The sequence below is a fragment of the Caretta caretta genome, chromosome 19 (assembly GCF_965140235.1).
Source record: "Caretta caretta isolate rCarCar2 chromosome 19, rCarCar1.hap1, whole genome shotgun sequence".
Taxonomy (NCBI): Eukaryota; Metazoa; Chordata; order Testudines; family Cheloniidae; genus Caretta; species Caretta caretta.
Genome location: NC_134224.1, coordinates 11,811,777 through 11,934,629, shown reverse-complemented (window position 1 = coordinate 11,934,629; position 122,853 = coordinate 11,811,777). Strand labels below are relative to the sequence as shown.

At 52.4% G+C, this 122,853-nt stretch overlaps 3 protein-coding genes across 8 annotated transcripts; 2 read left to right on the top strand and 1 right to left on the bottom strand.

Annotated features, from left to right (window-relative positions):
• Window positions 1–2,278: 2,278 nt before the first annotated feature.
• ASAP3 (ArfGAP with SH3 domain, ankyrin repeat and PH domain 3) lies at window positions 2,279–75,098 on the top strand. 2 transcript variants are annotated; one of them, XM_048825919.2, is made up of 26 exons: window positions 2,279–2,633; window positions 18,299–18,371; window positions 26,303–26,448; window positions 33,551–33,625; window positions 39,407–39,456; window positions 39,981–40,107; window positions 45,480–45,565; window positions 46,781–46,856; window positions 47,488–47,574; window positions 48,350–48,459; window positions 49,818–49,887; window positions 51,106–51,193; window positions 53,825–53,873; window positions 55,411–55,598; window positions 56,083–56,216; window positions 56,673–56,767; window positions 57,207–57,387; window positions 60,440–60,525; window positions 61,540–61,655; window positions 65,709–65,776; window positions 66,124–66,231; window positions 67,143–67,386; window positions 67,909–68,206; window positions 68,754–68,925; window positions 70,103–70,225; window positions 71,473–75,098. In XM_048825919.2, exons 1-26 carry the CDS (start codon window positions 2,508–2,510, stop codon window positions 71,545–71,547), a joined length of 3,051 nt encoding a protein of 1,016 aa, XP_048681876.2. In that variant the 5' UTR covers window positions 2,279–2,507; the 3' UTR covers window positions 71,548–75,098. The 2 variants fall into 2 exon arrangements, with proteins under 2 accessions (XP_048681876.2, XP_074977344.1); XM_075121243.1 differs by lacking the exon at window positions 2,279–2,633 and adding an exon at window positions 4,394–4,499.
• A 4,629-nt stretch (window positions 75,099–79,727) lies between these two features.
• On the top strand, window positions 79,728–110,311 carry TCEA3 (transcription elongation factor A3). Of its 4 annotated transcripts, none has more exons than XM_048825491.2 (15): window positions 79,728–80,004; window positions 92,385–92,447; window positions 93,486–93,591; window positions 94,756–94,918; window positions 95,821–95,895; window positions 96,714–96,782; window positions 98,535–98,603; window positions 98,867–98,983; window positions 100,419–100,496; window positions 101,128–101,291; window positions 102,074–102,135; window positions 103,872–104,021; window positions 105,138–105,284; window positions 106,192–106,263; window positions 107,679–110,311. In XM_048825491.2, the coding sequence occupies exons 1-15, from the start codon at window positions 79,936–79,938 to the stop codon at window positions 107,685–107,687; spliced, it is 1,413 nt and encodes a 470-aa protein (XP_048681448.2). In that variant the 5' UTR covers window positions 79,728–79,935; the 3' UTR covers window positions 107,688–110,311. The 4 variants fall into 4 exon arrangements, with proteins under 4 accessions (XP_048681448.2, XP_048681451.2, XP_048681449.2 ...); XM_048825492.2 differs by having other exon boundaries at window positions 79,732–80,004; window positions 98,900–98,983; XM_048825494.2 differs by lacking the exon at window positions 96,714–96,782.
• Window positions 110,312–111,716: 1,405 nt separating this feature from the next.
• Window positions 111,717–120,054, bottom strand: LOC125624581 (regulator of G-protein signaling rgs-2). 2 transcript variants are annotated; one of them, XM_048825502.2, is made up of 5 exons: window positions 119,851–120,054; window positions 118,843–118,964; window positions 114,072–114,164; window positions 113,323–113,551; window positions 111,717–112,815 (listed from the first exon to the last, which is right to left on the bottom strand). In XM_048825502.2, exons 2-5 carry the CDS (start codon window positions 118,959–118,961, stop codon window positions 112,627–112,629), a joined length of 630 nt encoding a protein of 209 aa, XP_048681459.1. In that variant the 5' UTR covers window positions 118,962–118,964; window positions 119,851–120,054; the 3' UTR covers window positions 111,717–112,626. The 2 variants fall into 2 exon arrangements, with proteins under 2 accessions (XP_048681459.1, XP_048681458.1); XM_048825501.2 differs by having other exon boundaries at window positions 118,843–119,049; window positions 119,851–120,053.
• Window positions 120,055–122,853: the final 2,799 nt, after the last annotated feature.

The following is a 122,853-nucleotide window of genomic DNA, read 5'->3' as shown; positions in this document are numbered from 1 at the left end:
GAAGTCGCTTGATCAAAGTGAGCTGTAGCTCATGAAAGCTTATGCTCATATAAACTGGTTAGTCTCTAAGGTGCCACAAGTCCTCCTTTTCTTTTTGCGAATACAGACTAACACGGCTGCTACTCTGAAACTTGAGCTGTCTGTGCCTCACTTCCCTCGCTATGAAATGGGGCAATAGTCCTCCCTTTCTCACATTCCCCTGTCTTCTCTAGAAAGCTTGCAAACTCTTTGGGGGCAGGGACTCCCTCACTAGGACCCCCCCCCCCCACGTGCAAAGGGTCACTTTTTCTCACAGCGAGTACAGTATGAACACCTCAGGAACGAAGGTTGTCCAAACAAAACACGGGGGTTGTTCGTTCAAAAGCTGACACTGAACGTTGACAGTACAGCTTTGAAATGTTACTGTGCAGAAGAAAAATGCTGCTCTTAACCATCTTGATTTAAAGGAAGCAAGCACAGAAACAGGTTCGTTGCCTTGTCAAATTTTTTTTTTGTTAAACTGTCCCTCTATGTTTTTAGTATTGTATGTTTAACACAGTACTTTGCTGTATGGTATTTGCATTTTTGGGGTCTCTGCTGCTGCCTGACTGTGTACTTCACAGAATCATAGACTATCAGGGTTGGAAGTGACCTCAGCAGGTCATCTAGTCCTATCCCCTGCTCAAAGCAGGACCAATCTCCAATTTTTGCCCCAGATCCCTAAATGGCCCCCTCAAGGATTGAACTCACAACCCTGGGTTTAGCAGGCCAATGCTCAAACCACTGAGCTATCCCTCCCCACAAAGGTTTCAAAGGAGGTGTGTGGTTGACCGGTCATACCTCTGGTGTTTGTACCTCTGAGGTTCTACTGTATTGTTGACTTCTATGGGGCTACTCGCAGTGTATGACAGAGGTGGGCAAACTACGGCCCGTGAAATCATCCTGCCCAGCCCTTGAGGTCCCGGCTGGGGAGGCTAGCCCCCAGCCCCTCCCCTGCTGTCCCCTGCTTCCCCACAGCCAAGCTGCTGTGCCAGGGGGAGGGTTGGGTAAGGGACAGGGGGTTCCAGGGAGCAGTCAGGGGACAGGGAGCAGGGGATGGTTGGATGGGGTGGAGGTTCTAGGGGTGGTGGTCAGGGGATGGGGAACAGGGGGGATTGGATAGGCGTGGGAGTCCTAGGGGGCCTGTCAGGGGGCGGGGTGTGGATAGGGGTCAGGGCACTCAGGGAGCAGGAGGGGTTGGATAGGGAGTGGGGTCCCGGGTGTCCCAGGAGGGGGAAGTCAGGGGGGATTGGATGGGTCAGAGGTTCTGAGGGGGGCAGTCAGGGGCGGGAAGTGGGAAGGGGCAGCTAGGGGGTGGGGGCACAGCCTTCTGTACCCGGCCCGGCCCTCCATACAGTTTCAGAATCCCGATGTGGCCCTTGCCCATCCCCGGTGTATGAAGTTAAGCGTGTGTGTAACTAAGCCTTTGCAGGCTTCAGGCCTGTGTGTACGGATGGGACCCTGATTGCAGCTGGAGCAAGGGGGCACTACCCCAAGACAAACAAACAATCATAAAAATGTGGAAAAGAGCCTTAGAGAAAGAGTCATACTACAGTGTTACAGCACTGCAAATTACTCCAGGACCTGGCCAGCAATCTCTCGGATCAGTGACTAAGCCCTGTCATATGCAACATAATGTGAGAAGTCCATGACAGCCTCCCTAGTGCCTGACCTGGGCTGTTTCTTTTCCCACACTCAGAAGAGTGTAGCACGCTTTGTCTTTGAAGGGAGGAGTCAAAAGGGTTTTCTCTCTGGAGTCTGGCTTCTTTCATCTGGTCCTGGGTTACTGCTCTACCCTCCTGGCCCCTCACCCAACTTTATCTGCTTAACATCAGTGGAGATCAAAAGCTTTAAGGCAACGTTTTGCGGGGCGGAAGGGAGACATTTGACTGGGGGAGAGAAAGGGTTCTAGCTTCTTCCTACAGGAAGGGCAGGCGATAATGGGGATTCTGCTGCACATAAGGATCCTAATGACTGATCATTAGCAGACGCTTAGAGAGGCAAGCAGCATCTTTCACTGGGCAGGGAGTGCGTGACACCTGTCCAAGACAGGAAAAGCAAAGATAACAGCCACTGCTCCAGGCCCCTCATGAGAAAAGCAGCCTCAGTTTGCACTGGGGCGGGGGGGAACGACCCAGGCGGGGAATTGGATGCACTTTGCCTTTAACAGGCTCTTGGCCAAAACTCCGAGCTTGCAGGCATATATGCATTGGCTGTGTAACAATATCCCCACGTGATTGCACTGAAAGCCTCTGCAGGGAGGGAGGGAGCGAGCAGGAGAGAGAAACTTACGAGAGCGCTCCTGGGCGTCTCTAGTCAATTGCGCCGAGAGCGCAGCAGCTGCGATGTGAAATTGACCAAAGTGGTGCAAGACGCTCTCGCTCTGCCCGTCCCTTCCCCCTGTTCTGCCCCTGGGTCCTCCTCTCCCGTCCCCTTTGCCATTGGATGACTTTCCAGACGCCCCCCGTCGCAGGGCAACATCCCCCAACATGCCTGAGCAGATCACCGTCTCGGAGTTCCTGGCGGTGACTTCGGAAGACCTGAGCTCCCCGGCGGCTTCTACCTTCTCCTCCAAAATGCAGAAGTGCCGGGGGGCGGTGGCGGTGCTGGAAGAGGTGAGTGAGGGGCAGCGGGAGAGGAGGGGGAGGGCGGGGGCAGCGGTGTCCTGCCGGGGTTCTCTCCCTTGAAACTGGGAATTAGGTGCTTCGCCCACCTTTCGCTGGGAAGGGGCGTCTCCCTTTTGTTTTGTGGTAGGTCTTGTTACTGCAGGAGGCAGCTTGGATCTGTTCCTCGTGCCTCGCCCCCCCCCCCCCCCCCCCGACCCTTTTCTTGCCATCTTTCCTGAAATCAGACAGGATTTCTCGTCAAGAGAAGGCGCTTTGCACCTCTCCTGCAAAGGGCGGAAGAGTCTGTTAGGATCTTGCTAAGTTGTTGAACGACCTGGCCATCTGAGTAAGTTTCATGCCTCTCAGCGTGTCGCCGACCCCGGCTGTTCATTTCCTTACTCTGGGTGCGGAAACTCTTCCCTTAGCTGGGAGCCCAGCCGGCTTGGGAAAGATGCTCTTGGTCGAAAAACAAAACTCCGCACTTACAATGAACGCCTTTCCTTAGCTTGACCACCACCAACGCCTTCGACTATTGGAAAGTAACTAACTAACTGTCTATTTCTGTTTTCACTGTTTATGCCGCGGGGGGGGGGAAGGGGGGTTTGTACCTCCAATTTGGACAATGGAAAATGAACCCTCTGTATAACAGCAGCTCATAGAGACTCCAACCGCCCTCTTTTCGCGGGCATACTGTACATAAGTCTAAAAAGACACTGTGCCCTCTCTGAAGAGCGTATACAAGGCCCCGATCCTGCAAAACGCTTGTGCACGTGCTGAACTGTAGGCTTGCGAGTAATCCCATTGATTTTCAGCGGAGCTGTTTATACGTTCAAAGTGGGTTGACGCAGTTCAGGCCGAAATAGGCAAAATCAGGGAAGTATCTTCTGTTTATAGTCAGTTTCACTTTCGGGTTCCTCCTGCCATAAAGTGTGGGGTTTGTGGTGTCTGCCTGTTTTGAAAGTATCATTTGCCTGGGAATTTTAAGAAAGAAAATCACAGAAATGTTTCAGATCCTGCTAGGTTTTTTTGTAAAAGCTTTTTTCTACCAAATCACAGTTCTGGGGCGGAATTTGAATTGATATTGTGTCTTTCGGGTTATTAAGAACCAGATAGTATTCTGCTACAATAACAATTCCAACTGCTGGAAGCTGCGGCGTTTTGCACAATCTCCGTGAATACTGGAGTGTCTATATTTTGAATAAGGGCAGTTTGCAGCTGGTCCTGTGTATTTTGCTGAGTCCTTATGGCAGAAGGAATGGACTTTTTTTGCCTCTGTCTTCACGAACAAGGTCAGCTCCCAGACTGCTGTGCTGGGCATCACAACATGGGGAAGAGATGGCCAGCCCTCTGTGGAGAAAGAGGTGGTTAGGGAATATTTAGAAAAGCTGGACGTGCACAAGTCCATGGGGCCGGACAAGTTGCATCCGAGAGTGCTAAAGGAATTGGCGGCTGTGATTGCAGAGCCATTGGCCATTATCTTTGAAAACTCGTGGCGAACGGGGGAAGTCCCGGATGACTGGAAAAAGGCTAATGTAGTGCCAATCTTTAAAAAAGGGAAGAAGGAGGATCCTGGGAACTACAGGCCAGTCAGCCTCATCTCAGTCCCTGGAAAAATCATGGAGTAGGTCCTCAAAGAATCAATCCTGAAGCACTTACATGAGAGGAAAGTGATCAGGAACAGTCAGCATGGATTCACCAAGGGAAGGTCATGCCTGACTAATCTAATCGCCTTCTATGATGAGATTACTGGTTCTGTGGATGAAGGGAAAGCAGTGGATGTATTGTATCTTGACTTAGCAAAGCTTTTGACACGGTCTCCCACAGTATTCTTGTCAGCAAGTTAAGGAAGTATGGGCTGGATGAATGCACTATAAGGTGAGTAGAAAGTTGGCTAGATTGTTGGGCTCAACGGGTAGTGATCAATGGCTCCATGTCTAGTTGGCAGCCGGTGTCAAGTGGAGTGCCCCAGGGGTCGGTCCTGGGGCCGGTTTTGTTCAATATCTTCATAAACGATCTGGAGGATGGTGTGGATTGCACTCTCAGCAAATTTGTGGATGATACTAAACTGGGAGGAGTGGTAGATACGCTGGAGGGGAGGGATAGGATACAGAGGGACCTAGACAAATTGGAGGATTGGGCCAAAAGAAATCTGATGAGGTTCAATAAGGATAAGTGCAGGGTCCTGCACTTAGGACGGAAGAACCCAATGCACAGCTACAGACTAGGGACCGAATGGCTAGGCAGCAGTTCTGCAGAAAAGGACCTAGGGGTGACAGTGGACGAGAAGCTGGATATGAGTCAGCAGTGTACCCTTGTTGCCAAGAAGGCCAATGGCATTTTGGGATGTATATTTAGGGACATAGCGAGCAGATCGAGGGACGTGATCGTCCCCCTCTATTCGACATTGGTGAGGCCTCATCTGGAGTACTGTGTCCAGTTTTGGGCCCCACACTACAAGAAGGATGTGGATAAATTGGAGAGAGTCCAGCGAAGGGCAACAAAAATGATTAGGGGTCTGGAACACATGAGTTATGAGGAGAGGCTGAGGGAACTGGGATTGTTTAGTCTGCAGAAGAGAAGAATGAGGGGGGATTTGATAGCTGCTTTCAACTACCTGAGAGGTACTTCCAGAGAGGATGGTTCTAGACTATTCTCGGTGGTGGAAGAGGACAGGACAAGGAGTAATGGTCTCAAGTTGCAGTGGGGGAGGTTTAGGTTGGATATTAGGAAAAACTTTTTCACTAGGAGGGTGGTGAAACACTGGAATGCGTTGCCTAGGGAGGTGGTGGAATCTCCTTCCTTAGAAGTTTTTAAGGTCAGGCTTGACAAAGCCCTGGCTGGGATGATTTAATTGGGGATGGGTCCTGCTTTTGAGCAGGGGGTTGGACTAGATGACCTCCTGAGGTCCCTTCCAACCCTGATATTCTATGATTCTATGACTTGAGGAACTGGGGCTAGATCCTGCAACTAGGTCAGTGTAGGGCTTGCTCCAGTTGCAGATGCTGGATCCTATCCCTCCTTCTCTTAAACAAACCCTCTTCCTCCCTCCATATGATGAGGCCAGACCTATTGCATCTATGAAACTCGGATGGTGATCTTATGGCTGACAGATCAGTGGTGTCTCGCACATCAGCAATGTAGGGTGTTGACTCCATGACTATCTGCTGTCCAGGGAGGGGTCACGGGAAAGGTGGGAGCAAGGTCCCACTTTAGGGCTTCGGTGAAGCTTTTGAGTATGTCTATGCTGCTGCTGGGAAGGTGCCCCCAAGCTCGGGCAGACAGGCCTCCTAGGCTAGCTCCAGCTAGTGTGCTAAAAATAGCAGTGTAGCAGGGGGTGAGGGGCAGCATGGGCGGAGGCTCAGGCTGGCAACCCAAGTGCATTCCCAGAGGGTATGGGTGAGTTTGTGTTCAGGTGGGTGGCCCGAGCTGGTGTCCATGCTACCCCAACTATGCTGCTATCACGGAAGCTTGCGCAGACCTCCTGCGTGTCTGCCTAGCCGAGCCAGGGAGCACGCTCCCAGCTGCCATGTAGACATACCCTTTGTGGGCACTGGTACAGTCTGGCTTCTCTAACAGCTGCTTCTGAAGGACCCCCCAGCTCTTCCTTTGAGGCCTGAGCTGACTCCCATTAAAGTCAATGGAAAGACTGTCATTGACTTCAACAGGACTTGGATCAAGCCCTGCGGTGAGAAGGGGACCCCGTTTCCCTGCCAGGTCTTGGTGGTATAAGTGACACCGGGGAGGCTGAGATGGATGCTGCCACGTGGCTTGGTCTGGCAAGGGGGCATTGAATGGCCGTTTTCCTTCATCTTGCTTCTTCAAGTCCTGTTACTTTCAGGGACGATATCTTAGGTATATGGTGCCTTTTTCCCACAAGTGCTTTAACAATCTTTATGGGGGTGGGGCTGTGTGTAGAGTCATTGAGTTCGTGGATTGTAAGCTCTCTGGGGTGGGGACCGTCAGTTTGGTGTTTGTACAGTACCTAGCCCAGTGATGACCAGGGTTCCTAGGCGCTGCTGGGTTACCAATCAACACAGTGCTGGTGGGTGAAGAAGCCATGGATTGTCCATGAATTCATACTTCTAAAAAAAATATTTATACCGAATGTATGGCTCATTCCTCTGCCAGTGGAATGCGGCAGGACTGTTTCATACCGATCCTTAGGAAGAGGGAAGTGAAGAATGCTTTTTTCCCAGTTGGAATAGCTGGGAGGAAATTTAAAGAGTTGGAATAAAATGATGCAAATCTGGCCAGGATGCTAGAGTTCTTCCCCCACTCCCCCCCCCCCCCCATCTTACAAGCAAAAAACCAACTCCATTAACTTGTGATAAAATTTAAAATCACTCACTAGAAAAATAAAGTCAACAGTCGCTGATCTGTGCTAGTGAAGAATGGGAGCAGCTGTCAATGTTGAGTAACAGTCACACAGATGCCCCCCGTGCCAGATCCCCTATGGCTCCTTGTGAGAATCCCAACCTCTGTTCTAGCACGTGTGTGGCTGCAGACACAGGGTCTGGCATTGAGAGCTGTGATCAATAGCTCGATGTCCTATGTACAGTCTGTTCAATTCCTCACACATCCCCTGCCCCAAGCCTGTTCTGAGACTTTATTTAGGGGGTGATGCCCCCCTGTACTGTGACTAGCTCGTCACACACTGGGCCAGGAGAAAGCTCTCTAACTAATAGTGCAATACATTCTAGGTCAGTAAATCTGCTTCTCATCTCTTCTCCCTCCCGCAGCTGGCCAGAGGCTGCCTTGGGGCAGTGATATGCTGCCAATATTTTAACAAGGGAATCCCACAAGATGATTCTCCCCCAACCCTGCGATTAGCTGGTGATAAACTCCATGTCCCAGGGGCGCGTGTGCTGCGGAGAAGGGAGGGTAAAGAAGCTGGGAGTCCAGTTAGACAAAAATGCTTTCGTTCCCCATAAGCAAGTAGGAAGACAGCCGCAATGGGCTTTGATGCTGCAATCGTTTGAATATGTGACTGAGTTCAGTGGGACACGTTGCATGTTACTTGCCTGCAGAGCGGTTTGCAGGATTGTAGGCCCCCATCCTGCTAGTGATGCCTTGTGTGTGATGCCTTCACCCCATCCTGAGCCCCGCACTGATGCCAGCTGGTCCAAGGTCTGCCTGCATGGAGTTGCTTGCAAGGTTAGTTAGGGCCACAGTGAGTGCGTGAGCGGTGGTTGCTGCATCTTTGTCTCTGAATACTCAGCTGACAGTATCAAGGGCTCAGCTTGTGTTGCCTGCAGGGGGAGTGGAGCTCTTGAAGGGGGATTTTTGGGAGAGAGATTCTGTCCCTGGGGAAGGGTGTTTTGGAGAGCGGAGGGAGGGGGATCCTCCCTGGACCATTGTTGGCAGAGAGCAAGTATTTCCAAACGACCCTGATCTATCAGCATCCAGACGGGCTGAGTGCTGTCGACTCCGCCTGCCCTTCAGTTTGGGGAAAGAATTGTAGGAAGACTCTCCCCCTCCCCCCCCACAGCACAATCCCCGCTTCACGGTTGTGCAGCGTGGGCACCAGCCTGGCAGGCAATGGAGAGGGGCAGGGGTCTGGGGAAGAGAGAAGGGAAGAGTCTTTCAAATCATCCCTCTGGCGCCGTGACTTGCAAGTCAAGTGTGTGTGGTCGCCTCTCTCTGAGCTGTCTGGAACGGCTTTTTCATTTGATCCGGCCACGTACAAATCAGCGGCCCTGGAGCCAGCCGCGCTCAGAATACCATACTGATGTACGTACCGAGTGCTTGTTGGTTAACTCCCCAAAGCACTCTGTGGGGTCTCTAAACTGCCTCGCTCGCTACAGACGTGCAGCCACCTCTGGGATGGATGGCGGCAGCTGTTCTAATGGCTTGCGGAAATACTAGGCAAACTCCTTAGGACAGGAAGTGAAGAATTATTTTGTCCTCTTGATGCTGCAGGGAGGCCAAGTGTGATTGAGGTTCTATGTCCCATCCAAAGGAACCTTTCAGCAGAGCAGCACCTTCCATCCCCACGCTGGTGCAATGGCTCTTCCATTTGGAGTCTGTACTGAGAGGATCTGTTGAATGGTTCACATGGCTTCTTGCAGGACCCTGGCTTTGCCTTGGTCTCTCATTCAAGTACCAGCCAGGCCTGACCCTCCTTAGCCATGAGATCTATCGAGCTCCCAGCCTGCTGCAGTAGGGTTGGAGAAAGTGTCGTTGTGTAGGAGAACATGGTCAGAATCCAGGTGTAGAAGTTACCGACACAGGAGAAGCTAGATGGCGTCTTCAGGCTTCACATGGTAGAGCTTTGACTCCAGAGGAGAAGTTCCAGGCCACTGTGCTGGGGGAGCTGGATGTCGGCATAGATTGTGTGGGGCTGTGATTGATCACTAGGGATCTACCAAAGATCCATTTTGGTCAATTTCACGGTCAGAGGATTATAAATAATCCATAAATTTCATGATTTCAGGTATTTAAATCTGAAATGTCACAAGGTTGTAACTGTAGAAGTCCTGACCCAACTCTGAAGGCAGGAGCGCAGAAGTAAAGGTGGAGTGGTCTGGTGTTGCCCCGTTTACTTCTGCCCTACTGCTGGCTGGGCGCTGGCCACTCTCTGGCCACCCAGCTCTGAAGGCAGTGCAGAAGTAAGGGTGGCAATACCGCAATCTCATCATAAAAACCTTGCGACCCCCCCCCCCCCACTACAACCCCTTTTTTGGTCAGGACTCCCAATTTGAGGAATGCTGGTATCTCCCATGAAATCTGGTCTTTTCTTACTTTTATCCTATCCTATACAGATTTCACAGGGGAGACCAGATTTCACGGTCCTTGACGCGTTTTTCACAGCCGTGAATTTGGTAGGGCCCTATGGATCACACTGGGCTGTGAGAAGAGGGGACCAAGGACGATGAACAGAAAATCCCAGCAGAGTCTTAGCCCAGAAATCCAAGCACAAGAGCTCTGGGGCTTGTCTTGGAAAGGGGATCTTCCCATGACCCCATCTGAGCATTCCTAGTGCAACGGCACCTTGTAAAGAGCAGAGAGGACTCAAAACCCAGTAAAGACTAGAAAAGCTCTAGGAAATTGTTGTATCAATGGACTAGAGGTGTTGCTGGCTGGGAACCCAGCATACCTCGTGACCTCTCTTTGAAATGGACTCTAACATATAATTAAAGCTGGTTGAAAAATGGAATTTCCCCGTCGTGGAAAATCCAGGATTTTGGAATTGTATCCCCAGTGAGGCCGAAAAGCAGATATCCCGGTATTGTCCATGACATGAAATGGCCCAAACCCGACAGTTCGGAATCTTGTGAATGTTTTGTTTTGCAAAGGTCAAAACACTCCAATTTTCTATTAAATCAAAGTATTTTGACTGTTGAATTCTAGTATAAAGACAATATAAAAGTCAAGGTGACGTGCAGATAATTCCCTGTCTAAAGCTTTGATTAAATTGTTACAATCCCTGAAAGGTTTTGATTTAGTGGAATCAGTATTTTAACTGTCAGCCAGCTCCAACAATGATATATCGATAAGCAGAAAAGATTGAGAGGAACTGTTGTGTGGGGGGAGGGAGACAGTGTGTGTGTGGTTCGGTTCCCTGCTCTCCCATTCATTCGCTATGTGACTTTAGGCAAGTCACTTAAATGGCTTTGTGCCTCAGTTTCCCCACCTGGAAAAAAGGGATGCTAATATCTGCCACGGGGGTGGGGGTCTTGTGTGGCTTAATTCGGGAAGATCATTAGGGTCCAGGGTTTTAGCCACCGCGGTTAGAGAGGTTCAACAGCAGTGAAAAGGTTAAAGTGAGTCAAATTTAGAGCCTTGAACGCTGCTGGGGGAGCGTTCCTTTAAGTGAATGATATTGGTAGGGGAGGAGCAGGCTACAATCCCCCTAAGCACCCCACCCTCTGAGTGTGATCTGTATCTAGCCTGCTGCCTGCTAGCTTTGTCCTAGGCACTGGATCCTGCTTGTTGTGTCTCGGAATAGCAGAACCAGAAATGTTAATAACCCGAAAGACACAGTATCACTTCAAATTCCGCCCCAGCAGAAATGTTTCAGATCCTGCTTGGTTTTTTGTAAAAGCTTTTTTGTACCAAATCACAGTCCTGGGGCAGAATAGCAGGAATATTTATCGTTAACACCAATGATGTGCTTGGCTCTTCGTGAGCTGTACAATACAGATGGTCCCTGTCTGGAAGAGTTCATGGATTTATTAGTATTTGTGCTACAGTAGCATCTAGAGGCTCCACTTGAGAGCAGGGCCCCATCGTGTTAGGTGCTATGCAGACACACTGAGAGGCAGCCCATGCCAGCGAGTTAACAATCTAAATAGATACGGCACAGGGTGGGAGCAAAGTACCGTTATCCCCATTTTACAGATGGAGAAACTGAGGCACACAGACATATTGCCCAAAGACACATTGCGGGGTGGCGGGTCTGGGGCAGAGCTGGGATTTGAGTTCCTGTCTGGTGTCTTCACTATAAGATCATCCTTCTTCTCTAGTAAACTTCTATCCTGGACATCTGTTGCCCTCAGTACAGAGCTGGAAGTATAGGGGGCTTCTCCCAGGTTGTCATTAGCTGAATTTCCAGGGCAGTTAACTTCATAAAACTCTCCAGCTCCTTCTTGCATCCAGCTGCAGAACTAGCTGACTTGGTGACCTCCTGTGGCTGTAAATTCTCGCTAGTTTTCCTCCATGTCCATCCTAAAATTTCCCTGCATTTGGCTGGGTCCCACCATCCTCCACCCTTGCTCTCGTCCCTCGCCTCCTAATCGTTCAATTTAGTTTGTATTATGTTATGAATAGAGAATTGAACTGGAAAGGAAACCCAAATAAACACAACCTTGGATCTGATGTGGCACGTTCCTGCCACCAGTGCTCAGAGACGTTGTCTTCCAGCCCTAGATCCAGGCGACTGGCTGATTCATGCGGTGGGTTGGGTAGGGGAATGAGACATGGGGGTCTTTCACTCTGCTGATCTGAGTCTGGCCCCAAGACAGGGGGACTTGCTGGCTGGCTCAGGGGAGCTCAGCAAATAGGATATAGGGTCCTGCTCAGCGAGGGTGCAGGTTCAGATCCTGCCCTGGGTCGGGGGATTAGTTGGCTCAGTGGACGATTTGGGGGTGGGAGGTTTCAGTGAATGGGATTCGGGGCAGCAGGTCCAGTCCAGCCCCCAGGTAAACAGTAACCTGGTTGTTCCAACCCAACATCTGTGTGGGGGATTCAGAGCCCTAGGCAGGAGAAAGTGGGGGAGGGATAGCTCAGTGGTTTGAGCATTGGCCTGCTAAACCCAGGGTTGAGCTCAATCCTTGAGGGGGCCATTTAGGGATCTGGGGCAAAAATTGGGGATTGGCCCTGCTTTGAGCAGGGGGTTGGACTAGATGATCTCCTGAGGTCCCTTCCAACCCTGATACTCTGTGATTCGAAGGTGTCCCCATCAGCGAAGCTGTTAATAGTGGTGGCCCTACCTGGCTTTTAGGTGGCTTCCCTTCCCTTCCCTTCTCCCTTTTTCTTTTGTTTGTCAGACCACAAGCTCTGTGGGGCAGGGAGTTGCTATGTTTCTGCACAGCACCCAATGCCCTGGGGCCCCCAATTTCAGTTGTGGCCTCTAGGTGCGACCATAATATACCTTTGCTTCATATACCATGCCCATGCGGTGGTCGGTGGCACCTTCCTGGTGGTCAGGAGAATGCAACGGCTTCAGAGACAAGGATTTGGAGTGAGCAGGAAAAAGGCAGGCTGGTTGGGGGGGGATCCTTTGAGTGACCGGTGGAATGGAGGACTCCAGCTGGACGACATCGCCTGTCTCCTAATTGTGGGACAGGGGTCAAGCACTGGTCAGCGTTCACTTTACTCTTCATAATTGCATTGGGGTTGCATCTAGAGACCACGTTGTGTTAAGTGCTGTATGTAGTGAGAGAGAGCCCCTGCCCCAAAGTCTAAATAGACAAGACTATTCTGCCCATCTTTAACTTAAGAACGGAGACCCAAGGGGGCGTCAAGTAACTTGCCTTAATCACAAGCCCACCTTTCCCTGTTGTCTTTCCCTTTCCAGGCTAAATAATCATTTTGTGCCGTCTTCTCCTTCTCTGCCACGTCCTTTATTCTCTGGGCCGGACTCTGACCTTGGTGGAGTTACTCCAGGTTGCTAGCAGCCTAGTCCCTGAGATCAGAGTCTGGCCCTGCATCCTGTAGTCTCAGACTTTCCCCTGACTGCCGTGCAGCGCCCTATGCCGGGAGGCCCTTCTCCCTCAGTGTTTGCTTTGCTGCTGCTAATTGAAATTTCACCACTGTCGCTCTCCACTCTGGCACTCCTGCCAGTTGGCCGCGTCTGTGGTACCAACCGTCTCCTCCTTCGTTGAACGATGGGGGGGTGAAGAATGGCTCCCATTGATTGCTCGCAATAAAGAGGGAAGCTCAGAGGAGACGCACTGGAGACCGTTGGTGGAGATGCTGCGCCGCCCTCTCCTCCCTCCTGATCAGCCGGGGTATGGCTGGGAAGTGATTCAGGGTCTTCCGGCTTAGAGCTGAAATGCCCAGGGGGGATGGGACCTCCTTGGAAGTTTGGCTGGTAGCAATGAAGCAGTGTGGGATCAAATGCATCTCTGGGAGGTGGTTGTTCTCGCTGCAGATGCAGATCTGTCTGCCCCCTGTCCACCAACACACGCTTTCCTCTTTCCAAGGAAAAGCTCATTTCCTCCTTTATGGGAATCTCTGCTGCTGAGCTGATCTTCATGCAGGCACCAGGGAGGGGAAGCCAATCTCTTCCGGGTGAGAAGCTGAAACAGCTAATTGTGCCTGGTGGAGGAAGAGGGCTCGCACACCTGCTCCCCTGGGGAGAGGCCCAGCAGGGAATCCGCTGAGCAGGAGCACAACTGGCTGCATCTCTCCTGCCTGTGGCTTCTCTTCCTGGAGCCAAGGGGTGTCCCTCCTTCCTTCCCTGCATCTGGACCAGCAAGTTCAGACCTGGCAAGTTGGCTGATGTACCTTCCCCTGCCTCTCCAGCCAGGTGAGGCCTGTGCGGCAGGGCAAGCACAGTCTGCACAGACGCACTACGTACGGCGTCTTGTAACATCTGCTGTTGATACAGTCAGAGGCTGAACCGAGCAATTACAAGCATCCGTGCTCCTTTGTTAGAGTCAGTCTGATTGGCTCCGTGGCCTTGTCACTCAGGCAGAGCCAGCTGCTGCCTGTCCTGCCTCAAATTATTTCTTCTCTGTTAACTGATCACCCTGTGATGTGGTTGTGCAACTTTGTGCTGTGAAAACTCTGAGGCCTCTGGGTCTGTGGCCAGCAGGGACCATTGCGATCATGTATCTCACCCCCTGTATAGCACAGGCCAGAGAACTTCCCCAAAATAATTCCTTTTAGTATATCTTCTAGGAGAACTTCCGATCTTGATTTAGAAATTGTCTGTGATGGAGACTCCACCACAACCCTTGGTAAATTGGCCAATGGTTTAAGACTTTCACTGTTAAAAATTTACACCTTATTTCCAGTCTGGATTTGTCTAGCTTCAATTTCCAGCCATTGGATCGTGTTCGACCTCTCTCTGCTAGCTAGAAGGACCCATTATTAAATATTTATTCCCCATGTAGGTACTTACAGACTGTAATGAAGTCACCGCTTAACCTTCTCTTTCAGCTAATTAGATTGAGCTCTTTGAGTCTGACTATAAGGCAGGTTTTCTAAGCCTTTAAATCATTCTCGTGGCTCTTCTCTGAACCCTCTCCAAAGGATCAACACCCTTCTTGAACTGTGGGCACCAGAACTGGACACACTATTCCAGCAGTGGTCACACCAGTGCCAAATAGAGAAGTAAAATAACCTCTCTACTCCTACTCAAGATGGCCCTGTTTCTGCATCCCAGTGGAGTCACTCTGGATTGACACTGCTGTAAATGGGTTTGGGCCTGACACCCCCACTCTGTGTGTGTGTGTGTGTGTGTGTGTATGGGGGGGATTGATCCATTGAGGATCATCTCCATCCAGAGGAGTGGGGTGGGTGATCTGGCCCTCAGTGGAAACTTCAGGATCTGGCCCTATAACGTTGGCCCTAGCCAGTGTTTACTCTGCTGTGCGAGCCAGCAGTAACCCGTTTCATCAGCAATAAGTGAGGCAGAGGTGTAGAAAAGATCTTTCCTAAGTATGCCAAGTGGCCAGCGGTACGTGCAGCAAACCTAGAGTTTGCCAGTGAGCCGTCTGGACTTGGCTGTTGGCTTGCATGTGAACTGAACCGAAGCCTTGTTTGGGGGAAAGCCCAGGGCGAGAGTAGCCGCTCCTCATCTTTGCTGGATGTGCCAGTATCCCCAGAGCTTCCAGGAGTGACCTGGGGTCCTTCGGGCATGGCGGTGTAGTGGGAGTTGTGTTGCACCTGGGGCTGGTTTGTCTGAGCTAGGAGTCAGCTGCATTTTCAATGTGTGCAGAGGGTGACTGTGTGCTCTCGGCGGCGTCTAACGCCGGGTGGCCTTTCCGTAAAGGGAAAACCACGCGAGCAGGAAAGTAAAATCTCCACGAGCATGCGAGTCCCCTGTGGAGCAGGCCGCTGAGCTGTGGGTATGTCTTCCCAGCCCGCGGCAGCGAGCCTCCCAGCCCGGGTCGCCAGCCTCGGCTCGCGTGAACGCTGAAAATACCTGGCGCTTTGAAGTTGCAGCTCGGGCCCCGAAGCGGGCTGGCCCCCGAGCCTAAATCCTGCCATGAGCGCTCGTCTGCACGGCTGTTTCAGAGCATCGCGAGAGCCGAGGCTGTCGACCCGGGCTGGGAGGCGGGTTGTGCAGACGTACCCGCCGAGAGCAGAACTGCTGCTGAAGTTGGCAGAATTCTGGGGCACTTTAAAGGGACAGGAGAGAGAAAGCGAAGGCCTCACGGTCGCAGCGATGCCATGTGGACGTCACGAGATAGTGGTGCCTTTATCCGGGAGGGTAAGTTTTGACAGGGGGGACCACAGATAGGGAGGGAAGGAAGCTGGGTGCCAGCCAGGCAGTCTGCCTTAGTCTCCCTCACAGAAGTCCGAGACGGACAGGACCCATTTGCCTATCCCGTCTGTAGCCAGCACATGAGCATTTTGTACAGGGCTTGTTGTCCCGCCCAGCAGCTGGGGCTTCCATCATTGTCTTGGGGGGAAAAAGGATTCCTTGTCAGGAAGTCGGTCTGATGATCAGCCTAAAATCTTCTCTGCCTTCATGTCATTACTGCCAGTTCTGCTGCTGGTTCTGCCCCAAACGATCCCTCTCTCTCCTTGATGTTCACGCCCTTCAAATATTTGTAGACTGTTATCATGCCTGCCCTTGGCTGACACCCAGCCAAGCTACACTTAACTCTTTCCCTCCCGGGGATCAATCTCTCTGATCAGTCCTGTTGCGCTGCTTTGGACCCTCTCCGGTTTGTCAATATCTGGTTGGTAGCCAGGGGCCCAGGGCCAAATGCAGGAGGCCAGGGGGTGGTCGCACCTGCACCATACAGGGAGGGACTGTCACGTCTCTTTCCTGTGATCAGTGGCGGATTAGCTATGGGGCCCGTGTCCTGGGGCCCCCAGGCAGGTGAGATGAAAGCCCCATGCCCTGATCCCACTCCCTGGCAGAGGACGCCTCCAGTGCCCCCCGACTTTCTCTCTGGCAAGCCCTAGGGAAGCACCGGGGAAGCCCCAGCACCCAGACCCCTGCTGCGGTCCCAGGACTGGAGAAGCTGTCGCTACCTGCCATGGCCCTGGGGCTGAGGGAGCTCTCGCTCCCCACTGTGGCCTGGGGCCGTGGCTCAGGGACAGAGCTTCTCCAGTCTTAAGGCTGCATTGGGGGCAGAAAGTAGCAAATGGGTTGTTGGGCCATGGAGGGGGAGGGGGGGCGGAATGGGGGGGACCCTGGGTGGAACAGGGGCGAGGTCCTGGGGAAGGAGCAGAAAGGGGTGGGGCCATGGGCAGAGCTGCAGGCAGAGGTGGCAGAACCTCTGGTGGAAGGGGTGGGGTGGGGTGGGGCCCCCACTTGCTCTGGCCCAGGGCCCCAGGACACCTTCATCTGCCTCTGTCTGTGATGGCTCCGACTGGCAGGAGTTGGGTGTGATCTGTCCCTGAAGGTTTCTGCCAACATGCAATAACAGAATTGTTCCTGGGTAGATTGCAGTGCCCCCTCCGCAGACTGGTAGAGGGAGGCACCCAGGGCTCTGGGTGTAATTCCCTGAGGAGGGGAATGAGCTGATGACTAGCTGAACCAATCCCCTAGGTCCCAGTGCTCCTCTAACTGGCAGATTCTCCTTTAGTTCCAGGCAGTTGTCCTCGCTCATTACTGCAGAGTCCAGAAGGGCCCCATGGAGCAGGATAGGAGCACAGGAGAGTCCTGTGTCTCCAATGTTTAATTTCCTCTTTGTTGTTCAGACAGCAGAAGTGAGCTGGACATGTGTGGTTTTTTGGGGGTGGGCATGAACGCCACTGCCCCTTCCTGACTGTTACAACGTCCGGTTGTCTCAAATCTCTGTCACTGCTCTCTAGCGCCTGTGAGCTGGGGGGCACAGGGCTGTGTGTAGGAGTAGGTCCCGGGCAGAACCGAGTGCAGGGGAATGATCTCGAGTATTCGTTCGACTTCTCTTTGGCTGCAACTGGGAGGTTTGAGCGTCGGCTTTCCATGGCCGTTCGCCCTTTGCAAGTGCAGGCCTCTGAGGGGAGTGGACTCCTAGCGCCGATGCTCAATGGCCTGCTGGAGCAGGATTTCAAGCTGTATGTTTGTCAAATTCAGAGCTCTGGGCTGCGTTCGTTAGTTACCTATGCCACCCAGGCAGGGGCCTGGAGTGATACCATGGGACTAGGGGAACTGACAAGGGCCAGGTTGGAGACGAGAATAGTTCATTGATTTCCTCACTGGACATCCTTGACCCCCTTACCCTCTTTTTTGAACCATGAATGAATCTGGTGACATCCCGGCCACTAAACGGGGGTGAGGATGGGAGGCAAAACTTGTCAGACAAATAACGGGTGTGACCAATTTACCTGGGGAAAGGGAAATCGTGCAAATGTTGTGCCATGGGGATATTGAGGTGACGCACATGCCTTGCCAACCTAGGTACGTAGATTCTGTGAGTATGTAAGTTCCTGCTGAGGGGCCATGCCTCTGTATCTGGAGAAGGCTGAACTGGTGGCTAAGGGACTCTGGATATTGGGGTGCAATTTCTCTCTCTGCTGCAGATGCTAGACGACCTTGGTCAAGTCACTTGCTCTCTCCCTGCCTCTGCTCCTCATCTGTACAATGGGGATAATGAGACTTTCCACCCTCTGATACTACAGTGACAGGGCCCATGCAATTAGAGACAGAGCATCTGGCTGTGCTTCATCTCCCTTTATCCTACAAAGCATGCAATGGACCAACCTGAGACAGGCCCTCTGGCTCTAACGTTATCTCGGGCTTGCTGGGGGCAGCCAGTTTCAGTGTACTTGTCTGGCCACGGAAGGGTCATGGCTCCTGTGTTTAAAAAAAAAAAAGGGGGGGGGGGATCTGGCAGAGGCTCTGCTGAACTCTGATGCCAGTTGGTCTAGCCAGAGCCCGTGGCTTCGGAGTCCTCCAGCTCCTCTCCAAGCCCGGGGTGTGTTGGCAACTACCCTGCACATCTGCATGACGAAACGTCGGGTGCTTCAAAGGGACTTTGTGCAGCGGTTGGTGGAGAGAGGAAGGCGGGGGGGATCTCGGCGTTGCCTGGCGAGTCTGACAGTCTTTTGTGTTTGCCTTGCAGAGCCTGGACGGTGACCAAGCAATTCTCCAGAGGATAAGGAAATATGTGAAAGCCATTCATGTCTCCGGGCTCAGTAAGTTATGCTCCATAGGCAGTGGCATGCACTGGCGGGCGAGGGGAGGCGGTGGGTCGTGGCTGCCCTGAAGGGGGAGGCTTCTGCCAAGCAGGTGCTTGCAGCACTGCCTGCAATCTGAGGCCGTGCAACCATCCTCTGTGAGGAGTTAGGAGAACATCTCCCCACAGCCAGCTCGCTCTGGCGTTGACACAGGGCTGCCCCTGGTTTGCTCATCATGGCATTTTTGAGAGCTCAGCTGATGCCAAGCGCTTCCCCAGCGTACAGGCTGCGGGTTAGGATGTGCAATTGTACTGCGGGTGCTCTGAGGGGCCCCAGTCATGGCTCTTTGTACAGAGCCGAGCACAATCACAAATGCAATCAGGCCATCCATTCTTCGAGGCGGGTATCCAGCCTTTGGCAAGGACCTGAACCCGGTGCTGCAAAGGAATGCATGCATCTTCTAACTAGACAGGTGCTTCTATGGTTCTCATCACCAGTGTCCGAGTACCTAACTCCTGGATGAGAGGTGCAGGGCTCCTTCACCTGCAGATCATCACCTGATGCAAGATCTGATCTCCCCCTTTCAGTCTTAACAATAATTACAGAGCAGAGAACTACTCGAATCCAGCTGCAATGCAGGACTCTGTGACTCCTGAGGGCAGGGGACTGCACTACCAGCTGAGTGGAGTAGTGTTTTCATTTAATTTGCTCTAAATACAGGGAGCCCAGTCTAGTGGTTAAAGCATGAGAATTGTAATCTGGATATCTGTGTTCTGCTTCCAAGCCCTGATGATGTGTCTGAGACGCCCTGGGCAACACGCGGCTGGCTACTCTGTGCCTCAGTTTCCCCATGTGTAAAATTGGGGAAAATATCCACCTTGCACAGGGGCATTAAATGGTTGTATAAGGCAGAGAGGAAATGAGTAGCAAACATGGATTTATTGTTTGTTCTGGTAGTGACTAGGGAGTATCCATGATTAGGGCCCCATTGTGCTAGGAATGGTACAAACCTAGGCTGTAGAACCCAGGTGTCCTGAGGGAAGTCCCATAGCTAATCACCGGTAATAGTTACCATCCCGTGGCACTGGGAGGTGTAATTCTTGGCCAGGCACTGGGCCTGTGAACGGAAGGGGCTCCTGTTAGGCCAAGTGGTAGAACTGAGTTGACGAGCCGTTACTTTAACGGAACATGCACTGGTTCCCACATTACGGGAGTGGGTAGAATGGAGACCTCGATCGGTGATCCTGCGTCCCTTCACATCTCAATCCCTTTCAAGACTAAAGAATGCCAGCGTTTGCCATCTCTTGTCATGGTGTCTTGAAATCAGAGAGGGCCCTGTGCACATCTGGCAGGAACTGATTCACACCAGCTACAGATCTGGGCCAAAGTCCTTCATCCATTTCTGCTCTTGCAAGTCGCTCTCTTGGCTCTGCATTAATGTAATGCCCAGGCTGTACACCAGCCATTCCCATTTGGCTTTGATACTCTCTTAACAGGCAGGGGAGGAAATGTTCCGCTGACTCTCAAGCATCTTTAAATATTAAAGCCATGAGTTCAGCTTTTGAATGCTAAGTCGGCTGGAGAGTGCTTTGCAGTGTCTGGTGCTGGGCTCCTGGGCTGGCAGCGTCTGTCGAGCTCGCCCCTGGGCAGCACAGCCGCAAACAGTGGGAGGCTGGGAAATCAGATTTGAATTAAACAGCTTTTGCTTTCAAATAAGTCCCCTGGTTTCCTGGCAGCGAGCAGTAAACTTTGGAGAATCTCGCTGAGCCAAATCCTCCCTCTTCCCCAGAGTTAGTCCCTTCCCCAAAGCCCTCTAACTGATGGGACTGCGGGGGAGAACCTCTAGGTCAGGGATTAAAGGGAGAATGGGATGGGTGGGTCATACGGCAGCTTCAACAGGAGAGATTGAGAGAACCCCAGTGTGACAGGTTCGGTCACAGAGATCCCTTTGGGACTGTCACCTGGTGTGCTGAAATTACTTCTGAGCCCGTTTTCCTTGCTAGCTTGGGACTTCCAGAACCCTGTCTTGGTGAGCCAGACATGCTAGCCTGCTGCAGCACAGACCCAGGGTCTGGACCACCCCGAAAAACTGCAGATTGAACTAAAAACAGCTCAGCAGGTTACCCGTCTCCAGCACCCAGACACCCAGCTCCCAGTGGCATCCAAACCCCAAACAAATCCATTTTACTCTGTATAAATCTTATACAGGGTAAATCTGTAAATTGTTCACCCTCTATATCATTGATAGAGAGAGATGCACAGCTGTTTGCTCCCCCAGGTAGTAATCACTTACTCTGGGTTTATTAATAAATAAAAGTGACTTTATTAAGTATATAAAGTAGGATTTAAGTGGTTTCAAGTAATAACACAGAACAAAATAAGTCACAAAGCAAAATAAAAGAAAACACGCAAGTCTAAGTCTAATACATTAAGAAACTGATTACAGATAATATCTCGCCATCAAAGATGTTCCAATAAGCTTCTTTCACAGACTAGACTCCTTCCTAGTCTGGGCCCAATCCTTTCTCCTGGTACAGTCTTTGTTAGTTCCAGCAGACATCTCAGGTGGTAAGCAGGGGTTTTCTCATGGCAGCCCCTTTTGTCCTGCTCCACCCCCTTTTATATCTTTGGCACAAGGTGGGAATCTTTTGTCTGCTTGTCCCCACCCCCGCCTCATCAATGGAAAAGTACAATGATTAAGATGGATTTCAGTATCCTGTGACATGGTCACACGTCACTGTAAGACCCTGGCCTAGTCTCCATTCTTCCTGGGTTGGCCCACACGTACACAGGAAGGTTTGCAGGTAAATAAACCATTTCCAACCAATTGCCCTAGTCAATGGGAGCCATCAAGATTCTAAACCACCATTAATGGCCCACACTTTGCATAATTACAATTGGGCCTCAGAGTTATACTTCATATTTCTAGCTTCAGGTACAAGAATGATACATGCATACAAGTAGGAGGAATATATTCAGTAGTTTATAACCTTTGTTATGATACCTTACAGGAGACCTTTTGCATAAAGCAGTTACATCATATTCACACTCATAAGTGTATTTCCATAAAACATATGGAGTGCAACGTCACACCCAGGTCAGACTATCCCATGGTTATGACATTCTCCTGAGAAGTGGCAGATCCCACTTCAAATCCCTCCTCCCAGTGGGTGGAGGGGAGGACTTCAACTAGGGGTCTCCCCTGTAGAGTACCCTAACCACTGGGCTACGAGAGAGGTCCTCTCCCAGCCTTGGCTTCTTGCTGAAACCCCAAGAGAGCTTGCTGCAGAGAATCCAAGCGGAGGGAGGGACCGGTTTCTAAGAGTCGGAGGGGCTTAGCACATGCCTCTCGCCTTGGGGCCCCCCCCACGGGCCATTTTTGGTGAGGAGCCAGCGAGCATGCTGGCTTCTACCAATCCCCTTCTGAGACGCCATCTCTCCCCGGTCATTGTACTGGGAGCCCGGCTGCCAAACCTAGCCTTTGTGAATCCAGTGTCCCCACGCCAAAGTTTCTGTGTGAATCTAGCCCTTCATCTCTGGGTGACCCTGGGCACGTTACTTAAATTGAGATTTTAAAACAAACGGCTCGTGTCTTTGGACGCCCAACCGGAGAAGTCATAAAAGGGCCTGATGTTCAGAAGGAGTAAGCACATGCCTCTGAAAACCAGGTGCCTCCAGGTGGGTAACCAAAATCGCCCTTCGCCCTCCTCCCTCCGTGCTTCGGTTTTCCCCAGGGGGGTGACAGTGGTGATGTCCCTCCTGGGAGTGGGGTGAGGGTGGAAAGAGATTAATGATTGTAAATCACAGCTGGGGATTTATTTTGAATTTAAAATAATGTCCTTTAATGTGTAACCTTGAGTACAACATAGGTGCAAATCCTACTGAAACACCCCCCCCCCTTCCCTACACCTATTATTACAACCCCTAAATCTAATCAACAGGACAGTTTTGGGGTGGAGGCGGGCAGCAGGGAAGCCTGTACAGCTGTCCTGGGGCTCTAGTACTTATCTGTATCACACGAGTTTCCTACTTCTCTGATTACCTACCTACCTACCCACCTAGATCTCTTCTGTACTTGCAATCCCTGGTGCACCTGTGAGGTACTTGCATCTTCTCCAATGTGTCCATCCTCACGCCACACCTGGGAAGACGGGGAAGTGCTGTGACCCCCAATTTGATATATGGGGAACTCAGGCGCAGTCTAGGGAGGCAAGATTATCAGACACACTCCTCAATCCCCAGCTAGTGGGAGCAGCTGCAGAAGTAGCCAGAGCAGGGACCTCCTGATGTCATTGTTCAGTGACCTCAGACCCTTTGTGATGGCCTTGACTGGACTTTCTCTGCCCTGTGACTGGCTGGTTTGCTCCAGCACCTCTCCCCGGCCCCCGCATCTCTTTACCTCCCCTGCCTCTCTCACCCTCCTCTTTTCCCCTGCCCCTCCTCCGTCTTCCCTTCCCTTCCCACGCAGCTGACCCCTCTCCTAACGAAATCAATCACCCATTTAAAAAACATTGGTGGCACTGACATGCCATTCGCTCCCATCACATGGTTCACTCTGCTCATGTGTTCTACCCTGCCACCCATCCGTGCCTGTCTGGCCTCCTTAGGGCAAGGGCTGTCTACTACTCTGTTCGTACCGCGCCTAGCGCAATGGGACCTCGTGCTTGGGTGGTCCTAGTAATAACCGCCATTATTTATAATTTATAATATTTATAATAATCCAGGATTTAGGCTCCTAAGTCACTTAGGGCATGTCTACGCAGCACAGCAGCAAGTCTCAGAGCCCAGGGCAACTGACTTGGGTGTGAGCTGTGGGGCTAAAAATAGCCGTGTAGATGTTCAGGGCTGGAGTCTGGGCTCTGAAACGCAGTGATGGGAGAGGACCCTGACTGACACTGCAACATCGAGCCCTGCAGACAGCCCGGGACAGTTGATGTGGGCTGCCACCTTGGGGTTTTTTAGTTGTTGTTGCTGTGTAGACACACCCGTAGGCACCTCAGTCCCTTCTGAAAATGGGAGTTTGGCTTCTTGCATTAATTTAGATGGAATAACTGGGCCCAAAGAATCAAAGATGTTCAACATAAAACAGAGTTAAACAAGGTTCAGGGGCTGGGTATACAGAGACCTTCGCCTGCTTCGTCCCACGGCAAACCCCCCATGTAACCCTCCTTTCATTAAAGGAGAGAGTGTCAAAATGCACAGCATTATGGCTTTCATTTGAACAATGTCCCTTGCTCCCTTGCGCTGGAGAGAGGCTTTTTGAATGAAAATCCCCTTGTTTGACAGTCTCTTCAGTGGCCATAACCGTCCCTGTGGGGAAAAGAGGAGACGTTAGTTGACGAGCGGGAGGTCGCATTGTTAATGTCTGAACCTGTTTCCCAGAAGACCAAACCAGACAGACAGACAGACACACGCACACACGAGAAAAGAACAGCAGAGAGAGAAGATGGAGCTTGTGCATCTGGGGTTGACTTGCAACCTCAGTTGCTGAAAAGGCACAGACCAGGGTGATCCGGTGTCTAGTTTTCAACCGGAACGCCCAGTTGAAAAGGGACCGCGGTGGCTCCAGTCAGCACCGCCGACCGGGCCATTAAAAGTCCCGCAGGCTGTGCTGTGGTGCTAAGGCAGGCTAGTTCCTACCTGTCCTGGCACCGTGCTGCGCCCTGGAAGCGGCCAGCAGGTCTGGTTCCTAGGCGGGGGGGCCATGGGGCTCCGCGCGCTGAGCACTGGCTCCGCACTCCCATTGGCTGGTTCCCAGCCAATGGGAGCTCGGGGTTGGGGAGGGGGCTGTTCCTGAAGGGGAGAGCGGCATGTGGAGCCTCCTGGTCCCCCGCCTGGGACCCGGACGTGGTGGCCGCTTCGGGGGCACACGCAGCTGCAGTGTGGTGCCAGGACAGGGAGGCAGCCTGCCTTAGCCCCGCAGCCCTGCTGGCCGACGTAAGCCCTGAGCCCCCCACAAACCCAGAGCCCCCTCCTGCACCCCAAACCTGCATCCCTGGCCCCACCTCAGAGGCTGCACCCCAAACCCCCCATCCCTGGCCCCACCTCAGAGGCTGCACCCCCTCCTACACCCCAACCTCCTGCCTCAACCCTCGGCCCCAACCAGTGTTCCCTCTAATATTTGACAGGCCGTGTGTGCAAAAAATTTCTTCTGTGCAAATTGTTGTGCTTCTGTGCACATTTTTTGGGGGTGCGGTGTTTTGCTGTGTGCGCGGGATTTAGGATCTGTGTGCACGCGCACAGCTGAGAGGGAACAGTGGCCCCAACCCTCAGCCTGGAGCCCCTGCATCCCAAACCCCTCATCCCCCACCCCAGAACCGGCACCTCCAGCCCAGAGCCCTCACCCCCTCCCACACCCCAACCTCCTGCCTCAACCCGCAGCCCCCTCCCACACTCCGAATCCCTCGGCCGCAGCCTGGAGCCTCCTCCCGCACCCCAACCCCACTCCAGAGCCTGCACCCGCAGCCGGAGCCCTCACCTCAACTCTGTGCCCCACCCTGGAGCCTGCACCCCAGTTAGAGCCCTCACACTCTCCCGCCCCGCAGCCCCCTGCCCCAGCCCAGTGAAAGGGAGTGAGGGTGGGGGGAGAGCGAGCCACAGAAGAAGGGGGGATGGAGTGAGTGCGGGGCAGGGCCTTGGGGAAGGTGCGGGGCTGGGGTGTTTGGTTTTGTGCGACTAGAAAGTTGGCAACCCTATCACAGACCCAGCACGCGGTCTGATCAGCCACTCTGAGACCTGGCAAACTTATACCAGTATCGGGGGGTGAGGTAAGGCGTTGCTTTTAGTCACCTCTTTTGGGGCACAGTCTCATAGCAGTGTTGTAAAATCTACAGTCTTGGCAGGCTGGACAGAAGGCCAAAGGCGGGGCGGGGGCAGGCGGGGGGGGGGAGAAAGAGAAGAAATAAGGTGAGGGCTAGGAAAAGGACACACTGGGTGTGTGTTTGACAAAGTCTCATCCCAGGTGGTAGTTGGGAGTCAGCTGGAGGTGACGATGTTATCTGGGTGTGTCTCTCTGGCTCGCTGTAGTCAGGACACCTCTCAGGATTAGGCTGATGAAGGCCTGGGATCCCAGGAGATGGAGGGGTGGCTGATGAAGGCCTAGGGTCCCAGGAGATGGAGGGGTGGTGGCCATGATGGTGACGCTTGCTCCAGTAGCCAGTTTTTCTCCCCAAAGTCTTTCTTTAAAGACCTCAAAGGGAGTGTGGGTGGACTAGCCCCTCCCCATCAATTAGGCCTAATAACCAACAAACCAATTTTGGTTCATTTAACTTCTGGTCTCATGTTTTGTCATTTGCCAGGTGTGATCTGAACACAGGCGTTGAGTTCTAGCAGGAGGCCTTTTTGTTTGGACTAATTCAGTTTTTCTGTCTTGCTTTTGCATCTTTTTCCATCAACACCTGTGGTTGGGTCATTGGGATGTCTCATGAACTTTCACTCATTCTTCACAGTGGAGCTCATAATCCCGAGCTCCTCCCACCTTTCCCAGTAGGAGGTGCTGTAGAGAATGGCGCATGAGCACGAGCTTCAGGGGTGCTTGTGTAACCCACACACCTCCTGGGTGTGGTGCTCTGTCCCATCTATTGGCACCGAGACCACTTGGAGAGAGAGACAAAATGAGTCTGCTCTACAGCCTTACCTCAGAACTAGTTGGCTTTTAGCTCACACGGTAGAGGCTCATGCACTAAGCTCCAGAGGTCCCCGGTTTGATCCCGCCCGCCGACAATCAGGGTCTGTCGGCATTACACTTGCATCTACTTCAGCAGGGGGTGCTAGAGAGAAAGGCGTATTGGCTGGATCTGGCTGTTCACAGCCTCTCCCAGCAGGAGGCGCTGTAGACAACCGCACAGTACTGCTGTCTGGGGGGAAACATCACAGCTGCTCGTTGCCAGCACATGGAGTCTCCGTAGACCTTTGTCCTGGGTTTCACTGGTGTCGTCTCTTCCCCGCAGCACATGTCGAGAATGAGGAGCAGTACAGTGAATCTCTGGAGAACTTCGGCAACAACCACCTGTCTCAGAACAATCACGAGCTTTCCACCGGCTTCCTGAACCTGGCGGTCTTCACCAGAGAAGTGACCGCGCTCTTCAAGAACCTGGTAAGGAGCTGCTGCTCTCAATTCCTGCACCCTCTGTGTTTCACTGACACCACACCCCCCACACCCTCCCCCGTCTTGGTGACCGGGGACGAGACAGTGTGAACAGAGTGATCTGCGTGGGCACTTCTGGCTAAGGGACCAGGAAGCAGAGGGAGGGGTGTGATACCAGAGAGAAAGTACAGTGATTGTGGGGAGGCTGTTAGACCTGTGTCTTGGGGCAGCTCTTCTTTTGGGGACCCAGTGTAGGATGGTGGCCCTTCTGAAGTCTCCCCACCTCCGTCATGACACTGGGGTGTCTATCCTGCCACACCCCATAGCCACATCATGATGAAACATCTCCATGCGATAGCCCAAGGGATATAATGGGTGGCTTTCCGCCACCTGTGATGTCAGGGCACAGTGGCCTGGTCCCGCTTGGGACCCTCATGGATCGTACTGAAACAAGAGACGAGACCCAAGCAGGACACCGGATCCCAATTCCCAACAGGGCTTGGGGGCAGTTCCAATCCAGAAGCTGAGTCAGATCCTCTGCTGGTGTAAACTGGAGTAGCTCTGTTGAAGTCAGTGTAGCTCTGTTGATTTGCACCAGCTCGGAGTCTGACCCTGTCTCTTCAGTGACCCTGAACTGGGGCGCTGAATCCAAATGCTTCATCAAGGCCAGTGAAAGCTGAGAATCTTTCCATTGATTTCAATGGGCTTTGGGTTAATCCCTTAAAGCGTAAATGTTGGGGGTAAGGGGATGGCGTGAATGTTCCTTAGTTCTAGGGTGTAGAGATCTCTGGGTCTCCCTCTTTGGCTCAGATCCAGGCTGCTCTAAAATCATTTTAAAAATTGGCCAGTTTTGTGTGTCTCCCGCATAGAGTCTCGATGTGCTCCAACATCACTAAACCTGAGGGGAAACTCTCTTGTTTCTTAGCTGGTGGCAAAACCTTCCTCCTCTTGGAACCGACGGATCTCGCTGCAGGGAGTCCTGCATTCACCTGTGCCAGGTCATGCATACAACATTTAACATGAACATGCACACACGTACCGGGGTAGGGAGACCTCAGAGGTGCATGCACTTCCCTTGGGGGTCTGTGTGCGCGCATCCTGTTGATACGGGTACTTGCCTGGGACACGAGTGTACCTTTGATGCGTACACACTGGCTCATCCTGCTGTGTGTCCAGGGGTACCAGCAGGAATGTTGAGTTCATGCAATAATGTGGAGGCAGGTCTATATGCCCAGGGCAAAAGGCAGGTGCACACACTGCACGGACAATACAGGAGCAGATCTCAGGCTAGCCTGCAACACGACCTTTCCAGTCTCCGAGCATTCGGGACAATAGGGCATTGTTTGGCAGTGCAAATCTCCTAATGATTTTAGCTTAAGTTGGGCCCAACACGGTACTGCTGATCCAGGGAATGGTAATTAACCAAGTGCTTTTCTTGGCTGTTACTGTCGTTTATAAGCTTTAAAGCCTTTGTGGTCCAATTCCCTGTCAGTCTCGCATGCATCCTCTCGTGGCCTAGCTGGAGGAAAATCTCCATAACACTCCCAGCCAATTCCGGGTTCAGGAAAGATCAAGGACACCATTGATGCGGTTGCCTCGTTGCTTGCTAAATCGAGCAGTGTAGAATTTGTTGAATATCCTGTATCAGAGGCTTATCTCCTACCCTGGCTGGGACAAGGACTCGGGGTGGGAGGAGGCCGATATCTGTTTCACATCAAAAGCATCTATGATCCTTTTCAGAGTAACAGCCGTGTTAGTCTGTATTCGCAAAAAGAAAAGGAGTACTTGTGGCACCTTAGAGACTAACCAATTTATTTGAGCATGAGCTTTCATGAGCTACAGCTCACTTCATCGGATGCATACCGTGGAAACTGCCTATGATCCTGTTTGCCAAGAAGGGAATCAAAAGACAGCAAGGCCTGTCAGAAGGAAGGAGCCCAAGGGAGTGGGGACAATGGATAGAATATCAACCTAATTAAAGAGGTAGGGGGTGGGGGTCTTAATGCCAAACTGCCTGAGGCCAAATTAACCTGAAATCTGGTTCCTTCAAGACCTTTCAGTCCCTGCATGGTGGAATCTGTGCTGAGAAGAGGTCGGATCCCATGATGCTTTGGACTAACAAGCCCACACCCCGAGGAAGTTGGGTCCGCGAGAAATGCGGTCAGTGGGAAGAGCCTGGCCTCTTGCCCGCGCGCCCTGGTGGAAGTCAATGGGGTTGCATTGTCATCCCAGCTCAGACAGCGTTTCCCCCAGGTCTGTTAACGGGAAGCCTGAAGCAAACGCATTCAGTAGCCCCGATAGAAAATGGGGGGGAGAGGAATTGGGGGAGGAAAAGAAAGCTTCATGAAATTTTCCTCGGTTTTGGGTCAACATTTCATTTGGTTGGAAATTCTCCACCCCCTCCTTGTCCTCAGCAGAACTTAACTAAGCAGGGATCTTGGAGGAGCTGTCCTGGGAAAGGCGTAGAACTGGTTGCTCTGGTTAACGGGCTGGGGCAGAGGCGAGTCTTTCCACTTATACACACGCACTTGCATGACCTGCACTCCTCGCTGTTCCTGAGTATGCACACCCTTCAGCTGTGTGAAATAGACACTCAGTGGGACCTTCTTAATTGCTCCCTTCCCTGCTCCGAGTGCTTTTCCAGGCAGGTGAATCCCTGCAGGCCAGAGAAGTGTGTGTGTGTGTGTGTGTGAGAGTGAGAGAGAGACAAGCGAGCACCCAGATAGCAGGGTATGAAGGTTACGTGCTGGCACCTGGATTCCCTTCAAGAGGGGAGGATGCTGCTTGCTCCTGTCGCTCCCTGGGCAATCCAAACTCAGTTGCTCACCAGGCTTCCCGGGGCCTTCCCCAGCTACATTCCCCTGTTGTGGCCCCGTGGTTGTGTCCTGCTGCTGACCCTGTTCCTCCTCTGCGCCGCGTGTGGTATAAATGCTTAGAAGTGGAGAACGTTGCCTCTAGCCCCTGTGGGAGGGGTAAGCCCCTCCCTGGCCCCCTACTGCATAACACTCGGCAGGAAGGCATGACCCCTCCGTGGTACCCTGTGCTGTCAGCCGGTGCCAGGAGGGCATTGCTCGCTCCGGCTGGCTTGAGCCAGTGCACTGAGGTGGTCCAGGCCTTCTTGGCACATGGGTCCCCTGGGGTAGACTGACTGGGCCCTGATGCCAGGAGTCCTGGTCTAATGATTTAAAATGGTTCTAATCCCATTGTGCCCAGTCACTTCACGCCCCACCCCACCCCAGAGACCTCCCCTGTGGGGAAGCACAAAGCAGGTCTGATCACGGCCCCCTCCCGCAACAGCTGGGGCTGGCTTTGGGCAAGTGCCAGGTGTTTCTGCCTGTGGGGGAGGGGATGCTCTTTAAAAGTTCATCCGTTCATTCATGGGAGGGGAGAGTGTAGCGGGTGCGTGGAGGCTTGGGCGAGATCCTGCTTCTGCTGGAGCCTGTTGCAAAACTCCTCTGACAGCCGCGGAGCCGGACTGGCCCCTCGGAAAGCTGGTCGCTTGGTGAAAGCCAGGTTATGAAATTGGGATGAGCGCTTTAGAGCCCCATAGTGGGTGGATGGGGCCATAGACTCCCCCCTTGCTCTTTGCAACGCAGCCCTGCCAGTGACCCTCAATCCTGATCCCGAGCCCTGGGCACCCCCCCCCCCCCCGACCCACACAGCTCTGGCCATGCCCTCACTCCCGACCCACAGCCCCCCTGCTATTCTAGCCCCTGGGCTTCCTCCCCCAACCCACATAAGTCTGGCCATGCCCCTCATTCCTGACCCGCAGCCCCCCTGCTATTGTAGCCCCTGGGCTTCCCTCCTCACCCCGACCCACACAGCTCTGGCCATACCCCTCGCTCTTGACTCTCAGCCCCCCATTCCAGGCCAGAGTCAAGTGTTTGGGGAGGGGTGAGTTGAGCCAGTGGAGCAGATTAAAGAGAAAAGTGCTGAAATAGGGTCATGGGGACCTTCCAGAAAAGCTGGACTATTCCTGGGCTCCAATCCAGGCCTGAGCCTGGGCGAGTGGGGTGGCAACCTGCAGCCATCCCAGCAGGTGTGTTCAGAGTTGCCCCCTGCCTCTGCGTGCTGCAGTCAGCCCCCCGGAGCCCAATGCTTTCAGGCTGCGTTCTGTGTGTGGGTCGCAGCTCTGGTCCCCGGCTGCATTCCTTGACCTGGCTGGGCGTGTGCAGGCTTGTAACTTTCAGCAGTAAATCGTGTTTTCTCAGTGCAATGTATCCCGCTCCTTTCTCGATTCCTGGCAGTGTTTATGCCACCTCCACCCCTGGTCTCCCTGTAGTATTTCCTCTTCCCCGCTTTGCCTTGGAAAGCGACACAGATTCCACGGACTCAGTGAGCCAAGGCCTCTGGGTTTGCTTTAACTTTCTTTTTCTGCCAGTGTTTCTGCTTTCCCTCTCCCCCCATCCAAACCTTGGCCAATAGTTCCCCTCTCCTCCACGCTTCCCCGCCCCGAATACCACTTCATAATGAGGCGTGGTGGTTTAGTGGTTAGAGTAGGCAGGAATTGGGTGTCAGGACACCCGGGTTCCATTCCCATCTCTGAGAGGGAGAGTGACTGATATCATAGTTACAGTGTGGGATGGCTACTCGAGGGACCATTTCCCAGTTCCGCTGCTGGCTCTCTACAAACGTTCTCAAGTTGTGTTGGCTTTCTGTGCCTCAGTTCCCCCCCCCCCCCAACAAACAAACATTTGTCTGGTTTCACAGTACTAGCCATGTTAGTCTGTATCCGCAAAAAAAAAAGAGGACTTGTGGCACCTTAGAAACTAGCAAATTTATTTGAGCATAAGCTTTCCTGAGCTACAGCTCACTTCATTGGATGCAACATTTGTCTGTCTCCCCGGGGGTTGTGAGGGTTAATTAGCATTTGTAAAGTGCTAAATGTCAAAGTGGGGGGAGATCAGTGGTGGCTATCTGAGAGGCGGGGGGAAATCAGTGGTGCTATCCCAATAGGCCGGCATCACGTGTGACTCTTCGGTGAGGGTGCGAAAGGCACAGGCATTGGCATTAGGGCTGTGGGTAAGAACCCCCTCAGTCGTGGATCAGGCCCCGTTGTGCTAGGTGCTGTACAAACAGACGGTTCTGGTCCCAAAGATCTTAAAATCCTGGTTGTGTGAGCATCTCATAAACACTCAAGAGTTTATCCTCCCCCGAGGAAGTAGGGCAGGATTGCGATCCCTGTTTTACAGATGGGGAACTGAGGCACAGAGCGTTCCAATGGCTTGGCCAAGATCACACACAGTCTGGGGACCAAGGAATTCATCCCAGATCTCCTGAGTCCAGGGCTCTAACCACTAGGCCATCCTCCCTCTGCAGCTGAGCCTCCTGGCTTGCAGTCAAAACGCAACATCAAGTGCGGAATGGTTGATGGCCTTTTGCGCCTGCCCCCCATCTCTGAGCTTCTGGAGGTTGCTGTCCTAACCCTCCCGTTTCCCCACCTGCACCCCTGGAAAACACCCCATGTGGGATCAGAGCTGTGGTTTCACGTTCCAACATGGATGTCCCCCCAGTCACATGAGAGATGCCAGTGAAGGATTCACAGGAACCCCAGTGATGGTTTGAAACTGCCCCTATTCCCCCTCCTGTCCCCCGAAACTCTTCTGGCTGCAGGGAGCTGGTGTCCCACTGGAAGCCTGTTCGGAGGGACGTTCCAGGTTCCTTCCGATGCTGGGAAGAGGCTTGTGTAGCAGTGCTGGCAGCTTCTCGCGCTCTCTGCTGCAGCATTTAATTTTGTGCCGCTCTCCTCCCCTGGAGAACTGCTTTGATCGTTGCCTTCGGGGTGGCATGGGGGTGGGAGGGGTGCTTGGACTAACCTCCCACTGACGTGGTTTGTGGTAACAGCCCCACATCAGACATCTTGCAGCCATCCCCAGCTAACCAGCTACATCTGGCACAAAGTGGGCCCTTCCCCCTCATCTTAACGGTTAAATCCATGCCAGCTCTCCCAGGTGGCCATAACCTGCCTGGCTCTTAATACTTAGCAGGGATGGGACTTGCCTGACCTCTTTGATCCCGAAGCTGCAGGGTGCAGTGTACCCTGCCTGTGTCCAGTCCTGGGAGGAGGAGAAGAGAGCTGTTACGCTGTGGTCTGGTAGGGATGGTACTGGTTTCAGATTTGGGAGACCTGGCTCTGCCACTGACCTGCTGTGTGCTCTTGGGAAAGCCCCTTTGTTGCTCTGTGCCTCAGTTTCCCCACCTGCTCTTTTGTCTGACTGTTTAGATTGTGAGCAATTTGGGAAGGGACTGTCTGTTTCTCACTAAGTGTCTGTGCAGTACACTGCATAACAATGCCCTGATCTTCATAATGCCGAGAGGCCCCGATTGTAATACAAAGATTTCCTTTAAACCCACCGCTGTGGTGATGCCTCCAAAACACTGGTCTAAGGTCAGGCCGCTGGTGTGCTGTGAGGTAATCTGATGGTAATCCTCTTGCTGTTAGCCGGTGTTACTTCCTTGTCTGGCTGCCGTACTCCTCTGTTGTCTCTCCTGTTAGACCTGGCTGGTAAGCTCTTCAGGGCGGAGACCTTCTTTTCAATATATGTGTTTGGCATTGCTCTAATCTCTCATTGTGGCCTTCAATCACTGCTATGATACAACGAATGAATAGCCCAGAGCGATATTTTCTATTGTTAGTTGCAGTGTTCAGATGGCCTATGGAACAACCTGCCACAGGAAAGTTGTGCAGCCAAAGCCTCGTGGCTATGCTTTTTAAATACAGCCCACATACTGTCTCATCAAGAGGATGTCATTCCCCAGATTGATATGAAGGGAGCATCGTGCAGTGGGTCCACTAGTCTCCAGCTCCAGATTCGCCAAGGGACATTTGCACTCCAGGACCCATCAGCAGGGGCGGTTCCTCTGTAGTCAGTTGCACACACCAACAGGCCCCTACCTAGCTTGAGTACCAGTTTTGTCTCCCTTGCTTACCAGGGGTCGCACCCTGCCTGGAACACACTCCAGCACCTGGGGGCACCTAGTGGCTAAATAAGGTACTGCTGGTAAACCAATTGTCCTATGGGTGCAGTGGCTGGGCAGCCGGTGCCGTTAAGGGCTGAGGGGCCTGCACCAGCCGCTTTGTAACCAGTCCTTGTTTTGCTGGATTTTCCAGGTGCAGAATCTGAACAACATCGTCTCCTTCCCCATGGAGAGCCTGCTAAAGGGGCAGCTGAAAGATGGCCGGCTGGTAAGTTCCCACTCAGGTGGTGGGCACTTGATGTGTGGAGGTGCAAGATGGCAGGGGGGAACCCAGGAAGGAAGGCTGCCATTTAATGTTGCTGTGTCCTTGTCTGGGGTTGGCTCAGGATACGGACCCTGGACTTCAGGAAAGCAAACTTCAACTCCCTCAGGGAACGGATGGGTAGGATCCCCTGGGGGACTAACATGAAGGGGAAAGGAGTCCAGGAGAGCTGGCTGTATTTCAAGGAATCCCTGTTGAGGTTACAGGGACAAACCATCCCGATGTGTCGAAAGAATAGTAAGTATGGCAGGCGACCAGCTTGGCTTAACGGTGAAATCCTAGCAGATCTTAAGCATAAAAAAGAAGCTTACAAGAAGTGGAAGGTTAGACATATGACCAGGGAAGAGTATAAAAATATTGCTCGGGCATGTAGGAATGAAATTAGGAGGGCCAAATCGCACCTGGAGCTGCAGCTAGCGAGAGATGTTAAGAGTAACAAGAAGGGTTTCTTCAGGTATGTTGGCAACAAGAAGAAAGCCAAGGAAAGTGTGGGCCCCTTAATGAATGAGGGAGGCAACCTAGTGACGGAGGATGTGGAAAAAGCTAATGTACTCAATGCGTTTTTTGCCTCTGTCTTCACGAACAAGGTCAGCTCCCAGACTGCTGTGCTGGGCATCACAACATGGGGAATAGATGGCCAGCCCTCTGTGGAGAAAGAGGTGGTTAGGGACTATTTAGAAAAACTGAACGTGCACAAGTCCATGGGGCCGGATGAGTTGCATCCGAGAGTGCTAAAGGAACTGGCGGCTGTGATTGCAGAGCAATTGGCCATTATCTTTGAAAACTCGTGGCGAACGGGGGAAGTCCCGGATGACTGGAAAAAGGCTAATGTAGTGCCAATCTTTAAAAAAGGGAAGAAGGAGGATCCTGGGAACTACAGGCCAGTAAGCCTCACTTCAGTCCCCAGAAAAATCATGGAGCAGGTCCTCAAAGAATCAATCCTGAAGCACTTACATGAGAGGAAAGTGATCAGGAACAGTCAGCATGGATTCACCAAGGGAAGGTCATGCCAGACTAATCTAATCGCCTTCTATGATGAGATTACTGGTTCTGTGGATGAAGGGAAAGCAGTGGATGTATTGTATCTTGACTTTAGCAAAGCTTTTGACACGTCTCCCACAGTATTCTTGTCAGCAAGTTAAGGAAGTATGGGCTGGATGAATGCACTATAAGGTGGGTAGAAAGTTGGCTAGATTGTCGGGCTCAACGGGTAGTGATCAATGGCTCCATGTCTAGTTGGCAGCCGGTGTCAAGTGGAGTGCCCCAGGGGTCGGTCCTGGGGCCGGTTTTGTTCAATATCTTCATAAATCATCTAGAGGATGGTGTGGATTGCACTCTCAGCAAATTTGCGGATGATACTAAACTGGGAGGAGTGGTAGATACGCTGGAGGGCAGGGATAGGATACAGAGGGACCTAGACAAATTGGAGGATTGGGCCAAAAGAAATCTGATGAGGTTCAATAAGGATAAGTGCAGGGTCCTGCACTTAGGACGGAAGAACCCAATGCACAGCTACAGACTAGGGACCGAATGGCTAGGCAGCAGTTCTGCGGAAAAGGACCTAGGGGTGACAGTGGACGAGAAGCTGGATATGAGTCAGCAGTGTGCCCTTGTTGCCAAGAAGGCCAATGGCATTTTGGGATGTATAAGTAGGGGCATAGCGAGCAGATCGAGGGACGTGATCGTCCCCCTCTATTCAACATTGGTGAGGCCTCATCTGGAGTACTGTGTCCAGTTTTGGGCCCCACGCTACAAGAAGGATGTGGATAAATTGGAGAGAGTCCAGCAAAGGGCAACAAAAATGATTAGGGGTCTGGAACACATGAGTTATGAGGAGAGGCTGAGGGAACTGGGATTGTTTAGTCTGCGGAAGAGAAGAATGAGGGGGGATTTGATAGCTGCTTTCAACTACCTGAGAGGTACTTCCAGAGAGGATGGTTCTAGACTATTCTCAGTGGTGGAAGAGGACAGGACAAGGAGTAATGGTCTCAAGTTGCAGTGGGGGAGGTTTAGGTTGGATATTAGGAAAAACTTTTTCACTAGGAGGGTGGTGAAACACTGTAATGCGTTGCCTAGGGAGGTGGTGGAATCTCCTTCCTTAGAGGTTTTTAAGGTCAGGCTTGACAAAGCCCTGGCTGGGATGATTTAATTGGGGATGGGTCCTGCTTTTGAGCAGGGGGTCGGACTAGATGACCTCCTGAGGTCCCTTCCAACCCTGATATTCTATGATTCTATGATTCTTGTGTGTCCAACTCCTTGCCAGGAGTGGGTCCTTCCACCTATGGTAGATGGCTCCCCTGTGTTTCCTCCTTGATTGATTGCAGCACCTCTGTGAGGCTCTGCAATGGCTCATGCTCATACCCACTGCGTTCGGGCAGCCTCCTGAGACCCGCGGGAGACAGGCTCCCCTCCTGAGGATCTCGGAAGGTGCCCTGCTACAGATCTTGGGAGTCAGGAAGGGAAAGCCCTGACCTTCCTTAGCTCCCTGTTCCTGTTACAACACACTGTGTAGACATCTGCTGCGGTGGGGACATGGACAGTTCAGAGTTGCTCCCTGGGGGTGTTGAGCACCCCAGGATCTGAGGTTGGGAGATGCCTTGGCTATTGTTGCTTATTCATTGCCAAAGGCTTTTATGGACTGCTCAGAGCAGCCCTCCACACTGGAGCGCCCTGCCTTCCCCCTACCAAAGGAGCAGGGTTCCCATCACAGCCAAAGCACTTTCCTTCCGCACCTTGATCACAGCAAGGAGACAGAGCTGCCTAGCAAGTCACATGGCCCTCCGGCCACAGCCAGCCCTGCAGCAGGGCCCGCAATGACCAGACCAAAGAGCATCTCCTGGGAGTTGCGTTAGTAATATTCTTGTGTGGCTTATAAGTGCCTGGAGGTCCCAGCTGAGAGCTGGGACCGTTGTGCTGGGAGCTCCACAGACACGGGGTGAGAGACCGGCTCTGCCTCAGAGACCGATGGGGTAACTAGAGCAGCCTGGTCTCTGTTTTGGTCGGGGAAGCTGAAGCACGGAGCAATCAAAAGGTGGCCAAGGTCATACAGGGAGCCTGTGGCAGAGGCAGGGATTGGACCCAAGTCCAGGGCCTCCCCCAAGAGATGATCCTTCCCCCCAAAGCAACCTCTTAACTCTGCTTTGGGCCAGACTCGACCAGCAGCAGAGTTTGTCTCTTCTCCTGTAAGGGCCTCTCCCCGGCTGGCAGGTGTTACGGGGCTAAAGCCTGTGAGGGGCTGTTACTCTCTCCAGTTCCAGCTCCTAGCAGGCCCCAGTCTGCTAATACCTGGGGAACACGAGACATGTCTTCCTGTGCCCTGGGAACCTGTCACCCTGTGCCTGTCATGAGGGGATCCTGGAGGCCAGTCCTGCACCGGCGTTCTCTGGAGGGCAGCTCAGAGCTGTGGTGAAGCAGCTGCAGCCCTCGGGCATGTTGCGAATGTCCCCCGGGGTTGGGCAGATCTGGGTGCCGCCGACATGTCTAGTGTCTTGCACGCCTGGCTCAAGCGGGGTGGTCTGGGTGTGCACAGCCTTCTCCCCGGGGGGGCAGGGTTAGGGGGTACAGGGAGGGGCCTAGGGGAAGAAATAAGGCTGGCAAAATGGTAACCACAACTCCCTCCCCCATCCCTGGCTCTCTGGTCCCATCTCCTTGGCGCCTCCCGAGCTGCGCCCTGAGAGAGCCTGCCAAATGGGTCCCTCTGGACTGGGGACTCTGGCTCTTGTCTCCTGTAGCGTGAAAAGCTGGTTGTCCCTCAACAAACCACTTCTCCCCCGACCCACCACGTTTTCCCATCCATCCCTGCCTTTGCCTTCCGCTGCTGGCTAGAACTGGCCCTAAGAGCTGAGACTCACATGGGTCTTTCTGCAGGTTCCGCCTCTGCCTTGTGATCTGATTAAAGCGTCTCCCTTCACATAGCAGGGCTTGTGATGTGGCACCGGGAAGCAGATGTGCCCTTCGGGGTGACCCGGTCTGTACCTGGTGGTGGGGTGGGGCTGAGGACCCAACAATCTTCTTCCTCCCCATCCCTTGGGGTAGGGGACTAAGAATACCAGGCAGTCTCTTCTGCCACCTGATCGGTGGGGGTGTTGAGCAGGGGGGGCTGTCCCTTCCTCTGTCCCCCCTGACCTGACTCCGGTGGGGGTGGAGTGGCCTCGGGGCTGCAGCGCTGCTGGGTCATGCTTCCACATCTGTGCTCTGCTAGAGTCAGAAGTGTGTGGGGAGCCCAGGACCACAGTGGTGGTGGGGACAGCAGGCCGGGATGGAGGTGAATGAATGGGACTGTGTGTGATGTTGCACTCCATATGCTTTATAAAAATATGTGTTTAAGTGTGAATATGATGTAACTGGAATATGCTTTATGTGAAAGGTCTCACAGTAGTCTCAGAGACCCCCTTGGGACTGTCCCCTGACATGCTGAATTTACCTCTGAACCCGTTTTCCCTGCCAGCTTGGGACTCCAGAACCCTGCCTTGTTGAGCCAGACACTCTAGCCTGCTGCAACACACACCCAGGTCTGGTCCACATGCCCCAAAGCTTCAGAGTTTAACCAAAAACTGCTCAGCAGGTCACCTATCTTCAGCACCCAGACACCCAGCTCCCAATGGGGTCCAAACCCCAAATAAATCCGTTTTGCTCTGTATAGAGTGTATACAGGGTAAACCCATAAATTGTCTGCCCTCTATAACACTGATAGAGAGAGATGCACAGCTATTTGCGCCCCCAGGTATTAGTCACTTACTCTGGGTTTATTAATAAACAAAAGTGATATTTTATTAAGTATAAAAGTAGGATTTAAATGGTTTCAAGTAATAACAGACGGAACAAAGTAAGTTACCAAGTAAAATAAAACAAAACATGCAAGTTTAAGCTTAATACATTAAGAAACTGATTACAGGTAAATTTCACCCTCAGAGCTGTTCCAATAAGTTTATTTCACAGACTAGACTCCTTCCTAGTCTGGGCCCAATCCTTTCCCTTGGTACAGTTCTTGTTAGTTCCAGCAGGCATCTTAGGTGAAAAGCAGGGGCTTTCTCATGACTGGGACCCCCTTTGTTCTGTTCCACCCCCTTTTATATCTTTGGCACAAGGCAGGAATCTTTTGTCTCTCTGGGTTTCCACCCCTCCTTCTAAATGGAAAAGCATCAGGTTTAAGATGGATTCCAGTATCCTGTGACATGGTCACATGTCCTGTGATACCCCCTCCATTCTTCCAGGGCTGGCCCGCAGGTACACAGGAAGGCCTGCAGGTAAATAAATCATTTCAAACCAATTGCTCTAGTCAATGGGAGCCATCAAGATTCTAAACCAACATTAATGGCCCACACTTTGCATAATTACAGTAGGACCTCAGAGTTATGCTACTTATTCCTAGTTTCAGGTACAAGAATGATACATTCATACAAATAGGATGACCACACTCGGTAGATTATAAGCTTTGTAATGATACCTTACAACAGACCTTTTGCATAAAGCATATTCCCGTTACATCATAGTCACGCTTATAAACATATTTTTATAAAGCATCTGGAGTGCAACGTCACACTGTGTATAGAGCCTAACCCAAGAATAGCAAAGGATGCGCAGTGCTGTCCAGCCCTGCTCTGCATTGGCAGGAGGGGGAGATAGGCCTGCTCTGTGCCCGCCTGCCCTTTTCCTTGCCAAGTAGGATTGGTCCCTGACTTTCCTGCGGCGCTGCCCTCGCTAATTGCTGCTCCCTCTGTGTTGCAGGATTACAAGAAGCAGATTGAGAAGGCCTGGAAGGATTATGAGACCAAAGTGTAAGTAGTCGCGTTGCCTCTGGCAGGAACAGGCTGATCCTCCTCCTCTAAACAAAGGGGTTTTGTGTGGGGGCTGCAGCTTGGGAGGTGGCCGGATCCTGTCAGCAAACGAGGTCACCGGCTGTAAATTGCAGGCTCCCGACTGGCCAGGCTCCAGCGTAAGTCGCTGGTTAATACCATCTGGGTGTTGAGCACTAAAAGGAGATTGGGGCAGGAGAGCTGGCTTGGGGGAATCTCCTGGCTCCTCCAGCCCCTCCTAGCAGGAGGCGCTGTAGAGAATGATCCTGCATCTTGGCGGGGGTTAGACTAGATGACCCTTGCTGTCCCTTCTAACCCCGTGGTTCTATGATGGGGCTGTATGGACCAGTGCAGGAGAGTTGGCTGAGGGGGAAGCTCAGAGTTTTGCCTCTCCCAGTGGGTGCCTCTCCCAGTTGGGTCTTGCCAACAAGAACTTGGGAGTAATCCAAGAGCACAGGAGGTTGGTTCGGTCTTGACTCTTGCCTCTGGCTGTCCTGTCTCCGCAGAGCAAAGATCGAAAAGGAGAAGGAGCGAGCCCGGATAGCGGGCGTCATCCAGGCGGAGCCGTCGCCAGCGGAAATCGCCGAGGAGACACACAAGGAGCGCCGGATGTTCCAGCTTCAGATGTGCGAGGTGATGGGCCTTTCCGTGCTGGAGAACGGAGCTGGGGAGGGCAGTAGGGCCTGGAGCAGCCGTGGGTGCTTTTATCCGGTGAAGCTGGGGGTTCTGAGGCTCTCTACGCTCCTGTGGTTCCCATGGTATCTGATCCCTTCACGCACAGTACGTCACTGCCTTGTCAGGACGGGAAGGATCAGTTAGGATGGGGAGTTGAGGTGCGCAGAGACTTGCCCGCAGTCTCAGTCAGGGAGTCTGTGGCAGGGCCAGGAATTGAACCCAGCCCTCCTAATCCCAGTCCACTGCCTTAACCACTGGGCCATCCTTCCTTAGCTCTAGCCAGGGCACTTTCTGGTGGAAGAACCCAGTGATCTGTAGAAAAAAATCAAAGCGGACGAAGGAGTAAATCGGCCGTCGGTTACCCTACCCAGCAGCCATCGTTGCTTGGATACTTCAGGGATGGGTGCTGGAGAAATATGCCAAGGGATCAACTCCTGCATGTCAGGGTGTGTGGGGCAAGGAGGGCTTAGGGCCATGTCTCTCTTAGAACCTGGATATGCTCCTTGTCTGCATTCCTCTGCAATAGCCGCTCCACCCCCCTGCGCCCTGCTAGCCCGCACCTCTCAACCTGCCTCCTGTCTGCCAGCCTTGCTAGGCCTTGTGCCTGCCCTGCCTTGCCTGTATCCAGGCCACTGGCTAAAATTCGTGTCCCTCCCCTGGTTCCCAGCCATGGGGACCTGGTAGCAGGGAGTGCTAGGAAAACAGGCCGAGGGCATGAATGGGCAGGTTCCCATCTCTTCCCTCCTCCCAACCATCATCCCTGCTGCTGGGGGCTCCTTCTCCCCCACCTCCACCCCCTTGGCCTAAGTGCTGGAGCGTCCCATCCTGACCATGGGTTAGGGAGCCTCACGGCTTCCTGTCTGAGTATGGAGCCCCTTGAGCCCAGTCCCCTGGGCCCTGGCAAGGTGAGTACAGCCCAGCTGTGGGCAATATCCCAATCTCTCTGACACTCAAAACTCCCTCCTGCTGCTTGGGGCGCCCCTCCACCCCCAGTGGTCTCCAGCCAGCGCTAGGAATCTGCCTTGACCTGACTCTCTAACACCTTTAGATCTGGCGTGTGTCTCGAAGCTTAGTGCCAGCCCCATTTCGCTCTGGGTGCGGAGGGCCACCTCTGCTTGAGTTGCTACCATGGTCTTTCCCTTGCAAAGCCCATGGCAAGCTGAGTTGCTTCCCGTTCACTTTGTCCCACAGCAGGGACTGTTTGCAAGAAAGAAAAAAAAAATCTCATTGGGGCCAGACCCTCCCCAGAACTCAGGGCCAGGCGTTTGACTGGGGATCTTTGCGCTTCTCTCTGGGAAGATGTCCCGCGCACCAATAGCCACACGGCTGTGTCCCAGCTGTTCCTACGACTGCGCACGGTATCTGCAAAGCTGGAGTTAGTGCTGCTAACAACTAGCTCGGCATCTCAGGAGCTGCTTGCACGGCCCAGGGCCAAGTTTGTGCTCAAGCTTGTGAAGCCCGCACAAATGCAATTGTGTGCTATTTTTGGGGGGCATGTGTGGATCTGTCGTTTTGCAGGTCCTGGCCAGTCTGTGAGGAAAAGCCAGAAATCGGGTGAGAGCAAGAGATTCCTGCTCCAGGGGGGTGGAAGAGCCAGGGGAAATCCCAGGAGTGATTTACCAAGAGGGGAGGATTTCAGCTTTGTGCAATAACACTTTGCATGTCTGCATTGCTGTTCATTGGCGTTGGAAGCAAATGTTAGTGAGTCAAGCCTCAAACCGGCCCTGCCAGCTTGGCGATCATGATTATCCCAGTCTAACAGGTGAGCAAACCAGGTTACGCAGCCGGTAAGCGGTGGAACCCAGGATTCCTGCTGCCTACTCCCCTGCTTTAACTACTAGTCAGTATTGCCCTCCTGGAAACAAGAAAGGAACCCAGGAGTCCTGACTTCCTAATCCCTGCTCCAACCACTAGAGCCACACCCCTCCTAGATCTGGGAACAGCACACAGGAGTCCCTATCCACGAGACAACATCCTCACAGAGGACAGGTCTGAAGAAAAGTGCACCTTGGGGAATGGTCCATGGTTAGTGTTTGCACCTGGAGCGGGTCTCCAACGAGCTTCAGCTGTCATAGCCAGAACTGAGTGTCAGGCTGTGGCTGTGGAGTGGGCCGCCCATGTGGCCAAATCCTGGCAGGGCTGGAGAGTGGAGGGGAGGATCTTGCGAGCTGCTGATGGGGCTGAGGGGAAAGTGAAAGAGCCATGGAGCGGTGGCAGCTTGCATTCCTTGTTGTGGTTTTGGGCTACGTGGAGGGCTGGAGCTCTGGGGGGTGAGCCAGGGACTGAGTCATCCCTTTGAATAGCTTCACTGTTAAATAAATAACAGCACATGGAAACACTCAGTGTTCGCAGTGCAGCCGCAGGGAGGGGCTTTGTTCCAGGGGCTGCAGTGGAAAAAGAGAGAAGATGCATGCACGGGATCTCACAGCCAACCCCCCCACGCCCCGCCCGGTGCGGTGCTCCCCCGTGTACCTGCTGTGCTACATTAGGGCTATTTGATTTCACCCTCGGCTCAGTGCTCAGTTCTATCCCTGGGCGGGTTTAGGACCTGTTCCCCTCAGTCTATCTCATACCCTTGGGAGTACCAAAACCAAGGAATCTTCGCTCCTGGTTAGCTGTACAGGGTCTGACACGTAGCCGGGCAGTCCCCATTCCAGTATGAACCTGTATGTGGCTTTTCTGGCCAGTATTTTATAAGTCCTCCGTGGCCAAATGTTCCGGTGTTGGCACCTAGTTTGCTTGGGGGATGGATTGAGAGCGTGGGGCCAGGATCCATGGAACCCGCGCCCCCCCCGCCCCAGCAGCATGCATTGCAAGTGCTGGCAGTTCCGAGTCATGCGCCTCCAGCCACGGCCTGTTCTTCCTTTGGGAGGTGTCCCGGTCTGGGGACAAGGAGGGGAAAATGGCACATGCCCATGACTGCATTCCCCCCCCCCCCCCCCGCACCGTCTTTGGGGTCTGTCTGGGGAGTGATCAGCTCCAGACCACCTGGTGATCGCTGACCCGCTGTTTGTGACCAGGACATGCTCTGACAGCAGCTGCTGCATCCCCAGGCTCCTGCTTTCATCAAAGAATTCATTTAACCTCACAAGGCAGGGAAGTATAATTTCTGCTTTGTGGAGGGGGAAACTGAGGCACAGAGAGGTGAAGTGATTTGCCCAAGGTCTCCCAGGGAGTTGGTGGCAGAGCCAAGAATAGACACTCCCCCTCCCCCTAGGAGTCCTGCCTCCTCTTGCTCTAATCACTAGACACACCACTCCCTTCTCAGAGCCAGAAAGAGAATCCAGGAGTCCCAATCTTCTCCTCTGACCACTCGACAGCAGTACTGCCCATTAAAGCTATATTCCCTCTTTATCTCTCGTTCACCCCCACCCTACCTCGAACAAAGGCTCTCTATAGCTCTGCTTTGGCCCATTACACCAATCCTCCATGCCCCCTTTTCTGGGCTCACGACACATTTCTCCAGCTGTGCTCCTGGCAAGGACGGAGAAATAAAAATCTCCCTGTCCTTACCCGACTGTAACGCTCTACTCTGCCGCCGTCTTGGAGACGGTATAAAAAGAGAATCCAGCTCATCACACAACCCTTTCCCCCTGGCCTCCTCATGCTCCTTGCCTCCAAAATACATGTACACAGGAGCTTCCTAATGAGAGCACCTTAACCCCTTCGCTGCTGCCTCGTCTTCCAGGGGCATGAACCAAACCAAGCCCAACGCCGGCTTTGCCGTTGCAACACTGTGCTACTTAGAAAAAGGCCAATGAACCCAAGAGCTCTGCTGGATTCTAAAAAGGATTGAACATTTATATGGACAATGAGACCACCCAGAGTGTGATGAGGATTTAAATCCTCATGCTTCAGGGCATAGGCCAACTTCTAACTAATCAGGGTCAGGAAGAAACCCCCCTTGGGGGGCAGGTTATTCATGATCTACAGGGTTTCTTGCTCCTCCTTCTGATGCTGCTGGTCACTGCTGGAGACAGGATATTGGGTTAAATGGACCCCAGTTTGATCCACTGTGGCCATTTCTATGAGAAAATAAAATTGGAGTGGAAGAAATTCATCATCAGCCCAATGCTGAGAGCCACTGACAGCTGCGTTAGCTGAAAATGGGATTGTGCCCTTTTTACATGAAGAAGACCTAAAAGTTCTTGGGTTTTTTTCCTCTCTCTCTCTCTCTCTCTCTCTCTGGGTGACTGAAGAACTATTAGGTTAATGCCACTGTAGCTACTATACAAGTAAAACCTGATTAATTGAAAGGAGGAATAATATTTTTATGTGGACTGTTTGTTTTAAAATTGTATTGTTTTTGGTTAACATAGTATTTAACTCAAAACTTAACAAATACTTGCGAGAAAAACGCTCTTTGTTAAAATCCCACAGACCCAATCCTTGACCTTTGGGTGCTGAGAGCGCTCCCAATCTGCATCTTTGGGTTTTCCAAGGGAAGGAAAGCCCAACAGCCTTCAGAGACCTAGGTTATCGCTTGACCTGCTAAAATTGAGTTACATGTGTCAATGCTGCACAAGGAAAAGTCATGGTGTTTAGGCTGGGCTTCTCGAGCCCGTGTTCGTGAAACACAACTGCTTTTTGTAGCTGAGACCAAGCTTTAGAGGCAGCTCTGGTGGATCTTGAACTGATGTGCAAAATGACTGGGGATCGCTTTCGCTGTGCGTGACACCACTCATCTGGCTGGGCAAAGCCTAGTTTAACTGGCCACTTTTTCACCTGGCTCTCAGAGGGTTTCAGCTGGAGATGGGACCCAGTGGCGTAGCTAGGGGGGAGCGGGGCAGCGGCCGCTCCCCCACTGAGCACAAGTGGCGCCTTGTGAATGTCTTGGCCCCTCTTAAATTTTCCCCTGTTGAGGGAACAAGGGGCGCGAGCCCCAAAAAAGGCGCCACCCGCTGCAGCACTTTTACTCCCCCGGTGGCGGGACCTTCAGTGCGGCTGCAGACACCCGGTGCGAGTGAGGGCCGGCCGCCGGTGCGCCGCCGGGGGAGTAAAAGTGCCGCAGCGGGTGGCACCTCTTCTTTGGATCGCTCCCCCTGTTCCCTCCACCTGGCTACGCAGCTGATGGGACCTGAACCAAAACGCTCTGGACTCGGGGGTAAGTTCACACCCAGATCTGGATCTGAACTTTGCTGTTCAGGCTCATCTAGAGGTGTCACCGTTTCCAGACCTGAATCGGACCACGAAAGACCTGGCCGTATGGCAAAAAGAAGACTCGGACTTCTGAAAAATCTGGCGTCTTCCAGTTCTCCCCTCTGAGCTAGTCCAACGTTTGAGGAGTCCCTCATCGACATCCTAACTCGGTATCTCTTCTCCCTCTCTAGTACTTGCTGAAAGCTAACGAGAGCCAGACGAAGCAAGGTCCAGACTTCCTGCAGAGCCTGATCAAGTTTTTCCATGCGCAACATAAGTAGGTACCACCCCACTCGGCACGTCCTGTGAGATGGCGATGTCACTTCCTGGAGCAGAACTCTAGACTTGCCAGTTTGCCCTCATTTGCTGTAACTCCCAGTAGCTAGAGAGAAACGAATCCCCATGGAGTTTAATTTAAGCACATGCTTTTGCTGAATATGGGAGACATTAAGCATGTGCTCAAGGGCCACAGAAAAGGGTATTTTACTGGTGCTGTGTCCAGTGACTGGTTACTTTGTTTAGTGTCACTAGTCCATTACTAAAGCAATCCCTCTCTGCAGAGCGAAATTACCCTAATAGCACTTAGTTGCATTAATGTGTAATATTTTAATATTAATTGCATCAATTCCAAACTCATTTTTGTATTGCATTAATGATACTTTGAAGAGCACTTTTCATCTGAGGATCTCAGTGTGATCCTGCATTTTACAGATAGGGAAACTGAGGCATGGTGAGGGGACATGCCCAAGGCCACACAGTAGTTCAGTGGCAGAGCTGGGAGTAGAATCTATGGCAGCTGACCTCTCGACCCTGTCCCTGTCTCTAGTGGAGGCTGCTTCAGAACAATATAGGAGATGAGGCTGTCACATAAAACTTGCATCCAGTCCTGGATTTCCAACATCCCCAAATGTGGAGGTGTTCAGATCTGGGACTCTGGTTTTAGAACAAATCTGTGCCATATTCTTGAGTCACTCCGGAAGAGGCTAGAAGAACTGAGTGGAGTTTGAGCTTATATGTCTTGCAGTGGGATGAAGCCCTGAATGATGAGAGGTGAGAGGCTCAGCCTCAGCCCACCATCCGGCTGATTGTAATGAGAAGGGAGTGATCTGGTGATCCATTTCAGGGACGGGAAGGAGTCTTCCCTGCCCTCTCTGCCCCTGCGAAGCACATTGGGCGCATCACAAGCTTATACTCCAGCTGCTATAAGCTGAATGTCTATAGGCACAATGTGAATGGGACCATTGGGTTTGGAGGTGGTCTGTAGATTCTGAACCCCCTCTCCTTCAGGCCATCAGGCAGAGTGACTGGCTCACTGGGAGCCTTAGCATGACCTTGATTGACTGTGTTCTCGGTGAGCGCTGGCTGAGAGGGCCAGCGTGGTAGGAACTCCCGAGTGCTGACAGCAGGTTTCTCGTAGCTGGCTGTGAAGGACCTGGCCATGGCTGATGAATGGTGTTGCGATGCCGTTGGCTGACATTTTTCTCTTGCTCAGTTTCTTCCAAGATGGCTGGAAGGCTGCTCAGAATCTCTACCCTTTCATTGAGAAGCTCGCCGCATCTTTACATGCAGTAAGTATTCTCAGCCACGGGTTGCAGATGCTCCGCACATCTTTGGATCAGGCCCTTTACTTTGTTCCCTACAATGGACTCCAAAGGATCTATGAACTTTCAAGAGAAAACACACTGGAGTCCAGCTACCATTCCAGAAAGGTGCTGCGGGTGGTCCTATGAATCAGAGCAGCGAGCCTTGCTAAAGTACTAGGAAAACTGGATGAAGTGATAACTAGAACCCATTGCTAATAGGGGCCCTAGGGGGCTAGTGCTGTATGTGCACAGTGCTTGCCGGAGCGATGTAGGGGGAATTTTAAATCATCCAAATAGATATACCATAGCATAAACCAGCATAACTTCTGTAACAAAATCAGACCTCTCCAATCTACTATACATCTGTGAGCATGTCTGTGAACGAGTGGATACATGAGAACCAACTCTGCCACTGTCCCCGTTTAGGAGATCCGATACCAGGCTAGATGGGCCCTGTTCTGATCCAGCCTGGCAGTTCCTATGTTCTTGCCCTACTTCAGAGAAATGACCACCCGCCTCCCTGCACTCTGCTCCCCATGTTGTTGAGGATGGAGAGGCTCAGGATGGCAGTAACATGGATGATCATATTAAAGTCTTCTGCTACTTTTCTTTTCAGCTGCACCAGGCCCAGGAGGAGGAGGTGAAGGAGCTCACTCAGATCCGTGACTCCCTCCGAGGCATCCTGCAGCTGGAGAACAAAGAGGTGAGGCTCTTGGCCTATTCCCCCACTCTGCTAGGCAACGAAGGGGCCTAGCACAGTGAGGGAATAACCAACAGAGTCGGATCTAGGACTCCTGATGAGCGTCCTACCTTGGATTTTCTACAGAGAGACACAGCCCTGTTACCCATTGACTTTCCCCAGGGTAGCCAGGAGCAGCCAGAGTGGAGGCAGGTGGGTAGACAGAATGGGAACCAATCCAAAGCCGACTGAAATCAATGGAAGGGCTCCTCTGGCCTTCAGTGGGCCTTCCTGGGCATCAGAGACCGAGCTGAGAGCCCAGCCTTGAGAGCGTGATGATGCCATGTGGGAGGAGAGGATCCATGATTGGGAGCTGGTATGCGTCGCTAGCCACCTGGGTGGTGTCACAGTGGTGGTAGGAAAAGGTCAGGAACTGACCGGCAAGCAGTCAGAGGCTGGGTGTGGCTGGCCAGAAGGGTAAGACAAGTGTCCCAGAGGTTCCGAAGGGAAGAAAGTTGATGGGAAGGGAGAAGTTCGCTATCAAGGAGAAGGCCCCGGGAAGTCAGGATGGTGGAGCTCTAAGTGATTCTCCAAGTGGCCATAATAAAGTTGGAGGGCGTTTGGAGGTGCTGCGGACAACATTAAGAGGAAGGTCTGGGGCGTTCCTGCGGGATTGGGCCAGCAGGGATCAGGCCCTAGCAGGGCAAGAGGGCTGTGATGCGGCAAAGAAACAGACCCTGAGGCCTATGCTCTGAATATATATATATTTATATTTTTGTTCTGTCCTTGGTGAGTTCAGGAAAACCTTCTCAGGAAGAACTCTGGCAGCGGCTACAGCATCCACCAGCACCAAGGGAACAAGCAGTACGGGACGGAGAAGTCGGGCTTTCTGTGCAAGAAAAGCGATGGGTGCGTACGAACTGGCTCCTGCTTGCTCCCTTTTCTTCACGTGCTCATTAAGAGCTGATGTTCTCTGGGAAGGCCGGTGGCCGTGGGACGAGGCTGTTGAAGGATCAAGTGATGCAGGAATTATTTGGGGAGATTCTTTGGGCGTGGGCCATGCAGGTGTTCAGACCAGATGATCCAAATGGTCCCTTCTGGCCTTAAAGCTTTGAATCCTCGAAAGCCCTTGTGTCTCTGCCCAGTCCACGTGCTTGCACGCAGGGGATGTCCGCACAGCAGCTGCTAGGTGGACTTCCCAGCTCAGGTCGATGTAAATGCACTAGCTCCGCTCGAGCAGCGTGGCTGCGTGGCTTGGGCTAGCTACCCAAGCACCGTCCCGCCCGACCCCTTGGGTATGGAGTCAGGCAGCTAGCACAAGCTGCCAGTCGTCACGGCCACGCTGCTATTGTTAGTCACTTGCTGGAGCAGAGCTAGTGAGTAGCACCCATTAGAAATTACGCTTGCCAGCTGCTGTGTGGACCTACCTGCATCTGGGATCCTTTGGGGTGGAAAGGAAAAAAAATGGAACGAGGGGCTGGATGGTTGGTGGGTTGATAAGATATGGAGCCTGGGACAGGACTCTGGTTTGGAAGTAGTCTAGCTCAGGAGTGACCCTCCTCCGTAGCTGATGTTTATTAGGAGTCAGGTTTGAAATGATTTGGTGGCGTCAGTCCATTTCCTAGTGGACAGGTGTCCACATCCCATGCAAGTCCTGTCCAAGCCTGGCACTAACTGCTACCCACATTGGGAACCTCAGCAGAGAGGCCAGCGCCTGATGGAGATGAACTGTCCCAAGATGTGGCCCTTTCAGCACAGGACTGGTAAGGAAGCCTATGCTGCAAGCATCTCTCCTGGACTTCAGTCTCCAGGGTTACCAGCCTGTCACCAAATTCCCTTTGAAAAGGAAGAAGGTCCATGCTATGGGCATAGCAAGCCGCTGCCTAATGGGAGCAGCACTCTGCCAAGGAGAAGGAAGAGTTTCACCTGTGTACAATGGGCCAACCGTTGGGGTAGGAAATGCCTCGGGCACTGAGGGAAGAAGGCTCTTAGAGGCGTGCGTCGGGTTTAAGGGAAGGGATGAGGCACTTGGTGCGAACAGAGAAAGCGGACTGAGAAGACTGGGCAGTCGGAGGGTTTGAGCAGGGCTCCGAGGGGTATTTCTACATCGGGTGAGTTAAAGGAAGTGCTACGTTAACCCAGGAAGCGATACTCCCCACTAAAGCCCATCAGCGAGATGAGAGGCCATGGGGGTCACCAGGGCTGTGGGAGAAGCTGAGTATCGGGTACAAAATGGACCCTCACTCCCTTCTCTCTGCCTGTCCTAGAATCCGGAAAGTGTGGCAGAAGAGGAAGTGTGGGGTGAAGTATGGCTGCCTCACCATCTCGCACAGCATGGTAAGGCCCAGCGCCGGGCGCTGGCGGATGGGTGGTGCTTGGGTTCAGCCTACCATGGAACCGTCCAAACAAGGGATTGTTTATGGCTATGGAGGCTGTAGATTAAATCCATTCAAGCCTGTGTGGTGAACTGCACCTCCTATGAATGGGTATGCGAACAGGCATCCAAATCGCAGCCCGAGAGCATGTGCCTACTGATGGTAACCTTTTAGCTTACACTTAAAGGATCAGTCTGTACCTCTTCATCCCCTGCTCCTTATGTGTGTCTCCGTGGGAAGGGGAGCTGCCAGTTTATCTCAAAATGGCATACAGAGCTGTGCAAAGGTTGGCTGGTTTGTTTCCTAGGGGTCCATCTGGCCCCTGAATCTGTGCCTCCTCCACATGCAAGTCCATAACTCTGCCAAGGTTTGCTTAGAACTCTGGTGCATTAAACTTCTGGTAAACTCCACCCAGCCTTGGGATTTGTAAAGCAACCCCAAACTGGGTGCATTATAACAACTTCATCTGACATAAACAAATGAGACCGAGAGAGAGAGAGAACATGTTGGAGAAGGTTTTCTATCACCTTTTCAGGTAGGGAGCATAAGTGATGCCTTGAGGCTCCAGACTAGACAATCGGTAGAAACTTCAGGTAGAAAGAATGGCTGCTCTCTAGAGGTAGAGGGAGTAAAATGCAACTTAAAAACTGCTCTGGCTCAGATTCTTCTGCAAAAGAAGATTCTGCAAGATTCCAAGGGGGCCTGGCCATTTCGGTAGATAACAAGAATATCCAGAGTTAGCATAGTTAATGCTGGCCCAAACGCTGGAAAACCTCGAGGTCTTTTGTAATGCCTTTTCATCAGTAGATGAGCTGCTTATCCCTGTTCTACATGTGGGGGAAACTGAGGAACAGAGAGGGGGCAGTGACTTCTCCAACATCAGCCAGCAGGTGAGTGGCAGAGCTAGGAATAGAAGCTGGGTGTCCTGAGTCCCAGTCCAGTGTGATACCACTAGGCTGTACTGCCCCTTCAGTCTTGGACTATTAGAGGTTAGGGAGAAGATGATCCCACATCTCTCTGTCAGGTTCTTGCATCTGGTGCCGATCACTGCTGGAGACTAGATGAAGCCTGGGTCTGATTCTGTCTGACAATGGCTGTGTTCCTAAACAGCGACTGGCACCCCAGTCCTTCTGGCTCGCTTCACTTCCCATTTCACCTGCCCGCTCTCCTCCTCTCCCAGATCAATCGGCCTCCCGTGAAGCTGAACCTGCTGACCTGCCAAGTGAGACCTCACCCGGAGGAAAAGAAGTGCTTTGACCTTGTGACGCGTGAGTAGGGAAAAATGAGATAGCCCCGGGCCCAGATTTGGAAAGGTATTTAGTAGGGCTGTCAAGTGATTAAAAAGATTAATCGCGCCATTAAACAATAATAGAATACCATTTATTTAAATATTTTTGGATGTTTTTCTACATTTTCAAATATGTTGATTTCAATTACAACACAAAATACAAAGTGTGCAGGGCTCACTTTATACTTCTGATTACAAATATTTGCACTGTAAAAAAAAATAGTATTTTTCAATTCACTTACTTACAAGTACTGTAGTGCAATCTCTTTATCATGAAAGTTGAACTTACAAATGTAGAATTATGTACAAAAAATAACTGCATTCAAAACCAAAACAATGTAAAATGTTAAAGCCTACAAGTCCATTCAGTCCTACTTCTTGTACAGCCAATCACTCAGACAAACAAGTTTTGTTTACATTTGCAGGAGATAATGCTGCCCGTTTCTTGTTCTCAATGTCACCTGAAAGTGAAAACAATTGTAGTGGGTATCGCAAGATATTTACATGGCAGATGAGCTAAAGCTTGATATGTCCTTTCATGCTTCAACCACCATTCCAGGGGACATGCGTCCATGCTGATGACAGTTTCTGCTCAATAACAATCCAAAGCAGTGTGGACCGACACATGTTCATTTTCATTCTCTGGGTCAGATGCCACCAGTAGAAGGTTGATTTTCTTTTTTTGGTGGTTCGGGTTCTGTAGTTTCTGCATCAGAGCGTTGCTCTTTTAAGACTTCTGAAAGCATGCCTCACACCTCGTCCCTCTCAGATTTTGGAAGGCACTTCAGATTCTTAAACCTTGGGTTGAGTGTTGTAGCTATCTTTAGAAATCTCACATTGGTATCGCCTTTGCGTTTTGTGAAAGTGTTCTTAAAATGAACAACATGGGCTGAGTCGTCATCCAAGACTGCTAGAACATGAAATATATGGCAGAATGTGGGTAAAACAGAGTTGGAGACGTACAATTCTCCGCTGAGGAGTTCAGTCACAAATTTAATTAACGCATCATTTTTTTAATGAGTATCCTCAGCATGGAAGCATGTCCTCTGGAATGGTGGCCGAAGCATGAAGGGGCATACGATTGTTTAGCATACCTGGCACGTAAATACCTTGCAATGCCGGTTACAAAAGTCCCATGCAAACGCCTGTTCTCACTTTCTGGTGACATTGTAAATAAGAAGTGGGCAGCATTATCTTCCGTAAATGTACACAAACTTGTTTGTCTTCGCGATTGGCTGAACAAGAAGTAGGACTGGGTGGACTTGTAGGCTCTAAAGTTTTGCATTGTTTTGTTTTTTGTGCAGTTATGTAACAAAAACAAATCTACATCTGTAAGTTGCACTTTCAGGATTAAGAGAGTGCACTACAGTACTTGTGTGAGGTGAATGGAAATACTATTTTTTATCATTTTTACAGTGCAAATATTTGTAATAAAACCCAATATGAAGTGAGCAGTGTACACTTTGCATTCCATGTTGTAATAGAAATCAATATATTTGAAAATGTAGAAAAACATCCAAAATATTTAATAAATTTTAATTGGTATTCTATTATTTAACAGTGCAATTAAAACTGTGATTGACTTTTTTTGAGTTAGCTGCGATTAATTGACATCTCTAGGCATTGCTGCGCTCAAAATCCTAAATGATTTAGAAGCCTAAACTCCTTTTCAAAAGGGATTTAGGCACCAAAATCCCAAGTGCCTAAACCCCTTTTGAAAATGTGCTTAGGCTCCTAAGTCAGTTAGGCCCCAAGGTGCTGAGCGCAGCAATGCCTAGGGATGTCAATTAATCGCAGTTAATTCAAAAAGTTAATCACAGTTTTAATCGCGCTGTTAAACAATAGAATACCAATTGAAATTTTACAAATGTGGGCCCCAGTATCTCATGCTCTCGAGGTCCAGGATAAGACATTGCATCTGCTCTACAATTCTGAGCTCTCCCCATTTGTGGCTCTTAAAATGGATTTACAAGGCATCTCTCTGGCTAGGAATAAAGCTCTCTTCCTCTCCGCCCCCGCCCAGAGCAGCACCTGGGCAGCCCCTCAGAGTTATCCTTTAAAGAGAGCAGGGAAGGTGTATTTTTAACTGGGGTGCAAACTGAGAGATGGCCATCGTGGGCTAGAGGCAGGACTAGCATAACTGCGTTCTGTGCAAAGTTCTCCCAGCTCTGAAATGGCCTTTGTTCCTCACCGACATCCTAGCTATCCTGATTCTACCCCTCCACAGCTCTACCAATGCATCTCCGCTCTCCTGCGCTACAGACACCCTTCTCCCCACCCCCTGCCCCTTTTTTCCAATTCCAGGCCTCCCCCAGGTGGAAGGTACCAATTATATGATCCTTACGTGATGAGGGTAAATCTCACCTCACTCCACAGGGGACATCTACCAAACTCATGATACTTGTGGCCCAAGGTTGGACTTGAACCAGGTCTCCAGAAGTACAGGTCAAGAGCTTTATTTCACTATGCTGCATAGATCATCCTGCTAAAATTATCCAGCCTCTTGAAGCAGCTGGCTTTGTGCTTCTGACTTGGCCAGGGATCATGGGCTTTCCCAGATACTGAAAGCATCCCTTTCACCTGTCCCCTCTCCCTTTCCCTCTCCCTGCAGATAACAGGACATATCACTTCCAGGCTGAGGATGAACAGGAGTGTGTTGTGTAAGTGACAGCAACCATCCTCTCTGCCCATCCTCCCCTTTCCCTGCGTGGGAATGGCTACTGGTCTTGCAGGGCTTCTGTCCGCGGAGCAGGGGGGCACAGATGTGCGAGCCACAGGGCTGGTTCCAGGCACCAGCTTTCCAAGCAGGTGCTTGGGGCGGCGCTGAGAATGGGGCGGCAGTCCGTGTCCCACGACAGCAATTCTGTAGCAGCTCTGCCGCTCTTCCGGGCGTGGTGGCAATTCGGCGGTGACTGCTCGGGGCGGCAAAATCGGTAGATTTCAGAGTAACAGCCGTGTTAGTCTGTATTCGCAAAAAGAAAAGGAGGACTTGTGGCACCTTAGAGACTAACCAATTTATTTGAGCATGAGCTTCCGTGAGCTACAGCTCACTTCATCGGATGCATACCATGGAAACTGCAGCAGACTTTATATACACACAGAGATCATGAAACAATACCTCCTCCCACCCCACTGTCCTGCTGGTAATAGCTTATCTAAAATGATCATCAAGTTGGGCCATTTCCAGCACAAATCCAGGTTTTCTCACCCTCCACCCCCCCACACACAAACTCACTCTCCTGCTCATCCAAAGTGACAACTCTCTACACAATGTGCATGATAATCAAGGTGGGCCATTTCCTGCACAAATCCAGGTTCTCTCACCCCCCTCCAAAAAAACACACACACACAAACTCACTATCCTGCTGGTAATAGCTCATCCAAAGTGACCACTCTCCCTACAATGTGCATGATAATCAAGGTGGGCCATTTCCAGCACAAATCCAGGTTTTCTCACCCCCCCACCCCCATACACACACAAACTCACTCTCCTGCTGGTAATAGCTCATGAGCCAGAATGTTGCACTGAGTCCGGGGGCCCCTTTCACCACTGCAGAATACAGGGCACTCGGTTCCCGTGGCAGGATGATCTGCTTTGTAGGTTTGCATCCTGTGCCTGCTGTCTAGCTCCTAGGACCCACAGAGGTTGTGAGCACCACATGTGAAGACGCTGTGCTTGGCCCCTGCAGGGTGGGAGCACCTTGCATCATCATGCTGCAGTATAGAGGCAGTGGGGTCTAGTGGGTAGAGCACTGGACTGGGAGTCAGGAGACCGGGGTTCTGTTCCTGGCCCTACCACTGGGTGACCTTGGGCAAGTTACTTCCCTGCTCTGTGCCTCATTTCCCCCCCTTTATGAAAGGCAGATAATGATACTGTCCTGCTTCACAAGGCGCTTTGAGATCTGCTGAGGAACTGTGCTATATACGAGCTCAGAATGGTTGTTTATTATTATGGTGTCCTCTGTGGTCAACATAGGAGCAGCAGCGAAGGCTGCAAACGGTGTCATCCAGCCATCCCCAGCCATGACCTGGGCTTTGTGCAGAGGCAGGACCCTGTTACCCACAGCACTGTTTCTCTAGCCTAGAAAATGTTTTTGTTTCTCTTCCTCTCATGATCCCTCCCTCGGTTTCCATTCTCCTGGTCCCTCGCTGCCTGGGTCCCTGTCTGAAGTCTCCCCTCTCCCCCTCCCTGTCCAGCTGGGTGTCTGTGCTCCAAAACAGCAAGGATGAAGCCCTCAGCAACGCCTTCAAGGGTGACCCAAGCGGCTGTGCAGCCTCGGCCAGGGGGGTGACGGACGCTGGCCTGCACGAGCTCACCAAGCTGGTCATTGGCGAGGTGAAGGGCATGCCAGGCAACAAGCAGTGCTGTGACTGCGGGGCCCCAGGTAGGTCAGTGATGGGGGACTCCGATGCTGTGAAGCCCTGTTGCAAGGGGCAATCTCAGCACATGCATGGGCCTGGCGCCCTTAGCCTGGTACTGGTCACGTCACTAGCATTGTTAGCTTTGCCTTGCCTTGTGGCTTTAGCCTGTTGCCATTAGCCAGTAGCCATTAGACCAGGATGAGCACGCTGTCTCTGTGATCTAGTTGGACATGGCGTGAGCCTGTGAGCATCCACACCTGGCTGTTTTTGGAAGCTGGATGCCAGCCGGGAGGGGTGGCGATCCCGGGGCAAGGGCAGAGGTGAGGGACTTCTCCAGCGAGCTCTCCCCTGACACCATGCGGAGATCTGGGTAAAAAGGACTAAGCGACTGACCTGCCACGGGCCAGGAGGTGCCAGAGTGCAGGGGTCAGGTGGGGACGTGGGGAAGGATGTGCCACCGGGGGGCTGTCACAGCTCGCTCACTGGTGCTGTACCGCTTCCTTGCAGATCCCACGTGGCTTTCCATCAACCTGGGCATCCTGACGTGTATTGAGTGCTCGGGCATTCACCGGGAGCTGGGGGTGCACTACTCCCGCATACAGTCCCTCACCCTCGACGTTCTCAGCACCTCTGAACTGCTGGTAAGTGGCTCCCGTGCGTAGGGGCCTCCATCTCCTTGCTCCCCTTTTCTGCTTCCCCTTAGCACTCTGCCCACTTCCATCAGAGCCCCAGATTCACGGGCATGGCCATGAAAGCTAAGCCTAGTGCAGCCCAGATCGAGAGCCGGCTTGTTTTGTGACACTCCGACTAGATTTCAAAGGTTCCCATCATTCTAGACGGCGGAGATCTTGCAAGGTCCACTCACAAATTCTCTGTGCTCCTGAATCCAGCCCTGAAATGCAGCTTGGCCTCAGCCCATCTCTAGGGAAGGATGGATGTCTCCGCTATAGTTTTTCTTTAGCTTCTTTCTCTTGGCGTGTCTTCTGTCTCCGGGGTGTGAAGCAAACCAACTAGCTGGCAGGCAAGTCAAGCCAGGGGGCTCCCAGGCACAGAAACACCTGTGCTTATGGGGCTGGTGTTCCCCCTCTCGTTCGTAGCTGGCGGTCAGTATTGGAAATGCCCGGTTTAACGAAATCATGGAGGCCACGCTGCCGGCGCAGGGGAATCTGAAGCCTTCGTCAAGCAGCGATATGTGAGTAAGACACGGGGGAGCGAGCTCGTGACGGGGTGTGTGTCAGGCCCAGACCTGCTCCCTCTCATGGGCTCACTTGGGAGGAGGGTAGAGGTGGTACCTTCCTCTAGTTGGGGCCATCAGCAAATAGCTTCCTCCAAACCCGACCAGCTGTCTCATCCCTGTCCGGAGGTGTATTTCCTACTCTTGCTTTGCCCCTGTCCTGGCTTGAATCCAAAGCTCATCAGCCTCCTGTCCAAAATCCACTAGCCCAAGGAGTCAGTCGAGAGGTGAGGGGGTCTCTCTCTCTTGCTGCAGGGCCAGCCACGCCTTTCCTTTCTGGTCGGGGGAGAGAGGGCTGTTTGGTCCGACGTGCCTGAGTTAGTCTCAGCTCAGGAAGCTGCAGCAAGGGTGGGTTGGTGTGACCTCGCTGACCTAGCTCCCTCCCTCCCGCCCGCAGGAGCGCCAGGAAAGAATATATCATGGCCAAATACATGGAGCGCAAGTATGTCCAGAAAGCCGGCAGGGATGAGCCACACCGGCTCTGGGAAGCCATTCGGAACCGGGATCTCTTTGCCTTGTTACAAGCCTTTGCGGAGGGGCATGATCTAGCAAAACCCCTGGCTAGCCCTGACAGCCAGGTGAGCATTGCTTGCGTGTCTGTATCCAGCTCTTGTCTTCTACTTGGATTATAAGCTGTCTGGGGCACAAGCCATCGGTGACCATGTTTGTTCTGCGTTTGCCCAGCGCCTGGCAGGTTGGGGGCCTGGTCCATGCCTTGGGCTCCTACTGCTATGGTAATACAAACCATAAATGCTGGCCATCCTGCTAGGTGTCACTTGCACTGAATCATAGAATCATAGAATCATAGAATATAAGTATAAGTACCTCCTGTGTATTGCAGGCCATTAAATATCTCCCAGACGCCCGTGTTAAGCCAAAAGCATTTCAGTGCACAGGAAACTAAACTGGTGCATGCCACAGGCAGAGAACAGGAGAGTCCAAGGTGTCACCAGTACCCAAGGCCCCTGCAATGACAGGGAACTGGTCAGGTTAAGATGTGCCCAGGTGATCTCTGTTGCATGCTGCAGTCTTTCCTGCAGTCTTTCCTGACAGCCTTTCCCCTTCCAAACACTCGGGACAGTAAGGCCCTTGAGGTGAAGCTTTGGAGCATGTGGGGAGGATTTGGGCCGCGTCATTCTGTAGCTTCAGGGAAGATGTGTCAAAAGTGGATTCAAAGCTTGTTCCTTCTCCTGCTCTGTTGAAATTCGCCTCTCTGGAAGAGCGTGGAGCCCTGCATCTCGCATGCCAGTGACATGTGGCCTCTCTTGTTTCACCTTTCAATGCCCCTGTACAAACAAGTTCTTCTAACTTCCGCCCAAGGATCCTCAAGTACTTCTTCTGCCATGTATTAGCCATTTCTGTTGGGGCCTGCTGTGTGCTTGGGGCTTTCCAAACGCATGCAGAGGGACAGGCTCTGCCCTGAGGGAGTCAGAGGCTGAGAATGGACAGACAGAAAGACAGGTTAGGGGACAGGAAACCACAGCTCTATTGTTGACTCTTATACAAGTCAATTAGGTTCACTATAAGCAACACCGAAGAAGTGGAACTGAAATGTGGACGGGATAGGGGCCTTGCAGATGAGCTGGGGATAGAGAATCACACCACAAACAGGGCTGATGGGAGTGAGAGTTTCTGCCTACGTAGCATCGTGAAGAAGTGACATGCTAATGCTGATGTTCTTGGTTTGATCGGAGCGTTCGAGCTAGTTGGAAAATGGGCTTTGGAAAAATTGTGACTAAATGGGGGCGGGGGGGGGGAATCATGTTTTCAAAATTTCCACTGAAAAGTTCAATTGTTTGGTGGAAAAAAAATTGAAAATTGAAATTTTGATTCAGAAATGCTGCCATAGTTCCTCGTGCTCCCATTCTCCTCCATGGGCTGGGCTCCCTGCTCGGACTACGTTCTCCCATGATGCATCATGGCCCCGTCTCACAGCGAGTGGAGGCAGTGCACCATGGCCGGGGACTCTGATGATGCATCATGGGATATATAGTTCAGCTGGGGAACCTGGCTGATAGAGGAGAATGATGACATAAAGACAGGTTTCAGAGTAGCAGCCGTGTTCGTCTGTATTCGCAAAAGGAAAAGGAGGACTTGTGGCACCTTTGAGACGAACAAATTTATTTGAGCATAAGCTTTCGTGAGCTACAGCTCCACTTCATTCAGTGGAAAATACAGTGGGGAGATTTATATGCATAGAGAACATGAAACAGTGGGTGTTACCATACAGACTGTAAGGAGAGTGATCACTTGAGGTGACATATTACCAGCAGGAGAGCGGGGTGTGTGTGTGTGTGTGTGGACCTTTTGTAGTGATAATCAAGGTGGGCCATTTCCAGCAGTTGACAAGAACGTCTGAGGAACGGTGGGGGCGTGGAATAAACATGAGGAAATAGTTTTACTTTGTGTAATGACCCATCCACTCCCAGTCTCTAGTCAAGCCTAAGTTAATTGTATCCAGTTTGCAAATTAATTCCAATTCAGCAGTCTCTCGTTGGAGTCTGTTTTTGAAGTTTTTTTGTTGAAGAATTGCCACTTTTAGGTCTGTAATCGAGTGACCAAAGAGATTGAAGTGTTCTCCAACTGGTTTTTGAATGTAATAACTCTTGACGTCTGATTTGTTTCCATTTATTCTTTTATGTAGAGACTGTCCAGTTTGACCAATGTACATGGCAGAGGGGCATTGCTGGCACATGATGGCATATATCACATTGGTGGATGTGCAGGTGAACGAGCCTCTGATAGTGTGGCTGATGTGATTAGGCCCTATGATGGTGTCCCCTGAATAGATATGTGGACAAATCTCCCCACTGTATTTTCCACTGAATGCATCTGATGAAGTGAGCTGTAGCTCACAAAAGCTTATGCTCAAATAAATTGGTTAGTCTCTAAGGTGCCACAAGTACTCCTTTTCTTTTGACATAAAGAAACTAGACTAAAATTCCCAAGAGGCACCACGGCAGGCTATCTGAACTGAAATATTCACTTTTTCAAGCATTTGGCTTGTTTGATGAAATATTGAAAATTTTCTCTTGAAAACACACGATTTTCATGGAAAATTTTCATTTTGTCAATATCCAATTTTTCATCGATAAATGGCTTACATGGAAAATTTTCCACCGGCCCTTCTGAGCAGCTCACAGCTGAGAAGGCCCAGACCAGCAATTGATGCTAAGCGACACCAGATATTCCTCCTCGTCTCTGGGGTTGAGGACACATCTTCTGCAGGCCTCTCAGGAGATGAGTGGCCATCAAACCTACAACCCCTGCTGGGATGCTGCCATGATCAGGGCTCAAAGAAGAATTAGATAAGTTCATGGAGGATAGAGCCATTGGTGGGCCTATCCTCCGCTGGTTAAGATGTTCAGGGATGCAACCCCTGCTCTGGGTGTCCCTAGCCTCTGACTGCTTGAAGCTGGCGGTGGATGATGGGATCGATCACCCAATGATTACCTGTTCTGTTCATTCCTTCTGGGGCACCTGGCACTGGCCACTGTCTGAAGACAAGATACTGGGCTAGATGGACCCAATATGGCCATTCTTATGTTCTCTTGTTAATTGAATGTGCCAAGCCAAGCTGTGCTGTAGTGGAGAGAGGGTTAATGTTGCTGCTTCTCCCCCCTGTGACAGGACCAGGGTGAGTTGGCTCTGCACCTGGCTGTGCGTTATGCAGACAAGTCCTCCCTCCCACTGGTGGACTTCATCATTCAGAATGGGTAAGCTTCACCCAGGGAGGATGGCAGGTGGGTGGCTGGTAGCCATAGCATCTTGGGCTGGGAACATGTTGGGTCTCATAAGCTAAGCAGGTGCAGGCCTGGTCAATGCTGGGAGGGGAGGCTCCACGAAAAATCCATGTAACTTAGAGCTCTCCTGCCTGGGAGACCCACTGTGCTGCTGGAGGTGAGTTCTCCACTTGGATCTGGCCTTCATCACCTGCACTAGAAGGAGGTTAATGAGAAAGCTGGTGGGATTTGCAGCTGACCCTAAAATGGGAGGAATTGCAAGGACAGAGGATTAATCCAAAGGTAACAAGGGAGGTTGGAAATTGGGGCAGAAAATAACCGATTTGATTCAGAACAAATTGTGGGGAGGGACTAATCCAAAAGGCAGATGATAATGCAGGGAAGGGGAGATGCCTGGAAACTGGGAGTGGTGGTAGAGAGACCTAGACTGGCTGCCATAAGGTCTATCCAATAAGCTGTCCACTGGCCCCTGTGATTATGGGCTGGCTCCATGGCTGTAATATACAATGGAGCACAGAGATAATTGCTCTCCATGCGACTCCAGTGAACCCCTGGCTGGAATACTGCATTCTGTGCCCCTCGTTCCCAGCATGAGAAGGATGAAGCTGAACTAGAAGGAATTTGGAGAACAACGATGTCAGGAACTGGGGAGGGAGAAGGACTCTCTTGACATAGTTCCCTAGTGTGGGAATAAAAATCTCTCTGCTGTTGGCTGGCAGCGTGCCTTTCATACAAGGATTGGAGTGTCACTGATTCTCCCATCACCCACAAGAGGCAGGTCAGGAGCCTTCTCCCCATTTTAGAGATGAGGAAACTGAGGCACAGAGTGGGGAAGTGACGTACCCAAGTTCAAGTGGGTCAGTGGCAGGGCTGGGAATAAAACCCACGTCTCCTGACTCCCAGACCCCAGTTAGGCCACGCTGTCTCTCTGGTGGGAGATGTTTGACCCACGCTTGCATCTTCAACTGCCTTTGCCTCGCTGTGCAGGGGCAACCTGGACAAGGCGACTCAGGACGGGAACACAGCTCTGCACTACAGCGCTCAGTACAACCAGCCCAACTGCCTCAAGCTGCTGCTGAAAGGGAAAGCGGCCACAAACACAGGTAGGGAGCGCAGCCAGAGGGAGGTTGGAGGGAAAGCCATACGATGCTCCTGCCCTATGGAATTGTGCTGGGTGGTGGGAGGAGGGAAATCAGAACAGATTTTAAAATGGGGCTATCTGGATTTCTCCCAAAATTTTAATGGAAGAACAAAGGGGCCAGCCAGTATCTGTCTCTCTCTGTCCTAGGTCCTTATCTAACTCCCATTACTGTTGTAGCTGGGTGTGTCACAATCTGTAATGTATTTGTTCTCATAACAACTCTGTGAGGTAGGGGAAGTCCTGGTATTCGAATTTACAAGTGGGGAAACTGAGGCACAGAGCAGGGAAATGACTTGCCCAAGGCCTGTAGCAGAGCAGGGAATAGAACCCAGGTCTCCCAAGTCCCAGGCTAGTGTCCTAATCACTAGATCATCTGTCCTCTGTCTCTTGTCTTCGTACACACTCCACACTGCAGGGAGACTGAGAAATCTACAAAATTTGAGCAGGGGGTTGGACTAGATGATCTCCTGAGGTCCCTTCCAACCCTGATATTCTATGAAACAAAGGTTATCTTGTGCTTAACACAGCAACTTCCATCAGAAGGTTTTCATTCACCTTATTAACTAAGGCATACAGTGCGCAGGGAGGAGATAAATAGCATTATCTCTGATACAAATGGGGAAACTGAGGCACAGAGCAGGTCAGTAGCAGAATAGAACTTGGGTCTCTTGACTTCTTGTCCAGTGCCCTATCCACTACAGTGATTCCCCATTTTTATTCTAACAGGTTATGCATAATCCTTCTCTACACATTAGAACCAAGTCAAACTGGTTTTGTGTGCGTGTAATAGAGACGCTAACCCATATTTGCCGCGTATGTGGATTTCATCACACCTAGTCATAATCAGTTTTGGAACGTTTGTTAGTTTTTAAACTCTTAATTGACTTAAATCACTGTAAAACCTTTAAAGGCTTTTGTGCAGTGATCGGTCTTGTATTGTAGTGTTCTGAATTTAATATGGCTCCTTTCAATCAATTCATCGTTTAATTACAGCACTGGTCTAATGTCATTATTCCCGATTCAGTCACTTAGCATTTAATTAATGCCACTCTTACAATACCTTGCATTTTATTCAATATTGTTGACTTAGGAAAATTCTTTAAATGTTCCCCTTCAGCGTCAATTTTTTATTTTGGTTTCTTTTTTTAATCATTGATTAGACTAGAGGTTAATGACAAAGCGGCTTGCTTTGTAGAGTATGTGTATTTGGTGAGCTGTAATATATGGCTTTGTCTTCACTTCACAGTTAGCTGGGGCTTTTCCTTGGGTGTTATCCCAGACCCCCCTCCCATACACACACACACAACCCTCCAACCTGAGTATTCTTTAAATCCAGGCTTGCTGGCCCACCTAGGGAGGGTTAGCCCAGGTACTGCTTTCCCTCAGGCTGGAAGGGTAACCTTCCCACTTGCAGTATGGATGCAGGCTAAACCCCTGGAGTGCTAATAGTCCTCCAATGCCTTCCCACAATTGCCCCCATGTGCCTAGAAGGACAGACGAGTTCTCCCACAGTTCCCAGGGAAAGAAGGGTAGAGCGGCTCATCTTACTGCGGTATAAAGAACCATGGGATGTGCTCCCAGAAGTCATACGTTGCGTCTACACTGCAAGAATACCCTCGTGCCAACCAGTCTGAGACTGGCTCAGCTGACTTGGGGCTCACGGAGCTCATGCCACGGGGCTAAAAATTGAAGTGTAGATGTTCCCACTTGGGCTGGAGCCCAGGCTCGGAGACCCTCCCCCCCTTGCTGGGTTCTCTCGTTCACACTGATTTTATTGACCGGGCCAGCCACAGCCAGGCCATGGGCCAGTGAAGATGTACCCCGGAACTTAAGGCAGGACTTTGCAGTGAGGCTGCTCACATCCCAGGCTAGGCTAGCCCAGCTGCTGATCACCTGAGTTAACTCTGCAGTGAAGACTCTGTGTGTGAGTGAGGGAGGCATGCACTAAAATTGGTCTACCTGCACACATTGTACTGGTTTAATACTGTTAGGGATGTGATATTTGTAGGGACCTAATTAGACCAGTCCAACCCCAAGCATGGTGATACTGGTATAAAGGTGCCTTATGCCGGTACAGTTTATCCCCCTTCCCCTAGAGGAATAGCTAGCCCAGTACGAATACATCTGTACGGGTATAATTCATCCAGGCTATGAGGCTTGTCCTGCTTTAACTATACTGGGATAGCTAAAACTGTGTCACTTTGGTATATCGACAGGTCCCAAAGTCGGGCCTATCTAGAATTCTTGTACCAGCTGAACTATTTCAGATTGGGGGTGGGGGTGATTCCCCCCCCCGCCCCCACCAAAACAGCTCAACCGATCTGACTCTTAGTGTGAATGCAGTTATAGCCGTATTCTGGTGCCGTCACACCAGAAGAGCTTATTCCGATTTGGGAAGAGGAGTGGCTAGGGCTGGTCTGAACGCCTTTTACACCAGTACGGCCCCAGCGACCACACGAGTCCTGCTATAGCGTTCTCGTCACAGAGGTGCAGTTTTGGGTGTAGACAAGCCCTGATCGTATCTCGCATGTGAGACAGGACTCGGATGAAATGACTGTACAGGAGATTCTTTATTGAGGCTGCAGGACACAGACCCTGTGGTTCTCACTGGCTCTTTAATGTCTAGCCTGTGCTGCCTATGCCCCTCCCCGGAAAGGGTGTTTCTAAGTCCTGGCCTGGATTAGGCAGTTGTGGAAGGGAGTACTGACCACACAAAGATCCCTTCCCCATTTAAATTGATGTTAATAGTAAAGGATTTAAACAATATGACAGTATCATGACAATTTGTATGAACGTGTGAAAATAGGGGGAAATGTTTACATGGGAGGTGGGTCTGAGCTGTGAAGTTCAAATCCAGAGACAAAGTTTGAGGGTCGGGGTCGCTGGAACAGGGAGAGCCAAGGGGGCCATGATCCCATCACTTGTTACCGGCTGCAAGCGTTGGGGAGGGAGGGGGTGGAGAGGAGTGAGCAGGGGGGAAGACCTTGGGAGGTGGGGGGGAGAGGTGGGGCAGAGCCTCGGGGGGAGGAAAGAGGCAATGTGGGGGCGGGGCCTTGGGGAAAGAGGCGGGGCCACAGTTCGGGTACCCCCACTTTTAGGGAGCTTCCTCCATTCCTGTTGAGGGTGGGAAGGTTGCTCAGAGCAGGGGATCCAATTCTGGTCCATTCTAGAGAGTCGTAGAGTTTAGGGCCAGAAGGGACCCCCGGATCATCTAGAGAGATTGGGGGTATTTATAGAGCTGGGCAGGAATTTTTCAGCAAAACCCCTTTTCATTGGAAAATGACAATTTGTCAGAACCAAAACGGTGTGTGGGAAAGGGATGGTTTCAATGAAGTTCTTGTTTCAAAAAAAGTTTTGAAAGTTGAAACATCGCAAATTTTTTATATATATATTTTTGTAAACCAAATTCTGGTTTTGGGGTCCGGCTGCCTATTTTGTTTAGAAATTTGTTAATTTATTGCATTAAATTTTTGTTATTGCATTATAAAATTTATAAAAAGCTCTAAATAGAATCAAAACATTTCTCTTGATCCAATCTGAAGTATTTTTTTGGATTTTCCGTCTGTGAAAATTTGAGATTAACTTTTTTTTTCTCTTGATTCGGGATGGGGAATTTTTTTAACAAAATCTCGAATTCTCCTGGGACGGGAAACGTGTTTCCTGCCTGGCTTTAGTTATTGACCCCCAAGGCTGAGTGGAATGGAGCAGGAACAAGCTCCTGCAGTTACCACTCACCAGCTATGGGAGTGCAGAAAAGTTGGGTTCAGTGCAGCCTGGTTTAATCCTGCCCACCATCTCCTGCTGGCAATCAAAGTACAGACACGGCCCTGAGCCTGGTGGTCAGATCAGGGGCCCTCTCTGGTTCAGGGAGCGGTGGTTCAATGGGGCTTTGCTGCTCATTGATCCGCCTCGGGTGTCCCTTTGCTCTGGGGGGATCTCTGAGGGGGAGGGAGCGAGGGATGCTCTCGGCGGGGCCTGGTAACTCAAACCTGGCTTCCTCTCCTTCCCCATGCAGTGAATGCAGCAAGCGAGACGGCCCTGGACGTGGCAAGGAGGCACAAACATGTTGAGTGTGAAGAGCTGGTAGGTCGAGCACTTTGTATTCACGGTAACGTAGGCTGGTTGCTGCGGGAGGAGGGCGGATGGGATCTGCTGTCGGGGGGGGGGGGGGGGGGGGCGGGAAACAGGTGCCTGGTACGGGGCAAGGAGGGAGGTGGGCATACTGTGGGATGAGGTCCTTTCTCAGAATGGAGATGGGAGGAAGCAGGGTCCTACTGTAGAGCCTGGATGACTCCTGCCACAGGCAGAGAAGGGAAGCAAGTTGGGGGTGCTGTGCCGTGGAGTAGGGGTGGGTTGGGGGCATGCAGGATCGGAGAAGATCAGGGCTCTGCCGAGGAGCTGAATCTTCTTGCACCCCAAATTTCTGGCAGCTTGAGCAGGCACAGGCCGGGAAGCTAAACCTGCAGGTGCACTTGGAGTACGACTGGGAGGCCTCTCAGGAATACACCTACGACAGCGAGGAGGAGCTGGAGGAGAAGGTACTGCTCTCCTGAGCAGCATGTGTGCGCGTCCCTGGTCTCTGCCAGGCCAGGGTTCTGGGATGGGCCGAGCCCTTCCTGCCAGGCCCAGGGCCACCTTCCTACAGGGGCAAGCGGGACCCCTACGCTCATGACCGTTCTCGGGGTACCCAGCAGTGTGAGTCCCCTTGTTACTCCCCTGCCTCTAGCATGAGGGAATCTTGCTTGTGGTAACTGGATGGCAAGTCTTGAATGCCACCAGCCTCTCGAGCGCTCCCCTCCGGGCACCCGAGTCCCCTTAGAAGCGTTTGACTGTGACATCCAGCCCCTGACGCTGGCTACTCACAGGAATCCCAGACACTCTGCCCCCAGAGAGCAGGGTGCCCTAGTTTTATCTTAAACCCCGCCCCTGTATCACACACACAATGTGTAATGGAACAAAACCAGGTTGATTTGAGAGAGAACGGAGATTTCCCCCCCTGGAAACCAGAGAACGTGATTGAAACAAATGGTTCCCTCGCAAAACAAAATTGGCAAATGTGAACTAGGGCTTCCACTTTTTAAAAGTTCCCTTTCCTAGCGAATAGAGTAGATGTCCCCCCACCACACCCCAAAGTGCAGTCTGTTTCAGAGCTGGCTGGCATCACGGCAACCAGGATCCAAACTTTCCCAAAAACCAGTCTGGATCTCTGGCTTGCCCACTAGGCCTGCACATTGCTATGTCAAGCCAAGAACATCAGAGGAACACAGCACCTGGATGACAGGGCAAAGGGCAGCAGGAGTCAGGTTCCAGGAACATAGTGGGGAGGTGATTATGCTGAGCACCTACCTGGTGGGCACCAAGCTACTGAGAGGGGTGGCTTTGCTGAGGGTCTCTGGACAGCAGCAAGGAAGCAATGGTTGTTCCCCTGCCCCCTCCCCCCCCAATCCAGCTGAGCCCGCTGCAGCGATCCTTCAAGTCCACGTCGTCCCCAACCACGGGCCAGCCCGCCCTCTTCCCCCAGAACCGGTGGAGCTGCACTGGCATGGACATCAGCAACAAGACCTACGAGACCATCCTGGTCCCCTCGCGGCCCATCCAGCGGCGGTCACACAGCGAGGAGATCCCCCCACCGCTGCCCATCAAAAACCCGACCAGAGGGGGCTCCAGAACCAAACCGGGGCAGAGCCCAGCAGGTGAGCTTGTCCCCCTCAGCCAGGCCAAGGGAGGTCGGAAGTGCTGGTGAGAGCAACGCTCTGAGGATTCAGCCCTTAGGACTGGCTGCTTCTTCGAGCCTCTTGATCCCAGCCCAGATCCGCTGTCCCTATTGAGTACAGGGTTTATCCTCCAGCCAAGCTTCCTGCGTTGCCTCAGGCCCATGGGACTCTGGGACCAGCTGGCCCAGGAAGGGTGGAGGCACCCCGGACACTGGAGAATAACCAGGGATGTTCAGTTCTTTTGGATCTCAAATACAGCTGAGGTTTAGGGGGAGTTCAGGGCTGGGGAGAAGGTCCCAGCTGGTTCTTACTCTGAACTGGCTTGGCCAATTCTGGAAAGGGCTCTGCAGGTCATGAGTGCCCTGACTCTGCTCCCCAGTGGGAAATCAAAGACCGTGGGGCACTCAAAGGCCAAGCAATGTCCCAATATGGTTGGTAAATGCATGGGGAGCTCTCTGCTGGGGCACATCACTTCCTGATCTCCTGTACCCTCTGTTCCAGATCGCCCAGAGCTTCCACGTCAGGCCTCCGAGCCCCAGTCCTCTGCGTTGTCAGAGGCACCTGCCTGCCGAAACCTATCCACATCCAGCGCTCCTAGCACCTTGGACGGCTGTGCTTCCCGGCCGCCGTCCACCTCCCGAAGCCCCCCAGAAGCCAGACGCACGGTCTACTGGGAAACCCACTCGGAGACGGAGAGCAGCAGCCAGCGGAGGACATCGGAGGCCAGTCAGACAACAGCGCAGCAGCCTGCTGCTGGGACGTCGCCGGAACAGGGGCAAATAACCCCAGTCAAGTTCAGGTAGGGAGTGGACCCCGGAGCTTGTGGCTGAGAGGAGAACCCCCTGGGGGTAGGAGCACCCCCCAGTGGCGGGAGAGGTGTTGGATTACCTCGGCAGGGTTTTGTACCATTGACTGGGGCTTTGCAAAACCTGTTAGATGTGATGGCGCTGATCAGCTCAGGAGGAGCCCAAATTGCACCCCAAGGGCCAAACGATCCAGGATTTGGCCCTTGGGTGCCTTTCCGCCCCATGGGGAATTCTTCATGGAAAAGGGGGGAAACAGGCGAAACCCTCTGAGTCTGTGCAACTTCCATATCGTTGCAAATATTCAGCCCTATCGCTACCATGGCTGTGCAGTCCTGCAGCTGGCGCTGTTTAGTGGGGAGCTGGGGTTCAAGGAGGGGAGAAAAAGCCATTGTGAGGGCGGGGGGCTCTGTGGAAGAAACCATTGGCTAGAATAAGTCCGTGCTTTGGAGGGGGAGCCCACTGGGGTCTCGTGGTGGGGGAGAGGGTTGGGAGACCACCTCCCATCTTTCTGATGGTTTGAAGCAACCCCTCTGCCCTCAGCTCAGAAAGCACCCGGTCTTACCGGCGGATCGGCGGCGGCTCGGTGGGGAAATCCTCCGGCTTGGCCATCTCCCCACAAAGCTCTGGCTGCCCCGAGGACCCGCCTTCCAGCAAGGCTCCAAGTTTAGTGCAGAACACTCCCCCGGTACCCGTGCCGCGGAGGTTTGCTCCGGTAAGTGTCACGGGAAGGGGGCTGGTCCCTGTCTCTTTGTGGCTCCATTGCCCCTTTCTGTGGCTTCGATTTCCCCCCCCCCCCGCCTCCCCAGCCCAGCTACTCTCACATTCCCTTGCCAGCTGTGAAATTCCCTTTGATCACTCCCTCCCGCTCCAACGTATGTGCTCACCCCCTGCTCGGCCTGTCCAATTTTGGGCTCCCTGGTGGAGTGAGGGGTGCAGCTGTAACCCACTGATCAGTATATGTTACGTGTCCCTGATCTACAGAGGATATGGATCTTTAGCTCAAGTGGCAGAGACTCAGGCTTGGTCTACACAACATACTTACTTCGGTAGAACTGCGTCACTCAGGTGTGAAAAATCCACCTCCCTGAGCAACGTAGTGAAACTGATCTAACCCTCTGTGTGTATGGTGCTGTATCAGCAGGAGAGCGTCTCCCACCGGTACAGCTACTGCCTCTGGCGAGGTGGAGTTGTTCAGCCAACAGGAGAGCTCTCTCCCGCCCAGCTGCACCGATGTCAATTTGTAGTGTAGACCTGCCCTCCCACGTTTAGATCCAGAGGTCCCCGGTTCAGTTCTCCTATGTGTCAGTTAAGATGGTGGCCGTCACAGTGATTCCAGATTGGGGCGGGGAGAGTTGGGGCTGGTCCTCACTGCTGCAGATGGCTTGTTAACGAGGGGCGGGTGGCTGGCTGGCTCCGTGCCTCCTGGGAGGAAAGAAACTGGCCCTGCTGGGGCTACCTTGGAGGATGAGGCTGGGGCACTTACCACCTCAAAGGGAGTAAAATCCCCAGGTGCCGTGGTGCTCATGGAGCAGTTGCTTCACCCATTACTTTGGGGCTCTGGAAATCCTGGCTGCAAGGGCCACAGGCTGAGCTGGGCATCTTCTGGGCACGGTTGTTACCGTGGCTACAAACCGATTGGGAAAAGCTGGGTCAGGGAGGGGTGGGCAAAGGTGAAAGAAGTGATAGGTGGGTGGGGGGAAGAGGCTTGGGCTGGGGAAGTGGGGGGCAGGCAGGGGCACGGTTCTTTAACCCAATGTGCCCCCACACCACGGAGCCCCCTCTGTGATGCCTTGGAGCAAAGCAGGGGCGGGGGAGGCTCAGCAGCAGGCGTCTCCCTGCCCCATTTCCTGAGCCAGGACTCTGGAGGCATGTGCTGTTTGCTTGCGCAGGCCAAGGTGAGGCAGAAGAGGGTGATGGCTCTGGTGGACTGCAAGGGGGAGAGGGCCCGGGAGCTGACCTTCTCCAAGGGCGAGGTGATCGTGGTGACCCGGGAGGAGGATGAGCAGAGCTGGGTGAGTGCTGCTGCTCTGGGGGCTCCTGGGACTACTGGGATAGGCCCCTGCTGGGGAGCCCCGGCCCCGGGTTCTAGCCTTGGGGCCCGAGGCTCTTGTTCTTCTGGGATCGGCTCTCATACTGTCCCAGTCCCTTAGGAGGGTGGTGGATCAGGGCCCCGGGGCTGGAGGGGGATTAGATTAATGTTTAGGGGATGCTTCTGCTCCCATCTCCACTGACCCCTCTGGTCTAGGGTGACCAGGTGTCTGGTTTTCGACTGGAAGACCTGGTCGAAAAGGGGCCCTGGCGGCTCCGGTCAGCACTGCCAACCAGGCCATTAAAAGTCCGGTCGGCGGTGCTGCGGTGCTAAAGCAGGCTAGTCCCTGCCTGGCCTGGTTGGCACCACGCTGTGCCCTGGAAGCGGCCAGCAGGTCCGGCTCCTAGGCAGGGGGCCATAGGGCTGCATGTGCTGCGCCCTGAGCACCGGCTCCGCACTCCCATTGGCCAGGAACCAGCCAATAGGAGGTGGGGGGAGGACGATGCCTGCAGGCGAGAGCAGCGCATGGAGCCTCCTGGCTGCCCCACCGCCTAGGCCCGGACCTGCTGGCCGCTTCTGGGGCGTGTGCAGCGTGGGTGCCAGGGCAGGCAGCCTGTTTTAGCTCCCCTGCTGCGCCGCTGACCGGGAGCCGCTTGAGGTAAGCCCACGCCCCTGCCCCAGCCCTGAGCCCCCCCGCAATCTAGAGCACCCTCCTGCACCCCAACCCCCTAGCCCAGAGCTTGTACCTCCTTCCAACCCCCTCCTTCAACCCGCAGCCCCCTCCCGCAATCCGAATCCCTGGAACCCCCTGCCACACCCTGAACCCCTCATTTCTGCCTCCACCCTGGAGCCCGCACCCCAAGCTCCTGCCCCAGCCCAGTGAAAGTGAGGGAAGGAGGGAAAATATAGTGAGCGGGGGGCAGGGGCAGGGCTAGGGTGTTCAGTTTTGTGTGACTAGAAAGTTGGCAACCCTACTCTGGTCCCTGGGGGTGCAGAGCTGATGCACTCTCAGGCCCCTCCTCACAGCCCCCAGCTAGGAATTGTATTGGGGGCAGAGATGTGTGGTCTCAGGATCCCACCTGGGGTGCAAAGGCCACTCTCATCCTCTGCCTTGAATATCCGTGAATCTTCACACTTCTCCGCCCCCCACTCCTTCCTGCCCCTTCTGAGCCGGGACCCCCCATTGGCACCTCTCGGTTCTCATCTGCTGCCTTTTGCCCCCTCTCTCAGGTCGGCTTCATTGAAGGAGATGGCTCCAGGACGGGCGTCTTCCCTGCCAGCTCCGTCCACCTCTTGCAAGAGTGACTGGCTGGTTTTTCCTTTCCCCTCGGAGCTGGTGCGAGCTCTCGGCGAGCGTGTGGGGGGCAGGGCTGAGCGCTCACTCCCTCCCCCCCCCCACCACCAAGGTGTCAGGACTTTGTGCTCAAGCAACTTCACAGGGGCATCACAGGAGCACAGGCCTGTTTTCTTGCTTCCCTTCCCACCCCCGAGTCTGGGCCTTGAGGGTAATGGATGCTAGGGCACGTACTGTATTGAGGGTTTGAGGCAGGGGCTTGGGTGGAATCAACATTCCCCCCTCCCCACCCCAAATACTCCCCTCCCACCATGTGCTGGTCTATTTAGCCTCTTTACCCAAACTAGTTCCTTTTCCTGGATGGAGAGGCGGCTGGGCATCCCACCCACCCACCCATCGCACCAGGACCAGTGTCTGTCTCTACACCCCCGGCCAGGCTAGCTCACCATAGCCTTGCAGCTCGCTGGATGAACTGGACAACGGGATTCATCATCTTTGCTGCCTCAGTCAGGGGGAAGCTGATCAACGGGGAAGACTTGAGGATCTGGTGGAACTTGCAACCTCCTCTGCGGAGTCGGGGACGGGCTGAGGAGCTGATAGGGACGGTGGCTCGCTAGGAAATGGACCGAGAACGGACAACCTTGCTGCACCGCTCTGCAGGCCCCAGCTTCAGCCATTTGTCTGCTCCGTAGCTTTTGTGGGCTTTGAGGGGTCGTCTCCCCCTCGGGGTAGGGGTGGGGTTATGGCTGGGCCGGGAAAGGGAGTTCAGTTCAGAGCCTGGATGCCTCTCATCACATTCCTGCGGGATAAAACTGGGAGCCAGGAGCTCTAGCATTCCAATACCGGGCAAGGGTGGGGGGAAGCTCCACTGGGCTCAAATGTCTGTATTGAAGGCAAGAAAAGGGGAGGCAGATCCCAAACTTTGTGTTCTTCCCACCCCCATGAGTCAGGACGGGAGAAGGCTGCGAACCCCTTCTGGGTGACTAGCGACAGTGCACTGCTCTCCCTGTTATTTCCTAGGGATACCAGACTCTGTGGAGCATGGAATGGCAGGACATGGCCCATCAACTCCTGATGTCTGGCCTCGTGCCCCGGCCAATGCTGGGCATCTCTCCTGGCCTCCCTCCACAATGCCCCCAGCCCATGAGCAGTGCTGGGAAAGGGGGGATTACCTTGCACCTCGGAGACATACTGGAGTCTTTCTCTGCCTAATTCTGGCAAAACTGGCCCAGGCCGATAAAGGCTGATGAGAGGGGGATAAAAAGCAAGTCTCCTTGCGCTGCATGAGTTATCCTAGAAATTAGAGATAGGGAACAGTCTGGATGGCTTCCCCCCCCACCAGGGGCTTGTACAGGGGGGTTCACTACAGCGGATCCTCCGGTGTTTCCATTGATTCAAGTGCTGCTCTTTCCCTTGGGCTGCTCTTTGATGTCAGAGAGTTGTCTCCGGACGCTGCCTAAATTCCCCCTTTGTGCAACTTCATCCCATTCTCTCCTGACTCTTCCTCCAGAAACCACCCCTCTCCGCCCCTAGCATTGGCACAGGGCTGGTTGAATACCCCCGTTATGCCTTGGGGCATTCACCGTCCCTGCCCTTTAATAACAACGAACGCCTAACGCTTTTCATCAGTCAGTCTCAAAGCACTGCACAGAGGAGATGAAGAGCATCATCCCTGTTTTACAGATGGGGAAACTGAGGCACACAGCGGAAGTGGTGATTTACCCAGGGTCATCCAGCAGCAAATTCTGTTCATGTGTTTCCCAGACTGCTCTGAACCCCCAGGTTCCTCTTATTTAAAAGTATTTGAGACAGTTGCTTTTTGGCCTGTCATTCTGAATCTCCGTGTTTCCCCACCAGCATAATTTGCAGGTACCATTTAGGGCCGCCTTAGCTCAGCACAAAACTAGCATGATACCATTGACTTCAATGGGGCTGCTTCCATGCCTGAAGTGATTTTTTTAATAGCGTTTAAGCCCGGAAAGAACCATTAGATCATCTAGTCTGAGCTCCTGTGTATCCCAGGCTGTCGGTTTTCACCCAGCTACTCCTGTGTTGAGCCCAAAAACTTGAGTTAAACTAAAGCATTTCAGTTCTCAGGTACCTAAACTGATGTGTGCTGTGGGGAGAGAACAGACGGGACCAAAGTGCCCCAATGCCCGTGGTGCCCTGCAATGGCAGGGCATTGGCCAGGTGGGAGAAGTGCTTTATGACTTGGCACGATCGAGGCCCAGATCATCTGCTTGAGAAAACGTAGCCCTCGATGGCCTTAAAAAAGGGGTTAGAAACGGTTCCCTTTTGCAAATCAAGTGAAGGGGATCGGTAGTGCAGAGGGCTCATTCTGGATCAGACCTGACCCCCAGACCAATTTACACCAAGGGTTAAATCTCTGCAGCCCAAAGGTTTACACCCCCCCCCCCACAAAAAAAAACAAAAACCCAAAACACCCTGTGACTTGACTGTCACCCCCTTCAGCTTTTGTCTGTTTCCTGTTTTAGGAAATGAGGCTTTGCTGGAGTCTCAGTGAATCTTCTGTCCTGTGGGTTTAATCATCCCCCTGCTCCTGCTTCACAGAGACCCTCCTCTTCTTGGGAGGCCGCTCTGTTTCTGTGGCTCCAATCTGGCTTTCCATCCCCTTTCCCTTATAGGAAAATACTTGAAGGAAATAAAGGGAGCCAGATGGATGCCTTGTCCCTAATAGGAGTCCAGTCCCTGGGTGTCTCCTTGGTCCCTCGCCTTTGTCTATAGTATGGTAGGAGGAGACAATCTCCAGGCAGGAATCCTGCAGCAGGAGACTGTGGTATTCTGAGGGTACGGAGAAGGAAAAGCTAGTTTGTCTTGTGGCTTTCCCACCACCCTTTCTTCCTAACCCTGAAACTGTGAAATATATATATTTTTTATAAATAGGAAAGAGGTCTGTATTGGCCCATCTGTGTAGTGCCGGGCTCAAATTGGAAGTTGGCCGGCTAGATTTGGGTCCAGATTTCAATCATCCATAACGCCGGGGAGTCTTCAGCTCTGGTTTGGCCTAACCTAGAGAGAGACCGTTGAGTGCAGTGACTAGAAAGAAGGCTCTTGATTGAGGTGGCTGGACAAGAGAGAGCTCCCTGTGGTTCTCCCGGGTTGCTTAATAATTTTGGTGCAGGTTTAGAACTGATGAGGACTCCACCGCCAAAAGTTGTGGCGGGGAAGGGAGATGAGGGTAATTTTGGGGCTCAGGCCTAGGCCCATCTCCGCTATGGATGTACAGATTTTTGGTTTTTTGCCTCTGACTCCTTTCCCATGGGTCTAATGGTTATACAGAGACTCATTCTAGCCTCTGTCAGGAATACGTTTTAAAGGGGGTGGGGAGCTTGTTTGTTTGGCTTCTGCAATGGTTTACTGGGACCAATGCTTCTGACCTGTATGAGCCTCCCTCGTGATTTTTTTTGTCCCCTGTGATCAAGTTGCATTTTTTTATAATTGTCAGTGGGTTTGTAGTGGAATATTTAATCTCAAGATGGTCTCTTTTTTTATTCCTCCCCCTTCCCCCCATTTCTAATAAAATTGTTTTTTTTTTTTGTAAGTGGTGTGTGTGATGTGACTGCAACAGTCCCATGAGTGTGGTTTTCCATAGGTATTAATAGACAGTCCAGGGATGAGTGAGGTCTGAGTAGTTATATACATTTAATAATATAATTAATACAAAGGCTCATCCCAAAGCGTTGAACAAACTAGGTATAGAAATCACTTCACCCATAACTGAAATGCAGCCACTTCTGGAGTGGAGTCTGGCAGCTGTTTAACAGTGCACAGCACTTTAAGCCAGGAATGGGAAGCTTATTGTCTTCTCTTGAACTGTGGGGGGGAACAGAGGGAAGCGGAATGGAATGGGCTGGGGTTGGAAGCTGGAATTGGGCTGGGATACTCTTGGGGGATTTCTGATGGCCCTGAGTGGTTTTATATCCCCTCCATTGTGACAGCACCTCATGGGGTGTTAATTCAGTATTGCCTCTGAGGTCAGAGTGCCCCGAATGTACCATCAACGCCATTTCCTACAGCAGCTGAGTCCTTGGTGGACTCTCTTATCTAGCTATAAAGATGTGGCAACTCTTCCACCGGGGACCTTGCTTCTAGGTCACGTTGTCCCCGAAGCACAGGTTGTGGGTGGCAGCATCTGAGAACAAAGGTGTGTGAGGAAAGGGTGAAGAGACCGCCTTACTCCTCTTTCCTCCGATGGTGCATTTGTAACTGGACCCAAATAAAGGGTTTATTTTAGTCAATATGCAGGTTAGATTCATGCTGATGTGAGTTTATTTTTCCTGGAAGTGGCGGAATCCTTCCCCTTGGCCTCCTAGATCAGGGGTCGGCAACCTGCGGTATGTGCAACAAAGGCGGCATGCAAGTCGATTTTTACTGGCACGCTGCTGCCAGCTGGGGTCCTGGCTGCTGGCCCCACTCAGCCCGCTGCCGGCCTGGGTGAACGGAACCCCTGGCTGGCAGCGGGCTGAGTGGGGCCGGCGGCCGGGACCCCGGCTGGCAGGAGCCGGCAGACGGAACCCCAGACCGGCAGTGGGCTGAGCCGCTCAGCCCACTGCCGGTCTGGGGTTCTGTCCGCCAGCCTCGCTCAGCCCGCTGCCCGTCTGGGGTTCCGGCCCCTTGCCAGCCAGGGTCCTGGCAATCGGCCCCACTTAGCCTGCTGCTGGCCTGGGATACCAGCTGCCGGCCCCACTCACCTTTCTGCTTGTCTGGGGTTCCAGCCACCCGGCCCCCTGCCAGCCGGGGTCCTGGCCGCTGGCCCTGCTGTAAATGTAAAATTTATAACTGGCATGCGAAACCTTAAATTAATGAAGACTTGGCACGCCACTTCTAAAAGGTTGCCGACCCCTGTCCTAGATGAAAATACGTGAAGGAATTCTTGAGTCGTCTCTCTATATAATTCTTGGTGTCAAATTGCATAAAGGATCCTGTCCAGGCAGCAACTCTGTGTGTGTTCCCACCTGCCTTTTTGGATTTGGATCAGCCATTTTATACCCAGCTCTCCTGACAACCCGGAAAGGGACTGCTTGGCTGCACTTTGCATTTACCCTCAGGAGTAAAACTAAAGATTTACAGATGGGGCAGGTATAACTTTACTTAAAGGGATACTCCTCATATTTAAAACAACAAATCCTCTTTCCAGTAGCCCCGTGTGATGTTACACCTAGAAAAACTTTTGAACATCTAGACAGATTTAAAAAATAAAATCCCCAACATTCAGCTCCTAAATTTTCAAAAGCAATTTTGCATGCCTCTTTTGTTATCTGACTTGAGACAGCTGAATAGGGGCAGAATTTAAAAAAAATAATAAATGCTAAGCACCCACCCTCTGAAAATCGGGGACCGTTTTGAGGTCTGTGAGAGTGGACACCCAAAATCACTAGTTACCCTTCAACATTTGGATCCCAAGGCCCCAATTCAACAAAGCACTTAAGCATGTTTTGAGTCCCCTTCAATGAGATTTAAGAGTGCGCTCAAGTGCTTTGGAGAATCCGAGCCAACATCTTCATTAAGGGTACATCTGCAGTTCTAGCTCGGGGTGTCATTCCCAGTTCGAAGTGCAGACATAGCCTCAAATGCCTGACTTTCAAAAATGCTGAGCTGCCCACTGACTTCAGCGGGGGCTGGTGGGCCCTCAGCACTTTTGAAAATTAGGTTTCAGAGTAACAGCCGTGTTAGTCTGTATTCGCAAAAAGAAAATGTATGCATCCGATGAAGTGAGCTGTAGCTCACAAAAGCTTATGCTCAAATAAATTGGTTGGTCTCTAAGGTGCCACAAGTACTCCTTTTCTTTTTTTGAAAATTAGGCCACTTCTATAGGTGGACTTAGGAGAGCTTGTGTTTTTGAAAACTTTGATCTGACTTTAATTCTCACCCTTGATGCTGTTTTCTTTCTGCAGTTCCCTGGGCTGGAATGCTATACATCAAACAGATCTGTTTCTGTTCCTAATCAGTTTCATTTTTACCCTCTCTAGTCAGTTTCATTTTCTGGTTCTCTTGCTGCAGCCCAGTATTGTTTTTCAACACTGCAGCAACCTATTAACTCCTCCCCCCGAAGGGCTACATGAAAATGTTTCTAGTCCTATATGTCTGCCCTCCCCCGCCCCCATCCTTTCCTCCCCCTTTTGATAAAAGAAACCTTACATTTTGAGCCCTGATGCTACCTCCCTGTGCCTCTTTAAGCACTAAGGCATGGCATGGGTTTTATCTCATACATTCACACCCCTCCCCTGGGCTGGTGTTAAGAAGCTGGCAGACTCCAATGGCTTAAGCCAGGGATTTTCAAACTGGGGGTCGGAACCCCTTGGGGGTCATGAGGTTATTACGTGGGGGGGTCGTGTGCTGTCAGCCTCCATCCCAAACCCTGCTTTGCATCCAGCATTTATAATGGTGTTAAATATATAAAAACATGTTTTTAATTTATAAGGGCTCGCACTCAGAGGCTTGCTATGTGAAAGGGGTCACCGGTACAAAAGTTTGAAAACAACTGGCTTAAGCTGTACTCTTATTACCTAAAAATGCTCAGCTTGGAGGGTCATTATGAACTTGAATTTGAAAAACAAACATTAGGGAAAAAGTCAAACCAGTGAATTAGTGGCACTGTCTAAAACCCCTGGCGAGTCAGTCTCTCTCTCGCTCTCTGTTTTGAACACGTGCATACATATACAATCTCTCCCCCTTTGTTTTGCAAAGCTCCCTTAGGCTGAGCTTTATCAGTAATATCGGCCACCAGCTGCTCTAGGTTCTTCAGCTGGGATGCTGTTTTAAAGTTGTTTAGAAATATAGGACAAAAGCCCTCCTAAATCAGACCACCAAGTCCAGTGTCTAGTATCCTGTCTCCCGGGCGAGCTTAAGCTTCAGAGCTAGGAGAAACCAAAGTTGGCCTGTGGTGGAACACTGGCTGTGGAGTTCAGGACAATTCCTTCCTGACCCCTCATAGCTGATCAGTTGGTGCCTTGAAGCATGGGATTTAATTACCAGGGCTAGTCAAAAATTTTCCTCCAAAACTCTTTTTGATGGAAAACTGGGCTTTTGGCTAAATGATTTTTTTTCACAAAAGATGTCTGCTTTCTGTGGAAATTTTTGATTTTTTTTCTTCAAAAAGCCAAATACCCAACATTTGAACCATTTCAATTTTGCTGCACTGCCATCGTGCCTCATGTGAGTTGTAGTTTGTGGTATGTGCTGTACAGACACATAGTAACGGTCAGTTCCTGTCCCAAAGACCTTAAACAACCTAGTTATTTACATACATAACTGCAAATGTCATTATTAGCCTTACAATTATCCAGTATGTTAAAAAGCTATAACCTCCTGAGCTGTTAAACTAAATATTATAAACCTCTGGAACTTATTGCTGCAGAGGATTGGTTTAATACGCTCTTTAAAAGGATTACCTGCTACTATGAATAAGAACAGCATGCCCCCTGAGCTACAATAAAATGACATGCATCACCAAACCCTCATGTTTCAAGACATATGTTGGTCACCAGCTGTGGTCAGGAAGAAATTTCCCTTCTCTCTCAATGGGAGAGGGTTGCACCGGGGCCTTTTGCTGAAGCACTGGGCCTTGGCCTCTGTCTGATGCAGGATCCTGGACTAGAAGATCCATTGCAGTGTGGCAAGCCGGTTCCAGGGGAAATTTCCAGACTGGGTTTATGGACCCAAGAGGCAAATAGTAGACAGAGCTTGCCAATAGGTGGGGGCTTGGTACAATGCAGACTTTCAGCAGCGCAGTGAGGGCCATGCCCTAACCTGCCTGTGCCTAGCCTCCAGCTCTGTTCCTAAAGTTCCCATGGCCTGGGGGCATCTCCTTCTCCCCTCCGCTCCTCGCCAAGTGTTTTATCCATTTGGCTGCTGTAGCCTGGTGGGGGGCTGTGATGATCCTCGGGCCCTGGGCAGGCGCAAGGCAGCTGTCACCGCTCCTGATCTAGACGGTCACACACCAGGGCACCTCCTGCGTCCACACGCGCAGCGCTGCCCCTCCCGCCCCGCAGCCGCTCCCAGCCTCCGCCCGGCCCTGCTCGGACCTTGGCTCCTATATTTAGCCCGTCCCCCTTGTGCTATTTTGGCTGCATGTGGCGGCCCCGTGACCACGCCCCCTTCTTTGCTTTCGCTCTTTCGCTCCCGTTTCTTCGTTTTCGGTCCGTCCCCCCCCCGCCGGGCCAAGCTGTCAGCGGCCCCCGCAACCAAAACTTGGAGCAAAAGTTCGACCCACTCCCCCCCCCCAACACACACACTCCCCCCCACCCCCCGCCCAGGCCCCGATGAAAACAGATCCGAGTTGTCCCGGGGGCGAGCTCCTGGCTGCTTTTGTGGTTTAACGCCCCCCCCCCACACACACACTTCTTGCTCCTGAACGCCAAAACTTGGGAGCCGCGATCATGGGGCGAGCCGAGGAGCTGGTGAGGATTGCAAAGAAGCTGGATAAGATGGTGACCAGGAAGAACACAGTAAGTAACTCCAATTGTGTGTGTGTGTGTGTGTGTGTGCGCGCCATACTGTGTGCGTAAGAAAACACACACACACACTGTGTGTAAGAGCAGGGTAAGAAAAACCAAAACAGCGTGTGTGTGTTTAAACTTTCCAGAGCTTGGATCGTGTGTGTGTGTTGCTCAACTTTCCAGCTTGGATCTGTGTGTCTGTGAAGAAGGAAAACCAAAACGGGGTGTGTGTGTGTCTGTTTAAATTTTGCACCTTGGCTCTGTGCAGAAGAGAACCTCCTGGATAAATCCTGCTGATAGAAGGAGGAAGGGCTATTTGGTGGGTCTCTTCCAGCTGATTTGGCCTAGGGAACTGCTGACTGCAGTTGCTGAACAGCCTGATTCTGATTTGCTCGGGGTTCAGAGGCTGTTGTCCCCACCTCCCTTGAGGGAAGGGTGCTCAGCACCTCTGAAAAATCAGGCCCTCAAAGCTTTGCTCCCCCAAAATGTCAACTTTGGTGGCGACATGTGAAAACGACCAAATTTCTTGTAGCCTGATCCTTTGGGTTTCAGCCATCCAGTCTAACCCAATACCTCTTGATTTCTCTGTGCATTTGAGCTGTTGCTTTCATTGGTCTCCTGACTGTATTTTCATTTTGCCAGGGTTTGGTTGCATGGTGTTTTTCAACCCCACCCATCTGTGGAGCTTTCTGATTGTCCTTCGTGGCCCTCCCCCGCCCCGCCACCCTGGCTCAGGGGCCCGGTTTGGAGAGGTGTAAAGAGTGGGTGAAAGCGACAGGAATCTGAACCGTGCAAACCCAATCTCAGACTGGGGCTTGTCCAAGGAGACTGGGCTGGGGAAAAGCAAAAATATCCAGGGGAGGAGGGGAAGGAACTAGGTGCCTAAACCTTTTTCACAAGAGAATGAAAAAGTGGAACGCGGGGGGAGGGGAGGGATGAGTTTAAATGAAAGCTCGTGCACCAGATTTAAGAACAAACAGGACAGGTGTCCCCCGCCCGCCCTGAACTGTTCTCGTGCCTTAGATAAAATAAACAGTTTAGTGTAGATACAACCGGCCTGATCCTTCCTGAGCATCCGTCTTGTCCTGGGGAAGGTCTGCTGGCTTCCCCTGATTTGCTCTTCGGGCCCAGCTCCTTAGCTGGTGTAGCTCGCAGGTGCAGGGAGGCCACCCCCATCCTGCTGGCAGGGGATCTGTCCCCTGATTGGCACTGGTGCAGTGCAATCAGGATCTGATGCAATGTGCAGTTTAGGAGGAGCTGGTGCCTGAGGTTAATATTTTACTTTCCTTGCGACCTTTGTCTCAGTGGAGTGTAATTAATCCCCTCTGATCCCCCCCCTCCTTCCAGCATGATACCTGGTGCTTGTGGCTCTGCCTGCAATTGGGGGAGGGAGGGGGGGAGTGAGCATCTATAAAAGGGGAAGTATGTTAACATATGTTAACACGTGATATGGGTTGCACCACAGAATCTGTTAAAGAGCTGCTAATTGCTGCAGAGTCCCTGGAAAGTTTGTCTCTAATTGCCAGTGCATGGTGGGTGTGTTGCCTTCTCCTGTACACTGCAGGGCCTGATCCTCTGTTGCCCCACTCCTGGTGGTGGTGCTGACACCAGGGCAAAGTGGGTGTAAAGGGCCACTCCGAATGGCAGTGCTTTCTTTGCCTTTGTTTTGCACACAGGCAAATGGCTGCAGAAGGCACTGGGCAATAGAGAATTGGGCCTGCAGACTGGGCCTCCAAATGGCATCTTCTCCAGGTCTCCCACGGCTGCGGTGGAAGCCCCAGAGTAGCCAGCCTTTTTACCCTCAAGTTGTCTGGAGGGGACCACAAGCCTTTGTCCCAGGCATGTTTCACACTTTGAGGCTGCTCAGCTCCCGCATGGAGTGTGCCTGGTCCAGGCTGTGGGCATATGTTCCTGGGGAGACCTGTGGGGTTGGTATCATTTCTAGCTGGTGGCAGACCGTGAGTCACTTGTACTGTTCAGGAACAGCGAAGCCAAGGTGCCATGTAGCTGCCAGAGGTGTCTCATGTGTCTAACCCGAGAGAAACCTATTACTGAGTGCAGGGGCGGTGGAGAAATTTTGGTGGTGCCAGAGGGGCCCCCCAGCCAAACTCCACTCCCCGCCTGCCTAAGGCTCTGGGAGGGAGTTTGGGTTGGCGGAGGAGGTCTGGGGTGCAGGCCCGGGGCTGAGGCAGGGGATTGGGGTGCAGGAGTGGTGCGGGGTGCAGGCTCTGGGAGGGAGTTTGGGAATGGGAGGGGGTGCAGAGGGAGTGGGTGCAGGCTCTGGGAGGGAGTTGGGGGTGGGAGAGGGTGCAGAGGGAGTGGATGCAGGCTCTGGGCGGGAGTTTGGGGGAAGGAGGGGGCATGGGAAGGGGATGGGGGTGCAGGCTCTGGGAGGGAGTTTGGGGGTGGGAGGAGGGGTGGGAAAGGGGTGGGGGTGCAGGCTCTGGGAGGGATTTTGGGGGTGGGAGGAGGGGTGGGAAAGGGGTGGGGGTGCAGGCTCTGGGAGGGAGTTTGGGGGCATGGGAAGGGGATGGGGGCGCAGGCTCTGGGAGGGAGTTTGGGGGCATGGGAAAGGGGTGAGGGTGCAGGCTCTGGGAGGGAGTTTGGGGGAAGGAGGGGGCATGGGAAAGGGGTGGGGGTGCAGGCTCTGGAAGAGAGTTTGGGGGTGGGAGGAGGGGTGGGAAAGGGGTGGGGGTGCAGGCTCTGGGCAGGAGTTTGGGGGAAGGAGGGGGCATGGGAAAGGGGTGGGGGTGCAGGCTCTGGGAGGGAGTTTGGGGGCATGGGAAAGGGGTGGGGACGCAGGCTCTGGGAGGGAGTTGGGGGTGGGAGGAGGGGTGGGAAAGGGGTGGGGGCGCAGGCTCTGGGAGGGAGGAGGGGTGGGAAAGGGGTGGGGGCGCAGGCTCTGGGCGGGAGTTTGGGGGTGGGAGGAGGGGTGGGAAAGGGGTGGGGGCGCAGGCTCTGGGAGGGAGTTTGGGGGTGGGAGGAGGGGTGGGAAAGGGGTGGGGGTGCAGGCTCTGGGAGGGAGTTTGGGGGCATGGGAAGGGGGTGGGGGCGCAGGCTCTGGGCGGGATTTTGGGGGTGGGAGAAGGGGTGGGGGCGCAGGCTCTGGGAGGGAGTTTGGGGGTGGGAGAGGGTGCAGAGGGAGTGGATGCAGGCTCTGGGCGGGATTTTGGGGGTGGGAGGAGGGGTGGGAAAGGGGTGGGGGCGCAGGCTCTGGGCGGGGGTGGGGGAGTGCGGTGCTTACCTGGGGCTCCTAGGCAGGGTGGGCCAGGGAGCCTCTGAGTGCTGCGACCCCCAGGCACTGCCCCCGCAGCTTCCTATTGGCCGCAGGGGCGCTTGGGGCAGGACACAGACCCACCCCGCCCAGGGGCTGCAGCGAGGGGCCAGCAGCCACGTGGAGCCAGCAGGTAGGACGCTGCTGAGCTATGCTGCACTGCCCGTGGGTGGGGGGCGCGCGGGGGCTGGGGAAGGGGAGCGCCCGGGGGCGGAAGGCGGGGCCGAGGGAGAGACCTGGCCTCAAACAGTGCTGGAGCTGGGCCCCAGGCCACGAATATGCCCGGTGCCCCCGCACCACGGGCCTGTTGAACTCGCTGCCCATGGCTGAATGGCAACTTGTGCCTTATCGTGGAGCTCCACTGATCCCCACAGATGGTTCAGAGGCTTTGAGTGGCATCCTACCTGGAGGAGACTGATCGAGGGGCTCAGTTCAGAAGAAATAGGGAGTAGGCTGATTCCAAGCCCAGCTGAATTGCCATGGGACCCTGCTAGCGGTGGTAACTGTGTTATGTACATCACAGCCCTAGTGAAAGAAGAGGACCCTGCGGGGAAAAGTCCTAACCCCATCGAGCAGGACTCTACACCTTTCGGGTCAAACCGTCCGTAAGGCCAGGAGACGAGCAGATCTGCCTGAGTGGCTAAGCCAGCGACTCTTCTGAATCTGTCGTGTTCAAGTTTAACTCTTCTTAAAGATTGTTTAGCTAGATACCAGGAGGGGATGTGAGCATGTGTATGCTGTTTCTTTGCACCTAGAAGAGGAAGACAGGCCAGAGGGGAGAGATTTTCCCACCCAAAAATGAGCTTCCATCAAAAATATTTTTTCTCCCTGGGAAAATCTCACTTTTAATTGCGTTCTTTGGTAGGAGAAATGTCCCTTCAACATGAAATAAAAAATGTTAATTTTGTTCCACTTTGAAATATCCCATGTAAATTCATAATTTTTTCATTAGAAATATTTTCCAGGCAAGGATGTGGTTGGTTCTAGGTTGATGGTTCTAGATAGATGCTGGATGGTAGAGAGGAAGACAGAGCAGCTTTAGATTTAGATTTAGCTTTTTAGATTTTAGATTTAGATTTAGATTTAGCTTTAGGATAACGCTGTATTAATGCTAATAAAAGTTCCTCGTTCAGTGTTCGGAGAAGGTTGCTTCTTTACCACTAAGAGACAAGGTGAGGGAGGTAATATCTGTTCTTGGACCAGCTTCTGCTGGTGAGAGAAACAACCTTTGGAGCTTAAAAGGAATTTTTCTTCAGTGCTGTGTAAGCTCGAAAACTTGTCTCTCACCAATAGAAGCTGGTCCAATAAAAGAGATTACCTCACCCCCCTCGTCGCTGATATCCTGGGACCAACACTGCTACAAGGACGCTCTTTACCACTAACACAGGACGAAGACCTAACTTAGCTCAGCACGATTGCCGTCCTAACTTGTCAGCAGTGCTTTGAACTGCCGGCTCATTTGCAATTCACTGAGACACAAAGGGCCTGATTCTCCATAACTTTGCACCTTGGGTTGTCATACGGCACCAATCAATCAGGGCACAAAACTGTGCCCAAGCAGCCATTCCCATTCATTGACCCTGGTAGCGTTTTGCACCCAGTGTGTGCACTTGTTTTGCACAGCTGTGTCTGTCACGTGGGGGGCAAGGCAGTGGGGAATTCGGCCCCGGGGCACAAGACCTCACAAGCTAACCTGGAGAAGCAGCAGTGTAGTTGAAAAGGTGTAACAGCTAAACACAGGCTGCTTTTGTAGGGAAACTCATTACCTCTTGGGTGGCTTTTAGGGGGGCAAGCATGCTGGCGAAGGACATTACATCCTGGTCACCTTGTCAGTGTTCAGAACCTGGCATTCCTCTAGAGCAGGGGTGGGCAAACTTTTTGGCCTGAGGGCCACATCGGGGTTGCAAAACTGTATGGAGGGCCGGGTAGGGAAGGCTGTGCCTCCCCAAACAGCCTGGCCCCCGTCCCCTATCCACCCCCTCCCACTTCCCGCCCCCTGACTGCCTCCCTCAGAACTCCCGACCCATCCAACCCCCCTTGCTCCTTGTCCCCTGACCACCCCCTCCCGGGACCCCACCCCCTATCCAACCCCCTCTGCTCCCTGTCCCCTGACTGCCCCGACCCCTATGCACACCTCCTCCCCTAACCCCCCCGGGACCCCACCCCCTATCCAGCCCCCCCGCTCCCCGTCCTATTCAACCGCCCCCTGCTCCCTGTCCCCTGACTGCCCCCCGGGACTTCCTACCCTTTATCCAACCCCCCTGCCACCTTACCATGCTGCTCAGATTTTACCCCAGGCTGAGTCTGCAGTAGGCTACCGGGGCATCTAGGGTTGCCATGAATGTGATGGAGCAGAGTCATGCTCTGTACCTGGTACTGCAGCCTCAGAGGTGCAGAAACCTGCTGGAGTAACCCAGTGAGGGGCACTGCTAATGGATCTATTCAGGAGGAGGATCCACTGGCCCATCCCTTGCTCCTCCCCTGCCCCCAGACTCTGCAGCAGGGTCGAAGGAAGCCGTGCAGAGCTGGGCCCCGTGCCATGCCGGGTTTGTGGATTTCCTGTGCTGTTCCCGCGGGCCGCCCCCATTCACTGTGCTCTTCTCTACAGCAGCACCTGGGAGCTGTGTTTATATCCACATGCATGTAGACGGGGGGCTAAAAATAGCGGGGAATGAAATCCCACTGACCTGAGGTGAGGACTGGGACTTGCTATATTTAGCCCCGAGTTTAGTGCAACAACCACAGCTAGATGAGGCCTGGTGTCCTGAGCTATAACCCATAACTGCCTCGCACTGTAGCACTGGGAACGTGGGCAGGGCTTAGGGTGGGGGCTGTCGGAGACCTGGCAGAATAGATCTTTCTAAATGGAGCCGCCGGGTTGCTGAGGGGTGTGCTGCAAGCGCTCTCTTACCAAAGCGGCTGCCCCCAGAGTATAATAAACCTCCCCCCCCACACACATTATTCAGATAACTGTAAGCACTGAACCTGAGATGCCTGCCTTTCCAGTCTCAGCGGGCCTTGTCAGACAGTTTAAAGACCTGGCACTCCCAAGGCCGCCTTGCTTCAGTGTCTTTATTTTTAGTTTATTGGGTTTTTTTTCTCCCTCCATCTCAATTCCACACCGCCGTAGGTGACCATTTCTGGGGGGAGCATTTGAACTGGAAACCAGTGCTCTGTACCAGCTGAAAGCTGGGCCTCCCGGTTTGGAGACGGTGGTGGAAAGCATTCGGGCCAAATTCTTCTGCCCATTACACCATCCCCACCCCTGGGATGTGTTGGATTCAGATAGAATCGATGTCCCAAAGGTGCTGATATAGCCCAGTCACTACATTAAACAGACTTAAATAAGATTCCGGGCTTGGTTTGCCAAGACTTCCTCCTGCTTAGTGCCATGGCAAACGAGCCATTCAAAATCCTTGGAACTTTCTGGTAAAGATGCCCAAAAGAAGGAAAAACTGTTAAAGCGCTGGAAACAGCCAGTATTAAATAAGGGCTTCCATTTTAACAGCATCCCTTGTTCCCTTTCCCGTGAGCTGGAGAGAGTTTTTAGAAAGGAAAAATGCCTCGTCTGGCATTAAAGATGGCATTAACTGTCCCTTGGGAAAAGAGAAGATGTTCGTTGAGATGAGCTGGAACTGGCCTTGCTGCTGCTGCTAAGGCCCGATCTCGTTTTCGAGGAGACACCACAAGACAAACACATGCAAGACAAGAACAGCAAAAGTAGAAAATGCAGGGTCTGTCTGTGGGGTTGACTTTCTCTCGCTGGAGAAATGCAGGCACAGTGTATGAGACCTGGGAAATGGTACCAGCATCGGGCTGTTTAGGGCGTTGCTTTTAGTTGCTTCTTCCTGGTCACAGGCTTACAGCAAACTACAGTCTTGGCTTCTAGCTAAGCCAGAGACTTATTAGACAGAATTAAAAAGGAGGGGGATGGGACAGAGAAGAAATAAGGTGGGGAAGGAAAATGACACGTGATGTGGGGGAAGAGAGACAAAGTCTCAGATCCCAGGTGGTGTTTGGGTCCCTCTCTCTGGCCCGCTCTGGTCAGGACATCTCTCAGGATCAGGGTGATGGAAGTCCAGGGGGATGGTGAGGGTGGGAGCCAGGGTGGCCAATTTTTCTCCCAAAGTCTCAAATCTTTTTTTTTTTTTTAAAGGATCCCTCAAGGGAGCTGTGGGCAGAATAGCTCGTCCTCTTATTATTTCATCCACCCATTCGGCTTGGTTTCCGACACACTGAGTTGGTTCACTGACTTCTGGTCCCACGCTTAGCTTGTTTACCAGGCACAATCTGAACACAGTCCTTGAGTTTTGTCATGGGGCCTTTTTGTTTGGACTAATTCAATCTTTCTGTCTCCCTCTGGTGCCTTTTCCCATTGACATTTGCTATTACAGCGGGTAGGGTGACATCTCACGAACTTCCATGTATTTTTTGACAGTTGAGCTCACAGTGTGGGTAAATCTGTAGCCCCAGTTATAACAACAGATGGCACCGGTGTAACTGACAGCAGGATTTGGCTTGCTGGGTCTCACTGAACACCCCCTATGGAGCCTGCCTAGCTGAATCCAAGTTTGTAATCAGATCGCAGCAGTTGCTGTATCAGCCTGGAGTTTCGTGTCAGCAGCTGCCTTGTACTCTCAGAAAGCTGGGGCGGGACCAAGATACACACTGAGATGCAATCTGGTGCCAGTCCGTTCCTCTCCTCTTGCTCTGCTGCCAGTATCCGTACTCTTCTGCCTTTCCATGTGTGACGGTCCACGTGTAGAGAAGAGCCAGAACTCTGCTGTTGTGACTATCCAGGGGATTCTCATATTGAGACTCCTGAACACAGACAAGCCCCGTCGGTCTGTCCTCTGGCTCTCGGTACTGCCTAGAGTCGCCTACCGGGGTCTCCCTCGATCCTGGCCAGGTCTCCGCAGTTAAGGTCGGGAGGGGCTGGGGCCTGTTGGAGATGCTTTACAGTACAAATCCAAAGCAGATGCGTTTCCGCACCTTTGGCCGGGCTGAGAGAGCGCACAGAAACTGGAGAAGACCGAACCTCCTTTTCATCTGACTCTGACCGTAACCTCCCCCTGTCAGGAAATAAAAAATGATAATGAAAAAAAGAGCTTTTTAAAAAATGTGGGTCAACGTTTTTGTTTTCTTTTGACTCATGGCGGTCAGATAATAGAGAGACATTTTAACCTTTCCCTCTCGCTTCTCTTGAGCGGGTAATTTCACAGGAATAGCTGCAAGATGCATGTATCGTGTGAGTACATATGGTCTACTGGGAAGACCTGTTCTATCAGCCAAAATGAGTGATTGGTGGTTTTATACACCCTGGGCAAGATTCACAGTTGGTGTAAATCGGTGTTGCTCTGTTGACTTTAATGGAGCTGTGCCAATTGACACCAGCTGGGGATCTGACCTCTTACTTTAACCTTCATCTTCCATGTAAACTAGAACTAAAATAATTTTACGTTGGTAACTCATGGCAAGAAAAAAGAACTTAAGAACTCTAGGTCAAGGGAAGAGAGAGGTTCTCAGCTGAGAATTGAAATGAGAGGGAAGGTCAATGGGGCAGTGAGATCATCGAGGTTCTCCAGGTGGCAGTAGCTGTCGAGATGAAGGCTATCTCACCAAAATCAGTGAATGGGATACCAAAAGTGGTATCTGTCTGGCTATGGTACTTATCTGTCCCCGATTCCTGGAGCATCTGAGCGCTTCACCATCTTTAAGGTAAAAAGAAAAGGAGTACTTGTGGCACCTTAGAGACTAACAAATTTATTTGAGCATAAGCTTTCGTGAGCTACAGCTCACTTCATCGGATGCATTCAGTGGAAAATGCAGTGGGGAGATTTATATACATAGAGAACATGAAACAATGGGTGTTACCATACAGACTGTAACGAGAGTGATCACTTAAGGTGAGCTATTACCAGCAGGAGAGCGGGGGGGGGAGAGGGGGAACGACCTTTTGTAGTGATAATCAAGGTGGGCCATTTCCAGCAGTTGACAAGAACGTCTGAGGAACAGTAGGGGGTGGGGGATGGAATAAACATGGGGAAATAGTTTTACTTTGTGTAATGACCCATCCACTCCCAGTTTCTATTCAAGTTTTTTTATCCAGTTTGCAAATTAATTCCAATTCAGCAGTCTCTCGTTGGAGTCTGTTTTTGAATTTTTTTTGTTGAAGAATTGCAACTTTTAGGTTTGTAATCGAGTGACCAAAGAGATTGAAGTGTTCTCCAACTGATTTTTGAATGTTATAATTCTTGACGTCTGATTTGTGTCCATTTATTCTTTTACGTAGAGACTGTCCAGTTTGTCCAATGTACATGGCAGAGGGGCATTGCTGGCACATGATGGCATATATCCCATTGGTAGATGTGCAGGTGAACGAGCCTCTGATAGTGTGGCTGATGTGATTAGGCCCTATGATGGTGTCCCCTGAATAGATATGTGGACACAGTTGGCAACGGGCTTTGTTGCAAGGATAGGTTCCTGGGATAGTGGTTCTGTTGTGCGGTCTGTGGTTGCTGGTGAGTATTTGCTTCAGGTTGGGGGGCTGTCTGTAAGCAAGAACTGACCTGTCTCCCAAGATCTGTGAGAGTGATGGGTCGTCCTTCAGGATAGGTTGTAGATCCCTGATGATGTGTTGGAGAGGTTTTAGTTGGGGGCTGAAGGTGACGGTTAGTGGCCTTCTGTTATTTTCTTTGTTGGGCCTGTCCTGTAGTAGGTGACTTTTGGGTACTCTTCTGGCTCTGTCAATCTGTTTCTGCACTTCAGCAGGTGGGTATTGTAGTTGTAAGAATGCTTGATAGAGATCTTGTAGGTGTGTGTCTCTGTCTGAGGGGTTGGAGCAAATGCCGTTGTATCGTAGAGCTTGGCTGTAGACAATGGATCGTGTGGTGTGGTCTGGATGAAAGCTGGAGGCATGTAGGTAGGAATAGCGGTCAGTAGGTTTCCGGTATAGGGTGGTGTTTATGTGACCATCGCTTATTAGCACCGTAGCGTCCAGGAAGTGGATCTCTTGTGTGGACAGGTCCAGGCTGAGGTGGATGGTGGGATGGAAATTGTTGAAATCATGGTGGAATTCCTCAAGGGCTTCTTTTCCATGGGTCCAGATGATGAAGATGTCATCAATATAGCGCAGGTAGAGTAGGGGCATTAGGGGATGAGAGCTGAGGAAGCGTTGTTCTAAGTCAGCCATAAAAATGTTGGCATACTGTGGGGCCATGCGGGTACCCATAGTAGTGCCGCTGATTTGAAGGTATACATTGTCCCCAAATGTGAAATAGTTATGGGTGAGGACAAAGTCACAAAGTTCAGCTACCAGGTTTGCCGTGACATTATCAGGGATACTGTTCCTGACGGCTTGTAGTCCATCTTTGTGTGGAATGTTGGTGTAGAGGGCTTCTACATCCATAGTGGCCAGGATGGTGTTTTCAGGAAGATCACCGATGGATTGTAGTTTCCTCAGGAAATCAGTGGTGTCTCGAAGATAGCTGGGAGTGCTGGTAGCGTAGGGCCTGAGGAGGGAGTCTACATAGCCAGACAATCCTGCTGTCAGGGTGCCAATGCCTGAGATGATGGGGCGCCCAGGATTTCCAGGTTTATGGATCTTGGGTAGCAGATAGAATACCCCAGGTCGGTGTTCTAGGGGTGTGTCTGTGCAGATTTGTTCTTGTGCTTTTTCAGGGAGTTTCTTGAGCAAATGGTGTAGTTTCTTTTGGTAACCGTCAGTGGGATCAGAAGGTAATGACTTGTAGAAAGTGGTGTTGGAGAGCTGCCTAGCAGTTCTCCTCACCGCCCCAGCCCCCTGGGAGTCAGGGAAGTGCTCTTATCCCTGTTGTACAGGTGGGGAAATTGAGGCACAGAAACCAAGTGACTTGCCCAAGGTCACACAGGAAATCGGTGGCAAAGTAAGGAATTGAATAGGACCTCCCACCCCTAAGGTTAGTGTCCTCACCGCTGGGCGATCCTTCTTCTCCTGGGCTGAGGAGAATAGAGACAAGGGAGCAAATGTTGCTCTGTTATGCTAGCATAAACGCAAAGTCAGGCCGCTGGCTTCCAGAGTCGCTCTGGGCGTATGCTGGTGTAGCTAGCAAAAGAATTTGGCACAAGGCCGATGAGATAAGCTGGGGTCAATCTATGGCGGGTTTCAAAGACCCGGGCATTTTAAGGGAGGATGGCCTTGTGGTTAAGGCGCTTCATCTGGATTAAGTCCCATCTCGGTTGCAGTCTCCCTAGATGAGCTTGGGCCAGTTGCTTCGTCTCTCTGGGCCTCGGTCCCAGGTCTCATGCACTGTGCCTGCATTTCTCCAGCGAGAGAAAGTCAACCCCACAGACAGACCCTGCATTTTCTACCTTTGCTGTTCTTGTCTTGCATGTGTTTGTCTTGCGGTGTCTGCTCGAAAACGAGATCGGGCCTTAGCAGCAGCAGCAAGGCCAGTTCCAGCCCATCTCAACAAACATCTTCTCTTTTCCCAAGGGACAGTTAATGCCATCTTTAATGCCAGACGAGGCATTTTTCCTTTCTAAAAATTCTCTCCAGCTCACGGGAAAGGGAACAAGGGATGCTGTTAAAATGGAAGCCCTTATTTAATACTGGCTGTTTCCAGCGCTTTAACGGTTTTTCCTTCTTTTGGGCATCTTTACCAGAAAGTTCCAAGGATTTTGAATGGCTCGTTTGCCATGGCACTAAGCAGGCGAAGGTCTTGGCAAACCAAGCCCAGAACCTTATTTAAGTCCGTTTAACGTAGTGACTGGGCTATATCAGCACCTTTGGGACCTTTCTTTCTCCCACCCTTTTTTCTGGCTTCTCTGCGCTCTTTGGGGTTGTCTCTCGCTCCGTGTCTGTGCAGCGCCCAGATCTCAGTCAGCACCTGTGGGTGCTCCGGTGATCAAGTAATGCATTCTTCTCTCCGTTGCACCAGTTCTGCTCTCCGTGAAGCGGCAGGGGTGTCGCTGCAGGGCACAGTTTGGCCAAGGGAGGGCAGTTTAGAACAGGGTTTTGGACATGATGCCTCTGTTCCCATCACCCCTTCGGCACCCTGCGATGCAAAGGCTGTTTCCAGGGGGTGGTTGTCCACGCTGGTGTTTCAGGGCTCACTGCAGCTTCTGTTTGACCTAGGACGGAGCTCTTGATCTGCTGAAAGAACTGAACGGCTACACTATGACCATCGAGCTGCTGCAGGTGAGGGGGAGTGGGTGGAAGAGAGGGAGGCGCATAACTCCAGCATATAATGGGTTACTTGGATCTGAAGAAGGGGCAGTACACGGGGGAGGTAACATGGAATTCAGAGTATGTTACAAGCACTTGGTGTGGCTCTTTGCCCCCCTCCTGTTGTGGCTAGGCCAGCTAGAGCTTGCCAAGCCTGCTACAGCCTGGGCTGAGGGAGCAGGGCCTTATTGAGAGGTCCCAGGTTCGATCCCTGTGGCTGACAACCCACCCAGAGATGAGATGTGTAAGCTGGGCTGCCCAATGTCTAATGGGAGAGACGTTCAAACCACTTGAGCTCCAGCCATTTCCTTTAAGAGGCTTTTTAAATAAAACGTTGGGTCAGACTGCGAGGGACCTGTCAGGTTATCAGACCAGCTCCTAAACGACCGCTCTTGCTAGCGGTAGGGAGGGTCCCACCACGTCACTTGTTCTCTCGAGATGATTTCAAAAGCGAGCTGTGATTGTCCTTTGCTGTAGTCCTGTCTCCTCTCTGGGTCCTTCCTCCACCTGGGAAAGCAGGGGGCTGTAAGAGCCTGCTGTCATGAACTTTCCTGATGTATTCCCTTGGCCCCACACCAGAGGAGCAGGGGGAAGAGGAGCCATACCAGTTTCTATCCATCCATAATTGTATTTATTAATATTTATTTATTATTTGTATTATTGTCTCACCTAAGAACCCCAGTCATGGACCAGGGTCTCACTACGCTAGGTGCTGTACAAACACAAAACAAAAAGATAGTCTTTGTCCCATCCAGCCAAGGTACTGACATGGCCCCCATTGCTGTAATATTTGAGCACCTCACCACCACACCCTGGGAGGTAGGGCAGCTCTATTATGCCCTATTGTACAGATGAGGAAACCAAGGCACAGAGCGGTTAAGTGATTTACCCAAGATCACACAGGGAGTCTGCAGCAGGTTAGTGTGTTAACCACCGGGCTACCTTTCCTCTCTGTTCTGCCTCCTTCTTTGATCTGCTTAATAATAAACAAACGTCCATGTGTGTTCCCAGTCCACGAGAATCGGCGTGGCCGTCAACACTGTCCGGAAGCAGTGCTCGGACGAAGAGGTGGTGGCCCTGGCGAAAATCCTCATCAGGAACTGGAAACGTCTGCTAGGTGAGAGATCCTGAGGCTGCTTCAGCCTCACGAGTAAAATGCTAACTGGCCCCGAAACCTCCGTGGGCCCTTTGATTCTACACAGTCCTTAGGGTCTCTTTACTCCCTGGGATACAAACAGCTAATGGGCCTGGCTGTTGGTTTTAATTTGGCAGAAGGGTCATTAGGTGGCTTATTGGTGAGAAGATCTGGACAGAGCCATGTGCAGAGTGGGCAGGTTGTGTTTAAGTGACACTCCTGTACCTGGTCCTGACTTTCAGGGCAGCTCTGTCCGTGCACCCACTAATCACAGTAATGCCTATATCCTATATAACACTTTTCATCAGTAGATCCCAAAGCGCTGCCTATCTTTAATGATTTTATCCTCACACTCCACCTGTGAGGCAGGCCGGTGCTATTAGAGAGGGGAAGCTGAGGCACAGAGAGGCTACATGAGTGCCCACGATCTCACAGGAAGTCCACGGCAGAGCAGGAAATTCACCCCCGGTCTCCCATGTTCGAAGACCACTGGCCCCTCCTGCTCACCATGGAAACTCTCCATGCTGTTTCAAGTCGTAGGTCCACATGCAAGTTCTGCCAGCGCATGCAACTCAACCCTGACCTGCATCTCTCTTGGCTGGTCCAGTCCTGGTTCCCTATGCCCTGCACCTCAAGCCTGAGCTGCTTGATATTCCAATCCCAGAACTCTACATAATCCCTGTCAGTGCAATCCTGACCAGAAACGAATGACCTCTTCTCTAGTCGATGGCCTGGACCCAGCGGTCATTTGGAACCAAGTCTCAAAAGATAACAGTCTAATGCACTAATCTTCTGGGCCACCAAGTCCCCTGGTAGCAGAGGCTTGGATTCTGTGGGCTGCATATGGGTCCGGAGTCTGCTGTCATTGAGAATGATGTAAATCAGGAGTGATGCCACTAAAGTCAGTGGAGCAATAAAGGCGGAAAATTGATAGAAGGGAGATCTGAACCTGGCCCTTGATAACACTGCCCTGAATGCCCAAGTGGGCCACTGATTGAATTTCCCCAAGCCAAGTGCTCGTGGTGGTTGTTTTTTTCCAACCAGTATGAAATTATTACCAGCTTGGTGAATAACAGTGCCCCTCCCGCCCCCTCACATTTTAGTTTCAGTCAACGTCTGGGTGACAACCTGATCTGTTCTCCTTAGAGTCCTCGGGGACTCCGAAGAGAGAGAAGGCCCTGGAAGGGCAAAAGAATAAAAAAGAAAAAAGTCTCGACTTTCCCAGCTGGCAGCCTGAAGGGGCGAATTCCCATCCAGTGAAATGCTGCAAAAGCCCCGCTGAGAAGCACAAGGAAAAGCACAAAGAAAGGTATGAGCTGACCCCTGAGGTTCTTAGACTGTCAGGTTTTGGTAAGCAGTAGCCATGCCCTGGTGGTAGGAAACAACGATAATAATAAATCAGTCACTTAGCCAAGGCACAGGAGTAATCACTGGTCAGGCTGTTGAGGCAGATAGAGGCAAAGGGTCGGATCCTCAAAGGTATTTAGGCACCTAACTCCCATTGATCCTCTTTGGGCCTCAGTCCCCACTTGTAAAACAGAGGAACCCGCACTGACCTGCCTCCCAGGGAAGGTGTGAAGGAAAATACATTAAGGACTGTGAGATGCTCCAGTACAACTGTGATGGGGGCCATATAAATGGCCAAGATAGATAATAGTCATGTGTCAGACTACATCTTCCATGATGCACCAATCTCCTCTTTTGGAGAGGGCAGGTGGTGCATCATGGGAGTCCACTCAGCAGCCTAAGGCCCAGATCCTCAAGGGTATTGCGACACTTAACTCCCATTGATTTCAGGGGAGTTCCTGGCTGTGGTGCATTATGGGACATACAGTCTGGCCAGGGAGCCCAGCCCATGTCAATAGGAGTTATGAGCCTCAATACCTTTGGGGAATTAGGGCATAAGTGACTGGCCCCAAGGTCACACAGGAAGTTTATGATAGTGTAAGGCATTGAACCCAGGTCTCCCAAGTCATGGGCAAGTACGCTAACCACTGGACCATCGTGCCTCTCTGCTCACCATGTGGCATCTACAAATCCATCCCTTTTTTCCAGCTAGGTGTAGCCTTCCTGCAAGTCATCCCTTTGGACCCACTGAAGTCAGCGACAGAACTGAATGGAATTAGGATTTGGCCTCTAGCTTCTTAATGGCTCATCCCTTTATCCTTTAGGAGTTAGTAATTTGCTGCATTTTTTCCCCTTCTTTTAAAGGGACTTTCCCAATCATAAGGCAGTGGGCCCTCTTCCTGGCTTGAAGAAACATTCATCGGATCAGAAACAGGACAGGTAAACTCCCCAGCATCCTCCTTATTGCTTGGATCCGGGTGAGGGGAAGACATGGTGGCGTGCAATTTTTTTCAGCCTGATGGGTGTGGACACCTATGGCATACCCGCCGTTGTATATTTCAGCTAGAGCCGCCCAATTCCAATTCAGGCCACTGCAGCCGTTTCTACCCCCGAACGTAGCCGTGGTGTAAAAATCCTCGTGAAAACGTGCGCCTTCCCCCAGCAAATCATGGTGGCACAAGCGGGAGAAGTGGGTGTTTAAAAAAAATAACATAAAAAAAGGAAATAAACCCAGGTTAAAATGAGAGTGAGGAGAAAGGGAGAGCGGTCTCCAAATTACTGAAGGTTTCTGTTGAGGGAGGGGATCATGTGCATGAAATCAGAGCTGGGAGCTAAATTTGGAGTTCATTGATTTGGCTGAACCAAAACCACCCACCTGAACAGCCCAGGACTTGGATGCGTTTGAAATCGAGGACCTTGACTCAGCTTTTCAAACGAGAGTAGATCAGGGCGCACCAGGGAGCATTTAGTGCATGGCGGCCAGCTAGTGTTGTAGATTCACACCCCAGCCTGCCACACAGTGAGTTTCTGTGTAGACATAGCCCTTAGTTGAAAGATAGGGAAGGTTTCAGGGGAAGGAAATTGGAGAAGACAGCGAAATGAAGAGGGTAGCTCGCTTTCTTTTTCATTTCTTGTCTAGTGCTTGGGGACAGTTTCTAAGACAAAAATAAGGGGGAGGGGGCGGAAATCTGATGTACTAAAAATAGAACTGTGCTGAAGAGCAGAAACCCCTCTCCCTGAACCCCCTCTCTCCCCAGGAAATCCAGCAAGTCCGGCTCTCACACGGCAACCCCAAAGAGTCATTCTGCAGACTCCAAGCCAGACAGGTACTTGCTTATGTGCCTGCAGGTCCTTTATTTGTGGAGCAGCAGTTACAGGGCAGGGGCAATGCGAATAAAGTCACACAGGGCTTGCGGTGGACGGAAAAGGCTCCTCTTGGCTTCCAAGGTCTTAGATCAAACCGACAGTGAGTCAGTGACAGAGCTGGGAATAGAACCCCAGAGTCCTCCAGCATCAGAGCTGATAACAGTCTGCAGACACCAAGCCTTTATACCTGTGTGAACGCATAACAGAACCTGGCTCTTTTATCTAGCACCTTTCCTCAGTAGAGCTCCAAGTGCTTTTGCAAAGGAGGTCAGTATCACCATCACCATTTTAAAGATGGGGAAACTGAGGCACCGAGCACTCTGACTTGCTCAAGATTACCCAGCTGGCCAGTGGCAGAGCCAGGAGTAGAATCCAGGTCCTCTGAGTCCCAGTTCAGTGCTCTGGCCACTAGGCAGCAGTGCCTAGAAGGCAGGCTGCATCACCATACTGTTCTCAGTGCTGTTACTGAGACCCATTCATCAAGTGTGAGTGATACAATTCAGCAGTTACCCGAGGGTTTATAATCGGTGTTTGGCCCGTAGCAGGGCTGTTGAGACTGCTCCAAGCTGTGCCTTCTGTAAAGCACTGTGGGGACAGATAATCGCGTGGCCCACGTTATGTCCAGTGGCAATATCTCAGACGTGGTCTGGCCACTCGCCTCCCGAACCGCCGTGAGTTTAGGGCAGGATTACAACAGGCGAAAGGCCTCAGCAGCAGCAACTGGCGCTGTCAGGTATTTCTAGACCCACAAAGATTTGGAGCCAGATTCTTGACGGACGCAAAACTCTGAAGGGCTTCCAGAACGGGGCCCAGGGTTTGGCCGGTTATAGAAACACAAGCTAGTTGGGAAGCTCGGAGCTGGATCCCGTTTCAGAATTCTGCCGAAGCCAGGGTCGGATCTGGGGTTTGGGCTTGGTTCTGTACAGAGAGAGCAGCCAGCTGCTACGATCAGATCCCTGCTCCGGGGGTGGCTTCTCATTTTGTGCAACTGACCGTGGTGCTTTTGTTGCTTGAAGGGTCTTCTAAGCTTAGGAGGGAAGAGGGCCAGAATTTGGCTCATTAATTACGCAGGAAAAGGTGGATTTTTCCATTCCCTGCAGTCCCAAGGTCGAGACTGGATGTCTTTCTAAAAGATCTGCTGTAGCTTGTGCGGAAATGACGGGGTGAGGTTCTCTGGCCTATGTAACGCAGGAGGTCTGACGAGGTCCCTTCTGGCCTTCATATCTGTGAATTTGGATGTTTTGAGTTATTCTTATGCTTTACAAGTCTCAATACAATAATTATATCTTCAGAAACACAGGAGTTCAGTCTGCCAGGCCCCCGCTCAAACCATTACACCGTACTCCCCCTCAGAGCTGGGAACAGAACCCAGGAGTCCTGACTTACAGGCCTTTTGCTCTAACCGCTAGGTGACACTAATGACTGGGGGTCTGGCATAAGGGTTCCCTTTATGCTTGAATTCTCCAGTTGCAAGAGGGGTGAATAGGTGGTGTGATGAACCCGCTGTGTTTGCAGAAGGCTGACTGGTTCGGGGGAGGAGGGTGGATGACCGGTGACCTGTTCCACTGGGGAAGACATGCCACTGCAGTTGGCACATGCCCCTGGGCAGCTGGTCATGCCAACACAGCTGTCAGCAGAGAGGGCTTGGGGGCTTTGTGCCAGGATCTCAGCGGAGCTAATCTCTGTCCTCTCTGTGTTTTTTCCCTACGAAGGGAGACCAGCAACTGCAGAGCCCTTCCCGCCACCTCAAAAAAGTCGTACTTGGACGGCAAGAAAGAGAGGTAGGTGTTTTGTGGCTGGATTGTGGCACATTTTGCTTCTCTGTCTTTGGAAGAGTGGCATGCCCAGCTCAAAACAAGGCATCTTCCATCTGCCACCACCTCCTCCACATGGCAGTGACCCGCCTTCTCTTAATGCCCTCTTGCAATCCCTGGACAGGATGCCCCGTTCACCAGTAAATGCCCTCTTTAAGGATTACCAGGCCCTGTGTGCCCCCTGGTTCTGTGGGTGTTTCCCTCCTGAACCCCTGTTCTCTGCGCTTTAGGACATGGCCCTTCCTCCCCCGCTTCTCTTTCAGGAGAGACTCTACAGACTCAAGATCTTCCACCATCACCGCTTCCTCCTCCTCTTCCTCCCCTCAGAAGAGACCATCGGTGGAAAGGTAAGGGGGAGGCTCATTCCTCCAGCCAGCCCTCTAACGGCTGGGATCTCACCCTGTTCCCTCCTAGAACCCTAGAATCAGACAAAGGCAGGGCTGGAAGGGACCTCGAGAGGTCATCAAGTCCAGCCCCCTGCGCAGAAGCAGGGCCAAGTAAACCTAGACCAGCCCTGACAGGGGTTTGTCTAACCTGTTCTTGAATAATTCCAATGATGGGGATTCCACATCCTGGCCGGGAAGCCGGTTACAGAGCTTAACTCCCCTTGCCGTTAGAAAGTTCTTCCTAGTGTCCAAACTAAATCTCCCTTGCTGCAGATTACGCCCTTTACGTCTTATCCTACCTCCAGAACTTCTTGTCCTCCCGGGGGGTCTATTGCAGGAGAAGGAAGGTGGGATTCTGAGGTCCAATGCAGGGGATGCCTGTCCCCAGTGCGTGATGGAGCTCTGTGTGCCAGCTGGTCACTCTGCCCTAGCCGGGACAGGTCGTGGCTCCAGAACTGGAGTGGATAGAGTGAGTTAGAGGACATCTGGATGGAGGTTCCTTGTTCGAAGGTTCTTGGATACCATGTCGCTGGGCACCAGGCAGAAGCCTAGAAAGAAGTGGAGGAGGCAGGGAAGCCGTGATGAAAGTCATGACGTGCTGATTCCCCCAGGGGGCTCCGTCTGTCATGGCAGAGCGAGGCTCTCAGCCAGCAGGAGGCAGTAAACATCACACTGGCTTTGCAGAGTTGGGGCGTCCATGACCTGTATCCCTCTCTTTCAGCATTGTCTGAAATGGCCCTGGGCATTATCCCCAGGGGTATGTCTATACTGTGTCAATGTAAACACCTGCAGCTCACCCATGTCAGCTGGCTGGGGCTGTGGGGCTGTTAGATTGCGATGCAGACATTTGGGCTCTGGCTGGAGCCCGGGTGTTGGGGGAGTATCCCAGAGCCTGGGCTCCAAGCCAAGCCCAGATGTCTACACTGCAATTTTATAGCCCTGCAGCCGAGCCTTGTAAGTCCAAGTCAGCTGACACGGGCCAGCTGCGGGTGTTTATTTACAATGCAGACATGCCCCAAGAGACCAAATGCCCTTCACCGAGGGCTTGGAAGGCATCGCGTGCTGGCCGTAGAGGGCTGTCACCTCAGATCCCACAATGCACTTGGGCATTTGCACACCGAGGGCTTGATCCAACGCCAATGCAAATCAATGGAAAGACACCCGCTGCGTTCGGAGGAGGTTGGAGCAGGCCGTTAGCTCTGAGCGTTTGATATCCCACCAGCCGATCTCATCCCTGACCATCTCTGTCCTTGGTGCTTAGACCATGCCCATCACCGTGGTGTCCAAGCACGTTACAGATCTATTGCTGGGATCCCCAGAAGAACCTCAGCCCTTGCTCCTCCGCTCTCTCTGCTGGCATCACATGCACTGTTGCCTCTCCCTGTTTTGATTCCAGGAGGCCCTCTACAGGCTCCAACCCAGCAGCCTCTCCCCCTGGCTCTCGGAAGAACTCCAGTGATGGCAAAGAGGAAAGGTAGGGGAGGGTGGGAAAGCCTCGTGGAGATGACGCTGGAGGCCAGCCACTATCAGAGGTCCAATGCTTAGAGCAGTAGCTTGGGATTCAGGATAGCTAGGTTCAAGTCCTTGTCTGCCACAGATTGCCCATGTGACCTTGGGCAAGTCACTTAGGCCTAGATCCGAGAAAGGTGTAGGGAGGACAGATACATTCCAGACGGTGAGGTGCTCAGCTTGTAAGGGAGTGGGGGTAAATACCCACGATGAATGGATCTTTCCAAGGTCCATGAGCAGAAGAGCGGGAGAACAGTCAGGAGACATCCCCAGGCCAGTGTGGGCTGGATGGAGTTTGCAGGGGGGTTAGTGCTGTGGAGACAGCCCCATCACAGCATGGAATGGAGGGGCCGTGGGGCTTGGAGGTCTGAAGATGCTCCCTCTGCCCGCATGGAGGGGAGCAGTACCTGGGGGCTACAGGTAGCCAGTATGGGGTAGAGAGGCTCCTGGGAAGTGAGGTAAGTGTCACACAGGGGGATCCCTTGCAGGTGAAGATGCTTTGGGTTGTGCCGGGAGCCCCTCCTCTGGTTAGGGCTAGCAAGAAAGGTGCCTTGTCTTGTGGCTTCCTGGTGTGACAGCCTGTCTGTTCTCTCCAGACCCAACAGTGCCAAATCCAAACCCGAGACCCCCAAGACTCCCAGCAGCCCCTCGAGCCCCACGTTCGCACCGACCATCTGCTTCCTGGCGTCCTGCTACCTCACGGGAGACTCGGTCCGGGACAAGTGCGTCGAGATGATCTCGGCTGCCCTGAAAATGGATGGTGAGAGGGGGCTGGGGTTGGGAAGGGGCCGTCACCTGGGGCAGCTCACAGGGCGGACTGATTTTGAGGCATCCCTTTCGCTGGGTGGAGGCAGAGCAGGAACAAGAGCTGGGATTGTGACCCGAATAGGAGCCAGTCACTGCTGGGCGCTTTGGCGGTTTTGATGATTGGTTTAGTTGCTCATTGCAAAAAACCCACACGGCCAAATTTCTCCTGGGTGTAACTCAATCGGCTTCCACCAGGTCATGCCTTTCGATGTGCCGTGGGTTTGAAGGGACACCCCTCACTGCTGGTAGGACCGAAATTTAACCTACTGGCTCCTTTCTTACATCTCTGTGCAAACTGCAAACGCTGTGTTGTTTGCTGTGTGTGTTTAAAACAAGCCAACTGTTTCACAGCCAGCGGGTCAGCACTTCTCAGAGCAACCCTGCAATAACAAACCAGTGAGCGTGGCCTGGAGTGCATAAGCAACCCTCCAATAATGAACCTGCACGGTACTTGTGAATAAGCCTACGATAATCATTTATCGTTTGCTGCTCACAAGCGACCCTGCACTAACAAACAGGTGGGTACGGCCCAGTGGCGCGCAGGCATCCCTGCAGTAATCAACAGAGGGGATACAAATCAATCTGAAGGAATTCGGTTTCGGTGTCAAACTTGTTATGCCGATAATTAATGGTTTCTTTGAATGCTGCTTTGATGAAGCCTGTTGTACCTTTCGGCACGTTCTCTGGGTTCTGAAGTGTGTTCACCCTCCTCTCTCTCGCTCTCCCCCGCTTTAGATGATTACAAACAGTTTGGAGTCAACTGTGACAAGATGGCCTCTGAAATCGAAGATCATATCCTTTGGCTGGCTGGGCGGTGGTTCGGTTTGCCTGCCTTGCTACTGGGGACCGAGCCTGAATCCAAGGGTAGCCCTGCCCCTCTTGGCCTGTTGGTGGGGCTGGAACTTAGAATCTCCCCAACTGCATTTAGCTAGATGTAAATTTAACAACAGCCGATGCCTGTCCCGGGGTCTGGAGGTCCGAATGCACCGCTAACAAAACGATAAACCCCAGCATCATTTCGACAGAGACGCAGCCGGCCAGACACCTCCGCAGGCTCCTTCCCTCCCCTTCTTCGCTTACCCTCAGCCCTCTCCAGCAGGAGAATCTTGCTGTGTGCCCAAAGGCAGGCTGTTTCAGAGCAAGATCCAGAGTCTTGGAGCCCCCGCAGAGAACGCCCTGCCACCCTGCCAGCTGGCCCCTCTCTTTTATAACGAGGGGAGCCAGCTCGGGTGCCCCCGCTGATGGTGACTGTGTGGCACTCTAAGCAGGCACCCGGTAGGTCTCCACTGCATCTGGGAGGTGGCTACAGCACCTGTAGACTCACCCAAGCTAGCTTCGCTCGAGTAACAGCAGGAGGGAAGCCGTGGCAGCATGGATGTGGCAGGAGCTACCCCTGCCCACCCAGTCCCCTGGGTACATACCCAGGCCACTACCCAGGCTGCTGGGGCTTCGCTCCTGTTGTTACTCAGCTAGCTTTGATCAAGGCTGGCTCGGGCCTGTCTACACATGCTGCACTCACGCCTCTGATTGCAGCGTAGCCAGACCCATAAACCTACAGGGGGGCATGTCACACACAAGTGGGTTACTCCTGTGCCCCCAGAACTCTCACTGTAGTCAGTGGGAGTCGTCCTGTGCTTCAGGGGCCCCCACAAAGGTACATTGCTCAGGTTTCGGCTTCAGCCCCATGTGGCAGGGCTCAGGGCCCCGGACTTCAGCCCCATGTGGCAGGGCTCAGGGCCCCGGACTTCAGCCCCATGTGGCAGGGCTCAGGGCCCCGGACTTCAGCCCCATGCAGTGAGACTTTGGCTTTCTGCCCTGGGCCCCAGCTAGTCTAACACTGGCCATGCTTGGCGGACTCCCGGAAACCTGCTTGCGGCCCTCCAGGGGGCCCCGGACCCCTGGTTGAGAACCACTGCATTAATGCACCGGTGGGCTGGAGCTCAGATGAGGTATGTTCTGCACATCGCCACCTCGTGGCTGAACGGTGCAATGCAGTGTAGCGTTCCATTTCAGCTTCAGCAAGGTGAAGGGGAGGTTAAGTGGCCTGCCCTGTCCTGCACCTGTACCTTACAGGGAAGCTACCGTGTAATAGACAAGAGATTAGTGAGAAGAGGGAGGACTGGATCCTGCTGGCAAAACATTCATGATTTCAACAGGAGCAGGGCCAGCCCCAAAATCACTGGTCTCCAATACAAACTCAAGTCTCAGGCCAGGTTTAATGAAGGCAACTCTGGGTCTGTTTCCTAGAGAGCCTGGGGTCCAGCCAGGGCTTGGCATCAAAGCCACAGGAAGCTGAAGAGCTTTGCCTGAGTTCTAGGGTTTGTTTGAATCCAAACGTTGAAAGCAAAACCTAGGGAGGTAGAAACTTTGGAAGATGTTCCCACGAAACCCCAGAGTGTGGCCTGGTTCTCTGGGTGTCCCAAAGCCCAGATGGGCCCCTCTAAGGGTATCCACTGATACCTGTACATTCATAACCCACCGCTGCGGTGTCCTGTCATCCTTGGGCTCTTATTCCTTGACGGTGCCACATATCTTCCAGGAGCTGAAGAGCACCGACATGAAGTACCGCAACCGCGTGAGAAGCAGGATCAGTAACCTGAAGGACCCCAAGAACCCCAACCTGCGGAGGAATGTGCTGAATGGAGCCATCTCCCCCAGCCTCATTGCTAGGATGACTGCAGAGGTGAGTAACGGGGTGGGAGGTGTGAAGGGAGGGGGATGCCCGGTGACTGACTCGGAGAAGAATTGGGTCCATGAGAGATCATTTCCATCTGCGCGATTGCTGGTGGGAATCGGGCAGAGCTTAGCAGTAGGGCAGGAAGCTGCTGACATGGGAGGCTGCAGGCCCAGGGGCACTGGAGGTGCTGTAGGCTTGTCGTAAGAGCAGGGAGGCCAAGGCAGCACGTCACACGCAGCATCGCTGAGTCTGGCGGAGGCAGCCTGCCAGAAGCGGTGAGTGAGTTTCCCACGTTGCTCCGCGGCATCCCCCATGTAGATCGAGGACAGTTGCAGGGTGGGGATGAGGTGGCCAAAGAATATGTGCAGCACCTCCTCTGGAGCTCGGGCTGGAAATTCCACATCCGGTGGAAACAAGGCCCATTGTCATAGCCTAGTCCCCATTGTACATGCTGCAAAATCCAAGTGTAGTTTGCTTTCTCTGCCCAGGAGTGTCACAAGGCCGGAATAGCGGGGGTTGGGGGCTGCAAGGTAGGGTTCAGGGGCATTGGCAGAGCTGTGGGGCAAGCCCAGGGCTGGAATAGCAGGGGGGCTTCAGGTCAGAGTTGTGGGGCATCAGCAGAGCTCAGGGCTGGAATAGCAAGGACGCCGGAGGACAGGAATGAGGAGCATCAGCCAAGCCGTGCGTGAGGAGCCCAAGGCTGGAATAGCAGCACGTGGCTGCACCTTGGGTTGGAGGTACGTGGGCAGAGCTGTGGGGAAGCTTGCAGGACTGGGACAGCAGCAGGGGTGCATTGGGAAGGGGACGTGGGGACCCAGGACTGGGATAGCAGGGAACGTCACGTGTCAGGAGTGAGAGGTCTCGGCCCAGCCAACTCTCTTGGTCTCACACTTGCACAGGCCCTCAGTGAGGTCGTGCTGCTGGTGGATTGTAAGAAGATTCCCATCTGATTTCAGATGCAGAGATGGCAGGTGGACCTGTTTGCGTGTGCTTGTCTGTGTGTGCGTGCACTGGAGAGAAGCTCCTCCAGGGACTCTGGGAACCTGGGAGTAAGAAAATGATGCGAGTAGAAATACCTGTTGGGCTCTGTAGCTCTGACCTGGGTACTGTGACCCATTGCAGGAAATGGCGAGTGATGAACTGAAGGAGCTGAGGAACGCCATGACTCTAGAAGCCATCCGGGAGCATCAGATGGCGAAGACCGGGGGCACCACCACGGACCTTTTCCAGTGCGGCAAGTGCAAGAAGAAGAATTGCACTTACAACCAGGTGGGCACCTTGGGCAGGGGGCCTCCAGCCCAGAGCAATGGCTTTGGTGACAGTCCAACCTGCAGGGAACGTTCCACCCACTCCAGGGTCAGTGCGGAGAACTTGGCTAGCCCACTCCGACTTGCAGCAGGTTCAGCAAATGCCAAGGGCCATCAAACCACAGCCATAGCTAAGGGCTCTTAGCCACCTGGAAATATAGTGGGGTCCTGCTTACCTGAATCCCCATTGCCAGACCTCCCTCTCTAATGGTCTCCAAGCTGGTCTTCTTCCCCATCGACTTTCTTGCCTTCGAGTCTTGCTTGTCTGATAGTCCAGAGAAATTTGGAACCTTCCAACCAGGATTCTACTTTACTGTGACGAGTTATGTCCCTGCAACCTTAGGAGGATTAGCCCAGAGATCCGCGGAAGACCAGAGGCTTCCAGTCAGGCCCATTGCCCCTCATGCCACTCAACCCCTGGACTGCATCTGTTTCCTTGTGGGGGAGGTGGCTCCTGGAGGTTCAGCCGTACCACCCCAAAGCGCAAGACCTTATCCAGGCCTCTTGCGCCTGCAAGGCTGGGCTGGAATTTAGGGGAGGATCGTACTTTCCTGTGGGATATCCACTACTTCCTGCTTCTGCCTGGGGCTGAGACGCAGGGAGGAGCAGAGGCAGCCTGGGCAGCACGATCCGAAATAACAGGGAAGGAGGAGAAGATAAAAGGAACTTTTCAGATATGGGAACTGGTTTGTGGTTTGGTGGGGGACTGAGTTTTGGGGAAGGTTCGGGGCGGTTCTCATTCCATCTGCAAGGATTCCCTTCCTCCTCCATCCCCAATGTCCACTCCCTCAGAGCCTGGAAGTTAGAAGGAATCAAAGTAGACACTTCCATGCTCCCTGTTGAGTCTGCATGACTGGTTTTCTCCATAGGTCCAGACGCGTAGCGCCGATGAACCCATGACAACGTTCGTTCTGTGTAACGAGTGCGGGAACCGCTGGAAGGTCTGTACTCATTGCTCTCCTTCGAGGGGGAGACAGCAATTGCTCTGGAGTGTAGTGTCCATTTCACCCACACCCAGCATGGCGTTCTAGAATGCAGCGTCCACATCTCAGCCCCATGCATTAGGTGTTCTAGAACACAGCGCTCTGGTGCCACGCTCTAGAGTGTTATATCCACGTCTCCTTCCCCTGCATCATGTGCTCTAGAACAGTGGTTCTCAAACAGGGGTCCGGGGCCCACTGTGGGGGCCGCGAACAGGTTTCAGGGGGGGCCGCCAAACCAGGCCACTGTAAGACTCGCTGGGGCCCAGGACAGAAAGCCGAAGCCCCGCCATGCGAGGCTGAAGCTCGGGGCCCTGAGCCCTGCCTCCTGGGGCTGAAGTTGAAGCCTGAGCAACTTAGCTTTGCGGGGGGCCCCTGTGGTGTGGGGCCCTGGGCAATAGCCTTGCCTACTGCTCCCTACCGCCGTCCCTGGCTTTTATATGCAGAAAAAAGTTGTTGTGGCCCAGGTGGGCAGTGGAGCTTTTATAACATGGCTGGCGGGGGGGCTGTTAAAAGTCCTGTCGGCAGTGCTGCCCAGCTAAGGCGGGATAGTCCTGTTCCGACACCGCGCTGCACCCCGGAAGCGGCCAGCACCAGGTCCAGCTCCTAGGCAGGGGAGCCACGGGGCTCTGCCAGCTGGGTGGTGCCTGCAGGCGAGAGCTGCATGGAGCCACTTGCGGGCCTCTGCCTAGGAGACGGACCTGCCGCTGGCTGCTTCTGGGGCGCAGCGCAGTCCATGGTGCCAGGACAGGCAGGAAGCCTGCCTTAGCACCCCCGCTGTGCCGCTGACTGGGAGCCACCCGAGGTAAACTCGTGCCTCAACCTTGCGCCCCAATCCCCTGCCCCAGTCCTGAGTCCCCCCAAACTCGGAGCCCCTTCCTGCACCCCAAACCCCTCATCCCTGGCCCCAGCCCAGAGCCTGCACCCCCAGCCCAGAGCCCTGATCTCCTCCTGCACCCTAACCCCCTGCCCCAGCCCAGAGCCCCCTCATTCCCGGCCCCACGCCGTAGCCCTCACCCCCACACCCCAATCCTCTATCCCAACTCTGAGCCCCTCCCACACCCTAAACCCCTCATCCCCAGCTCCTTTGGGTCGCCGGCATCAACAATTTTCTTAAACTGGGTCGCCAGAAAAAAAGTTTGAAAACCACTGGTCTAGAACTCAGTGCCCGTTTTTCATCCCCCTCCAACCTAAAATACACCAGCAAGTGTCCTTCTGGATTCCTGAATCTCTCTCTCTCTCTCTCTGCACCCTCCAGCAACGGGAGCCCACTCCTGAACCGACCCTGGTCTCTTTAGTGGCATTTTTGCTAGAAGCTTAGTTAGCCCCAGCAGGAGAGGAGTCACTCACTTGTTCCCTCCTGTGTTGTCTTCCAGTTCTGCTGAGGCCGCTCCTGTTTGCACCCGGGCCACCCGCGGAGACGATGCAGCCGGACGGCAAAGGAGAATCTCTGACCATCCAAATTTGAAACTGGGGGTGGGGGTGGGGGGAGGGGAAGGGAAGAGAACTAACCTGTTGAGAGAGGAGCTGAAAGTCCCTCCCTTTTGGCTCCCGAGAATGTAATGAGGATTCACTCACTGGCTAGAGGGAGGGATTGTTTGGCGTTAGGGGTACCCGAGCCTCAAGCCCAGAAGGTGCGATGCCAGGGTGTCAGCCCCTAGGAGACTCCTCTTTTTTGATGTCTATATTTTGACTGGAGTGATCATTGGAACCCTAGCCTGGAAGGACCTGCTGGGTCATTCTAGTCCATCACCCTGGAGGAAGCAGTGGGTGCGTGGAGCATGACAGAGCCCAGGGGAAATCTGCCCTGCCAGAGGTTTTGGGGTGCTGTTTGTCGAGCTCACAGGAAGTAGCCTAGCAGCAGCCGAGGTGCCCAGCCCCCTCGCCCGTGCTCGTCCCTTTCATTGGCCAGGTTAAGCTGACCCCTGTTTGTTTTTATGAGCTGGGTGATCCCTGAATCTTGGCGGCCTGTCTCTGGCGAATCTCCCTGTTATGCATGGGAGCGGGGCTTTCCAAATCCCAGGCAGCATTTGCTTTCGGAGGCAGAGGCTTCCTACTGTCCCCTGCCCAGGGCAATCCACAGGCCGGTGTGTCTCAAATTGTCATTCCTGGAGTGAAGACTCCCGTCTACCCCGCTCTGCCTGAACCGATCTGGAAGGCAGCTCTCCGGGGCTGTGTCGGCATCAGTCCTCGCACAAGCCACCAGGGGGCACCGAAAGCCCCTTCCACTCTGCCCTTGACACCACCCTGGGGATGCTCCCGCTCCGGGGACGGAGCAGGTGGAGTCCTGCTGGCTGACACCCAGGTCCCTGGGCTGCGATGAAGTATTGCCAGGGGTGTGCTTGGCTTCTGGCATGCGTTTTGCACGGACGTATGTGTAACCGGCTGCTGGGAGGGCTGGTCTTCTAATGGATGGCGTTTCGGCTCTGGGATGGGGGAAGTACCATGAGAAGAGACCAGTTCTCCCCTTATTTCAGCCCCACTATAAAGGGCTGTTGGGGGCAACAGGACACACAGGCAGGCAACTGCCACGCTGTTTGGGCTCCCCCAGACCCATAGGCACAGCCTTATAGGCTGCTCTCTGGCTCCCCTGGGCAGTTCTCCATATAGAATCATAGAATATCAGGGTTGGAAGGGACCCCAGAAGGTCATCTAGTCCAACCCCCTGCTCGAAGCAGGACCAAATCCCAGTTAAATCATCCCAGCCAGGGCTTTGTCAAGCCTGACCTTAAAAACCTCTAAGGAAGAAGATTCTACCACCTCCCTAGGATATAGGATAGATAGGATCTACTAGGTATGTATACCCTGTAGAGTTAGAGTTAGCACTCAGCTCCCCTTGTCTTCACCGGGCTCTCGGGCTGCTTTGTGGTGTGTGGATGAGAGGGATTGTAATGGGGTTGAAGGTGGCTGGGAATTAGGGTGCAGTAGAGGAACCAGTAGAACAGCGGGAGCCTTCTCACCCAAATCAGGGCAGACATTCTCTTTACATGTGGGTATTTTCCCTGAGTGTGGTCACAACACACTCTGCTCTGACGCCCCCAACTCCCCCTGCAAAAACAGCTAACAGAGGGAGATGGACTGCCTTTAATTCCTCCTCTGCTGGCATTTCGGTGGTGCAGTCCTGGAGTATTAATCCTCCAGCCAGCCAGTGAGGGATTTCCTGCCCTTCAGTGGGAAGTCCATTGAATGACAGCGAGCTCCTGTTTTAAAACCAGTGACCCTCCTTTCCTTCCCGAGAAGATGAGAGCTGAAGATGCACAGGGCTTTAGCTGCACCTGTTCGTGGGTCTCTCCTTCCCATTGGTGACTTGTTTTCTGTAAACTGGATATTACACAAAGACTTGATCCTAATTCCCTGCTACACTTGATCCTGGAACCTGATTTTAAACCCCACACCCCGAAGTGCAGTTACTCTTCGTTGTAAATAATTGTGCCCTTTCTTGGCGGCTGCCTCTGTGTATCCTGATTCCAGGTGGGATTGGCCAAGGAAAATTCCAGGCGAGGGAGGCTGTTCTTAACAGTACGCCTGACCCAAGAGGAGCAGGAGTCACATGGGGGGAAGCTGTTATTCAGCGCCATCTCCTACCTTCAGCACCAAACTTTTGGGGGGGTTAACCACTCTGAACTGGGGAGACTTTTGAGCTTCACCGAGCGAGACTGGAAATCACTGGGCCCCATGCTGACAGGCTGAAGGAGGTAGAGGAGTGGCAGGATAGAGAAGAGAAAGCACGGGGGTGGGATGGGATAGAGGGTCAGAGCTCCTGCCACCTCAATCCTGCTCTTATGACCCACTTCAGGCTCAGCACAGACAGGGCTGGGTGCCTGCCTGCTTTCATCCCTTTATCTCCAGCAGTCAGGGGGCCGTGGCGCTAGTCCCCTGCCATACACAGCGTATGGATCAGCCAGCTTTGTTTTCTCTCTAAGATAGAATGTGTCCCTGCTCCCCCCAAAAAAGTGGGGGTGAAAGGGAGAGCAAATCTCCAGCTAGAGCAATAAAGGTGTAAAGAGTGTTGGCTGGGTATTCGTGCTTTCGAACCCCAGCATGCTGGGGACTTAGCCATTCTTACTGTAATGTTATACCTCTAGTGCCTTTCTGCCCAAATCCCGTCACCAACGCGATATGGACAGTGCTGCTGACATGCAGCCAGCTCTGGGGTGGAGGGTAGCAGCCAAGTGGCACACAGAATTGGGAGTAGGGGTCATTTAGGCCAAGGTCTCCAGAGCAAAGTCTACTCCACCGCAAAGTGCCCTGGGATCTTTAACGTTCACACAGAGCAAACAGGCCCTAGGTTTGCGTTTGCATAAGTGACTGGGGGTGCCTCGCTTTATGGTGTCTGCTAATGGGCACCTGGTTTTGAGAGGTGGGGGCTGAGTGCTTTCTGAAGGGTTCTCACGCTGAGCACCCCAAAAATGGAGGCATCTGAAACCACAAGCCATTTGTGCCTTCATCTCTGTTAAGGAGGCTGCAATGCCTAGTAGATAGAGCATTGGACTGGGGCTAATGGGTCCTGCACGCTATTCCTGGCTCTGCCATTGGCCTGCTGTGTGACCCTGGGAAGGCATGTCCCTGCTCTGTGCCTCGATTTCCTTGCTGGCAAAATAGGGCTCACGCTACTGACCTATATTTGTAAATCTGCTGGGAGGAGCTGGGTATTACTCATGTTGAGGTCTCCTCTGGCAGTGACTGTATCCACTGGAATTATGCTGATATATGCGTGAAAGGGGAATGGTGGAACAAAGGTGCCAGTGAGTGGAGGCAGCATCGTCCCATGGCTCGGGCACCAGAGAAGGAGTTGGGAAACCTGGGTTCTAGTCCTGGCTCTGCTGTGCAACCTTGAGCAAGTCACTTCCCTGCTCTGTGCCTAAGTTCCACCCCTCCCCCCCCTTCCAAAGCAAGGATGATGGTTCTGCTCTTCCCTTGTTAAGCATGTGGAGATCTATGGATGAAAGTGTTACATCATTATTAATGGCACCTGGGGTGGGGGATTTTGTGATGGGAATGCCTCTCGTGAGGGAAAAAAAGCTTCACCGCTTCATTTCATACATAAGCTCCCAAGCGGGTGCGCGTGCACCCCCCTTCCCTGGGCATTTAGAAGTTGCAGCCTCTTCGAATGAGCTAGATAGGACTGGCCACAAATCATAAAACATGAGTGATATCTTGTAGCGCCAGTGAGAGGAGCTGTTAAAATAGCCAATTTTCAGGCAGGATTTTTTGGGGCACCTAACACAAGCTGCCTCTGAGACGCTTTTCTGGGTACATGTAATTCCCATTAGATATATGGGGGCTCACGGCCTCTGAAAATCATGCCCACGGTGGCTAAAGGTGGACAACCAAAACAAGTAGCCACCTTTGCACATATGGTCTAAAGACTCTAGCGAGTGGCTAGTAATGTCTGGTATGTACCAGCCAAGTCATTTTTTTAAATTAAGCCCCTGTGGATTTTTTTATTTTTATTTTTTTTGCATTCACGGGACAGAATTAATTTTTGCAGCCCCAACTGATAAATAAAATAACGTTAGTGTCTTCTCTAGTGACCATCTAGAGCTAGGCCTGGGAGCTGCTTGGCCAGATTTTAAATGTGCTGCCCGCTGGGACCTGCTCCAGTACTAAGGGAGTAACTGAGCCCTGTTGACTTAGCTCAGAGAGGTGGGGAAGAAGCCCACTTAAGAGATTTATGAAACTCTTAGAAATTCTGAAACACAATTAAATGTTGGTGGGGAACTTTTCGTGCCCCTAAAACAAAAACATGGTGCTTCAAGTTCTCAAAGTTTCACAATCCTAAACGCCCCCACAGATTGAGAAGGCCCCACATTCTAGAACCTATCACAGATCAGCTATAACCTTTGTTCCACAAACCCAGACTCATGTACAAGTCATGTAGTAGAACCCCTTGATCACACACAAGCCACACTCTAGATCCCACTCCAGCTTGTGACCATCCATGTTCTAGAACCATGGTCCAGGCCACACATATCGTCCATGCTCTAGAACCACGCCAACAGAGATACCATCCTAATTCTAGGAAAAACAATGCTCTGAAAGGCTCCCAATTCTAGGACCCCAGGCTCGTCCCATCTCTACTGGCCCTAGTGAAATTCTCCCAAAGCCCAGCATGAGTTACATCTTGTTTGGTTCAGACAGACTAGAGTAAGTTCTAGATCAACATTGCTACCAAAACATCAGTGGCTTCACCCACGGGGAGAGAGGGAGCACTGAGGCTCTGTCTCTAGGGTTGTCCCATCTTCCCCCGGTGCCTTGAGGAGCTGGCAGGAAGCTGAAGGAGCTGGCAGTATCCTGACACGCGTGTGCGTGCCCGGGGCTTGGCTAGGTGTCACATGCCAGCACAGCCAGTCTCTGCTCCAGTGACTTGTACAGTGGTGAGTTCAGGAACCGGGGGTAGGAGTCTCGGTGCATGAGAGTGTAGATTTGCCCCTGGGCCTCATTGCACATCTGCGCGCTGGGCCTTGCCAGGGACCTGTTGATTGACTCGCGCACACTCGCATCGATGCTGACCTGCGGAGGGAGACAGGCAACGCTCTTGAACCCAGGGACCAGGACTCCTCACGCTGCAGCTCTGCTGGGATGCCCTGGCTGTCCAGGGCCCCGCCAAGAGCCCTTTGGAGAGACCCCAGCCTTTCTCGGGCACTGGCATAGATGGTTCCAAAGTGCCGTGAGCTGCTGTGACCTGGCAGCTAACTGTGAGACTGGGACAGCTAACTCAAGGACCTACCCATTCCAAATAAAGTAGGGGTCAACTCTACAGCCAGGAGCAACTGCTGCAGGGAAGCTCAGCTGGCTGATGTCAGAGGACCACTTGCTTTGGAGACGGTCCCATTGCTGGGGCGTCAGGTGCAAGGAGACACTCTATGCTGCCCTCCCCCAATATTCAAGGCAGTGCCTGGTGTTTAGGGCCTTGTTTCCCTGGTGTTGCATTACGTTGTAAGGTGACAACAATGGGAGGGCATAAGCTGGGAGCAAGGTCCCCTGAGCTGCCTCCCAACAGGGTGGTGGCAGACCTACCTCCCTTGGGGACAGGATAGAGATGTAATCCAGGTAGATCTTCTTGGCTTTCTCGCAGACCTGCTCCTGGCTCTGCTCCCTCTTGAGCTCCTCGCAGGCCAGCCAGAAGGCCATGTTCTCGTCGCTGTGCTCCGTCCGCAGGAACTCCATGAAGACGCTCCGGCCAGCCGGGCTCGCCAGCACGCAATCAAATGAGCGCTTCCAGGAGGCCGCTTCTTCTACAGTGAGCCTAGGAGAGAGTGAGCGAGAGAGATGTGACCTCTAGACAGAGTCCTGGCAATTGCATGACCTGTTCCCTTCTCAGTACCCCACCCCTCCATCCCCTGGCTGCCATCCATCCCTGACTCAACTCAGTCTGTGCAGGACCTGCCCCAACTCCCTGCCCAAGCCACCTGCTCAGTGGCACGCAGAGTGCCTATCCCAACTCCTGGGCTGATGGGGCTGACCGTGTGGTACTCCCTGGCCCTGCTGCCCTGGATCATCCCCAACTCTTTCCCGTGGCAGAGCCAGAACTAAGGAGATGCACGGGACAGTGTTCCTGGGAGATAAACCTGACCTCAACATTTGGACCCGATCTGAATGTTCCCCACATCTCATATGTTCCGACCCAGGGGATCAGCTCAGACCCAAACTTGGTGACTTTAATTTTTAAAAAGAGCCACTTATTGTTCTTCCTTGTATTCCAGCTTCTGGTCGCTATCTGAGGCCCGTCCTCCTGCATGGTGCATTTTGGGTGGCGTCAGACATACCTTTCTTCGAAGGGTGGGGGGATCTCCAGCTGGGAGACACTGGATGTCTTGTGCCCGAACCGGTCTCTTTGTCTCCTTCTCACCGTCCGACTCCTGAAACGGACGGACGTGGAATTTGTGGTGGAGAGTGGCAGGGACATTTTATCTGTGTTAACAAGGAGGATCCAAGCCCTAAACATGGTTCCCAAGTGGACCGGTAACCATGCAGATTTCTCTGGGTTGGAGTAACAAACCTGTGAGTCTCGTTAGAGTTGGTATGGCAGGACCCATTTTTTCAGTTGTGACAAAGTTCCTTCTCTGCCTCCGTGGGTCCTGCGCTTATTGGCAGATTTGCTCGCCTCAGAGATTCACGGCAGCCCTCAGTTTGGTCACTCTTGCCAGTGGCTCAAACCTGCCGTCCACTCAGCTAATCTCATAACTGGCCAGCGTGGGGGAAATGGAGAACAAACCCTGCAGTCTCTGTGTTCCACCTAGAGGGTCAGGGACAGGGCAGATCCCTTTCCAATTTAGACCTTCCCTTCTGGTGTTTCTCACAGACCAGGTCAACTCCTCCCGTGTCTGATCAGGGGCCCACGCTCTACACCAGGTTCCAGCCCAGGGCTCTGTGGATAGCAGCTGTCCACAATGTTCCCTGTATCAGCAGCATGACAGCTGCAACTCCCTGGGCTACTTCCCCATGGCCTTTGCCCCAGCACTTTCTTTATCCTCACTGCAGGATCTTCCTCCTGAAGCCTGATCACACTTGTACTCTTCACTCCTCCAGCAACACACCTTCTCACTCCCTGCTCCTGGCACACTCCCCTACTAACTGATGGGAGGTCCTTTTAAACCAGGTGTCCTGATTAGCCTGCCTGCCATAATTGAATCTAGAAAGTTCTTAATTGGCTCCAGGTGTCTTGATTAGCTTGCTTGTCTTAATTGGTTCTGGCAGGCTCCTGATTGCTCTAGGGGCAGTCCCTACTCTGGTCACTCAGGGAATAGGAAACTGTTCATCCAGTGGCCAATATAGAATATCAGAGTTAGAAAGGACCTCAGGAGGTCATCTAGTCCAACCCCCTGCTCAAAGCAGGACCAATCCCCAATTTTTGCCCCAGATCCCTAAATGGCCCCCACAAGGATCAAACTCACAATGCCGGGTTTAGCAGACCAATGCTCAAACCACTGAGCTATCCCTTCCTTTGGCTTTGACCAGACTCCTGCACCCCACTGGTCTGGGTCTGTCACACTGTATATATGTATCTTCCTACTGTATTTTCCACTGAATGCATCTGATGAAGTGAGCTGTAGCTCACAAAAGCTTATGCCCTAATAAATTTGTTAGTCTCTAAGGTGCCACAAGTACTCCTCGTTCTTTTTGCTGACAGACTAACACGGCTGCTACTCTGAAACCTGTGAGAATCATTCTGTTGATAAGGGAAGTGGTGTGGCTTGAGGATGGAGTACTAGACAGAATGGGTTGCAGGAAACCGGGGTTCTGCTCTTGTCTCTGCTAGGTCACCTTGGGCATGTCACTTCCCTTCTCTGTGCCTCAGTTTCCCTATCTGTTAAATAGGATAATGATATTGATGCTCTTGGTAAAGCACGTGCAGATCTACTGATGAAAAGCACTATATAAGAGAGAGGTATTATTCTCAATGTGGGGGCTCCATCTATTTTCTGTATCCCTCCTTTCCCTGCTGTGTCTGCTCAGCCACACTGAGGAAAAGCCCCATTGTTTGTTTGATAACTAACAATAATTACTTAGATTGCAAGCTCTTTGGGACAGGATCTGTCTTTTCATTCTGTGTGTATATGGTGCCCAGCACAATGGGGCCCCAATCCCTGACTGGGACTTCTAGGCCTCTGACCTCTCTATTCCTACTCGAGATTCTCCTGGTGATCACATTCGCTCTTTCGGCTACAGCTTCACACTGGGAGCTGATGTTCAGTTGATTATCCACCACCTTCCCCAAATCTTTTTCAGAGTCACTGCTTCCCAGGATAGAGTCCCCTGTGCTGTAAGTACGGCCTATAGTCTTTTTTCCTACATTTACATTTGACCATATTAAAATGCATATTGTTTGCTTGTGCCCAGCTTACCAAGCGATCCAGATCACTCTGAATCAATGACCTGTCCTTTTCACTATTTACCACTCCCCCAATTTTTGTGTAATCTGCAAATTTTATCAGTGATGACTTTGTTTTCTTCCAGGCCATTGATAAAGATGTTAAATAGCATAGGGCCAAGAACCAAACTGGAGCCCACCGGAAAGAGACCTGCTCAGTGACCATTCCCGTTACAGTTACTTTTGAGACCTTTCAGTTATCCAGTTTTTAATCCATTTAACGTGTGCCATGTTCATTTTATATTCTAGTTTTTTAATCAAAATGTCGTGCTGTAGCAAGACAAACGCGTTACAGAAGTCTATTATGACAACACTATTATCTTTATCAACCAAACTTGTAATCTCATTAAAAAACAATGATAGGTTAGCCTGACAGTACCTATTTTCCATAAACCCACACTGATTTGCATTGATTTCATTACCTTCCTTTAGGTCTTTATTAATCATGTCCTTTATCAGCTGCTCCATTATCTTGCCTGGGATCGATGTCAAGCTGACAGGCCTATAATTACCTGGGCCATCCTGTTTACCCTTTTTAAAAATTGGCACAGCATCAGTATTCTTACAGTCTTCTGGAACTTTCCCAGGGCTCCAAGACTTATTAAAAAGCAACATTAACACTCCAGAAAGCTCCTCAGCCAGCTCTTTTAAAACTCTTGCCTGCAAGGTATCTGGACCTGCTGATTTAAAAATGTCTAACTTTAGTGGCTTGTGTCTAACATCCTCCAGAAATACAAGTGAAAAGTGTGCTAGCATCCCTAGATGATGAGACTGCATCATATGTTTTCCCCCCCAAATACTTAACAGAAATATTTATTGAACACTTCTGCCTTTTCTGCATTACTACTGATAATTCTGCCATTTCCATCTGGTAATGGACCAGTACCATTGTCAGGATTCTTTTTGTTCCTAATATATTTATAAAAACTTCTTTTGTCCTTAACTCTGCTGGCCATAGATGTCGTCTTGCGTCCCTTGGCTTCCCTTATCAATTTTCTACAATTCCTAACTTCTGATTTATATTCATTGCTATCAACTTTCCCTTTCTTCCATGTGTTTATAGCTGCCTTCACTTCCCCTCTAAACTGAGTAGTTTTTTTTAAGCAGCCTGGCCCCTGAATCATGGGATTGTGGCTTTCTGTGTATCTAGTAAGGTGTTCTTAAATGAGTCCCAATTATCATTCACATTTTTCTGACTAAATTCTTCCTCACAGCTGATTTGGCTCAGAGTTGTTTGCAGCTTTGTGAAATTGGCCCTATTAAAGCACCAAGTAAATATATTAGTGGTCTGGACTTTATTTTCATTGCACATTATACATGTAATCAAGTCATGATCACTTGAACTTAAGCTACTGTTATCTTTTAGTTGTGAGATCAGTTCTTCTTTATCTGTTAGGACCAGGTTTAACATAAAATTTCCCCATGTTGGCTGCAACACTTTTTGCGCTAGGTTTCAGAGTAACAGCCGTGTTAGTCTGTATTCGCAAAAAGAAAAGGAGTACTTGTGGCACCTTAGAGACTAACCAATTTATTTAAGCATAAGCTTTCGTGAGCTACAGCTCCCTTCATCAGATGCATCCGATGAAGTGAGCTGTAGCTCAGGAAAGCTTATGCTCAAATAAATTGGTTAGTCTCTAAGGTGCCACAAGTACTCCTTTTTTTTTGAGCTAGGAAATTGTCATCTCTAAGCTTTAGAAATTCCAAGGATGTTTTAGTCCTGCCAGCGTGAGCCCTCCAACATGTGTCACTCAGACTGAAGGCCCCCATGATCCGCAGCCTCTCCCCCCTACACCTTGTAGATAGGTGTGTAAGGAAGTGGTCATCCTCTTCCTTAGTGCGGTTTAAGGGGGCTGTGGCTGACACCAACTAATACCCCATTTCATGTTTTATCGGTTAGGACATAAGCATTCAGGATCATTTGCTTTGGAGTTATCAGTGACTTGGAAACCCTTTTTGACGTAGAGAGCTACTCTCCTTTTGCCCACTCGATCCTTCCTAAATCAGTTCTAACTATTGATTTGAACATTCCAACGTGAATAGCTCTCCAGCCGACAGCACCACCGGAGCACTGAAATGCAGACACCTCTAGGGTCGTGGACGACACCCACCCACCAGACATCATGCTACACACGAATGGGGCCACAGCCAGGACACCAAATCTTTACTCTTACCAGTAAAGACTGTGGGATCTTTAGTGTTCAGTAAATCAGACAGGGCCTTGGTTTTAACGGCCTCATAGGCGCGGGAACTAGCGGTGCGGGGGGTGCTGCAGCTCCCCTCAGTTTTTGCACGGGGTCCCAGCTGCCAGCTCCATGCCTAGGGCTCCGCTCCCAGACCCGCATGCGGGGTTTCAGCTGCCGCCGGACCCGAGCTTGGCGCTCTGTTGCCAGCCCCAGCTGTGGTCCCAGCCTTGGCCCCTTTACCTCTGTCCGTGTCCCCTCCCCATCCCGGAGCCACGACCCAGTCCTGGCCCCGGCTCTGGGGAGAGGGGACACAGACAGGGGTAAGGTGAGGTGCAAAGTAAAAAGTTTGGGGACCACTGGCTTTCAGCACCCCCACTGTAAAAATTGTTCCAGCGCCACTGAAAGGTCTCATCCGAAAGAGCCCCACGGGGGTAAAATGCATGCCCCTCAAGCCTCTAATGCACGCCCTCTCCGAGCAGTCACCTTAAGCAGCTGCTGCAGCAGCACCAGCAGAAGCAGCAGAGTTTGGGGCCACAGCAGCAGCACCGCGAGTGCCAGGTCTCGGAGAGCCGCCTGCCTTTTTCCGGTGGGCTGGACTCCATTCCCTGGAGAGCAGGGGAGAAAGCAAGGCCAGGAGGATCGCCCACACACAGCTCTCCCACCTTCTCCTAATGGATGCACACCGTGGCCCTGACGAAAAACAATAGTGCAGAAGGCTAACAAGCCTGGAAGGAGGATCTAGAATGACAATCTAGGATGGTGACGAGACTAAGGGTTTAGAACAAGAAGTGCAAAGAAAGCAGAGACTAGGGGACCACCCCAGGCCATTCGGAAGGGAGGGAGCCATCACTGCCCCCAGAGCATCCTCTACACGGCAAAACACACTCACCCACTGGTCCCCTCTAGGCTGCACCCCACCCTAGGGCACAGGTGACCCTATTTAGATTTGTGGATCCCATTCTGCAGGGACTCTCCAACCAGCCCCCTCCCTCCACACCCTTCTCAAAGGGTCCTTCCGTAGCCCGGAGGGGACGGGCGCAGAATACCACTGGCTCTGCTGGGTAGATTCCCTCGGGGTTGGGGGAGCAGAGGGGATGCTTGCACCCTAAGTCCCACGCCTCAGGGGGGTGCTGTAGTCTCTCGGCAGCAGGCGCGCCAGGGGGACGCCGCAGTGCCTTCGCTTCCCAGCAGGGGGCGCTGCCGTGTCCCGACGCGGCAGCAGGGGGCGCTGTGCCGAGCGCTGGGTCTCCGGCCCCCGCCGCGGCCCCCGCCGGGCTGCCCGAGCGCTGCAGGGGGGAGCGGGCGCCCCGGCCCCCCTCGCTCCTTCCCTTGGCAGCGGTGGGGGGCAGCCGGCCGAGCCCCTCCGCCGCTGGGCAGCGCCTCCCTGGTTGCAAAGCCCCGGGGCAGCGCCTAGCCCAGGAGCCTGCCCGCTCCCGTTCTCCAGCCCCCCCGCGGGCCCCGGGGCGAGCCCCCGGGGCGGGCGGTACCTACCTGAGCCCTTGCCGCGAAGGAGCCTGTTGGCTGGGGCTGCCTGCGGAGAGCTCGTGGGGCCGGAGCGCGGCGGGGGCCCGGGGCTCCTTCCCCGCTCGGGCCGGCAGGGGGCGGCCGAACCCCGCTCACGGAGGCGGCGAGCTCGGGGCATGCACACCCACCTAGCTATCCCCATCCACTAGCTATCCCCATGCACACATGGCTAGCTGGCCTTGTGCACACCCATCTAGCTAGCTAGCTGTTCCCAGGCACACCCATCTATCTGTCCCCACCTACACCCCTTATCTAATCTATAGATCTGTGCGTTTCCATCGGTCTCTCTTTCATCTGCATTATTATTATTCCAGTAGAATCCCTATCTTACAACCCAGTTGGGAACTGAGGAGTTCAGAAAAGCAAAACGTTCATAAAACGGAACATCTTGAAACGTACAGTAGGTCCAATGCAGTATTGCAGGATGGGGCACCGTCTTCGCTTTCTTCTTGCCCTTCGAACCACTGCATAGCGATTTCCAGTGCACCGAAGGTTTTGTAATGGGGAGGGATGTCGACTTTTTCTTCACCAGCATTGCTTTCGTCAGGTGATATTTTTTCCCCCTATCAGGGAAATAGGTTTGTGTGACTGGTTGTTCGTAAGATTGGGGTTCAGGCAATCGAGGTTCTACTGTATTTATTATGTGTATTGCATGGAAGCCCCAGGACCCCACTGTGCTAGGCCCTGTACAGACACAACTAGTTCTTCCTGGCACTTATTTTGGCATCTATAGGGCCAGCCCCAAACATTACAAAATCATGAGTTAGACACCGGCCAAATTCATGAGATTGGCTTGACAATGATGTGACACTTAAAATAATAATTGCTGGTGTTTTTTTCTTTTTTTGCTTTGCCTTCCGCTTTCAGATGCGTGTATTCAGGTCTTGTTCTCCAGCTAGTCTCTGCAACCATAATGGCTAGAAACTTGCTTTTTAAAATACAAAAATTGAGAAATCACAGGGCTCCAGGAGCTGGCGCTGTAAGACTAACATCTCATATTGCAAGAGTTGGCAGTAGTTGACAAGGGGTTAACTGGGTAACTCAGTATTATGGGTTGGAGACATCCTCCCCCTCTCCCTTTCTTTCTGTTTAGTTAGTGGGTGTCTTCTCACACTCTGTTACGGGGTCCATAAGGCAGCCCATTCCCAGCCTGCAGTACGGTAAGCAGTGTGCTTCTGGTGCACTGCTTGGTTCCTTTACAAAAGTGCCTATCTTCCTAGCTGCATTCCTGCCCTCTTTAGCGGTGGTTCCACCGTAGGTATTTATCCACCCCCCATCACTGTAGTATCTGAGAGCCTCACAGTCTTTAATGTCTTCACTCACACTAGCCCCATGTTATCCCCATTGCATAGATGGGGAAACTGAGGCACACAGTCTGGATGATTTGCCCAAAGTCACACAAGAATTGACGGAGCAGGAAGTGGAACCCACTCCTAAGGTAGAGCCCTAACCACTGGACCATTCTTCCTTTCTCTGGACAGTCCTATGTGATAACAGTTTAAGTACATAAAAGGCTGTTACAAGGAGGAGGGAGAAAAAAAGAACGTTCTTCTTAACCTTGGAGGCTAGGACAAGCAGCAATGGGCTTAAATTGCAGCAGGGGAAGTTTAGGCTGGAGATTAGGAAAAAACTTCCTGTCAGGGTGGTTAAGCACGGTAATAAATTGCCTAGGGAGGCTGTGGAATCTCCATCATTGGAGATTTTTAAGAGCAGGTTGGACAAACACCTGTCCGGGATGGTTTAGATAATATTAAGTCCTGCCATGAGTGCAGAGGGCTGGCCTAGATGACCTCGAGGTCCCTTCCAGTCCTATGATTCTATGATCACGGTTCTACGTGAGCCCTCCTGGGATATGGATGGTAACAGTGGTCCCCGTCAGAATCAAAACTCTCCTGCAAAAGTGAGCCCGTCCTCCTAAGCCCCCCAGTGCTGAATAATGAGCACCCCCCCCCCTTGTCACCCCACCTCCTGTAATTGGTAAAGCACCATGCGCTGCTTGGCCCTCAGGTACATGATAACAATTAGTAATAACCCTTCCCCAGTGTGGCCTGTTATGATTCATTGATGAATCTGTCTCCAGGAGCTCCTTTGATGGATGTATCTGTCAGCCTTTAGCCACCTCGCGAAGCAAGCAATCAATGAGCTCAAGGTGCAAAACTCGAGTCAAGGTGAACCCTGAGACAGGGCAGGCGCCGTCTGTAACGTGCCCTGGATAACAACCCACTGTTGACCCATTGCAGAGCTGGTGGTTACACAGCTGGGCTGGTTGTATCGAGCCCCCTCTGGGCTCAGCCGAGCGTCCCCATTCCCGGTACAGAGCTCAGGCCGCCTGTAAAGAGGTTAGCCGGGGCTCGTCCCTCTCTGGGGCGGCAGGGAGCCACACTGCCTCACTACGCACCGTTGATGTCTTGGGGGAATTAGTCCGGCCGCGGGAGTCTCCCTCGGCGGCCCTTGCGGCAACTGCAAGAAAGCACAGTAAGCCCGGGCCCTCGGTCAGGGTGGGGCAACAGCGAGTCAGGCCCTCAGTCAGGGCTGAGCCGTAATAGTACAAATAGTATCAATAAGCCCAGGCCCGGGCGGGGCAACAAGGAGTCAGGCATGCAGGCCCTCGGGCGGGGGCTGAGCGGTAGCAATGAGCCCAGGCCCTCGGACAGGGGCTGAGCAGTAGCAGTACCAATAGTAGGCCCAAGCCTCCAAAGGGCCTGGGAGAGGGGGAGGACGGCCACCCGCGAGTTGGGTGGCAGGGGGAAGGCAGGCCCTCCCACTCCACTGCGTCCCCGCCCGGGACCCGCTGCTGTGTCCGTGGGGATCCTGGCCGCAACACGCTGACGGGGCTCGGGCAGCGCGGCAGCCAGACGAGGGTCGGCTGCCCCCGGGCTGCTTCCACACTCCCGCTCTGGAGGTATCTGGGTCACAGTGGTGTTTTCCGGGGGGGGTCCAGCACCATGGTTCCTCAGGGTAGTTGGCGAG

Coding starts and splice junctions, on each gene's coding strand:
- ASAP3 (XM_048825919.2), top strand. CDS start 2,508: ATGCCTGAGCAGATCACCGTCTCGGAGTTCCTGGCGGTGACTTCGGAA. Junction 51,194..53,824: donor GTGCTTTGACCTTGTGACGC/GTGAGTAGGGAA, acceptor CTCTCCCTGCAG/ATAACAGGACATATCACTTC. Junction 70,226..71,472: donor AGGAGGATGAGCAGAGCTGG/GTGAGTGCTGCT, acceptor CCCCTCTCTCAG/GTCGGCTTCATTGAAGGAGA.
- TCEA3 (XM_048825491.2), top strand. CDS start 79,936: ATGGGGCGAGCCGAGGAGCTGGTGAGGATTGCAAAGAAGCTGGATAAG. Junction 93,592..94,755: donor GAACTGGAAACGTCTGCTAG/GTGAGAGATCCT, acceptor TGTTCTCCTTAG/AGTCCTCGGGGACTCCGAAG. Junction 98,984..100,418: donor AAGAGACCATCGGTGGAAAG/GTAAGGGGGAGG, acceptor TTTTGATTCCAG/GAGGCCCTCTACAGGCTCCA.
- LOC125624581 (XM_048825502.2), bottom strand. CDS start 118,961: ATGGAGTCCAGCCCACCGGAAAAAGGCAGGCGGCTCTCCGAGACCTGG. Junction 114,165..118,842: donor TGCTGCAGCAGCTGCTTAAG/GTGACTGCTCGG, acceptor CGTCCGTTTCAG/GAGTCGGACGGTGAGAAGGA. Junction 113,552..114,071: donor CCCCCACCCTTCGAAGAAAG/GTATGTCTGACG, acceptor ACTCTCTCCTAG/GCTCACTGTAGAAGAAGCGG.